The sequence below is a fragment of the Dunckerocampus dactyliophorus genome, chromosome 11, assembly GCF_027744805.1.
Source record: "Dunckerocampus dactyliophorus isolate RoL2022-P2 chromosome 11, RoL_Ddac_1.1, whole genome shotgun sequence".
NCBI classification, from domain to species: domain Eukaryota; kingdom Metazoa; phylum Chordata; class Actinopteri; order Syngnathiformes; family Syngnathidae; genus Dunckerocampus; species Dunckerocampus dactyliophorus.
In genome coordinates, this window is record NC_072829.1 from 9,208,809 (window position 1) to 9,335,521 (window position 126,713).

General features: G+C 41.3%; 8 protein-coding genes and 1 non-coding gene across 13 annotated transcripts; 5 read left to right on the forward strand and 4 right to left on the reverse strand.

Moving 5' to 3' along the window:
• Positions 1–926: 926 nt before the first annotated feature.
• wu:fb13g09 (ATP-binding cassette sub-family C member 5) lies at positions 927–44,506 on the forward strand. 2 transcript variants are annotated; one of them, XM_054792214.1, is made up of 29 exons: positions 927–1,262; positions 3,391–3,592; positions 5,252–5,407; positions 15,500–15,647; positions 16,807–17,040; positions 17,139–17,312; positions 17,585–17,732; positions 19,950–20,098; positions 20,292–20,399; positions 22,893–23,252; positions 23,329–23,400; positions 23,475–23,599; positions 23,664–23,736; positions 23,836–24,039; positions 25,397–25,522; positions 25,835–25,943; positions 26,029–26,213; positions 28,127–28,273; positions 30,404–30,533; positions 30,748–30,901; positions 34,491–34,619; positions 34,866–35,052; positions 37,655–37,744; positions 38,082–38,271; positions 38,345–38,504; positions 38,574–38,652; positions 38,738–38,851; positions 40,852–41,016; positions 43,466–44,506. In XM_054792214.1, the coding sequence occupies exons 2-29, from the start codon at positions 3,402–3,404 to the stop codon at positions 43,562–43,564; spliced, it is 4,206 nt and encodes a 1,401-aa protein (XP_054648189.1). In that variant the 5' UTR covers positions 927–1,262; positions 3,391–3,401; the 3' UTR covers positions 43,565–44,506. The 2 variants fall into 2 exon arrangements, with proteins under 2 accessions (XP_054648189.1, XP_054648190.1); XM_054792215.1 differs by lacking the exons at positions 927–1,262; positions 3,391–3,592; positions 5,252–5,407; ... (9 more) ...; positions 23,664–23,736; positions 23,836–24,039 and having other exon boundaries at positions 25,835–25,942; positions 26,027–26,213.
• A 1,353-nt stretch (positions 44,507–45,859) lies between these two features.
• Positions 45,860–71,661, forward strand: med12 (mediator complex subunit 12). Of its 3 annotated transcripts, XM_054791485.1 has the most exons (42): positions 45,860–46,011; positions 46,536–46,640; positions 46,722–46,913; positions 47,138–47,297; positions 47,392–47,567; positions 48,227–48,337; positions 48,589–48,864; positions 49,982–50,128; positions 50,209–50,308; positions 50,403–50,539; positions 50,608–50,739; positions 51,019–51,145; positions 51,282–51,571; positions 52,331–52,504; positions 54,898–55,042; positions 55,323–55,441; positions 55,664–55,807; positions 55,996–56,159; positions 56,235–56,366; positions 56,449–56,676; positions 56,825–56,969; positions 57,057–57,177; positions 57,676–57,786; positions 57,877–57,990; positions 58,075–58,211; positions 60,488–60,667; positions 63,469–63,540; positions 63,622–63,788; positions 65,262–65,423; positions 65,497–65,698; positions 65,875–65,984; positions 66,090–66,225; positions 66,663–66,812; positions 66,891–67,253; positions 67,340–67,475; positions 67,557–67,813; positions 68,560–68,637; positions 68,755–68,984; positions 69,080–69,314; positions 69,516–69,770; positions 70,368–70,449; positions 70,529–71,660. In XM_054791485.1, the coding sequence occupies exons 1-42, from the start codon at positions 45,910–45,912 to the stop codon at positions 70,567–70,569; spliced, it is 6,645 nt and encodes a 2,214-aa protein (XP_054647460.1). In that variant the 5' UTR covers positions 45,860–45,909; the 3' UTR covers positions 70,570–71,660. The 3 variants fall into 3 exon arrangements, with proteins under 3 accessions (XP_054647460.1, XP_054647458.1, XP_054647459.1); XM_054791483.1 differs by having other exon boundaries at positions 67,340–67,771; positions 70,529–71,661; XM_054791484.1 differs by having other exon boundaries at positions 67,340–67,771; positions 69,519–69,770; positions 70,529–71,661.
• On the reverse strand, positions 70,760–76,032 carry mars2 (methionyl-tRNA synthetase 2, mitochondrial). Its single transcript, XM_054791488.1, has 3 exons — positions 75,550–76,032; positions 73,501–73,835; positions 70,760–72,928 (listed from the first exon to the last, which is right to left on the reverse strand). The coding sequence occupies exons 1-3, from the start codon at positions 75,845–75,847 to the stop codon at positions 71,765–71,767; spliced, it is 1,797 nt and encodes a 598-aa protein (XP_054647463.1). The 5' UTR covers positions 75,848–76,032; the 3' UTR covers positions 70,760–71,764.
• On the forward strand, positions 75,501–84,105 carry zgc:101583 (uncharacterized protein LOC494104 homolog). The gene is made up of 6 exons (XM_054791491.1): positions 75,501–76,600; positions 76,835–76,967; positions 77,364–77,420; positions 77,585–77,675; positions 81,428–81,588; positions 81,649–84,105. The coding sequence occupies exons 2-6, from the start codon at positions 76,835–76,837 to the stop codon at positions 82,233–82,235; spliced, it is 1,029 nt and encodes a 342-aa protein (XP_054647466.1). The 5' UTR covers positions 75,501–76,600; the 3' UTR covers positions 82,236–84,105.
• timm8a (translocase of inner mitochondrial membrane 8 homolog A (yeast)) lies at positions 82,951–85,799 on the reverse strand. Its single transcript, XM_054791493.1, has 2 exons — positions 85,570–85,799; positions 82,951–83,429 (listed from the first exon to the last, which is right to left on the reverse strand). Exons 1-2 carry the CDS (start codon positions 85,678–85,680, stop codon positions 83,268–83,270), a joined length of 273 nt encoding a protein of 90 aa, XP_054647468.1. The 5' UTR covers positions 85,681–85,799; the 3' UTR covers positions 82,951–83,267.
• A 321-nt stretch (positions 85,800–86,120) lies between these two features.
• btk (Bruton agammaglobulinemia tyrosine kinase) lies at positions 86,121–100,134 on the reverse strand. Its single transcript, XM_054791487.1, has 18 exons — positions 100,028–100,134; positions 97,831–97,984; positions 96,704–96,808; positions 96,400–96,481; positions 96,165–96,290; positions 96,030–96,091; positions 92,904–93,091; positions 92,775–92,837; positions 92,636–92,690; positions 92,342–92,421; positions 91,970–92,097; positions 91,817–91,888; positions 90,859–91,030; positions 90,575–90,791; positions 90,447–90,511; positions 90,256–90,374; positions 88,001–88,158; positions 86,121–87,900 (listed from the first exon to the last, which is right to left on the reverse strand). The coding sequence occupies exons 2-18, from the start codon at positions 97,969–97,971 to the stop codon at positions 87,829–87,831; spliced, it is 1,905 nt and encodes a 634-aa protein (XP_054647462.1). The 5' UTR covers positions 97,972–97,984; positions 100,028–100,134; the 3' UTR covers positions 86,121–87,828.
• Positions 100,135–100,535: 401 nt separating this feature from the next.
• On the forward strand, positions 100,536–104,333 carry rpl36a (ribosomal protein L36A). The gene is made up of 5 exons (XM_054791492.1): positions 100,536–100,592; positions 101,125–101,230; positions 103,383–103,450; positions 103,521–103,643; positions 104,253–104,333. The coding sequence occupies exons 1-5, from the start codon at positions 100,590–100,592 to the stop codon at positions 104,271–104,273; spliced, it is 321 nt and encodes a 106-aa protein (XP_054647467.1). The 5' UTR covers positions 100,536–100,589; the 3' UTR covers positions 104,274–104,333.
• gla (galactosidase, alpha) lies at positions 103,636–106,692 on the reverse strand. Of its 2 annotated transcripts, none has more exons than XM_054791490.1 (6): positions 105,999–106,607; positions 105,780–105,935; positions 105,421–105,595; positions 105,248–105,339; positions 105,003–105,164; positions 103,636–104,933 (listed from the first exon to the last, which is right to left on the reverse strand). In XM_054791490.1, exons 2-6 carry the CDS (start codon positions 105,933–105,935, stop codon positions 104,430–104,432), a joined length of 1,089 nt encoding a protein of 362 aa, XP_054647465.1. In that variant the 5' UTR covers positions 105,999–106,607; the 3' UTR covers positions 103,636–104,429. The 2 variants fall into 2 exon arrangements, with proteins under 2 accessions (XP_054647465.1, XP_054647464.1); XM_054791489.1 differs by having other exon boundaries at positions 103,639–104,933; positions 105,780–105,954; positions 106,456–106,692.
• Positions 106,301–106,373, forward strand: trnav-cac (transfer RNA valine (anticodon CAC)). Its single transcript has one exon. It is a non-coding gene; the product is annotated as a tRNA-Val (tRNA).
• Positions 106,693–126,713: the final 20,021 nt, after the last annotated feature.

Consider the following 126,713-nt stretch of genomic DNA (forward strand, 5'->3'; position numbering starts at 1 on the left):
GCTATTGTTAGTGGGCTAATGTATGTGCTAATGTAACCTGGCTAAGAATAATGGCTAATATTATCTGGCTAACATGGCTGCTCGTCTTACCTGGCTCAGGCTAATTGCTATAATCCTACCTACAGTAGCTAACAATAATGGTTAATATTACGTATGACTATTGGTTCGTGTTACCAGAACAACAGTAATCCGCACATCCACATTGTCAGTTGACACAGTAACGCCTTCAGTTGCAGGAAAGGAAGTTACAGTTTGTGAATATGACTCACCTGAATTTGGTGGTTCTTTTGCCACGGCGACGCTGTGATGATTGACTCATCAGATAACATCCATCAATAAACGATCAATTGTGATTGATGCTGACAACACAAATACAATTGACAGTTTAAGACACACATGTTCTATATTGTTTTAATAATAAAAACGAGTAACTACAAAGTTAGCTATTATATAATATGCTGATAATGTAATTGGTAGTAGTGTTTAAGGAACATTATGTAAACATCCATATAGACTATAACAATTAATCCTTGGAGATGATTTAGCAGATTTGAGCAAACAAATATGTTGGCCAACCATGCATCGTTTTTATTTATTTATTTATTTTTACTCGGGGTTTGTACTGACTGCAGACTTTAAAAAACACAAACAATTTGATTAAATATGCAGTTAAATTAAAACTTAATTTATGATGTTCTATTCCAGATTTACGTTTTTATAATAGGAAAGTTTGAGAAACTATTAGGAGCTTCTAATGCATATTTTAAATGCTCATAGGTTTGACCAATCGCATAGAGCCAGAGAGCAGCCAATCAGCGTGCAAGGCAACGCACTTCTTTTTTCCTGTCCCGCCTTCTCTTACGTCGTTGAGACCCCGCCCCTTTCAGTGTCCGTCGCGCATTTCCTCATTCCCGTGACGTTCAACGCCGTCACCAATTGGAGAACGCTCTGTGACGTCGTCCTGACGTCGGGAATTCCTCTCCCTGAGGTGCTTGGGGTAGCGGAGCTTTACATGAAGCGGCACGTAGTACATCCACGTGAGGTGGCGGGGACAAGTTGAAAATGTTTCCGGGACAAGCTTCCATCATCATCATCGTCCTCCGACCGTCGTCACCGAGCAGGAAGATGCATCTGCTCGGTTCACGTCCCTGAGCAGCAGCTAAGTAAATAGAAAGAAAACATGGTCATCCGCATCGGCTGCCCGTAAACACAACATCTTTTTGAGAAGCGTGATCCCCTTCAGCCAAGCCGCCGACATCAACGTAAGTTTGTGTTGTCTTATTTTAGTGACTTAGCCATGGCAACACGAATAGTTGTCTTATTAGCTCATTCATGCTGGGACAAGGTCATGGTGATACTAACATTAAACCCTGACAAGTTGTCTAGCAAGACCACATGGATATAGTACAAAAGTGACAGGGCAAATATGTTGTTTTTCTACCCTGTGACATTATTTGATAGCATGTTTTCTTCTCTATGCACATTACATGTCATTTTGTATATAGTTTAACCAAAATCCAACATTTGTTTGCAATCCATTAAAATCTAGCATTAAATGGCAACAATGTATGGTAAAAAGTTTGTTAAAAAAAATAATCCCGTGTTTATTTTGTCTGTGCTATTTTATTTTTTGTGCTATTCACATCTATCGATCTATCCTCGCAACAAAAAATGTCACAATGAAAACTAACCTAAATTAGCAACAGTACACAAAAAAATGACACATTTGTTTCTCTCAATAAAAAAAAGATGTGACATAACTGGCAATGCTACACAAAACACTACAAATTTGACCCTCGCAAAAAAAAGTGCCATGCAATTTTTTTAATCCATGTTCATTTTGTCATTGTGTTTTTATATCACTAAATGGTTAATATAGTCATAAAGTCATACAGAAGCACTATGTGTATGCGAGTTATGAGGGACAAGGGTTGTGTATTTAGTCGCTCCCAAGTTTTTAATCATGTGCGGTATTTAGCCCCAAGGCCTCCGATTGAACGGCTGCGACCTCCAGCCATTCAGTGTTGGGTTTTCATGGATTTTTCCTGTGTTAATTGAGCATAGCTTGAATTTGTTATATATTTTAGAATTGTCATAGCTGTTTTTTTAACTAGCCTGAAATGCAAATTTCTGTGATCAAATGTGATCAAAATGTTATATTTTCCCATTCAAAGCATGCAGCAAAATGTTTTCTTTTCTGCAAGGAGCTTATATGGAGTTATGTAAACATGCTGGCCTTTAAAGGATTAAAATCCCCAAAACATAATTAATACTCGATTGATACTATTGCAGGCAGAAATAGTTATTTGTTTAAAGTGGAAACAAATATTAATATATTGTATTCTGACAGCAGTTTTTAGGGACATGTCATTTTTTTCCTGAGGAGTGTGAGTTTTTGTTGTAAATCTAGCACTGTTGAAAAAATAATGCATGAAAATCCATATTGCTGCCAGTCATTTACCCATTTTAGGGACTAATAATAATAATTTTAAGCAAAGTATTTATTATATATATATTACATTTTGTGTAATTAGGGTAACTTCTAAGTACCTTTTAAGAGTTGACCTGCTTCCCAGTGGCCCAATTAATTATTCCTCTTCCTGTATCATTTCTAAGGTAAACAGTTCTTGTTATCAACCCACACTGTGACCTTATCTGTCTTCTCTGACATGATGTTGACGCAGGCAAAAGCTGACACGCGACACGCTGTTATCTATTCGGGAGGGGCCACAGTGCCCTAAGGGCTAGCTGTATTGAATTGTCTCGCCTCAGAAACAGACCTGAAAACCTCAGGAGAGTATGACAAAACTTCACTTGATATATGCCGCAGAAGGCAACACAGGGTGTCTTTTCAGGCACACGTGTGAGCTAAAAATAGACATTTGTTGTTTGTGTTTATCTTGTTAATGACCACGGCATTGACCTTGTCACTGAGCCTCGCCATAAAGGAAGATCGGTGACGGTGCACGGACACCTAGAAGCTCAGATGTCCACTCAAGAGCGCTTTAAATAGATAAGCACTTTAGGTTGTGTGCCAGAGAAGGGGTTGTGACCTCTGAGCAAGGTGGATTTCTCAAAGTCTAGAGGCTGACTCAGCAGAAAGGCGAAGCAAAACCAGCGGATGACATTTAAGTCAAACTTGGAGACGTGAATTTAACTTCCACTTCCACTCCACACCGCAGAAGTGTTAGTTTTAATAATTATCTCAACAGGTTAGATAATTGCATAATTATTTAAATAATGAAGTGCAAATGCAATCAAGTGCCTATGAATGGGTCATACTACGTTTGCGTACAATGCCACCAGGATGCCACCGTACAATGTTTGCGTTAAAATCAACAACTTTGTCAAGCAGCTTTAGCATAGGATTGATCCTATCTCTTCCTACAGGTTGTCTCGCCATGTCCGCCTTGTTTCCTGATGCCCTGGAAGCGACCGGGCGAGTGGAGGGCCTCCCGCTGGCCTCCCTGCAGCCGTCGTCCGAGCTGGAAGAGGAGGAAGAAGCCGAGATGTCGATGGAACGAGGGCCGAAGAGACGGGGCCGCTACCGGCAGAGCATCCAGCTTGTAAAGCCCTTCAGGATAACACACAAGTAAATGCCCTGTCCTTCAACACATGGTTAACCAAAGAAAAGCAATTGTTGATCCTGTGAATTTGCCTCAGGTGTGCCTGTTTAAACCATGTTGGTGAATGCACTCATGCTTAGTCCTTCTTAGCAGATTCTAGTGCAGTGATATAATGGAACTTATAAGACAGGCCTATTCAAGGAGCGGACATCAGACCGGTCAGCTAGTTCAGTTCAAAAATTTGGAGCGACTAACATTTCTGTAGCAGATGGCTAAAAACACCACAACACTCTTGTCATAGCAAGGATCTTCGACTAGCGTTCTTGCAGTACAGCCGTAAAAAACACACTCCTGTCATATACCTGTCGTAGATCTTTGACGAGCAGTTTTGCAGCAGATCCTTAAAGACAGTGGAAAACTCCTGTCATACAGAGGATCTTTGGCTAGCTTTATTTGCCGTAGAGTTTTCCTGTCATTGCATTGAGGATCCTTCCTCAATCCTGTGTTTTTGCAGTAGGTCCTTATTAACAGAAGAGTGATCCTGTCATAGAGAGGATCTTTGACTAGTTTCAAATTAAATTTAATAGAAATTGTCATTCAGCCCGAATAAAATGACTAGCGTTCATGGCTGTCATTCACGCCCGTAGGGCGCGTGCACATACACAAAAGCATTTCCAGAGAAGCAATATTAACTTAAATGTTTTACTGATGTACTTGTTCTTTGCCTTAAAAATATGAAAAGGATGTCCTGGCTCTGGTGTGTGTGTGTGTGTGTGTGTGTGTGTGTGTGTGTGCGTGCGTGTGTGTGTGTGTGTGTGTGTGTGTTATGTGGGTATAGCTTACATGCTCGGAGCAGGGAGAGGTCAGGATATCATGTTTGCAGCATGTTCAAAAACAATACAATGCCCTCAAGGCAGCCCTGTAATTTTGATAGTAGGTTCACATAACTTCTATCTCATATTCTTCTCTTAACACAACTTTTTAAAACTGCTGCTTTTTTTGCAGAAAAAAGAAAAAAACTGAGATAGGCTGAGATCTGCAGCATTGTCATGCATGATGGTGGACCATATTTTGGAATGAGTGTCCCAAAAAAAAGTAGTTAAAAAAAGCTAAACACCCTCCCAGAATTTATACTTTGAAGATGGCGGAACTATGATCTGGTAAGTTACGCAGAAGTCTTGCATGATGTCATGCAGGGCCGCGCTTCCAACTCCAAAAAAGTTTTGTGCAGCAACAATTTGGGTCCATTTCCAAACTGTACCACCTCAAAAGCGCTTGACTTGCAAATGCTCACACAAAAAGTGATTTGTTTAAGACCGTAATAAATCTCTCTGATGCTTTCACGCAGAGATTGCAATTGGAGGACGTACAAAGACACAGAAGCTAACTTTTAGTCACATTCTGGCTGTTAGCCATGATAACGCATAGAATCTTATCCCCAAGTAGCAGACATCACCACTTTTGAATGTATGCTGTGATAAACAGCCCCTGAGCTGCTTTCTCCCAAATTTTCTGTGAGGAGCGTGCAAATGACTGCTCAAACATTGCAGGCATGGTTCACCTTCTCAGCTCTGGCAAGCAAAGGGGACACTTTTTTTCTCACGGGCCAATATAGCTCAGGTTCAACATAACGCCTTTGTGTGTTCCACCCAGCTCACTCATTGCCAATGTTTTCTCTCTTCCAGACACCAGCACCCGGTTGATAACGCCGGCCTCTTCTCTTTTTTGACTATGCACTGGCTCACGCCGCTGGCCCTGAAAGCCTACAAGACGTCCAGCTTGTCCATAGACGATGTGTGGGGGCTGTCCTGCCACGAGGCCTCGGAAGTCAACTTCCAAAGGTGAGCTGAGTGTGGATGAAGGAGGCAAGGCGTCATGCTGTCACATGAGTGTGGTGGGGACCAAACGGTCCTCAGATGAACTCAAAGTAATGAAAAAGTTATATAACCCCAAACAGATGGACATTTGAAGTGACTTTTTTGATTATCGTGATTGTGGAAAAATAACAATTCCGCCATTGATATTAAAGAGCAGATGGGAGAGACATGGGCAACTGTGGTTTCAAACTAAAAAAACAAAAAACAATGTGTCCTCTATCCTTGATGATAGTCGTGACAGTCAAGCGGTTGAGACCAAAAGAACAGCCAGTATTGGCGGGCATGTCCTCACTCAAAGCTTTTTATGATGGTTATGTTCACTTCCTAGAAGATGGCTTTCCTTTTCCTTGGCGCACTGCCGCTTGGGAGACATAATGGAGGGTAAAAAGTTAACTACAGTGCTGCGGCTAACTTATGGCTAAATTCTAATCTTGTGACATCTCCTTTACTTCAGAACTATTACTAATTGTTTGAGTACTGTGCCGCCCGCAGTCAGTGAGGAAACAGCAGCTCTTTCTTTGGCAAGAGTCAATCAGGAGCTGTTAATGAAGTCACAACGAGCTTGGCAACCCATTGGAAATCGCCGGAGGTCATTATCTACTATAAGAGTATCACCATATAACAGTCTGACTCACAGTGCCATCTTACAAAGAACACTAAACTCATCACACAGAAACTTAACAATACTAATATGAGCTTAAAATTAAAGCAACTCTTTTAAAGTTTTCCCATAATGCATTGCATCTGAGCAACGCATTTATTGGGGCCCTGCAATTACGTCAGCCTCCCTCTGGGCTCCAGACTCTTCTGGCTCCCCCTGGTGATCATTCATCCATTTTCTATGATGCTTGTCCTCTAATGAAATGCTTTGCTCAGATGAAAATGGAAAAACTTAAAAATGTGTTTTTTGTTTCATTTTAAACTTGTACTGTCACATGTTTGTATATTTATTAGATACACCTTTTGAGTGTTAAGTTGCTTTGTGATAAGTTTAGTGTCATTGAGTCAGACTGTTATATTGAGTAATGACCTCCTGCAGTTTCCAATGGGTTGACAAGCTCGTCATGATTTTTTTCAAAGCTCATGATTGGCTCCTGTCAAATAAAGAGCTGTCTGGTCCTCACAGACTTGTGAGCACCAGAATCTGCCATTTTATGACATGGACACGTGCGGCTTATTCACCAGTGTGGCTTATATACTGTATGTACAAATCTGTTTTGTCCTCTAAATGTAGTGGTTTCGGCTTATACACCGAAATTTACGGCAATAAGCGATGTTAGTCTTCCGCAGCGCACACTGCATTCCTCCGCCCAGCACAAGGCAAATACTACATCCTTGTGTTGCGTGTGGCATGTACTGTAATTAGTTCTCCAGCAAGTTTTGTGTTTACGGACCAAAATTAAGTTTGGAATTAATTTATGGGAGCACGTTTGTAACCACGGAACATCGTAAACTGAGGACCACCTGTAATGTTATTATTTTTGATAAAATGTTGCAACACCCACCCTGAAGTTGAGGATACATAGGCATGCTAACTTTGCCATCCTAGGGAGCCTTGCTCCAGGCAGACCATTGTCACCAACTATATTGTATACAGCATTGCAATATTTACAGTCACGTTTTTTTGATGTTCAAAATAGTCCCTTAACATACTTTACCCACTTTGTGTTTGGTTTCTGCTTTAATGTCAATGGCAACCCGTTTAGGCGACAAGCTAGCGACAGCATTTTGACAATAATGATTGTGTGTTGAGTCATTTTTAGTTGTGCTTTTTGATCATTTTGGTTGGCCGATATTATTTTGGCATAAAAATGTGATATTGTTTTTTCTGACAGTAATGATATTGGCGCGTGAGTGATGACGTGCCACACAACAGCAGGCTTTCCATCTCAGTATGTATACGGTCTAGAATTATTTCCAAGTTTTGCCTTGGGATTGTAAATATGCAATGTGCAAAGACTGTAAATGGCTGCGAGGGGGGTTGATATCGGCATTGGAATTGAAGTGCTGGACAATATGGGTTTATCGGATATCTGTAAGAAAGCCAATATTGATATATCGATAAAGATATGATAAAATGCCTGCTGAAATGTGAGGATTGCACTCGCTTATCTTGCCATCTTGGGGAGCCACACTCCATTCACATGTCACCAAGTACTGTATGTGCAGTACTGCAATATTTACCATGAACTTTATGTTCAAAATGTAACAAACTCTTTCCAGCTTCTGGTTTCTGCTTTGATTTACATGGCAACCCTTTTCGGCGGCAAGCTAGCAACAGCATTTAGACAATAATAGCTGTGTGTTGAGTTATTTTCATCCATCCATCCATTTTCTATACCGCTTCTCCTCATTAGGGTCGCGGGGGTATGCTGGAGCCTATCGAGTTATTTTCAGTGGATAGGAAATATATATCCTGCTATGCAAGCGGTACACTGACTACTGTAAAGTACAGTATGTCCAGGTTTACTTTTGATAGTGTTGTACAGTACTCACTTTTGGGAGATATTGTCTATGGAGAAGCTAATAGTTGTTAGTGTAGTGTGTATGTTTTGTTTGCTGGTGCTGTGTTTTACATCAGCATAGTAGGGCTGGAAATCTCAGGGTACCTCACGATACGATACAACTTGTGATACATGGTTTACGATAATGATAATACGGCGATACGGTGAAACAAAAACAAATGAAAAAATACATGTCATTGTTTACATTTTGTAGGATAATTTAAGCTGAGTATAAACAATTACACTGTTTTAGTGGAATATAACAGTAAACAGGATCAAATCTATTCAGTTGGAACATAAAAATATTTTGCATTTGAATAGAAAAATCAAGTCTGAATTCAATGAAAAGCCGGACTTGCCTGTTCTGCAAAGGCAGCTCTCTTTTAAAGCAGTTGTGTCACCATGGTAACTTAGGCTAAACTCATAACCTGGTCCAGACCAGGTTGACAGCATACTTCCTGGTGGCTATTGTCTCATCAATGTAACGTTACTGACACCTGGCGTAGAACACTACTCTACTGCCACTGTTTGTGTTTATGGAGAGACTCACGATGCACTTCAATCGCTTTATTAACAAGCAGAGAACACATGCAGTGAACATTCACACAGCCACTCTCTACACTGCTAAACTGCTGCTAACCTGCTGCTAGCACTCAGTTAACAGTCAACTCTAGCCAGCTGACGTCACTTCCCAGGCCCTGCTTCTTCAAGGCGCACACAAGTCACAGATACTCTGTTACACTTCACATCACGTCTTCTGACTGCTTTGTATTTGTATTTTCGTTCATTGTGTCACTTTTATGCTTAAATGCTTAATTTAGGCCAAGGAGATGTACAATTTCCTTAAATATGCATATTTTGGACAAATAATAGGCCATATTCAACCACGAAACCGCAATAGAGTGAGGGCACGATGTTCGAAACGCATTGTAGCGAGGGATGACTATACTGCTGTTTTGTTTTGTACCGTTTTAAAAGCAACACTTCTCCTCAGCTGTTATTTGGAACGGCGTTCTTATCTTCTTGTGACTCGTGTGCATGTTTGCTGTGGTTCGTATTTTCGTGGGACACTCTTTGCATATTGCAAAGTCCGTATCCAGCTTTGTCTCATGCTACAAAAGCCAAAGTGAGTCCACATTTTTGATTTTACTACTTTGCTACTTGCATCATCTGTTGCGCCATTGTTAGAGTTTTCTTTTCCAGTGACACAAACCTCCTGTAAATACATGAACTCTGTCATTAAGATGAGTTGTATATTGAGAAATTAAGTAAACAATCATAGCTTTTATTCCCTCCCTGCAGTTTCATGGAAGTCCATTCATTTGTGGAATCCTGTTAACTACAGAAACAAAAGGCTGTTAAAGCACTTTGTGGTGGGGGTAATTGGGATCAATCATGCAAAGCTGTTACAGGAGAATACAAGAATAAAACCATGATAGGTTCCCATTTACAGCTAGAATTTACTACTAAAGTAACATTTGGCGGAACACTGATGTGAAAGAGATTTAGTTCCCATTCCCAGTGTATCATTGCTGGGGTGAACTGGTCATCCGCACCACGCCACTTCAGCCTCACACCGTCAGCTCAGCAGGATTGTTTTGCCATTTTTCAACAAATATTGGCAGATCCCCCTCTGTGCTCTCCCAGTCGTACTTGCGAGATGAAGGCTGCTCAAACATTGACAGTAGCCAGAGCAGAGCCAGGGCCGACGTGTGGGAATTTGCAGTGAAAAGATTCCCACTTTGCGTGCTCATTGCTGTGTTTGCACTCGGCCTGCACAGTTTGACACCCGTACACTTAATCGATGGACATCCAGTTCCTTGTGTAGCAGCGGCGCAGGGTTGTGCAAGGATGGCGGGCCGGCTAAGAATAACAGCGATTAGAGATTAGAGTGAGAGTTAGCGGGCCCCGACTTTGGCAGTTATGTCATTAAATGCTGAGCTTGTGATGCACTGCGTCTCCCCTGCCTCTGGCATTCACTGTCATTGACTGCAGGTTCATTCCCTACTGGCCACGAGATAAGATGACCGTGAAATACAGCTTAAAAAACACATAGTGGAATTTCATTTCAAGAATGAACTATTCAGAATCAGCATCACTATGAGAAAAGCTTCAATGATGTAATAAAACCAAAGCAAACCAGAGCTGATTTATTAGCTATTTATCTAGCAACATGGAAGTAAAAGTAGGAATGCTCCGATCAGGGTTTTTGTGCTGCCGATTCCAATATCGATCATCCATGAGTGAGATTGGCCGATACTGATCGCATGGATTAACTGTACATTTTTCTGTTTATTTATGATGAGTGGCATTGGTCGCGGTCTTGGTTAGATAATTCCAATGGCCCTTGGTAAATTATTATTAATTATTATATAATAATTTTTAACAAAATAAATATTTGGGTGGATTGGTTGTTTTTTTTTTGTTTGCCTTTATTTGTGTGAAAAGATTTTTGTACTGTTTGACACAAACCTGAATTTAATTTGATGCATGTTTTGGAGTCATATGAATACAGAGGAAATAAACTGTTCAATAATCATTTTTTATCTCAAGATAACAAAATTAACAATAAAATAATACAAGTAAATATCCTTATTAAATAGAAATCTGTCCCGCTCAACTGAAAAGAGAATAAATTCAGTGTCCAGGTTGCAGGGTTCTCAAAATCCGTCATCACTAATATCACTAATAGAGCTTTATGACTGGTAACATTTAAATTGTACACTACTTTATTTACCAAGCAGATCTCCACTCAAACAGTGTGGCCATCGTCTTTATGCTATTTTGTGCTCATTTATCATAAGATAAAGGTATAAAGTCTGAATTCAATGGAAAGCCGGACTTGCCTGTTCTGCGAAGGCAGCTCTCTTTTAAAGCAGCTTTGTCACCATGGTAACTTAGGCTAAACTCATAACCTGGTCCAGACCAGGTTATGTCCAGGCTTTCATCTTAATATCTGCTATGAAAGTGCCACAGTTTCACTGTTTAACTCATTTGAAGACGGCGTCACCATTTATTGAGAACCTACGGAGCCCCAGAAGGGACATGGTGAAAAAAAAGGGAAAAAAATTGATCGCACCGCGAGCATTCCGTGATGATATTATCCATCAATAAGCGAGATAGATTTTCAGCCAAAGGAATATGCTAAATATGCTCACTTTTGGAGCTGAGCGTCAGGAATAAAATGCAATATGAAATATTAATTAGGCCAATGTTAGCAGATGTATATCTCACAGCAGTCCTTGTTGATATTACTAAGTAGGGGTGGGAGGTATGGACCAAAACTCCAGATATATTTATGTTGAATATCCACGTCCGATATATACCTCAATATTTATTCCACAAAGTGAGTTTACACAAAGTCAAAGTCAAATATGCGTGCAAAGTTGTTTCCATTCTAGTCCATTCTCTTTTTGATATATAAATATAGAAAAAGGAAAATATAATCATTAATCTTTTTTATAACAAATCTTTATTCTCAAATCTTCAGCTACTACCAAAACCGCTAAAGAACAAAATATGAAATAAACTGCCCCGTTTAAGTGGACTTTTTTAAATGTCAGCAGCAACTCAAAAACACTTGACTTTGAACAGTATTTTTTTTTAGAAAGCAGAACCTTGTAGGAGAGGCAAAAAAGTGAGTAAAAACACCCTTAATTACGTTTAAAACTACAAATAAACTTCATTCTTAGTTTGTGATTTAAAATTGCCATCCACCCATCCGTTTTCTGTGCCGCTTCTCATCATTAGGGTCGCGGGGGTATGCTGGAGCCTATCCCAGCTGACTTCGGGCGCAGGCGGGGTACACCCTGGACTGGTCGCCAGCCAATCGCAGGGCACATGTATTAAAATTGGCATCACTTCATCAAAATAAAATAGCTGTAATATTTGATCTCAGTCAGCACTGTCAAAGTCTAGACAGCATAATAATTACATCCAGACTCGCCTCCAGCCTCCACCTTTAGGACTACTTGTTTGTTTATCACACGCTGACAGGTAAGTGACCGGGTCCCAATGAGCCTCGAGTGTAATGAGTAGAGTCACTGGGGTAAAAAGTCACATTTGGAGTCCAAAGACCAGAAGCTAGGGGGATAACTGTAGCTAGCTAGCTGGCTGCTGCCAATGCAAAGTACAGCCAGTGACAGCTAGGCAAAGCATGTAAACAAAGATGCAAGAATAGTCGAACTGAGATAGATTTGGTAAGGGAGTGATCAAACACGCATCAATTGGTGTAGCTTGTGTCAAACTCAATACGAGACACGTCATTTTCTTGGCAACCCTACGTGACATATCAGAAATTTAGGATTTGCTGCCGCACACCGATCATTTTTTGTTATCGGCTTTGAAAGGCCTTTGTCGGCATACGTCAATCATGTGGGGTTTTTTTATGATCTTTTATGGTATCGGTGGCCGATCGATCTGAGCATTTCTAAGTAAAATACATCTACGGTACTTACCAGTCAGCCATTGTGGGCAGAACTTATCGTGTAGAACAGTTTTGCTCTGATCAACCAAGCACGACAGGGGAGGCTGCCTGTTTGCTGTGATCAGCCAATCAGAACTGGTAGCCTGCAAGATGGCTTTGAGGCAGATCAGAAGCCGATTCAGATTTCTGATCAGCTAAAAAAAACCATCCCCATTAGTACTGCATATGTGACAGGGGCCTAACCAGGATATCAAGAAAATATTAAAATTATGTTGATTTTTTTTTCTTTATGTTAACAAATAAGGATAAAATAAATGAATTGATAATAACAAGATTTATCACTATTAGTAATAGTTACTAGGATAAACTATGGGAAAAGTTCATTAATGAATGAATTATTATTTGTTTAATAAAGTATACTGTATAATATAGTATATACAGTCTATAGTTTATTTCAAATGAATAATGTATTAATATTAATTTATTTTCCTTTTTCAAATAAAATAAGTAAATGAATAAGTAATCATAATAGGTAAGGTTGTTATTTGCATTATATATTTGTATTGGATTGGATTTTATTATTATGTTATTTTAATTTATTATTAAATTATTACATTTTAAAAAATGTATGTTGTTTTGGGTTTTTTTCCACTGATGTAATGTCTCATAATGATGTATTTATGAAGGTTGGAAATTAGCATTTCAGTGAGTGTAATGGCTACTAGAAGTACCAATAATTCATCACTCTGACAGCATTGTCTAAAAGTGATCGTTATTGTCTTTATTTATCCAGTGGTTTTGATACAGCGTACCTAATGATGCGTCCAGTGAGAGCTGTTGCCATCAGGGTTGGTAGGCCGAAAGTATGCAGGAGCGCTGGAGAGCATGGAGGGATTTAGTTTGTTTCCATAGCAGGGACAGTTATGTAACCCAGATGCACAGCAGCAGAGATGATGGCAAGAGGGGAAAAAAATCACCCTGGGAGAGTTGACACTTGCTGGTGTCCAGCGAGGTGCGAATCTTCAATGTGGCATCTGATCCAAAGCGGCTCTCAAAACATCAGCTTGACTCTGACTGTTGGCTGGTGAGAGTATTTCTGTCCAATCATCTCTGTGTGGATCTCACTGTGTTGACATGGTGCTCTTCCCCTGAATTATTGTAATATTGAATATAATACTAGACAGAAGGTGATTTAAGAAAAAAAAAAAGCAGCCAGTGTCTCACACAAAAGATGCCCGTTATGTTAAAACTCCTGCTATGGCTAATTTCTTATGGGGCAAGTTTGCAGTTTCACTTTGGCACAAATTAGTTCAACCATTCACATTTGCTACGAGCAATTTGTTTTTTTGTAAAATAATACAGCTGGATCCAAGACTTAGTATAGCTTTTTTGCTCAATAAGAGGATGTTTAGTCATTTAGCGCTACAAAATTGCATTCCTCCTGCAACAATCAATACTCAAGCTGGGCACCATGCAGCTACTTTTTAGCCTTTTGCACTCGTTTGACGTCAAGCAGTAATTATCCGGCTGCATGAGAGTCAGCTCAGTTTAATGTTCTGTCTGTCTTTTGATTAGTTTTTAATAAAGTCGTTAGGGGCGTAAATGACTCTCCACAGCGGCTTCTGCTGCTGCTGCTTCTTTAGAGAGTCATTAGTAACCTGGCCAACATGATATTCCACGCTCTTTACAGAGCATTATACGGCAATAAAAGTGCATTAGCCGCGTCTTTAATAAGTTAGCTTATAGCGCTCAAAGTCTAATTACACGCGGCATCATTCACGAAAGGCTGATTTTAGAAATTGTAGGTCAGCTTTTGTTAATTTCAGCCTTAATTGCTGTCATTTTTCTTGTTTGATGCTGGGTCTTCGTGATTGCCTTTTAACCTATGTATGCCCCCTATTGTGACAGTGAATTTGTGAGTGCAGCTCAGTAGTTAATTGCTTGAAATCAAACAACATAGAATGTACTGATTTTGCTCAACCTTGTTTTGACTCTGAATATTTTGGCCAGTTTTAAGGCTAATTGTATGAAACTTGGCCAGGATTACATTTCTTTTTTTTACCATAACACCCTCTCTTGCAAGGTATTTAGAATACGAGATTTACGTGTATACATGCACTATGTATCCTAAGGACTGATTTTATAGTAGTTATATAATTATGTTAAGCAAAAACAAACACTATCTCTATGGTGAGGTTGAAAAGATTTGATGCAGTTAACATTTTTACTAGAATTTTATCAGAGTGACTGTTTTAGGAGGGTAAAAAGTTTTTGTTTTTTTTTAATAAACTCTCATTTGCTCCAAAAATAATTATGCATTAAAATCAGTGTTGTTACAATCCCAAACATTCCACTTCGCACCACATTTTTGGAAAATGTTGCATAATTTACTTTGAAGAAAAAAATTAATCATAATAATAATAGTAATAAATGTTACATATATGGTTACAACTGAAGTTGTTGAAAAGGTTTGATTCACTGAAAATAAGAATTATAATTCTGGATTATATTTTTTAGACTTTTGCAAGAAAGACCACTTAGGGACAGAAAGATAAACTGTATGTTTTTCTTTTATATAAATGCTCATTTGCTCCAAAAAATAATAATGCATCCAAAATCATTGTTATCATTTATTTTCCTATTCCACACTGTAATTATTAAATTACAAATGTTTCCCTTTACACCTTGTTTTTGGAAAATATTGCATAGTTTGTTTGTTTCCCAATGGAAAAAGTCAGGGGTCCTTATGACAAAAAGGGCATGGCAACAAAATATATTTAAACAAGTAATCAAAATCTTTAACTCTATGATTAGGTCTGTGATTGTTGAAAAGATTTGATGTAATGAAAATTTTTTTTTTTTTTTTTTTGCATTTTTATTAGACTGCTTTGAGAGGGGCCATTTTGGGACATAAAGGTTAAAAGTGTAACTACATTTTATGTAATGGGGCCTCAAGGGTTGAAATCAATTAAGATAAGTGACGCTATCAACTTACTTTGAACAAAGCGTGGACATACTGTATTGTAAATAACTGAATCCTGCATGTTGGTTAAAATTTGTAGTCGTAGCAGCCATATTGTGAATGGTTATGGTTTGTGTGTGTGCCCGTGTGAATGTGTGTTCCAGGCTGGAATTGCTGTGGCACGATGAACTGAAAAGACGAGGGCGCGAGGGGGTATCCCTGACAAGAGTCTTTTGGAGGTTCTGCCAGACCCGAATACTGGTCGCCATCTTCGCTCTCCTCCTCACAATGGTGGCAGGCTTCGTCGGGCCCGTGAGTACCGCCCAAATCCTTCTCTCCCTTGATGTTCTGCTTAGTAGGCCTTCCAGCATTTTGGCTGCCCATCCCATTTCACACAGGTCCACAAAACCCCCCACAATAACCACACACCTCCTTGTTATGCTTCAGCCCACCAAATAGCAGGTATCCAACATACAGTATAAATCCTGAACTGGGGATTTTTATATCAGTATATAACGTTTTTTTGTACTGTAAGATGTTTATTTGTAATACATGTCATGTGCCCACTTGTGCTCCGCTTATAGCATTAACAGGGTTTAGTTCTGAGACAATGACTCATTTGTCTCTCCCTGTCGATTTCACCATAGCACAAGCTGATGCAATCGTGTTCCATTCAACATCTCAACATTTTCTGGAAAAATACAGCACCAGTCAAAAGTTTGGGGACACTTTGTCATTCAATAGAGTGATTAAAGTGACTGGAACCGGAGCGAAAGTGGGATTGCCACCACAGAAGGCTACTTGTTAAACAAAGATGAAAAGTGTGATAAAACAGATTTTCTTGTCTTTTATTATGTTAATTTGACAATTTAATGTTGTTATAACAGTAGCATGAGTCCTTAGAGCCAAACGTGAGAAAAATCTATCATATTCTTCACTTGTTAGCGATACTTCTTAGAGAAGAGGCCGCTTTTGAAACTGTGGCGTTTCATGACATTATGAAGGGAAAAAAAACTCCTTCCTCATGCACATGATACTGCCTCTGATCCGCCCCGAGCTAGATGAACCCGCCCTGTGTATACGCCCACCACTTGATTTAATTGCTACAGATGTTAAAATAAGTTCCTGTTACGTTGTTGTATTTGACATACATGGCCTCTGTTCTGGTATGGCATCTGTTACGTTGAACAAGTGCAGACTTACAGTTCAAGTAGTCAGTGCACAATAGCACCGCTTCTTGGATCCACACTCTCTATCAGCAACAGACGTGGCCAAACACAGCTTATTAGCATTAAAGCTACAGACACACAAAACAATACCTACAAAATGCCACCAGTTGACTGTATAACTCTGCAAACAAGTTCCTGTTCCTTCTCCATTACCGTACGTGTCTGTCACGTCTTCAAATAGTGATTACTTTTGCTTTATTTTGATTTAATTTCATTGTGCCGTCCCGCCTTCTGGTTCCCAGGCGCTCCTAATTCGGGCCCTGCTGGAGTATTCCCAAAGCTCCGAGAGCTGCGTGCAATACGGCCTCTGCTTGGTAGCAGGCATCTTTGCTATGGAGCTGATGCGCTCCTGGTCTCTGGCGCTAATGTGGGCCGTCAGCTATCGCACGGCAGCTCGCCTCCGTGGGGCGGCGCTCACGTTTGCCTTCAACAAGATCCTGCGCCTGCGCAACACCAAAGACATCAGTCCTGGCGAGGTAGGCATAGTCAAGTTAACCAATTTTTTCCTGGTAGCGAGTGAGTGTGGATATTTGGACTGTAGCGGACTCATCCATTATTTCCATCTCTTCCCTAGCTGATCAATATCTGCTCCAATGATGGCCAGCGCCTCTTTGAGGCCGTCTCATTTGGCTGCCTGCTGGCTGGGGGGCCCCTGGTGGGCATCCTGGGCTTGTCCTACACCACGTACTTCCTGGGTTTCACCGCCCTACTAGGATCAGCCATTTTTGTCATCTTCTATCCCGCCATGGTACATTGTAGTTAAAATGCCATTTGTGATTTATGGTTTGAAGAAGCCATTTTATCACACTTTACAGAAAAAAAATTATCTTTTGATCCTTTGCTATCGATCTCCTGTCCACTCTGGAGATGCTTTAACCAACTGCACTCAGTCTGAGCCACCTCTGGTATTAATGTGAAAGCTATTTATCCGCTTGAAAGAAAGGGTCCTGCAGCGCAGCTGATGTGATTGTGTCTGCTTTCATTTCCCCCCTTAGTTCTTATTTCTCTTGTCTGGGTCAGATGCTAGCGTCGAAGCTGACGGCGTATTTCCGCAAGAAGTGTGTGGCAGTGACCGACCAGCGCGTGAGGCTGATGAACGAGATCCTGAGCTGCATAAAGTTCATCAAGATGTATTGTTGGGAGGATGCCTTCGCTGAGAATATCCGCAGTGAGTTCATTTCCTCTTTGTGGTCACTTTATCAAAATGCAAAGTCATGCTAAAACATGCTTTTATGCAGGCTTATTAAGCGTAACTCAAAAGGGCATCAACTCATTGGAACTGTCACCGAAAGTTGAACCTAACGTGAATTTATCACCTGGAAAATAAGTCATATCCCCTGAAGTGGACTGGCAAGATAATCCTGACCATAAATCCATTTTCATTAGCTCATTAAGTCATCCCCCTGTGCCATCCGCTATCAGAAAGGCCAGTTTGAATCCCTTGGCCTCAAGGTTAATTTGCAAGGTGTTTTGGGGTGAGGGGCTTATGATACAGCTGATGACTGGTCTACTTTGCTCATGAATTAGTCACGGCCTTTTCTCACCAGGACCTTTCGCTGTAGGTTGTTGATAAGGATCCTTCTCTTTTAAATCGGATTCTTCAATTACCCTGCTGGGGCTTGTTTTAGTGCAGTCCTGTGATTACCTGTTAGGACTATGATTAATCGCCATTCAGCTTAATGGCCAAGCCGATCCATGGGGCGACGGTGTCATCCCCTATCATTGCAAATGCCGAGAGGATGAACGTCGTTCATTGTAGGGTTGCAATTGGTACGGAAGCACACATTACAGCAGCATGTAAGAAAATGTGCACACCCTATTTTCTGTTTTTGTATGTGTAAAATAAATCTTTTACTATTAAACCGTTGAACACAAAATAATGAAACTTGGGCAAGACATGCACCCCTACTGTGTTGCAAGTGCTTACTTTTCTGACAAATGCACCACATGGTGGCAGTGTTTTGACCCACATAAATTGGATTCACTTGAAATTTCTCACACAGCCGAATGCACTCAACTAAACAAAATCCGAATTGGGCATCATACCCTGCAGTGTGAACAGACCCATAAAGTCCATCCATCCCCCTAAGCTGCGCGCGTGCGCAATCGTGCACTGCCCTCGAGCTCTCTGCGCACCGCAAAACCATGCTGCGCACAAAATACAATCCAACCTGAACTGTAAATTAAATAAACACATAACAATTTATTCTGTACCATTCTGCAATTCAACGGAGTGAGTGGCAGGAAACAACAAGAAGCGGAACATATAACACAATGATGAGCACTGTCCAGCCAATGATAAGATCCTGTTTGCACGTATTTACTACCACAGCCGATCAATTTATTAACAGCGCGTACATGGTACATGCCCCTGTTTATGGCAGGTTAGCATATAGCTAATGCCGCTTGCTAACCCTGTATTATGGCGAAACAAACGAAGAGAGCAACAGCGTCTGCAAAAGCGCTGCTTTATAAAACATTCTGCAAAGCAGAAGTGGCAAGCCGGTTTTCTGAGTGAAAAGTGTGGACTAAATGGGTGGCGTAGTTGCATGTTTTACTGCCGTGCTGTTATTTTGATGGCCAGACGAACCACATACAGGAAGTGTTACCCCGAAAGGTCGGTTGTGAGTTAATTTTATTTTATTTTAAAAGTAAAAAAAGACAAAAGTAAACATATACAACAAACATGGCATCAATTTCAAGTACATTTCCAGGATGAAATAGTGCCACAACGGGCTGCTTTAAAGCAGAAAGTGAAAGGAAATAAGGAAATTAAAGTATACCTATTCAACAATATAAATGGTAAACAAGATAATATATTTAAAATAAATAATAAACTAAAGGTTTTCTACAAGATTCCAATGGTTAATTGTATGAGACCATGGCTTATTTTGTCTTAGGTATAGAATAAAGAAAGCTACATTGTGGAATCCTCCTTGCTGTCGGTTTGAAACCACTTATCTGATGCCTCTCACAGAGGTCCAAGGAATGCTCAGGTCGTTTTTGTGTACGCTCAGATACTTGAAAAATTAGAGGGAACATTGGTCACGGGTATGCTGGAGCCTACCCGTGCTGGAGCCTACACGGGTATGCTGGAGCTGACTTCGGGCGAGAGGCGGGGTACACCCTGGACTGGTCGCCAGTCAGTCGCAGGACACATATGACCAATAAAGTCTTCTGAAGCATTTTGAGCACAACCCCTAGACGCCGCCACAAATGTCCTACCTGTGTGTTGAATTAAATGGTAAACATGGAAGAAACAGCTTTGAAGGCACTTTCAAACCATTTACCTATTGTGGAGCCCTTTCCACCGCCCCGTTTGTGTGTATTTTGGTCCATTCCATGATTGTCTGCCTGTCTCAATGCTTGATTTTCTCCTCAACAGAGGTAAGGTCAGAGGAGAAAAGAATACTGGAAAGAGCCGGGCTCATTCAGAGCCTCACTGTGGGAGTGGCGCCTATCGTCGTGGTGATAGCCAGTGTGTGCACATTTACCTTGCACATGACGCTGGGCTACGACCTTACTGCAGCAGAGGTATTTGCACAAAAACATTATAAAAGCATCCTTATGTACTGTACATGTATTGGTCATATGTTAACTGCAGCCACCTCATTAGATACACTTGAACTAGAAGATCTGGTACAAGAGCTACAGCAGCTTGTGCTAAAGATGGCATGGCCTCGCCTCAGGATGAGATCTATAGAATAACTGCCTCTTCCTCATTCAGGCGTTTACTGTGGTTGCTGTTTTCAACTCCATGACCTTCGCCTTAAAGGTCACACCCCTGGCTGTCAGGTCTCTTTCAGAGGGAGCAGTGGCCGTCAAGAGATTCCAGGTGAGAAATACACACAGGCTCTCTACAAGCTGAGCTCATGCTGACAACACACACATTGACCCAACCCACACCTCACTGCCATTCCAGGTAACGGGACTCCAAATATTTGGTAAAAGTCACATGTTAGTGGTAGATATTTGCACAGCGCCAGCAAGGGTGAAGTAAGCAAAAGGATTGAGGCAGTCTGATTTTTTTCTAACTTTTGCTCATGAAGTCACATACCTGTTGAAAATAGACAGGCTTGGGCTTACAGTGTCGTTAGCCAGGGGAGGAAAGAAAACAGAAATATAGTTACTCTGCTGAAAATGTACTCAAGTTAATGTAAACGTCCATCCATCCATCCATTTTCACAGTCAAAAGTGTCCTTACAGCCTCCATCACTGTTTGGTACGGTAACTGTACAACACGTGATAGGAAGGCACTCCAGCGGGTGATCAAAACCTCACAGAACATTGTTGGGGCAGCCCTCCCCTCACTGCAAGACATTTATAAAACTAGAGTCCTACGCAGAACAAACAACCTCATCAAGGACAGCACACATCCACAACACTTATTATTCACACTCCAACCGTCAGGCAGACGCTACAGGAGTTTGAAGTCCGGACCACAAGATTGGCTAACAGCTTTTACCCACAAGCCATCAGACTTCTCAACGAAGCACTCACACACGCCGCACGCAACACAAGCACACACTCATAGCACTTTATTTATTTATTTATTTGTATTTTTTAGCTGTATTAATGTCTCTTCTGTTGTTGTTGCTTAATTTATTGGTATTTATGTTTCTTATGTTCTTATTCTTTTTCTTGTGTTTTCTTTCTTTTCTTGGGAGAACAGAATAAGAATTTCATTGCATAGTATGACTGCCTGTTTTACTATGCATATGACAATAAAACTCTTGAATCTTGAATCTTGAATTTTCTATACCGCTTCTCCTCTTAAGGGTCGCGGGGGCATGCTGTAGCCTATCCCAGCTGACTTCGGGCGATAGGCAGGGTACACCCTGGACTGGTCGACAGCCAATCGCAGGGCACATATAGACAAACAACCATTCACACTCACATTCATAACTATGGACAATTTAGAGTCGCCAATTAACCTAACATGCATGTTTTTGGATGTGGGAGGAAACCGGAGTACCCGGAGAAAACCCCAACATGCCAACATGCTAACCACTAGACCAATGTAAACCAATGTAAACGTGTAAAATCTAAAAAAAAAAAGTGTTTTATAATGTAGTCAGTAAGTTGCTTGTTAAGAGTGTCTCCTGTGTACTGAACAACAAGAAAAGTCTGAAGTCTGAGACCAGATGTTTTTTAATGATTCAAAACCTCTTTAAAGTGCAAAAATAAAATAAGTCATATTTCTGCAGAAGTTGCCACCAGGTGGTTTACCTGCCTCTCATTCACTACATGGCATTTTTTTCTGTGTATTTGATATATTTTCTACTCCGTAATGGATATAAATTCAAATGGAATGTTTAAAAGAAAACATACTAAAGTAAAAGTGCAGATACATATTTAGAAAATTACTTTAAAAAGTACCCAAATAATTGTTGCAGCTTGTTTTTTTGTTTGCCAGCCACATATTAAAAAAAAAAACAACTAATAATGTTGTTTGCTGAGTTCTAAAAAAAAATAGCGTTGATTTGGATATTTTAAGACAAATTTTTGTAGCATTTGTAATTAAACAACCTAATAAGTCAACTTAAAAGTAACTTAAAAAGTAGCAGTCATCAACTCATGAACAAACACTGAAAAGTACATGATAAAATACCAAATTTATATGGTATTTTGATCATCAGGAACTTTAATTAACATTCCAGAAGAAAAAACTAATTGAGAAAAATATATTTTGGCCCAATTGTGTTTGCAGTCAACTATATCTAACAGCTTAGCATATCTTGACCTCCATTGGACTGGTTTTAGCATGTTTATAAACATAAATGTGAAGAATGTCAAAGTGGACCCGAAATGCTTTAATTTTTCTGAATGGGAAAACACTTGGACACGCCTCTATTATAGAACAGTACAGTAAAACTTCCATCTCAGCTGTTAGCCTTTGTAGTTTGCTGCCCAAACGGGCTGCTACCAAAGTAGACTTTGGTGCCATTCGGAGCATGCATACTCATATTTCACAGGTATCACAAGGCTGGAATTATTTTATTTGGTTAAACTTCTTTGTTTACACAGGGCAGCCAATGTTAAGAGCATTGTTGATATAATTGCGTTGTTAATATTTAATGCCTGTGGAAACGTTAGCTGCCCTGCTTATTAGATTCTGGATTGTCGTCAGGCATCGCAAGGGAGACGTGGCTTGCTTTAAATGTCTTTTTTCACACCTGAAATTGCAGGGATTGAGTCAGATTTGCCATCGGTGTGGATTTGGGGGGGGGTTTGCGGGCTTATTTGGACCGATGATGACATCAGAAGCAGGCTGCCAAATTAACTCCACAATTTACTGAGACCCATATACCCTATGCTGTCTCCACAGAGGCTGTTCACGATGGATGCCCGAGAGGCCGTTTTGATCAAAATGCAAGACCCTTGCAATGCGGTGGAATTTCAGGATGCCACGCTAGCGTGGGAGAAAGCACGAACCCCAGCCACCAAACCGAATGGGCCCCCCAAAAAGCAGACGAGAGGGGGGATGAAGCGGGTGCTTCGTCGGGAGAGGCTGAGCCTGTTCATCTCCACAGAGGACACCAAGGAGCACAGCAAGGAGGGGCCCAACGCCCAAAGCCTCCTCACAAATATGGAGCAGGAGAGTCCACAGAGCACCATCTCCTCCACTAAAAGTATCCGGCCTCCGCTGCACAAGACTCTGCACCGCATTCACCTGTCTATTAAGAGGGTATGATTGCAACAAACACATTGACACATCTTGATTGAATGATCCTTCATCTCCAATGTTGCTGTTCCCTGTCTAGGGTTCTCTGGTTGGGATCTGCGGTTGTGTGGGAAGTGGGAAGAGCTCCCTTCTCTCAGCACTTTTGGGACAGGTGAGCACTGAATGGCTATCATTTGAATTACAAGTGGTTCCTTCACTTGAATAATGATGCAATGTGTGCCACAGATGACCCTTTTAGAAGGCAACGTAGCTGCCAGCGGCGGCTTTGCTTTTGTCTCCCAACAAGCCTGGATCCTCAATGACTCTCTGAAGGAGAACATCCTGTTTGGGAAGGAGTACGAGAAAGACAAGTAAGTCATGATGATGTGTAAGCTAAAAGTGATCACAAATGTAACGTTAATGTTTTTTCTTCAGATATAATGCTGTCTTGGAGGCTTGCTGTCTTCTCCCAGATCTTGCAGAGCTGCCCTATGGAGAAATGACAGAGGTATCAAACAGTTCCCATGTCCACTGTCTTTTTGTGCTGCCGAATTACATTCCCTGGAATGGCACAAGGAGCAGATTGCATTTGAAATTGCTTTTGCAGATCGGGGAGAGAGGAGCAAACCTGAGCGGGGGACAGCGTCAGCGAGTGAGCCTGGCTCGGGCGCTTTACAGCGAGCGACCCATTCTCCTCCTGGATGACCCCCTCAGTGCCGTGGACACCTGCGTGGGCGCTCACATTTTCAATAAGGCCATACGGAGTGCCACCAAAGGCAAGACGGTGCTCTTTGTCACCCACCAGCTGCAGGTGAGGAGAGGCAAAAACCTGCATGACAATCATTGCAAAGCAAATTGGATTAAAGCAGTGGTCCCTAACCTTTTGGAGCCCACAGATTATCTGGTTTCTGCCAAAACTCTAATGGACCTTAAAATAATGAAATGCTATTGCCATGTACTGATGTATCAAACTAAGAAAAGCACAATATCCAGTGAAAAGAACTGCACAAAATACCCAAAATTTGTACTGATTCTGAATCTGTGACAGCTTGGAGTTGGTTTCCCAGAGAGAAGATAATAGCTTGGTTCGATGTATGTGAGTGACAGGCGCAGCGTGTTTGTACAGTCTATTTTCCTGCAGGTTCTTGTGTTGGTAGTGATTAACCCCCCAAAAGTCCAGTCTTACACAAGTAATTGAATGGGAATAGCAACGACGTGTTAAATGCCATTGTGGAAAATTCTGGCTAGTTCCTTTTAACTTTAATCCAAAGTGATAGAACAACGAACTTCTCTCTGCACACAACACACTGGAAGTGACATATTATAAAGTAGCTCCTCTCCAGTTCAATTTTGCTTTTTTTTTCTCCCCATTATCCTCATTGGCCTTGGAAGTTGTTTTTTTTTTATTATAAATTTTAAAAAGTAGCAGTCCGTCATTTACAATTATGATAGACCTTAAATGATTATCACAAAAAATCACATTTGCCAATTGTTGAATTACTACTATTTGTATATATATTTTTTTTAGAAAACTTAAAAAAATAAAAATAAAAAAAAGTCATTCATCTGCCATCAGCCATCCATTTGCTGTTATGTTTTACTTTGTTCCCCCCCAAAAAAACAACAAAAAGAACACTGAATAAATGTGTTGACTTTGTAATATTTACACAGTATTTGGATAGTCAGAGATTTTGATTAATTGACAAAAGAATAATTGAGAAAATGTAATCTAAAATTTAGTTCCTTTTTAATTGTAATCCAAAGCGATGGACAACGAACGTTTCCCCGCACACAACATACTGGAAGCAACAAAACCATATTTTAAAGTAGCTTGAATGTTGCTTTCTTGTTTCTCCATCTTCATTGGCCTGGGAAGTTTTTTCAGCCACCCCATTGAGAAAGCTTGTTCACATAGTTTGTCTTCTCGCGTACCCGCCGGCCAACTTTAACTGTGAGGTGACGTCAGATTATTAGATGAAAGAAAACACATTTTCAAAATTGCATTTATATTTAATTCGACGTAGTTATTTACAAAAAACATTTAAGCACCTCTCACAAACCGGTGCTGGGCTGGATTAGATGACATTTGCTGCTCTGAACGGCCATTTTAATTATCTAAATGTCTACAATACTAAATCAACTGTATTGCTTTTGTCTGTCATTTTCAGTATCTGCCAGACTGCGATGATATTATCCTGATGAAGGACGGGAAGATAGCAGAGCATGGCACTCATGCTCAGCTAATGGCTAAAGAGCGTGACTACGCCTCTCTTTTCAACAGCATGCAACAGGAAGTAAGGCCAGGGGCACTTTGGGCACGCTTTCTCTTTTCAATAAGGCACCTTCACTCCCGCGACAAAATAACATTACAAGCTGAATAATTCATAAGCCCCTGCAAAGGCCGGCCCAGTTGCTGGAAATGTTAATGCATACCAGACCCTTCCCTTATTTACGGGCCTCATTGATTTACTGGTGGGCCGCTAAAGATCCTGTCACTGATATCTCTGTTTTAGCGACCCAAAGGGCATTTTTGTTACAGCGGCTGTCATGTACAGTTGTAGCTTACTAGGAGAAGCCACCCCTTTATTCCTCTCCTTGTTTCTTAGAATCTGGTGAAAGAGAATTTTAAAAATAAACAAGATAGGGCAGCTGCAGAAAAGGTTTGCCATGTTGAGGACGTGGTCATTGTCCAACACAGGATGCCGAGCAAAAAAGGTGAGACAAAACGTTTTTTTTTAGAATGAAGCCTCATTATCATGTTCATATGCTGCTTCATTCATGAGTCACATCTTTGATTTAGAACAACTGATAAAAGCCGAAGAGAAGGGGTGTGGCGCCATCGACTGGGCTGTGTACGCCGCCTACATCAGAGCAGCGGGTGGGCCGCTAATTTTTGTCCTCAACGCCTTCTTCTTCCTCAGCACCACGGGCAGCATCGCCTTCAGTAACTGGTGGCTGAGTCACTGGATCAAGCAAGGAAGCGGGGTAAGCTAATGGACCTGGCTGGTAATGTGAGACATCAACACACGTCTTTCTCTTTTCTGTGTGTTCTAAAGACATAAAAACAGCTAAAAAAAAAAAAAGAGGCAGCTCATTAATACACGTAATGGGACATGTATGATTCTTTTTTACATGCCCTTTGCCTTAAAAGCCCGCTATTAAAACACCTCCAAAAACCTCCAACAAGGTTTTGTGGTTTTATATACATGCTGTGACCATGTAGTAAAAACAAAAATACAGCAGCAGTGGCTGCTGTGTTATACGCTGTGAGCACATACGCATACGCTGTGAGCATGTGTGTGGTGAAGCTAGTCGCTACCTGGCTAATAGCTAGCTGGTGTGGAGTGGCGAGGTGCCACTACGCAAGTAACGTAGTTCTTTGGCATAACAATGTTAACAACAGTAATAATAACAATGTTGCTGTAGCTTGTTTAATATGCAGGTCATATTATGTAAATGGGGCGTTTTTTTAAGTTTTTTTTTTTTTTTTTTTTTTTTTAATTCCAGCTTTATAGGTGGAATATGTGCATCCCATTATGTGCCTTAGCAGCCTCTTTTTAGCTATTGTTATATCTTTAGAATGCACAGAAAAGAGAAAGACCTGTGTTAATGTCTTACATAAGGATTTTGGATGATGGGCAAAATTCCCCAAAAAAGTGCAGTTTTCCTTTAAATTTAATTGAACATTCTGCAGGGAACCAATGCAGTTAAGCAAGTACAGGAGCCATGTCATGTCGTACAGTTCTAGTCAGCACAGCAGAAGAAAGATTTTAAATTCAATTCAGTGTTTTTCAGGAAGTTGATGCAGTTAAGCTAGTACAGGAGAATTGTCATGTCTTGTAGTTCTAGTCAGCACTCAAGCAGCCGCATTCTAGAACGAAAGATTTCAAATTGAAATTGTTTTGCAGGGGGACAATGCAGTTAATGTACGTGGAGATATGTCTTCTAGTTCTAGTCAGCGCTCAAGCTGCAGCAGTCTGGAGCACAACAGAAGAATAATTTGAAATTAATTTCAGAGGTTTTAGAAGGAGCCACTGTAGTTAAGCCAGTACAGGAGACATGTCATGTCTTCTTGTTCTTGTCGTCACTCGAACAGTAGCATTATGGATTACAGCACAAGATCTGTTTTAAATTCATTTCAGTGTTTTACAGGGAGCCAATGCAGTTCAGCCAGTGCTGGGGAAGTGAAATGTCTTGTTGTTCTAGTCATCGTTCGAGCAGCAGCATTAAGGAGCACAGCAGAAAAAAGTTTTAGATTGAATTCAATGTTATACAGCACGCCAAGCATTTAAATTAGTGCAAGAAAAATTTCAGGTATTCTTATTCTAGTCAGCACTCTAGCAGCAGCATTCTGGAGCACAGTAGTCTGGTAATAGAGAGCTCTCCAGTCTGAAAATCATTAAAGCATGTTTTTCAAAAGTGATTTGTGATGTGTAATTTACAATTGCTGCAGGTGAAAAACAGAACACCATCCACAAGTCCTTCAGTGTTTAATTTAGCCAGCAGAAGAAATAACACAGCTGTTGCTCCGTTGAGCCGTGGCAGAGAATGAGCATTAATTTGAATGTGAGTGATTTAAAACAAAACAAAAAAAACAAAAGTAACTGCACCGCGGTAAGCTTAATTAAAAACAAGCGCAAGCAAGGAAGCAGATGTGCAGCAAAGCAGGCGGTCGTTGTTGAGAAATGTGCCTGCAAAAGAAAGAAAACCACTGCAGCGCTGACTGATTGTGATGAGCTTTTTTGTTTACCAAAGAATGCCCTTCTGGATTAATTAGGGGAAAATTTAACAACGTGGGACCAAAAAAAAGTTTAGTTTTTTTTTTTTTTTTTTGCTTCTTTAGTAATTTACTCAACCTTATTAATTTGTTGCTTAATCTACCCTTTCACCCATTCCAGAACGCTTCATTAATCTCAGGGAATGAGACAATGGCGAAGGACAGCATGAGCCTCAACCCTCACATTCAGTTCTATTCCACCGTTTACGTAGTCTCCATGGGCGCCACTTTGCTTCTCAAGACCTTAAGAGGCCTGGTGTTTGTAAAGGTAAGAGAGCCTCCTCAAAACACTTTTTCTTTCAACACTCTGACCTCCCACCCCAACCGCTGACCAGCCATATTAGGTTACTTTACTTCAAACTGGCCCTGAACGCCTCATTATAAACCAGTAGAACAGCAAAGAAAAATGATGATAATAAAGAATCTATATTATGAAGTATAGTCCTACATTATAATGTGCATTTCTGTGCATCCACTATTTTTGCTGTTTTAATTACCATTTTCACAAAAATAATGTTTAAAGGCCCCATATTATACTATTTTTCAACAATTTTAAGCCATTAATACACAATAGTGTATTGGAAGTGTGTTGTCCACAATCTAACCTTGATGCTGGCATTTAGACAGTTTAAAGGTGCTTTGAGTAAGCCCTACTGTCTTTTTGTGTTTGTAGCTTTAATGCTAATGAGCTGTGTTTGTCCTCCCCTGATTCTGACAGTGTGTGTAAAGCGCTATTGTGTGCGTTATCCACTTTATACAGCTATGCAGTAACTCTGCACTTGCCCAACGTAATAGATGCCACATAACACATTCAACAATGTAACATTAAGGAGTGGGAGAGGACACAAATGTTAGCAACACTAACATAGCTATGTGAGCCACAATGCTAACATTACACTCACATTTAACAGCAACATCATGCTGGGTTAGCCTGTTCACTGAAGAAAAACAAAATGATCAAACTACCAGCTCCCCCGTCTGTAGCTTACTGACAGATACTTGGCTGAGCTGCGGCCTTAAGATGTGTGGCGAAGGCTTTTAAAACAAAGGCGGAGGTGATGGATTTGTCTCACGTTTGGTGGTCATAATCAGGCTCTGGGGACACATATTACTGTAGAGTATCATTAAAAAGACAATTTTGCATTACAGGGGGTTTTACAAACATGTATTGCAATATATGGCAAGTCATATATGAGTATGAAACAAAATTACTACAAGAGAAAGTGCAAAGAAACGTCAGTCAGTAACTCATCTACAGGTGCGTAGTTCAGCCCAACATAAAAATGGGCACAGTTTCCACATTCATAACGAGAGCACTAGCCCATTTGCTGAAGAAAAACAAAAAAGATAAAGCTTGCAGCTCTGTAGCTGACTGACATATAGTTGACAGAGCTACAGGTTTTGTTTTAAGATGTGTGGCGAAGCCTTTTTTCCCCCAAAGCTGTCCTCTGTGAATTGGTGGGCATATGCACTGATTTTTGTCACGTTTGGTGCTCATAACCAGGCTCTCGGGACACGTAGTGCTGTTAGAACATCATTAAAAAAACAATTTTGCATAATGGGGGCCCTTTTAACAAATTTAACGATGTTTAACAAACATAAATAGGACACATGATTTAATACTTTGCTTTGGTTTTCTTATTTTGCTCAAGTCTAATGGCAGTTGGTAAGACAAAGAATTTGTAAGAGTTCAGTGAGTGCGCCGTATGGGATAAGCTGTTCTGAATGGTCTTTGAAAAGTGGATTCATCCATATGCTTGTACAGTTAAATTGTGCACCTGTCTCATTCTTTTTTTATGTTATCATTTGTCCTGACTTACATCGCCCTGCTAATATTGCTAACGATGCCTGTGGGCCAAATCCATTTATATGTCAACTGCCATTTTTCGCAGCTTCAGAATGGCTGCGGTGGTAGTGCACGTGTGCGTGTGTTTTTCATTTAGACGCGTGTGTTTTTCCCAGCTAACCCATCCTGACACTGTTATTGCAGGAGGTTAGTCCCTGTGTTAATGTATGCCACTGGAAATTGTTAATTTTTTAAAGACTGTTCATCTTTTTTCACCCACTACCCCGAGCTGCGATGACATCTTGGGTAGTGTTGAATATTCTATTCATAGAAGTAATTTGTTCTCCGCTGCCATGTGCAATTCTTGCTGAAATGATGAAATGTCTCATGAGCACTGGGTCACAACCTTAATGTCGGTGTCAAAGACACAGATTTTACAGCTTGCAAAGGCAGAAAAAAACACAACATTATAACTAGCAAGTTTCTTTATCCATGCTGTGTGTGTGTGGACTGTGACAAACTGTGCGCGTTAACGAGTCCATATGCTTCTTGAAGCTGTATGTGTTTTTCCACATATCGGCTCTTGCAGTGTTTGTTTGTTTGTGTTGACAGTGCACGGTGAAGGCGGCCTCCGCGCTCCACGACAAGCTGTTCTGCCGACTGCTCCGCAGCCCCATGCGCTTTTTTGACACGACACCTCTCGGACGCATCCTGACCCGCTTCTCCAGGGACATGGATGAGGGTGAGATTTGATATGTGTTTACTGATAACACCGATACTGTACAGCCATATTGCGTGACAAGGTCTACGCTATGACACAGTTTACTGGCACCCGGTGCCTATCGTACACGTCTTTTAATTTAATAAAGGCGTTAATTTGAGCATTTATGGTACAAGATTTTCCATGCTCTCCAATGTGAAAGTCATCTTATGTGGTTGATGTCTTCTCTTCGTAGTGGATGTGCGTCTCTCAATGCAAGCCGAAATGCTGCTGCAGAACCTGACTCTGGTGCTCTTTTGCCTGGGAATGGTCGGCCTCGTCTTCCCCTGGTTCCTGCTCTCCATCCTGCCACTGGGAGCTTTCCTTTGTCTTGTCAACCGTGTCTCCAGGTCAGTCAGACTCTGATCCCCCTTCTCTCACTTTCTTTTCTCCTTGTGACATGAGCTGTTCCACTGTTTCAGTTTACACGTTAAGGGCTTGTAAATGGGCCTGCTGAGAGCGTTATCTCATGATTATGGATTAGATAATGCAGATGGATGGCATGCGTAAGTTCTCTTGGAGGAAGTAAAAGCGCAATAAGTGCGTTTGTTATCGTCTCTATTTGCAAGCGGGCTATCAGTAACTTCCTTTTTTTCTACTGCCTCCATTCTGTTGTAAATGATTTAAGGCAAACAGGCAGGCATGGGTGTGCTTGTTTGTTTTTTACAGTCCTGCACAAATTATGCAGTAAAGGTTGAACAATAGCTCGCTGGTATCTTGGGGAAAGATAGGAGGATGTCAGAAAACGTGACTCAGGGCACCAACGGTCGGCTCCTACTTCACCATCGCACCTCAATTTACCATTTTCCAATTCTGGTGCAATCCATAGACCACAGTCCAGAATAGAAATCTCATGAATTATTTACAGAAAGGTCAAGATTTACTCTTTGAACTACAGTATATGGAGAGCGCCAACTGATGGCTGTGTGTACAGTATATGATGTTACTGTGATTAATGCTTGAATCTGGAAAAATAATCATAGGGAAAATTGTGATCAACCTGAGGGGCGGTTTCTACAAGATGAGTTTCTATGACAGATGCCTTTTTCGGAGCTTAAGAATGCAACATTTAGGATGTTTAAATATGGATTATGTAAAAACAGAAGCGTTATGGTTATACAGTGGTACCTCGTTTTTTGTCAATTTGTTCCAAAAGGTCAGACGAAAATCAGGCAGTTTTTCCCCATAGGAAATAATGTAAATCCAATTCATCTGTTCCAGACATCTCGTAATATTAACAAAAACTACATTTTATAGAGGATAATTACAGTTGTACATGTAGGAATGACGTGAAATAATTATACTGTAGACGATGAATGGATGGAACTTAACTTTGTTGATGTGGACTTCCTGGCGAGCTTAACTTTGCTGATGTAGACTTCCTGGTACGATGAAAATTCAATCATGTTTGTCACCTTGAAATTACTGACACTCAACTTTTTTTTGGCACCGTGGCGGGTTATTTAGAAGTCGCACTCAAAAAATGCACGAACAGTGCATCAGTGGTTTGTTTGGGCACTCGATTTTATGAAAAGATACAGACTAGTTTGTTACGTGCAATATTGTATAAAACGGAGGCAAAAAATTTTGACAAAAACCAGGGCATATGCCTCTTTTTCAATATTTCTAAGACAAGAAACTACTACATTTACATTTTATCAGCAAAGAAACTGGTAGATAAGATAACAATAAAAAGGACATTGTAATAAAAGGACTTTGTTTAATGCATCTCTTTTATTGATCAGCCTTATCTTAAAATAGCATAATAACTGTTCCTCTGTTGTTTGCTCACTCACTAGTAAACTTTTAGACACATTTTTTCCAGTGGGTCATCTCTGTGTCGCGGTTACATCTCCTCTGAGTGAGTGACTGGAAGAAAAGCTGTGAGAAGTTGTTTAGCACCACTTGCTGGTTTGCATGTATATACCTGAAGAAAAGTGCTATATGAATCCAGTTCATTATTATTATTGTTGGTTGTTCTCATAGAAATATACTAATCAGCTAAAAATCCTCACATGCTAATGCTTATACTGTAAGCCTGGCAGACGCCTACACAGCATGAACTTGTTGATACGTAAAGCAGCTCGACCAGCTCTGATCAATTTCATTCGTTTTGTCAGCCTATCCAGATTGATGTCCCTTGAACCTGATAAATACGTGTAGCCGAAGAGCTGAAATAACCAAAGAAAAAAAATATTCTCTACACCACCGCTTTCCTTCGCACACAGTCGCTGTAAAAAAAAAAAAATGCCTGAAGTGAGTATCCATGATCCTCTCCACATATAAGAAGAAATACAATGCCCAGATATATGAAACAAACTTTTATAGCGCCTTGTTTTGCATCAGCGGAGAAGCAACTGTCATCTATAAATGTCATCTTATTTACGTGCCCACGGCTGTTTGCTCACATTTGATTTGCGGTGTGTTTACAGCCGAGCATCCTCCGAATCACTGCACCTCCCTATGAATAACAAAAAGAGCAATTTTTTTTTTCATTGTAAATCCAGTTATCCTATTACGTGATTACTCAATTAACAGTGTTTTTAAAAAGGAATGTCAGGGAATGATTGGCTTTGATTTGCCGTGAACCCATGAGGGACGCATCTTACAAATAAGTAATGATCACCCTTGGCAGTTTTGTGGATGTGATCTTACATCCAGCTGGCTTTCCTGTTGAAATTACCCACTACTAAAGCAGCTTTTTATTAAATTCTGAAATGAAAACGCCCAGGGCATAAACATGTTTGTCTGTCTCAACGCTTCGCTTCCGAAGTGGGTGAAGTGTCATGTTCTCTTTTCGTGGCTTTTTAAGAGGAAAAAAAATAACGAATGATTCACGGGAGACTTGTGATTTACACGTGACGTCCCTTCAAGAGGGACACCCCCCAACTTTTGTCAATAAATCTCTCTGTCTTTCACACCACCTCGTGATGTGCCTGTGGACGCCCAGTTCCTGGCTGCCTGTGTGTGATGATGCTGGTGATACTACACACGCATATGATAGTGTACTCAGGAAAAGGATAGAAATAATCCACATTATTGTCATAGGTGCTCATTCCATTCCCTCATTTGTCAGTGTTGTTTTTTCCAAGAATACATAAGATCTTAACAAAGCATAACAGATTTTTTTAGACTGTTGAATGCAAATTTACTTTTGAAATGAGGAGACTAAGGCTAAGAGTAATTAAGTTAACAGCATGTTCATTAGAAAAAAAATATAAAGAAAATTAAACAAAGTTTTAAAAAAATTATACATTACTTAATCATGATAAAAAATAAAACACTGTAAACACATTGTTAAGGTAGAAATTGCCCCCTAGAGGCTGTCGGCGCAGAGATCCCACAAAAAAATAAAGAAAAGCCATAACAGAAGACCCAGCATTAAGCGGCCTTAGCCTTTCATTCAGAATCCAGCAATCACACAGCCACAGATAATTAATATGCGTGACAATGGCAGTGCCACCATCTTGCGTGAAAACATACAAAACACAATTTCACAGACATTGCCCTAAAAATGAGTGTGTAAATGTGGGTGTGGGTGCATGGATAAGATGCACATTTTAACTCAAAATTAGCAGAAATGGATTGGACAAGGGTGAAGTTTTGGATTAAATATCATTAGGTTCTGCAGGTGTACCTAATGAAGTGGCTGATGAGATGAGTGTATTGTGCATGTGACATAAATCAGTGTTTTGTTAAAATAAATGCATGATGTATGTATAGCATTCACGGCCCTCTGAAAATAGGCCATTTTTTCTACAGAAAACATGTCTTGTTCACCATAAGCCGATAACAACTAATGAATACGTGAGGTAAAATGCGCAGCATATACAGTATGTACCACTGTATACAAGACCTACATTTTTTACGTTTATGTCTTTATGCTTCACTGATAATGTTTTTTGTCAAGTGTTGAGAGTGCTTCTTTCTAATTGTCAGGGTTTTTATTCGGGAGCTGAAGCGACTGGAGAACATCAGCCAGTCGCCGTTCACCTCTCACATCACCAGCAGCCTTCAGGGCCTCTCAACCATCCACGCCTATGGAAGGAAACGTGACTTCATCCAAAGGTGAGTTTATTTAATAACGCCTAGCAGGGAGGCGCTCGCTCCTTTTTAGCTCCTTTATCCTCAGGTTCCCCAATGGAGATCATTAAAGTTTTTCCTTTTATCTCTGCTGCAAGTGTGTCTGCCAGGTTAGTCGAGAAGCCAAATGAAAGGAGGAAGCGCCCCACATGTGCTCATAAAAGGAGATTTGCCCTCAGCAAGTAAAGGATAGTGTTCCGAATTAAAGTGTTTTTTGGGTTTTTTTTGCAGATATCAGGAATTGCTGGACACCAACCAGGCCTCCAACTACCTCTTTAGTTGTGCTATGCGTTGGCTGGCCGTGCGCCTGGACCTCATCAGCATCTCTCTTATCACTGCCGTCGCACTGCTCATTGTCTTCATGCACCAGCACATACCCCCTGCCTACGCCGGCCTAGCTATATCGTACGCCGTGCAGGTTCGTAAGCCGTTCCCACGGGACATAATACTTGAGTCTTTCCTCACATGACATGTACAGTATACCAGGAATGCGCTTTACAGTTCACACTAGAGGGTCCATTTGAAGCTTGAAACATGAGCCAAAACCTGTGCTGTAGTCCCATAGCTGCTTGGAAACTGTCATAAACAGCTAAGTTGCCTGCTTGTGCCTTGAACTTGACTTTGACATTGTCACAGCTAAGCCACAGTACCAAATATTTCTTCTTTTTCACTACATTTTCATTCCATTGGCATAATGGAAACATGCCTCTACAGCAGTGGTATTCAAGTAAATTGTTCAGGGCCATATTTTCAGAGGTAGCCAGACTTCTCCCTGGTTATTTAGTTTTTTATTATATACTATGTTCAGTCTTTTTACCTTAGCACATTAGATAATATAGTCACAAGTGAGAAATTAAAACAGAAGCAATATGTTTACACGACTGAAAGATCTTCTTTATGACAAGAGTGCACTGCTGTTTTTAAGGACCTACTACAAAACAAAATGCAGTCAAAGATTCTCTATAATGACAGGAACACACTGCTATTTTTAAAGACTTATTGGGGAAAAAAATAATGCAAAAACAGCAGTCAAAGATCCTCTATGTACGTCAGGAGCGTGCTGCTGTTTTCAAAGACCTACTGCAAAAAAGTAAATAACGCCAGTCAAAGATCCTCTAAATGACCGGAGAGTGCTGCCGTTATTAAATACCTTCTACAAGAACTCTAAGCAAAGATCGTCTGTATGGCAGGAATGTCCTGCTGTTTTTAAGGACCTACCACAAAAAAAGCACAAGTCAAAGATCGTCTATAAGACAGGAAGTTTCTGCTGTATTTAAGAACCTATTGCAAAAAATTCTAATCAAAGACCCTTATACAACCGCTGCTGTTTTTAATGACCTACAGACCGGCTCGTGTTTCTACAAACCTCCGGCGGACTGGGGTGGAGAGGCGTGTGAGGATGTCGTACATTATAGCAATCTAATTTATCCGATTTATTATGAATTGTGGCCGCTTGGTGGCCGAGTGGTTAGCATGTTGGCCACACAGAAGACCTGGAAGATCTGGGTTGGGCATCTCTGTGTGGAGTTTGCATGTTCTCCCCGTGCCTGGGTTTTGTCCGGGTACTCCGGCTTCCTCCCACGTTCCAAAAATATGAATGCATGATTCTAAATTGTCCATATGTATGTGGGTGTTCATGGTAGTTGTGTGAATATCTACGTATATATGTGCCCGGCGGTTGTCTGGCGACCAGTCCAGGGTGTACCCCGAAGTCAGCTGGGGTTGGCTCCAGCATACTCCCGCGACCCTAATTAGGTTAAGTGGATATTATGTATTGTGTAAAACTAAGACAGGAACAACATAAAATAAAAAGCACTTAATGAATACAGACCCACCATCCACCAGTATGACTTTTTTAGAGAGAAGATTATCACGTTGCTGTTTGTGGTAACAGGCAGTGTGCTAGCATGAAATAACTTGAAGTTGTGCACCAAACAAATATGTACATTAGCACTCAGTAACGTCATCAAACCTTACCTGTATGCATTCCACCGTATCAAATTTTGGCACCAAATATGAGGTGAGAGAAAAACGGGAAAAATACAGTATAGTAGTCTACCTGCGCAATGTGGCAGAAATGCCCAAAGTATGGTGCGTCAAACAAGGTGGACGGGTTGCCGCTTGCCGAAACACAATGAAACAAAACAACATACTGTAAACATGCAACAACTGTGGGCCTTCTAACTGTATATTATTATATGTTATGATATATTATTATATAAGAGTAATTTTGTTTTTTTTTTTATCATTGCGCCTGAAAGTTTCCCGCCCAGTGGTTGGGATCCCGTCCCTGCTAAATATGACAAGGGTCCTGGGTTGTATTTAGGAATTTGCTGCAAAAATGTTACTCATTCCCAAATTTTGAACTGAACACAGAACAAAGAACTGAACACAGACAAGCCGTGCTCAACTGACCTATTGCTATATTTGAGGTTGCTGGTAAAGTAGGAAATATATCACTTGAGGCTCAGAAGGTCCGACATTGAGGCGGTCCAGTCATACATCAACCGCAAACATGGCCGGCAACCTTGATCAGCTGGTGTTGGCTATTTTGTCTCGACAATTAGACTTTCAACAGTTTGGAATTTTTTTTTCTGCATTCTGCAAGTAACCCAATGCAGAGATAATATAACACGCAGATTTCCTTGCAAAATTATTAAATTGTGATATATGTAGTACATGTAAAACAATAAAGACAGGGTTTACTTGCCCCAGATTTCTCATTGCATGTTTTCCTAGCTAGCCTGAGGTCTGATTTTACAGAATGCAGCAAGTCAATAACAATGGCTAAAATGTATTTTGTGGACATAGCGTGACGTTTTTACACACCAAACCAGACATCAAAGCAGCACAGCAGTGTAGTGCATTACTGTATATTATTATGCCAGCAGTGTCTCCTCAACCACATTGTGAATCACAATTAATTGATGGGTAGCCATTGTGTGTTTAATAGCAATTAAAGCAGCAGTGTGTCAGTCGTTAACCTTCCACCTCTCTCTCTCTGTCTCACTCACCTGCAGCTGACTGGTTTATTTCAGTTCACTGTGAGGCTGCTCACAGAGACGGAAGCCCGCTTCACATCAGTAGAGAGGATTAATCACTACATAAAGGTAAGGCAAGAGTGATGAACGCTGGGCCGCAGACCAGTCAGTCAGAGTCCTTGTGTATCCTGACGTGACTGTACAAATGTTTTATACCAAGAGATGTTGTTTTGTTGACAGGATAAAGCAGATTTCTGCTCCTTGTTATTCAAAGTAGCATATGGCCAATGAGGCCATGCGAACATGACTAAATTACATTTGTGCCACCCCCTATGGGCCGTAGACAAATTGCTTTGGAAGACATACTAGCATGCATGTTATACCGATATCCTCAAGATTGTCCTTTTTATCCAAGAAATTGACATTTTAGTGTGCCTAACATACACATCTGTATTATTTGTTTTAGACTCTAGAAAGTGAAGCTTCATGCAAAAGCCTGTCAGACGCTCCCGCCCTCTCCTGGCCTCAGCAGGGAAAGATCACCTTTAACAACGTGGACATGCGTTATCGTGAAAATCTGCCACTGGTGCTGAAGGGTCTGTCCTTCACCATCCAGCCCGAGGAGACCATCGGCATCGTGGGCCGCACCGGATCAGGTAGTTCCCACCCCTTAGCGTAAACATTTATTCATCTCACTCTCACCTCATATTGACACCTTCTCCTTCACAGGGAAGTCCTCTCTGGGTCTGGCTCTGTTCAGACTGGTGGAACTGGCGAAAGGCTCCATCATTATTGATGGCGTCGATATCGCCCAGATCGGTTTAGATGACCTGCGGAGCAAACTGGCCATCATCCCTCAAGAGCCGGTCCTCTTCATCGGGACTGTCAGGTAAACCAGTCTGGAATAATATTTAAATTTGCTAGTTTTACCTTAATTGATGGCCTGTTTTTGCAACAGGACCAATTTAGACCCGTGGGATCAGTACTCGGATTCCCAGATATGGGAGGCATTGGAGAAGACCCATATTAAAGACATGGTAGGTCTTGACACCTTCATGCAAACATGGCGGTAGAGTGAGTGAGCCTATAATAACACCACATATGACTGTGAACCCTCCCCAGGTCAGCCAGCTGCCTCACTCCCTCTACTCCGAGGTGACGGAAAACGGGGAGAACTTCTCAGTGGGCGAACGGCAGCTCCTCTGCGTGGCCAGAGCTCTACTGCGCAACAGCAAGGTGCTGATTATTGTATTGCATTACACATTTGCCACCATTGCTCAAGCAAGACGTTTGTTAGTGGTGCATAGAAAAAAAAGATGCTGAGCAAGTATGACAAAACATTTCCCCCTAGTGGCGGGCATTCTAATTGCAGCTGGTAAGGTGGAAAGCATCAAAGCTTAAAGCACAGGTCTCCAACTTTGTTGTCCACCAAAAGATGTTATGAGACAAAATCCAACAATTCCAAATGTAAAAATGGTTTGCACAATGAAAATAAAATTTATAGTAATTGTACGGCCACACAGTCACAGTCAGGAGATCAGGAAGACTTGGGTTCGAATCTTCCTTGGGCCTTTCGGTGTGGAGTTTGCATGTTCTCCCCGTGCGTGCGTGGGTTTTCTCCAGGTACTTCGGTTTCCTCCCACATTCCAAAAACATGCATGTTAGGTTAATTGTCGACTCTAAATTGTCCATAGGTATGAATGTGAGTGTGAATGGTTGTTTGTCTATATGTGCCCTGCGATTGGCTGTCGACCAGTCCAGGGTGTACCCCGCCTGTCGCCCGAAGTCGGCTGGGATAGGCTCCAGCATGGCCCCGTGACCCTAATGAGGAGAAGCGGCATAGAAAATATATGGATGGATGTACGGCGTCAGTACAATACTGCACATGTAATAGGATTGTCCAAATCCAGTCTGACACAAGTAATGGGATGGGAATGCCACCAATGTTTTCAGTGCTGTTGTGGAACCTTTTGGATAGTTCCTTTTAACTTTAATCCAAAATGACAGAAAAGCAAACTTCTCCCTAATAGTAATTTTTATTTAAACATTTTTAAAAACACATTTATTTGATAACTTTTATTTTTAACATGTTAGTAAAGAATAAAGACTACAAAAATTAATAAAAAGACAATTAAGTAAAAAGAAAAAACATCCATGCACATTTGCGAGTTGCTCTGCATGTTCATAAAGTAGTAGGATGAAGTAAATACTGACATACGATCTTACCCTGTTGCTAACTTGACACATGTCAATAGTCATAGTCAGTAGTAACAAAGTGCATACTATATACAGGTAGATTCAATATTTCAATGCAGTTTTTGACCAGCTGTCCGCAACCTACCACTTGAGAGTCTTGTATGATGCAAAAAATAAAATAAAACAAGCACCAGAAGCATGACAAGCTTCCTGCCGGCGCTGAAAGTTCTTGAAAATCCTTCCAATATTTTGCAGAAACTGGCTGCATCTTACCAAAGAGTTGAGCTGCTAAATCAGGAATGTCCAAAGGGTGGCCCGGGGGCCATCTGCTGCCTGCAGCTCGTTTTGTACTGGCCCACGGCATATTTAAATAATACTTAAAAGTTACAATGTTACACCAAAAAGTTGACTGTTACAAGATATTACACTAATACTGTTTTCTTTGACAACTATAACACAAGGCTCAGGTGTAGGCTGTAAGTAAATTTTACTTAATTGCATATTTTGCCTACATCGGATTGGTTTTAGTGCGGTAAATAAACAAAGTGGTCCCCACATTCTTTGATTTTTCTGTGTGGCCCTCCGTAGAAAAACTTTGGATATGCCTATGCTAGATGGAGAAATAAAATATAATGTCAGTGTCAGTGTAATCTAGACATCAAACTTATGTTTTTATTTTAATTTCAGTGTAATTTTGATGGAACTTTTTTATGTTAGGTGGAATCCTTTTAGAATAATTTGCTGAAGGTGCTTGTACTTATTTGTCATTTTAAAAGTTGTCATAAATTGTTGCTTAGTTGACTTGAGCTGTTGTGAATGTGTATGTGAATGTGTATGTGAATATTTGTTCTTTTTAACGTAATTACACTATTGAATTGTATGGTTTAAATACACAATTTAAATTGCATGTAACTGTGGTAATAATTAAAGTCATATAAACATTTTATAGTATTTCAAAATGGGCTGGAAAAGCTTGACAAATGCTCTCAAAAACATTTCCTTCCTTACACTCACTCATTCTCCTCTTTGCTGCATTCCAGATCCTCGTGCTGGACGAGGCTACGGCAGCCATCGACACTGAGACCGACAGCCTCATTCAGGAGACCATTCGCTGTGAATTTGGCAGCTGCACTCGCCTCATCATTGCCCACCGCCTCAACACCGTGATGAGCTGCAGCAAGGTCATGGTCATGGACAATGGCCAGGTGCGGCACGATTTAGTGAGCTGTTGTTACCTTGTGTATAGGGCAGTGTACAGTGTCTCTGTAGATGCTAATTTGCCGTGTTAAAAGAGTTATGAGCCCTATCAGTGTACAATGACATGTGATTCCGGCAGAAGCCTCCCATTGTGTGTTAGCTTCCTGCAGTATCTTGACTTCTTTCTCTATCTGCTGTACAGTATCTGCCCCCACTTTTACTATTGTGCGGCCCACCTTACCCAACCCAAATGTAACTTTCTCGCTCTGTTGCTGCTTGAGGTGTTTTTCTGCTAAAATACCTGCCTGCAGCTTCTCAAGAGGGACGGGTGGCAAAGTGACTACAGGTCTAGGAAACAATTCAACACACCAGCCTGATGCTATAAAGCAGGGGTGTTCAAAGTGCAGCCCGGAGGCCATTTGCTCCTTAATTAAACAGCTCCTTAATTGTTGTTATTGTTCCTCTGTATATTACCAAAACAACTAAAAATACAATTAATTCATTATTAATACAATATCTATCCATCCATCTTCTTCCTCTTATCCGATTTCGGGTTGCGGGGGCAGCAGCTTGAGCAGAGAAGACCAGACTTCCCTCTCCCCAGCTACTTAGTCCAGCTCCTCCCAGCAGATCCCGAGGCGTTCCCAGGCCAGTTGAAAGACATAGTCTCTCAAATTTGTCCTGGGTCTTCCCCGAGACCTTCTACGAGTCGGACGTGCCCAGAACACCTCCCCAGGGAGGCGTCCGGGAGGCATCCTGACCAGTTGCCCAAGCCACATCATCTGGCTCCTCTCAATGCGGAGGAGCAGCAGTTCTACTCCAAACTTCTCCCGGATGACAGTGCTTATCACCTTATTTCTCAGGGAGAGCCCAGCCAACCTACTGAGAAAACTAATTTCGGCCGCTGGTACCTGCAATCTTGTCCTTTTGGTCACTACCCAAAGCTCATGACCATAGGTGAGGGTTGGGACGTAGATCGACCGGTAAATAGAGAGCTTTGCCTTTCGGCTCAGCTCCTTCACCACAACAGACCGATGCAGAGTCCGCATCACTGCAGACGCCACACCAATCCGCCTGTCGATTTTGCGTTCCATCCTTCCCTCACTCGTGAACAAGACCCCGAAGGTACTTAAACTCCTCCACTTGGGGCAGGATCTCATCCCCGACCCAGAGATGGCACTCCACCCTTTTCCGAGAGAGAGCCAGAGACTCGGACGTGGCTGTGCTGATTCTCATCCCAGCCACTTCACACTCAGCTGCGAACCAATCCAAATACAATATACAGTCAAACTTGTCTATAGCGGCCACTAGAGGGAGTCTGCAAAAGTGGCCGCTATAGACAGGTGGCCTCTATAGACAGGTTGGCGTCCAGTTTGAATGTTGACCAGTAGAGGAAAAAAGGGAAAAAAATAATAATAATGTTGACCAGTAGATGGCACTGCGGACTGCTGATAAAAGTTGTACAACACTACTAGGCTTGTTATTATCATGGTTCATGGTTTTAATCCTGAACATGCATGAGTCAAGCAGTAGCACATCACATAGTACAATTCACAATTTTGCATGTCCAAAAAGGAGTAGGAAGAAGCAAAGCTTATTTAATCCTATCCTTCATCAGTTTCACATCAGTTGCAATACATTTATTCACCTCTTGTTCTTCCAAGTGTACTTTGTAGGTCTACATGACAATGTAGTGCAATCATAGCCAAGGTTTTTACTTACTAAAAGGAAGCTAGAGGCTTAATAATAACTGATAACTGATAAAATACTTAAGTACAACCGAACTCAGTTTTGCGCCCGCTGCCGCATGCATGCTAGCATATGTTTTTTTTTTATTGTAGCGTCGCTGGGAGCACGTCCTGTTCCCAGCCTACTTTGCGGTAATGTTTTGGTGCAAATGCTCTTAAAGTTACATGTTTGACCAGGAAATAGCAAGCTCAAAAGAAGACAGCTTTTTTATGTGGAAGAACTGACAGTTTGTGTGGATCTTGTGAATGATTGTGACTGAGCTAGGACTCAGTAATTAAAATCTACACACGACGCCTTCATTGTTTTTCAATCAATGGTTTTCAGAAAACTTTTTCGTGCATGAAGCTTCTACTTGAGTTGGTAATTTGGCTGCTATATGCAGGTCAGATATTGACCAAGGGAGACAAAATGGGTGGCTGCTGGCTGCGTTGGACAGGTGACTGTTATACACGGGGTCTATAACATGTAAATTTGCTGGGGGGGATTTTTTAGTGGCTGCTATAGGCAGGTGGCCCTTTTATAAAGGTGGCCGCTAAGGCAGGTTTGACTGTATTATTAAATATTACACAAATTTACACGCAAGAACCCATTCTGTCTATAGTTAAATTTTGCAACACAGTCAATTTATGAAAAGCTCGCACTGTAAATGCTCCGTTTAATGCCGCTGTGGTGATTCTAATGAGCATTTTTTCCTCTCTTTTTTTCTAGGTTTTGGAGTTTGACAATCCCGCTGCCTTGCTTTCAGTCGAAGACTCCAGATTCCGAGCCATGGTCAAGGCGTCCGAAAACCAAAGCAAAACTAAATGAAAGTTATTACTGTAACAGCAGAACATATACAGTATAATATACGCACACACAAAAAATTCAATGACTTAATAACCCTACAGTAGGGTTAAAAAAAAAAATACAGAGGACGCTGCAATAGCAAAAGACAATGTGATCAATCATGACAGCTGATTTCCAAGACCAAAGACCCCAGGACCCATGTTTTCTAAGGACAATATCACAACTCATGGTGAAAAGGATGGCTTTACTTCCATGTCACGCAGCCAAATGATACACTGCAAATAAAACAGAGGGTGACCTCTGTCAAAGGCACTTTATAAGTCATGTAGCCGACGTGTAAACCTCCTTCTCGTCTGCCTGGAAGCTAGTTAGATTCCTGTTGAACCTCACCTAGTGTAGCGTAGACGATCACTCAACTTTGTTACATTGCAGCCATAATGTACGAGTCAGTAATGCTTTTTTTTGTGTAGAATGAGGCACTTTGAAGCGCCAATAAAATGTACTTCTTAGATGTTTTTATGCATCATGCAAACGTTGTGGCGGATACGTGCCTAGACATTCTACTGTATATTGAAATAAGCCACGTATGCACGTCGTTTACACGCTGCATGTTGGTACTGTGTTATGTTCCTTTTTAATCTAGATGCTGGATTTTAAATGGTGCACATTTTGCATTGCTGATATTGTTTCTAAGGCAATTTTTGTGAAGGATGCATGTTGTCCAGTTGCAGTCGGATGCTACAGTGTGTTTGTTTTTGTAGCAACAAAACCGAAGATTGTTGTTATCTGCCTTACATGGTTGAGCCTGCGCTAAACAATCACGAGTGCAATATGTTGCTATTAACTTGCTGCATTTTCAAGATTGCCTTTTGTACACTGAGATTGTCAAATTCCAGTATGTACTTTTTGTAAATGGTTGAGTTAAGAGGATTTTTTTCTCAATTAAAAGTTTTATTGAAACATCGTGGCTGTACTTGGTCTTTATTTGTATATAATTGTATTGTTGCAAAAACCAGCATTGACTTGCGTAACTGTAATTGAGTAGTGTTTTCTGCACTTTTGAAGCTGTTTTTTAAAATCTGTTCTTTGAAATCTTACCAATTCCTGAGTTTTTTAAAATCTGTTCTTTGAAATCTTACCAGTTCTTGAGTCCAGAAAATATCAACAAAAAGGGAGAAATTGGCACCTGGAAATTCAAATTTGACTATGACCACATTTAAATCAAGTATTTTTTTTCACTTGTTCCTGTTAGACTTGTACTTTTAATTGAGAACAATATTTTAGTAGGTAAATTGTTGCAACGCATTATTATTTTAAAAGTATTTGCACTTTCCACTTTAAATAAAAGTCTACTTTGCTGGATACATTATCCCCAAATTGTTATATTACTGTTGCACCACTACATTTTTTTTTTTTATTAAGAGGTCTTTAAAATTCACTCTCACATGTAACCCTGATAACAAAAAATGTCAGCTTCCCCAAAACTGCTATAAAAATATCATTCTTTTTTCCCCCACTTTAAACAAGTCAGTCAACCACTTCAGCTTAACCAGGATGTTTACCTAACTCCACAAAAATATTTTCTTAAAATACATTTACTTTATACATTTACATTTATTTATTATTTATGGGTCCCGAGATCGGTCAATGATTGATTTTCATGCATTATTTTTTTCTACAGTGTCAGAAAACCAACTTAAAACAAAACTAAATACATGACAAATTAGTTAACAACAAAAAAGTCTGCTTCCCAAAAACTGCTATACATATATAACACATACTGTATTGTTTTTTTTCCCACTTTAAACAAATCAATCACTTATAAAACTACTTTATCCAGAAGTATATGTATCAAATATTAAATGTAATTTGTTTGTAACCCTTTAAAGGCCAGTATGTTTAATAACTCTACTGTGTTTATAATGAAAACAAAGCTAAAGTGAGGAAACACAAACACACAACACATAATTAACATATATACCATTCCAAACATCAATAATGACATACACTTATCATTTCACTAGCAAGGCACTCTTAAAGTAAACAGTAACATTTTGCTGCATGCTTTGAATGGGAAAGGCAGTGCCATCTGGTGGACGAATATAAACAAATACAACGGAAAACTAGTACGGTAGTCAAAATTGGAATATTAACATAAAGTACATGAAGTTCATTTTCCATTTGCAATCGGTTTTGTCTTAAGGAACAATTTTATATATTGTCCTTTATTTTGGTGGTCCTTGATAAATTAATTATTTTTTTAATTAAACTTTTATTTTGAATGTTACCGGAAGTGTTTATGGTTGTGTAGCTGTGTGGAGGGTAGACAGGCAGCAGGAGGAAAGCCCTGGCTGTGATGCAGCTGGATGATGGCTGCCTTTGGAATACTCAGCTACGAACACCGGCCATTAAAGCGACCCCGGCTCGGGCCTCCGGACGTTTACCCGCAAGATCCAAAGCAGAAAGAGGTGAGATTATCTTCCAGTTTTAGTATAAAAAGTACGTTTAAAGGGAATGTGCTGAGCGAAGAGGCTATTTAAAGATAGCTTGCAAGCTAGCAGCGGCTAGCCTGTAACGAGCTAGCCGCTAGCACCAGACAACCCGGGCCTGGCCATAACAACAACGAACAACGCCTTTTTGGATAGTTGTCACTTTGTAATGTGGATTAATTTGTTGGACAGCAAGCTTTGTTATTTTAGCAACGAGTGTTAAACTGTTATTGTTTGATGAGCAAAATGCATTTGAGGGGGATTTAATAAGTAGCGAAACATTTCAAGCTAACTCAAGACTGTTCTTTCAGCTTGTTTTACTTTAAAACTCAGTTTGCTGATGCTGCTGCAACCTGGATTAGATGTTGATCGCATTGCTGCAGTGTATTCAAAGATAACTTCATTGCTAAATCAGAAGTCGCAGCAGTTTCTTTTGCACAAAACTACACTATCCTGTTGCTCAGCTTTGATGTGTGTGTGTGTGTGTACACATACATTTCCAGGATGAGCTGACGGCGCTCAATGTCAAACAAGGATTCAACAACCAGCCAGCAGTATCTGGCGATGAACACGGCAGTGCCAAAAATGTCAACTTCAACCCATCCAAGGTGATTTGACTCCCGCGTGCCTTAACAACACCCAAAGTGATCCATTCCTACTTGACAACCTGTTCATATTTTTCCCCAAAGATCAGTTCCAACTTCAGCAGCATTATTGCCGAGAAGCTGCGCTACAACACCTTTCCGGACACAGGGAAGCGTAAGCCGCAGGTCAACCAGAAGGATAATTTCTGGCTGGTTACAGCGAGGTCTCAGAGCTCCGTCAATAACTGGTTTACAGACTTAGCAGGGACTAAACCTCTCACACAGCTGGCCAAAAAGGTAGGAAGGCCTCTGGGAATCTCATCATCTGATTTGTTTAGCAGGCTGCACCACTGCTGCATCATAATAGTTAATTGATTTGTTTTCCTGGTACATTATTTGTTAAGTCTTAGTTGGTTGATGCAGATTCGGCAGGAGTACCATTAATTTCTTTGGCCGATCACATTCAGAATTTCCTCATGTACTGACCAGGGGCACTGATGTACAACATATCCTGATCACAGGTGCCAATATTCAGCAAGAAAGAGGAGGTTTTTGGATACTTGGCAAAGTACTTGGTCCCTGTCATGCGTTCAGCATGGATGATCAAGATGACCTGTGCTTATCATGCAGCCATCACAGAAACTAAAGTCAAGAAGAGACATGTGATTGATCCCTGTATAGGTGAGGAAAATGTGTCCATGTGACCTATTGTTCATCGCGAGATGAGTATTTCCTTGCCATTTCAATGTGTGTATGTTTGTGTGTGTGTACGTAGAATGGACCCAGATCATAACAAAGTATCTGTGGGAGCAGCTTCAGAAGGTGGCCGAGTTCTACAGGCAGTTCCCCAGCCAAGGCTGCAGCTCTCCGCTCCCGGCCACTCCCGCCGACGTGGAAACGGCCACAAAGCAGTGGGAGTACAACGAGAAGCTGGCAATGTTTATGTTTCAGGTCAGTGCCACACTGTTCACTTTAACGTGCACTATCATATATCGGTTTCGAGGCATTTGTCCTTTTGTGCGGAGAACACATGTCACAGTTCTATGTGGAATATATTCACATGTTGTGTATCTATAATAATAGTACTTGAGATTGCAGCAGTGGCCAAACAACTTTTATCTCATCCTTCAGTTTGAATGAATGTATGCAAGTGCTCAGTGACAGGAGATAAAACTGTAATCTATGATTTTACCCAATTGGACTCCATAGCCCCTTTCACACAGCCTTTAAAAGCCGACATTTATCCGTGGGATGCTGCATGTGTGTAAGCGTATTATTCTGCAATGCTGGGACCTGAAGTATAACAGACACTCATTTGTCCCTCTCTGTTGTGTTGAAAGCAATGGTCGGTGGCTGACATGTATCTAATTGTCTGCTTATGATGTGTCATATTGTGCAAAAGTGCATTCTGTTACGCTAATATCCTTCTGTTGAGTGGTACTGCTGTATGAGCGCCTCAGTTTATACAGTATCGTAAACAATTATGCCTAGTGGCATACAGACTTACTTGCCAGCATTTATTTGTAATGATAGAAATGTAATATTGTACTGCAAGAGGAAGAGATTAGAAGCATCATTAGTGTTATTTCATGGTTGATTTTTGTGGTCAGGATGGAATGCTGGACAGACACGAGTTCCTGACGTGGGTGCTAGAGTGTTTTGAGAAGGTCCGACCCGGCGAGGATGAGCTGCTGAGACTCCTCCTGCCACTTTTACTGCAGGTAAGACCTGTCTGACGTTTCACTGACAGCCCATTTTATTGTACTTGAATCTCGCATCATCTCTGCTGCTGCTGGACCACACACTCACACAAATTGAGGTTGGTGTAGATGATGTGACAGGCTGTCAGGAGATTGTCTGAATGCTTTCATCCATCACCAAGCCTTTCATTTTGTTGCTTTCAGTGTCATAAGTTGCTGTGTGCGTGCGTGTGTGTGTGAGTAACACCGTGCATCGCCTCCACTTCCCACAGTACTCGGGGGAATTCGTACAGTCGGCCTACTTGTCACGCAGGCTGGCTTACTTCTGCACGCGCCGCCTCAACCTGTTGCTAAGCGACGGCAGCCTGGGCCCCAGCGCCGGTGGAGGGCACCCGGCGCATGGCATCTTGACGCCTCAAGGCAATGCCCTGCCCCCGACCCCAACCTCCCAGCCAGCCGGAGGCAGCCAGCCCCAGACACCATTCACAGACTTCTACATCTGCCCCCAGCATCGCCCTCTTGTGTTCGGCCTCAGCTGCATGTTGCAGGTATGGTGACCACTATTAGTGTTCTGCTTGTTTCTTCGCAGAACTGTAAATGACTTTTCTGGCCTCCCCAATGGGTTGTAGTCAAAATGCTGTGGAAGACATGCAAGCATACATGTAATACAAATTTTATCATCATAAGACAAATGGTCAATGAGATGCATAACAAATTTTGTGGCGATTCGGCTCAAAGGCATAGTTTGGATTTTTTGACATGAAGTTGTATGACATCCCCATCAGCAGTGTAGTACGTCAACAGTGTAGTGCCCCCCCACTTGGTCCCGCAAGTCAGAGTTCTGGTCGGATTTCCGTGACGAGGAACTTAGTTCCACTTAGTTGCTAGGGCCATTTAAATAAAGAGATTGGCTTCTCAAAACATGCGTTCGAAAGAGTAATACTTTTGCATCGTAAAAATGCCTCCTCAAAAATCACTACATTGTCTGCCGCCGTGCCCCTGCGCACTGTCACATGTCCATGCTTGTGTATGTGATGAAGACGCTCACATCTTCTTCCGCTGTGGAATGCACACTTAAACAAGATGGCCGCAGCGCTCCGTTGTGGAAGAAGATGCGAGCGTCTTCATCACATACACAAGAATGGGAAGGTGACAGTGCGCAGGGATACAGCGGGAGACAAATAACGCAGAGCGATTTTTGAGTTCTGATTTTTTGAAGATGCATTTTTCTGATGCAGATGTATTACTCTTTTGAACGCGCATTGTTTTAAGAAGCCAAACTCTTTACTTAAATGGCCTCGGCAACTAACCAGAACTGCGTTCCTCGTCACGGAAATCCAACCAAAACTAAAGTCACGGGACCAGGTGGGGGGGGTAAGTTACTGTTGATGTACTGCACTGCTGATGGGGATGTCATACAACTTCATGTCAAAAAATCTGAAGTGTCTCTTTAAGTCAGTCTGACTTATGGGGTGGCGAGGTTTAATAACAGTGCCACCATGTGGTGTCTGTGTCAGAAAAATAATAGCACAGGCAATACAGTAAGCGTGCTTGACAAATGTTCACCCTTTTGCGTGCAGCAGTTCAGGAGTAGAAGAGGTACACAAATACGTAGAATAGTCTTAATTTTTTTGCAACTCATTTTCTTTCTGTCGTCATCCTCAGAGCATAGTGTTGTGTTGCCCCAGTGCTCTGGTGTGGCACTACTCTCTAACAGACAGCAGAAACAAAACTGGTTCCCCTCTGGACCTGCTGCCCATCGCCCCCTCCAGCTTACCAATGCCTGGGGGAAACACTGCCTTCACACAGCAGGTACTTTCACGCCCAGCAAGCTCTTCCTTGTCAAGATGACGACCTGTGCAACAACACATACTTTGCACCACTGACCATAGGTCCGTGTGAAGCTGAGGGAGATCGAGGAGCAAGTTAAGGAGCGAGGACAGGCGGTGGAGTTCCGCTGGTCGTTTGACAAGTGCCAGGAGACCACAGCAGGTTGGGAAAATGTATCTTTTGTCTGACTTGTTCACAGCATGAGTCGTGTGTTGAGTACAGTGAACCGTTGTTTGATGGTTCGCTCCCTGGTCAGGGTTCACCATTGGGAGGGTGCTGCACACACTAGAGGTTTTGGACAACCACAGCTTTGAGAAGTCTGATTTTAACAACTCGCTGGATTCCTTATACAACCGGATATTTGGCTCAGGCCAGAGCAAGGATGGTCACGAGGTACTGTACCTGGAAAAAATAAAAATCACAATCAGGTCTGCATCTTCACAAAGTGTGCTTCCGTCCAGATGTCACCCGATGACGATGCAGTGGTCACCCTGCTTTGTGAATGGGCCGTGTGTTGTAAGCGATCAGGCCGACACAGGGCCATGGTGGTGGCTAAGCTGCTGGAGAAGCGACAAGCCGAGATTGAAGCAGAGGTATTGCTCCCTTCCTCGCAGCCAATGGAGATTACAGAAACGAAGATGCAGTGTGCTATCAGTCAAAATTAATTGGTTGAACTGGCATTGTAGTGGATTTTCATGCAGTTGGCACTCACAGCAGATTGTCAGCTACATTTATACATATAGTTTACAGGTGTTCAGCTCACTTTTATCACTTTTATCCATGTATCCAAGTTGATGTGTAATTGTGTTGTTCATCGACCAGCATATACAGACTAGTACACACATGGCAATGTCTACTTTGTGTTGTGACAGCGGTGCGGTGAGTCCGAAGTGGTGGATGAGAAGGGCTCTGTGTCATCCGGCTCCCTTTCCGCTGCCACACTTCCAGTGTTTCAGGATGTTCTGCTCCAGTTCCTAGATACTCAAGCCCCCACGCTGAGTGAGTCCCTGCTCTTATTCATATTTTTTTACATTTCCCACCCTTTTCCTCTTATTTCATCACCCTGAGCAACATGTATTAGATAGGAATTTGACACTGGGTGGAGAACCTTGTACTAAATTATTTATCCATTTAGCCGAGCCTGGTAATGAGAATGAGAGAGTGGAGTTCTCAAACCTGGTCCTGCTCTTTTGCGAGCTGATCCGCCACGACGTCTTCTCCCACAACATCTACATGTGCACGCTCATCTCCCGTGGCGACCTGGCTTCCGACTCCCACTTGCCACGCCCTCGCTCCCCCAGCGACGAGCCCTCAGATGAGTCTGATCGCAAGGAGCAGGATGCGGGCAACAGTGTCAAGATTGAGGATACCGGCCTGTCGGAGTCTATGGAGATAGATCACAACTCTAGTGCTAACTTTGACGAGGTATAAAATCATGTCAACATGCAGTGACTATGTTACACACCAAGTTTCAGCAAGCATTTTTATGACAGCATATGGTAAGGGAAAATACCATAGTCAATGTGCAGCCATTATTGTCTAAATGGATGGCAACACAAGTGAGTAGCATGATAATTGTCTTGCTAAGAGTCAAGCATGGTGGTGGTGGCATGCATGAGTGCTGCGCGCATTGAGGAGATGCGGTTCATTGAGGAGAAAGATGAATTCCAAAGTGTACTGACATTGTGAAGCAGAGCACGATCCCCTCCCTTGGGGAAACTGGGTGACGTGACACTTTTGCAAATTGATAACAAGCCCAAACACACCTCCAAGATGACAAGTGAAGGTGATGGAGTGGCCAAGTATGTCTCCTTGAAAGAGTGGAAGAGAATTCCAGTAACAAGCTTTGCAGCTCTGGTGAATTCCCTACTGAAGAGGATTAAGGCAGGGCTCGATAACAATGGGACTCATTAAATTGTCACATCGTAATTTGAACATGTTCATTGTGAGGCATGCTCGTATTTAGACTAATAGCTGTATGTTGATGCATTTTCAGTGGACAGTAAATCTATATTGCTATACATGCTGTACACTGACTACTCTTCTGGATGTCCAAGTTTACTTTCTTTAATATTGTTCCTAGACAGTATATAATGTTTTCTGAAATGTCAGGGCTGTATTCACATCAAGGGGTGGCTTGTCTTTGTTTGTGTTGTCACACATTTCATCATCAATGTCTTGCAGATGTTCTCGCCTCCAATGCACTGCGAGTCCAAGGGCAGCCCCTCTCCAGAAAAGTCTGCACCCGAGCAGGACAGCAAGAGCACCTGCAAGGACAAGTGCATGGACCCTGCCTTCCCCCAGCTGTACGAGCAGCCCCGACACATTCAGTATGCCACCCACTTCCCCATTCCTCAGGTAAGAAGAGCGGGTTCTCTTCTTTTTATTGTGTCTCATTGCAACTGCCTGTTTTTTTTCTTGACTGCTATTCTGTGGTCATTTAACACATGTCAAAGGCAGCTTTTCTATCTAAGATAAGCAAAGGGAGATACGAGGGGTTTCCCCATACAACTTTCACTTCCGGTAGCGATATTGCAGCCTTGAATATTAGCCGATACAGATATTGATCGGGTATCAACACAAATCATACGTACTTTTATTTATTTGTATTAAGGAATATTTGAAAAGCATGAATCATGCATCATTTTACGACTTATTTTGTAGTGTCAGAAAAGGCTTACTCAGAGAGCCATAGGCATTAACAGTAGAGATGAGGGAAAACTCATCACCCATTTACTTCTTTATGCATGTGGGTAAATGGTTATGGTTTATTTTATTTCAAACATGCATACAGTTTACATTGAATGCTTAATGTTACAATTTACAATTCCACGTCTGAAAAGGAGTAGGAAGAAATAGAGCTTATTTAATCCTACCCCCTCTCCGTACCACATCAACAGTGCTTAAAGTATTCCGGGATTGTGCCAGAGTGCTGGCGTTTACATATGATTAAAAAAAAAAAAAATGCTCAAACTGCTGCTGTCCAATCCTACGTTAGCAGCCGTAAAAATGGGTACACTGAGGTTGCCATGTAGCAGAAGTTGATGCTGCGTTCAAGACAACTCAGAGGAAAAAAACGGGTTCTGAATTATACAAAATGAATTGAACAATGAAACAGCATTAAAGTCGGAAATTACACATATATTCATCTTCGAAAATAGGCATAAATTGCTGCTCAATAAGCTTAGTTTTTCTACTTCGAGTTAACCTGTAGCGTGAACGTGATCTTGAATGCAGCATCCAAGCGGATGGTTTCACCAAAATCAGATGAGAAAAATTGAGTAAATTGAAGCCCGGGGAAGACTAATTTGACAACGGCCTTAAATGCAAATGGCGCTGGCCGTGGACAGAAGAAAGGAATGAGACGGCAAGCCTTTTGGGAGCTGTTGCCAGAAACTAAGAGAGCCAGGTACTTGTTTTTGTGTGTTGTGTTCGAAGAAGCTCGCAGCAGTTCACGCTTTCCGACATAAAAGTACTGGGAGCAACAGCCACAGCTGACATAGTGGCCCCAATGACTGATCATATTTGTGACTTGAAAATACGTGTGTGCTCGTTCATTGCTGAACATAATCTATCATTTACAATTACACAACCACTTGTAGATCTGTGTAAAAAAGTAGCGGTTGATAAAAATGCTTTGACGAAACTGTCCGTTTATAGTCAGCATCCCAGTTATATGAACACCCATGGCATAGCACCAGGTTCAGTTCAAGAAACGTCTGTCTGATATGCTCAAAGGATGTATGTTTTCTCTGAATGTTGATGAAGGAACCACCCAAAACATGGAAAAAAAATACTGAATGTAATGGTTCGCTTTTTTTGCTGATGATGCGGCCAGATGCCTGGCCTGGGAGCAAATCAGGAGGGGAGCTTAATGTCAGCTGACTGATGACATCTGCAAAGTGACGTTTACACGATACACTCAAACTACCTTGGTGATCTACCGGTAGCTTGCAATCCTAAAGGGCACCCCTGGGCAACAATAATTACACAACATCTTGCAAGCAGTAAAGTAAACATTAGCAATGCTTCAGCACTTACGATGGAACTTAAAGATGCCCTGCAGTGCTATGGTCTTGAGTGGAAACAAATAACCCGTATTCTATTGGACAGTTGTGCTGTCACGACAGGGAAGAAGGGTGGACTTGAGGCACACGCGAGGAAGGAAAACTCTCACCTCCTTGACATCTCTGGTGACACTGTGCATATCGTGGCGTATTCTGCCAAGGCTGTGTTGAGCCTTTTAAAATCAGAAGTAGAGGACTTATGCTTTGTATTTTTTGTATAAATTGCTCTTTATTGAATTAAATGGTTGCTGTAGGTCATATTGTACCCTGCTAAGCACAATGCCAAAAAGTTGTTTGCCAAATTGTCTATAGTGTGTATGTGTTGGATTCACTCCACCCAACCCCCCCCTTTTTTTTTTTTTTTTACTTAAAGCCCTTCATCAATTGCTAATACGTATGTTCACTTCCTGTATTCCACATGCACCAAATCACTGCGTACTTATTCTTCCATACAATCAAGCAGTTGTTAATATTAATAATATGATGATAATAATTTTGCTAATTTTTTCATTTTTATTTTATTTTATTGCTGATATCAGCCAAATATCCGATATCAATATTGGATTGGGCCATCCCTTGGACACACATAATGTTATTTAGTTTGATTCACATGCTTTGTTGTTGCTGGTCGAGTTATCAGGGCCATTTATTTAACTTTTCTTCTTCCAAATGAAATCCCCTCAGGAGGAGAATGCCAGCCATGAGTGCAACCAGCGTCTGGTGGTCCTCTACGGCGTGGGCAAACTGAGGGATGAAGCGCGACACACCATCAAGAAAATAACCAAAGATATCTTGAAGGTGCTCAACCGCAAAAGCACTGCAGAAACAGGTACGTATATAGTTTTCTGATGCTTCTTTTCAGTGATGAGTCATTTGTTCAACTGTGAAATGCAGGACTTTTTGGACTTTCTCCAGTAAAACATCACCTTTGATTGCAGTTGCATCACTCATAACCGTCTTTTTTTTTTAGCTGAGTTTTTGAAGCAACAAAGCATTGTATATCTTTTGATGACTTTTTAAGGTATGGAAAGCGGCTTCACATGTATGTGTTGCCTTAATTTCAATTCCAAAGCAGTCATGTGTCGCTTCTTTCACCCACTTTTGCACAGGAGGCGAGGAGGGACAAAAGAGAAAAAGGAGTAAGCCCGAGGCCTTCCCCACGGCAGAAGATATCTTCTCCAAATTCCAGCACCTCTCCCACTTTGACCAGCACCAGGTCACCTCCCAGGTTAAGTTGATTCATTTGGCATATTCTGATCCGTATGATTTCACCATTCATTCATACAAAATGATCTCCTAATTTGTATGCCAGTGGCGTTCTGTCATCGCAGCTTGAATGGATAATGATCCAAAGTATTTTGCTGCATAGAGTCACAGCCAAGGTTGGAGAGCTTTCCTCGTGTGAGTCAACACTGACCCCACTGTGTTGCTGTGTTTTTTTTATGTACAGGTGTCCCGAAATGTGCTGGAACAGATCACCAGCTTTGCCTTAGGGATGTCCTATCACTTGCCTCTAGTGCAGCACATTCAATTCATCTTTGACCTCATGGAGTACTCGCTCAATGTTAGTGGCCTAATCGACTTTGCCATTCAGGTAATGCGTGCGTCAACTTTTTCTCGTTACATGACGCCTTTTGTTCTCTGTTTCCATTTTTGCTGATTTTATCACTGGCCAATAAAAAAAACAAAGATCTGCATGCGGACAATGGCTGGGTCACACTTTGGTTACACCCCGCATAACGTGGTGATTGACCATTGAACCTTGGGTGTTTTTATTTGTAGCTTCTGAACGAGCTGAGCCTGGTGGAAGCCGAGCTGCTGCTCAAGTCATCTAGCCTGGTGGGCAGCTACACCACCAGCCTTTGTTTGTGCATCGTGGCTGTGCTGAGGAGGTACCACTCTTGCCTCATTCTCAATCCTGAGCAGACAGCACAAGTTTTTGATGGGTAGGTGGCTCACATGCACATTCAAATCCCCTCTTAGGTGCACATTGTGTTGTAACATGTATAATCCTCTCCTAGCCTGCGCATTGTGGTCAAGTCAGGTGTGAACCCTGCAGACTGCTCCTCTGCTGAGCGCTGCATCTTGGCCTACCTGTATGACCTCTACACCTCCTGCAGTCACCTCAAGAACAAGTTTGGCGAGATCTTCAGGTACTAGAAACGTTTTCCATTCATTAAAAATGAGCATCCAGTCAATTTAGATGCTAGCTTCACTACTGTTTTTGTTTCTCAGCGAGTTCTGCTCCAAAGTGAAGAACTCCATCTACTGTAACATTGACCCCTCCGACTCCAACATGCTCTGGGACCCTGAGTTCATGACTGAGGCCATCGCCAACCCCTCAGCGCACAACTTCAACCACTCCATGGTGGGCAAGATCCTCAATGACAGCCCTGCCAACCGCTACAGCTTTGTGTGCAATGTGCTCATGGATGTGTGCGTGGACCACAGAGACCCTGAGAGGTACATTATCAATCAGGAATAATTATAAGTTCACCTGAACCTTTAACATTTTAAGTGAATCGAGAAGAAATCTAGAAGCTATTGAGAGGCTCCACAAAAGCGAACTTGTATCAGTGTAATTAAGATAACGTTGCTCTTTCTCTTTCAGGGTGAACGATATTGGGATCCTGTGTGCCGAGCTGACTGCATATTGTCGCTCCCTAAGTGCAGAATGGCTTGGCATCCTCAAGGCGCTCTGCTGCTCCTCCAATAACGGCAACTGTGGCTTCAACGACTTGCTCTGCAACGTCGACGTGCGTTTTAGTAACTCAGTTTGAACAGATTTTGCCTTGGTGACCCTCAACAGCGTTGATTTTTAAAGTTGCCCTTATGTCCCTCAGGTTAGCGACTTGTCCTTCCATGATTCCCTGGCAACATTCGTAGCCATTCTCATAGCGCGACAGTGTCTTCTCCTAGAGGACCTGGTCCGCTGTGTGGCCATTCCATCCCTTCTCAATGCAGGTAAGAATATGAATGTGTAGAATATTATACCAATCAGTACACAGATCTCTCACTCTGTGCAGCTTTGTTCATGTCCTACATAAATGGGTTCCACCATATAAGCTTTTATTCTCAGCTTTCAGGTGTTCTTTAAAGGCAGGAGGTGTAGGGTGCAGCCTGGTGGGAAACAACATCAAACTCTTGAGTCACTACTCATATTAAAGATGAGAGTAAAGCCTGTTTATTTGATCTGTGCCCATGAAACCTCAGTGGGCTTTGTAGGCTTGCCAGCATGTACACACCCCCCCCCCCCCCAAATTCTATTGCCGCTTCCACTACCCTTGAGACAAAGGTGCATTCAGCCATGCTGTCTGTTGGCTCCACTACACATGCCAGCCGTTTGTTCTCACATCCCTTTTTCCACAATGAAAAATTCATCTATCTAGGACATGGTTTTAAATTTAGAGGGATGGACTTGATCATGTCACTTTTGAAACCCGTTTCTGAACTCTTCTTTAGCCTGCAGCGAGCAAGACTCCGAGCCTGGAGCGAGACTCACCTGCAGGATATTGTTGCACCTTTTCAAAACTCCACAGCGCAACCCTGTCCCTCAAGACGGTATTAAGTCAGGTAGGACAAAATAGTTCCGTTAATAGTTTAGGCAGGATTACCACAAAAGACTCACTTTTTGCTTAACACCACCACTGTTGTGTATTTCAGACAAATCTTCAGTTGGTATCCGGTCATCGTGTGATCGCCATCTCCTGGCAGCGTCTCAAAACAGCATAGTTGTGGGAGCCGTTTTCGCTGTCCTCAAAGCTGTCTTCATGTTGGGTAAGAAGTGTTTACTTGTTACTCTACTTTGGAATTTTGCAAAGGTGCTCTGTAACAACTCCATTGGTCTCAATGGTCATGTAGGTGATGCTGAGCTGAGGGGCTCAGGGCTGTCCCACCCTGCTGGCCTCGACGACATATCCGAGGGGCGCAATGTCTCCATAGAAACAGCCAGCTTGGACGTGTATGCAAAGTATGTCCTGAAGACCATCTGCCAGCAGGTAAATATCCCTAATGTGTTGTTGAAGCTGCCTTATGCTACTTTTCAACAGTTTTAAATATAGCACACCCGGAAAGTATTCAGAGCATTTCACATATTCCATGTTTATTTTATATTTGTCATGTTACAGCCGAATTCAGAATGCATTTATTTTTTTCCTCAAAATTCTACACACAACACCCCGTAGTGACAACGTGAAGAAAGTATTATTGAAATGTTTACAATTTTTAAAAATTGAAAAACAAAGAAATTGCACGTCCAGTTCATATGCACAGTGTTGTGAAAAAGTGTTTGCCCCCTTCCTGGTTTTCTTATTTTTTTGCATGTTTGTCACACTTAAATGTTTCAGATCATTAAGCAAAATTTTTTTAAATTAAACTTTTTATTATTAAGGGAGGGGAAAAAAATCCCAACCTACATGGCCCTGCTTGAAAAAGCATAACTGAAAGCATAACAGAGATTAGTTGAGATCTATCAGTCTGGAAAGGGTTATAAAGCCATTTCTAAAACTTTGGGACTCCAGCGAACCACAGTGAAAGCCATTATCCACAAATGGCAAAAACATGGAACAGTGGTGAACCTTCCTAGGAGTGACCAGCCAACCAAAATTAAGAGTGCAGCGACGACTTATCAAGAGGTCACAAAAGACCCCACAACAACGTCCAAAGAACTACAGGCCTCACTTGCCTCAGTTAAGGTCAGCGTTCATGACTCCACCATAAGAAGGACACTGGGCAAAAACAGAGTTCCAAAACGAAAACCACTGCTGAACAAAAAGAACATTAAGGCTTGTCTCAATTTTGCTACAAAACATCTTGTTGATCCCTTTAGAGAAAATACTCTGTGGTCTGACGAGACAAAGGTTAAACTTTTTGGAAGGTGTGTGTCCCATTACATCTGGTGTAAAAGTAACATCGCATTTCAGAAAAAGAACATCATACCAACAGTAAAATATGTAGTCTGATGGTTTGGGGCTGTTTTGCTGCTTCAGGACCTGGAAGACTTGCTGTGATAAATGGAACCATGAATTCTGCTGTCTACCAAAAAATGGAGAATGTCCGGCCATCTGTTCGTGACCTCAAGCTGAATCAAACTTGGGTTCTCCAGCAGGACATTGATCCAAAACACACCAGGGAGTCCACCTTTGAATGGCTGAAGAAAAACAAAATGTAGTCCTGACCTGAATCCTATTGAGATGCTGTGGCATGACCTTAAAAAGGCAGCTCATGCTCAAAAACCCTCCAATGTGGCTGAATGACAACAATTCTGCAAAGATGAGTGGGCCAAAATTCCTCCACAGTGCTGTAAGCGACTCATTGCAAGTTATGGCAAACGCTTGATTGCAGTTGTTGCTAAGGGTGGCCCAGCCAGTTATAAGGTTTAGGGGGCAATCACTTTTTCACACCACTGTAAGAGCAACATCATGCTAGGTTAGCCTACTGAAGAAAAACAAAATGATCAAAATTATTTCTCCTGCATCTGTAGCTGACTGATGGATGGATAGTTGGCAGACCTGCAGGTGTTGTTGTGTACTGTAGCTTGCCGCTTTTTTTTTTTTTTAAACAAAGCTGTCCTCCACAAAGTGGTGCGCACATATACTACTGGTCAAACGTTTTAGTTAGAACACCTGAATTTTTCAAGTTATTTATTGTAATTCAAGTCATTCAAGTCCAGTTAATATCTTGAAATGGTACAAAGGTAAGTAGTGAAGTGCCAGAGGTTTAAAAAAAAAAAAAGGTAAGGTTACCCAAAACTGAAAAATGTGTATTTAAGAATTATACAAAAAGGCCTGTTTCAGGGACCCCAAAATTGGCCAACAATTTCCAAGTGCTGGAGTACTTACTGCCTCCTCTGTCTGCATAAAAACAGTGTTCGGAACACACTGCTACTACTATACCCTCCTGAACATCAGTTGAACAGCATTGTACTGGAGGAAGTAATTTGTTGCTACACAAATGGAAAGAAAAAGGGAATCGACAATGGAAGACAGACAAGCCTCTTAACACTTAAAAATGTAGTTTTTTTCCTCCAGAGAAATTGAAGTGTTCTAAAACTGTTGACTAGTAGTGTACATTGGGCTGAGTCATCTAGCTAGGGGCGGGTCATGTCCTTATGAGGAAGGATGTTTTTTCTTCATGACATCATGAAAACCCTTTTGTTTTGTTGCTCAGAAACAGGCTCTAAGGACACATCTTACTGTTAGAATATCATTAAAAAGTCTCTTTTGCATCAGAGGCTTTTAAAGGAAAACCGGTTATCATATCTTGCCCTCTGCAGGAGTGGGTGGGAGAGCGCTGCCTCAAGTCTCTGTCCGAGGACAGCAGTGCCCTTCAGGACCCGGTGCTGGTAAACATTCAGGCCCAGAGGCTCCTGCAGCTCATTTGCTACCCTCACCGCCAGCTGGACAGCGATGACGGAGACAACCCTCAGAGGCAGCGCATCAAACGCATCCTACAGGTTTTCCTCCCCCTCCTCTCTCTTTGTGACAAAAGATAACATATTTTGGAGTAAAAGATGGTTGAAATTGCACATTGGGGGTAATCTTTTAAAATAAATACAGTTGTCCCTTGTGGATTGCGATTAACTCATGCAATCCTAGCCAAAAAGTTTATTTGTACCTTTTTCCGTTCTTTAGTAATCAGCAGTAGAGCAAAGTTCCATGAAAATATCAGTTGCCGACTAGAAAAGGGAGAAAACCAGCTTTTTGTGAAAAGATACATTTAAGCATAACTTGCACTTTGACACATTTTTTGCTTTTGTGACAGCTCAAATATCTAAACAACTATACCACAACATAAACAACACACAAATTATTATTATTTTTATTTTTTTTAACACGCAAAATAATTTATTTGCAAATATAACATCATGAACTATTGACAATTTTCACATTTGGAACTGAAGTATGTGAGTTGGAACTCAACTGTGTGTGCATGTGTTAAAATTTCCCTACAACGCGTTTTTTTTTCGTGTGGTATATAACAGCTGCCTTTTATGCAACGACTTCCTCTTCCTGTCGTGTGTTTCTCCCATTGAACTCTATACTACTGGAAGGGGCGTCCCTGCTGACCGCAGGAAGCCATTGGTCGGCCATCTTGCTTCACCCAAAAAAGCACACACACATACACATACATGTCTCTTCATTCACTATATTTATTATGTTTCGGTATAAAAATTACCACGAATGAACAAAAATTCCATTGAAACAGAGAAAATTTACAACACCCAAATCTCAAAATTTCCCTCCAGTTTAAGGTTTTTTTCCTACCTCTATGGTGTGAAATTACAACGCATAACAACTCATTTTCAGTGTTCACAGGTATTTTTTATAAGGATCTACGTAGTATCAAAGTTAAATGCAACGCATACCTTTAGAAGATGATTGTTGTAATCTAACAGTCTGGCCGGTCCTGTCGAAGTTCTCCTCTGTGAAATGACGACAACAACAGAGTTGCGATCTGGCTGCAGGAATCCACCTGTCTCTCCGCATATTTACTACCCATTGCTTTAGAAGTTGAGCATTGCAGTGTGGAAATATAAAGGAGAATAAGGGGTAATTTACAACTACTTAGATGAAAAGATGCTTACAGATTTAAAGTATCTATTTTTTAAACTTTTTATTATTTATAAGCATTTACCTACCTGTGAAATGTAAGTCCCTTGTCTTGATTTTCACAAGTATCACGATTTGTGCAATAAATAGCAGCACAAGACGGCATCTCGAACTCCTCTTAGTTGTTCGGCTTTCTTGTTTTGGGTGAAACAACATGGCGATTTTTATACTTCCGGTGGCTTCAAGCCTCCAATGCGCAGCAAGCGATCGGGGCCATTCCAGTTATAGAGTTCAGTGGTTTCTCCTTTTTCTCATGATATCTGCCGAGCTCTCATCTAATGCACTTCTGTCACCTAGTGGGTATTTTTATGTAATTAAAATTGCTCTCTAGCCTAATGTTGAGGAGTTGCATCAGCACCTCCTTTAGCTTCTCGTGAAAATGGAAAATGTAAGAAGTGTATAAATACCTTGTTAGTGGGATCGGGCTTTCATGTTTATAAAAACGTATAACTACGTTTTTAGGTATTGAATGAGTTCATTGGTTCCAGCCCCAACGGCGATAGCTGAATTTCCACGAAGTAGGATTCAATATTAATAAATGGAATATTTTTGTAGTTAGAGCATAGAAACCTTGTTTAGGACCTTCTAGTTTTTGACATCATTAGAGCCCTGCAGACATTTAATTTGTCATTTGTCACTAATGACAAATTAATATCACGCCCTCACTATATGGTGTTTTTTCAAAAAATAATTAATAGTTTCATTGTAGCAGTTTCATGGTTGACTATGGCCTATTATTAGTCAAAAAATATCGAAAAACAAGTTACATGTAGTATAAGTATGTAGTAGTATATGTAGTACGAGGCATCAGTCATGTTATGAGGCATGACGTTTATTTACATTACCTTTCACACTGCAGAGCCGAGCCGACATGCCATGGATGAGATCATATAGGGGAAAAAAGGTTCTCCTCTCATTCCGTGTGGAAGTGCTAAGTTTTTGGCTTATTTGTCCTTCTGTTTTAAACACTTCCTTAAGTTTAGACTAAGTAAATAGAAGAGGCTAGCTAGCTTGCTATGCTAGCGGCGTCCGTCTGTTATGTCCATGCAGTGATCCCGTAGTCTGCGCAATGTGTTGTCAACAAAGAAAAATAGGAATGTAAAAGTGACTATTGGGGTGTTATTTAATGTCTACAGGGCTCTAATAATGTTAAAACCCGTATTTAAAAGTCATCAACAGCTCTAACTACTGACTAACTGACTGCATTTATTAATACTGAATCCTACGTCGTGGAAATTCACTTATCGTGGTCGGGTCTGGAACCAATTAATGTTAATGTCATGTCAAACGCTTCATCTATGGCTGACTTATTCAGGTAATGTCTCATCAATGTAACATTACTGACGCCTAGTAGTGACTACGATGCTACGTAGACTTGTCTTTCAATATTTTTTGGCTAATAGGCCACAGTCAAGCATGAAACGGCGATCATTTATCAATTAATTAATTTTTGAAAGCGAGGGAGCGATGTTTGAATCGCTGTGTAGCGGGGGACGACAGAGCAGTATTTTTGATTAACAGAGGAGTCATATGAAGTGTGCCGTTTTGCTGCCTTCCTCTGGCAGTGCAATGTCCCTCTCTCAATAACGCTATTATTCTGAATGAAAATTAAACTCCATCATCATAAACTCTGTCCTTGTTGTAGAATATGGACCAATGGACGATGAGACAGTCATCCCTGGAGCTGCAGCTGATGATCAAACAGAGCACAAACAATGCAAGTTGACCTCAGTGGGAATTGGATCAATAAAACATTTATTAGCAGCCTTGAACACATTGTTTGTCTCCCTTTTTATAGGAGCTCTATTCTCTCTTGGAGAACATAGCCAAGGCCACGATCGAAGTGTTTCAAAAATCGGCCGAGATGAACTCGAGTAACCCCTCCTCAGGGAATGGAGGAACCCTCCAAGGCGGCTCTGCGTCCAACAGCAGCAGTGCCACAAACAAAATGAAACCTATTTTAAGGTGAGTGCCTTTGTGTCGGCTACCTTTGTGGCTCCTTGCAGATATACACAAATTTACCTTAATTTCTTCTCAGAGAATTACATAAAGTCAATCTCGAACCAAAAAAATAGTGATCATTGTGAACCCTTAATTAATGAACATGAAACCTTAACTCTTTGGAGTCTGTGGTAATTTTTAGCATTTTTAGTTGTTTGCTTTATTTCTCACCTAAAAACTGTTGGTCGTGCCTCGGTTAGTTTCATTTTTTTTCAGTACACCCTCACGTGTGTGACAAAAGTGGGGTTTTTTTTGTTTTTTTTGAGTGGACACATTATTTGTTGGGTACATAGTGAGCAAATTATAATCATTCTCAACCAGCTTTGAAGGTAAATAATTGTAACTACACTGCTCAAAAAAATTAAAGGAACACTTCGAAAACACATCAGATCAAAACTGGGGGAAAAATACCGATCCTGCTGAGGGTTGAAGGACCTTCTATGGCCCTGTCCAGCTCTCCTGGAGTAATAACGTAACAACAACAGCTGTCTCCTGGAATCTCCTCCATGCGTCTAGGTACCGCAGTGATGGTCCAGATCTGGGAGGAGATCCCCCAGGACACCATCCGTAGCCTCATTAGGAGCATGCCCCGACGTTGTCAGGCATGCGTACAAGCACGTGGGTCCACACAAACTACTGAGAATCATTTTGAGTTGCTACAATGACATTTTAGCCAAATGGACCAGTGTGCTGCATCATTTTTTCACTTTCATTTTTGGGGTGTCTTTGATTTCCCCCCTCTATAGGGTGATCATTTTCATTTCCATCAAATTATGTGGCATCATTTTGTTACTAGTACATCACCCACTTATTATCAGGAAAGATATTGAAGATCATTTTTCCCCCCAGTTTAGATCTGATGTGTTTTCAAAGTGTTCCTTTAATTTTTTTGAGCAGTATATTTCACTGCATTTAACTTTTTTGCTACACTTGTACGCGAGTTTTTAAATTTTACATTTTAGATTTGCTTTGTAGGTTATAAAAAGATTTCGTGACACTTGGTAGACATTTTTACACAAAAAAATTATAATTTTCCCTACTCGAATTTTAGGGCCAATGTGTTAATGCACATTGTCAAAATGACAAAATAATTATACAGCCTCACTTGAGAGGTTGTACTGGGTAAAAAGGAAACAAACAGAGGCAAAATAAGCAGTTTGTAAGGTGAGATATAAAGGTAAACACTAAAAACTACACTTGACTCCAAAAGGTTTATCACAAATTTGTAAAGCAGAGATTATTTGCCCCACAAAGACACCTCATCCATCTCCTTTTAAGTGTAAATAAAAGTTAATGGAAAAGCAATAAACCACTCTACCTTAACTATGACAACAAGGGACAACGCCAATGGTGACACCGCTGGAGTTGAGTCCTTTTTTGTTGTCGTCCATTCAGTGTTGTGGTGGTGTTAACGTTCCTTCTGCCTCATACTTTCAGTTCATCTGAGCGGTCGGGTGTATGGCTGGTGGCGCCTTTGATAGCCAAGCTGCCCACCTCGGTTCAGGGTCACGTCCTGAAAGCAGCCGGAGAGGAGCTGGAGAAGGGACAGCACCTAGGCTCATCTTCACGCAAGGAGAGGGATCGCCAGAAGCAGAAAAGGTAAGAGAGGAATATTGTATTTGACAACATAGGTGTCATTAATGAACTTTTTTTTACTTTCCTATCTTTTCAGCATGTCTTTGTTGAGCCAGCAGCCGTTCTTGTCGCTAGTGCTGACCTGTCTGAAGGGGCAGGACGAGCAGCGGGAGGGTCTTCTCACATCCCTATACAGCCAAGTTCAGCAGATCGTCACCAACTGGAGAGAGGACCAGTACCAGGATGACTGCAAGGCCAAGCAGATGATGCACGAGGCTCTGAAACTGCGATTGAATCTTGTACGTACACTCACCCAAACCAAATTGTGCACCTTCAAAGATACCCGCCTCCAATTTTTGCTTAATCCAGCAAACTAGTAAACAAGCTGCAATGAAAACATAACCTCTTTTGATGGCCTCTCGCATTTTATCATTTATGTGTAAATGCTAACCACGTGTTTGCCTACGCAAACAAGGTGGGAGGCATGTTCGACACGGTGCAGCGTAGCACCCAACAGACAACCGAGTGGGCTGTCCTTCTCCTCGACATCATCAGCAGTGGAACAGTGGACATGCAATCTAATAAGTGAGTGAATCTTTCGCTCTCTCTTTCCAAAAATCTCATTATGGCTCCAATTGATGGCAGCCGGCACCGACGTGCTCCTGACATCCCTTTCCTCTCTACCAACAGCGAGCTCTTCACGACTGTGTTGGACATGCTGAGCGTGTTGATTAACGGCACGTTGGCTGCCGACATGTCTAGCATCTCTCAGGGCAGCATGGAGGAGAATAAAAGGGCTTACATGAATCTGGTAAAGAAGCTCAGGGTAAGGACAGCACCACTTGCATGCCTATGACAACATTATTGCATCACATCGAGGGTTTAATATCAGGTTTGTACATACAATGATTACCAGAATTAATGAGTTATGCAACATACAATATAATATATCCATGAAACAAGTGATGATGTGTTCAATCAGGGGGAAACTTCTGGAGAAAAAACATGTTTGCCTGTACAGTTCAGACCAAAATTAATTGTTCAGTTCTTGTTTGAAACATTTGAAAATAAAAATACAAAAGAAATAATGAACTTAATTACGAATTAAAATATCACATCTATGACGATGCAGGTCTACTAGTTACCTTTTTTAAAGGAAAACTGCACTTTTTTTAAAATTTTGCCCGTCATCCACAATCCTCCGATTTATTACCGCTAACACGGTCCCCTCCACGTAGTTTATGTTTATTTTTGCTTCCACAGAAAGAGCTTGGAGATCGGCAGTCGGAGAGCTTGGAAAAGGTTCGCCAGCTACTTCCGCTACCCAAGCAGACCCGTGATGTCATCACATGCGAACCTCAGGGCTCACTGATCGACACTAAGGGTAACAAGATCGCCGGTTTTGAGAAAGAGGTAAGCCAAATTAGTGTGATGACTTTATATATCCAAAGAGCTGTTTATGTAGCCGTAGTGTATATTATTTAACATCAGGGGCTTCAAGTGTCCACCAAGCAGAAGATCTCCCCGTGGGACGTCTTCGAGGGTCTCAAGCACTCAGCTCCTCTCTCCTGGGGCTGGTTCGGCACGGTGCGCATGGACCGCAAGGTGACCAAGTTTGAGGAGCAGCAGCGCTTCCTTCTCTACCACACGCACCTTAAGCCCAAGCCGCGCAGCTACTACCTGGAGCCACTCCCCCTGCCGCCCGAGGAGGAGGAGCCTCTGACACCCATCTCTCAGGAGCCAGAGAAGAAGATGGAGGCGGTGAAGCCGGAGAAGAACATGTCCGCTGTGCCGTCGGATTCCAACAAAAAGAAGCCCAGCAAGAAGAAGAAGACGCCATCGGCCAAGACAGAGGTGACTTATTTGGAAAACTCATTTAATTTGGATAACATTGTTTTTTTTTTTTTTAAATAATCGAATCCTCTTTCCCCTTTCAAAAGGAGTATGTGAACCGCACGCCAGGTGTGAGCTACGGGACAAACATGCCACCTGAGCTGATGCAGAACCCATACGGCAGGCTGCCTTATAGCCAGCAGAACATGGGCATGTACACACAGAATCAGCCTCTACCTCCAGGTCAGCTCTCAATATCAGCATTATTTAACTTGTTTCATCATCCTGGATCGCACTCTGAACTGGGTTTTCTCCCAACAACAGGAGGGCCTGGTTTAGATCCTCCCTACAGGCCTGCCCGCAACCCTCAATTAAACAAGATGGTGTCCACGCGGCCCAGTTACCCAGGAATGATGCCCGGTATGCAGGGCAACATGCCCGGCATGATGGGAATGGACAAACAGTACCAAATGGTCTACAAGCCTCAGCCTAATATGCAGCAGAACCAGATGCTGCGCCAGCAGCTGCAGGTCAGACTGGTGAGTCAGTCTCCACTGACAGGTCAAACTGCTCCTCACCAGGTAGAGTTCATTCACAGCTCAAGTTAGCTAGATCAAGTAGAAGTAGAAAAGGCTGGTAGTTGCTTAGATCCTCTCTCTTAGATGTCTATACACCAAGAAGTGATGAAAGAAGACAAAATAATCAGTCTCTCTCTCTCGTGGACTTGCAGTGTTATGTCTTTGAAAGCGTTTATTAAAGTGTGGGACATTGAGCCTTGCCTCAGAAAGCATGAAGTATCTAACCTGCTGGAGAGTTTGTCTGCTGTGAGAGTACAGAAATGAACCAGCCAGACACAAACTCTTCTACTAGAGTACAGGCAGTAACCAGGATGCAGACTGCAACAACAGTTCAAGACATAACCAGACACAAACTCTGCTACTGGAGTGCAGGAAATAACTGGTCACAAACTCTTGGTACTAGACTACAGGAAATAAACAGGATGCAAACTCTGCAGTTAGTGCAGGAAATAACCAGACTGCAAAATCTGCTAATAGAGTGCAGGAAATAACTCGGCTTGAAACTTTGCAAGTAGGGTACAAGACATAACCGGACACAAACTCTACTACTAGAGTGCAAAAAGAAACGGATGCATTTTCTGGAATGTTTTGCTTTCTCCCAGACGAAACCCATTTTTCAAGCTGTACATCTCATAAAATCCACACTTTATGTGGAAAACCCCTGTTTTAAGCATTTTGCTGAGTGTTTAAAGACCTTACAATCACCCTTTTATTGCTTGTACACTGAAGCTTTATTTGTTACTTTTCAGAATCACAGCAGCATAATAGGGCAGCAGATCAGACAAATGACACCCAACCAACCATATACTTCAATGCAGCAGTCTCAAGTATGTTTGACTTGTTCTGTTTTGGCTCAGCTTGCACAGAACAGCTACTGTCACATATGTATTCTTATTTTATCAATCGTGTGTATTCTTATTATATCAATGGCTGTCTTTGTCCAGAACTTATCTCAGAGCTACACGTCATACGGCTCACACATGGGCATGCAGCCGCACCCGTCTCAAGGGGGCGGTATAGTTCAGTCCGCTTACGGCAACCAGAACTTCCAGGGCTCCCACCCAGGAACCAACCCCGCCGTGGTGGATCCCCTGAGACAAATGCAGCAGAGGCCCAGTGGTTACGTTCACCAGCAGGCTCCGGGCTACACACACAATATGCAGAACGCACAGAGGTCAGTTGTTGTTGTTGTTGTTGTTGTTGATGCTGCTGCTCTTTCAGTGCCTTGTTGAATCGTACATATCAACTGCCTCTTCCTCTTCCTGTCAGGTTTGCCCACCAGCCCATCCAGCAGAATCCCATCATGCACGGTCTTGCTCACATGGGAGGCCAGGGCGGTCATCCAGGCTTAAGGCCCAATCAGATGCTGGCAGAACAACAACAGCAGCAGCAACAACAACAACAACAACAACAACAGCAGCAGCAGCAGCAACAACAACAACAACAGCAACAAGCAGCACAACAGCAGCAGCAGCAACAGTACCTCAGACAGCAAGCACTCAGAGTACGTGGCTTTTGCTCAGGGAAAAACTTTCTTTATTTTGGATAAGTCTTTTCTTTTTCTCTCAAGCATTAGGAGGTTAACAGTTTTTCTTTTTCCCCACTAAGATTAATGCAATGAGAAATTTAAGACTGATGTCAAAGAAGTGAGATCCTGGATCCTTGGCAGAAGTAATGAAAGCATGTGCAATGTGTCTCCAAATAGCAGCAGGCTCAACAAGCCCAACAGCAGCAACAACAACAACAGCAACAACAGCAGCAGCAGCAGCAACAACAACAAGTCCAGCAGCAGGTCCCTCCTCAACAGCAAGTTCCTCAGCAACAACAGCAGCAGCAGCAGCAGCAACAACAACAGCAGCAGCAGCAGCAGCAACAGCAGCAGGTGTCAGGTGTACCTCCACCAGGTCAGCAACAGAACCAGGGCCTGGGCATGCAGCCACTGCCCCCGCAGCAACCCATGGTACGACCCAGACCACTGCACTCTCTTCATGTCATATTTTAATTTTGATTGTTTTTCTGATATAATAGAACATTTAAGAAATGTAGAGGTTCAGGTTTAATTCACCACGTTTGTGTTTCTTTTTATAGTCACTTGTGTGATAAAACTTGCATACAGGGTTTTCATTATTGCAGAAAAATATTCTGAAAAGCAATGGAAAAAATATTTGGATAAAAGGAAGTACGTCCCCCCCAGATTTAAATTTTTTTTTTGGCAATTCTCCAATTATTATTTTTTGATCCAAGAAACAACTCTTTATTTTTCACACAAAGACAATTTGGGGGTAACAAATAAGATACCTGCTTCCAATGAAAAATCCCCCAAAATTTTTCATGTTACATTTTTTTTCTTACATTTTTGTGAGTTTTTACCAATTTAGCCCAAAATAGTGTACATGCTTTTCATTGGACAGTTAATAATTACTAGTTATCACTAAGACAATTGCAATGTCCTCTTTTCAGGTGGAAAAAAATTGTAGTCGTCATGTGCATATCATGAATGTTAACCTGTACCCGATGCTTATGACTGACCATATAATGTCATGTATGCACCTCTCAGTTCCCACGTCAAGGCATGCAGCAAACGCAGCAGCAGCAACAGACAGCTGCTCTGGTCAGACAACTGCAACAACAACTCTCAAGTAAGTCTGACGCTTCTTTTATTGTCTCATCTGCTCCCACACTTCCTGCCTGTAACCAACCTCTCCCTACTTGTTTCAGATACACAACCAGGACAGGGCACCAATTCATATTACATGTGACCGTTGGCATGCATAGTTGAGAGTGCGTGTGAGGAGGCTGTTGACCATGCGGCCCTGAGGGAGATGGCCGAGGCATCAAAGAAGTATCTTCACTTTGGGTTTGTTCTTGTTGGAATATGGAGGCCTCATGCAGACAAGATAACAGATAATAATGGGAAAAGTCTATGTAAAAAAATTACCACAAAGGATAACAATGCATCCTTTTTTGTATTTTATTTCTATTTGTACAATTATTTTGAGTTTTGTGTATTTTTCATTAAATTGTGTCAGTTTTTATGTCTTGTTAATGTCTTGTGTTGGCTGTCTGTATTTAGTTTGGAAAAATATGTCAATGAAAAGTTTGATGATAAACCTGGAAAAGATGTCTTGTCTCAGGTAGCACAACTGTCTTTGCAAAGAAAAAAAGTGTTTGTGTTTAGTCACTCAGCCATTCAGGTTTCTAATGGTGGCTGTGATTGAGTCATTTACTGATCGTCCACTAGGGGGAGCTGTCGCCCGAATAAAAATTACACAACACACACAGGTCAAGAAAACAAAAACCTAAATGGGTCAAATACAATTAATTCTTTACACTATATTTCAAGTTTAAACGAATCCATTTTTATTTGGCCGTTTGCATTTCAATAAATGTACTTGTGTCATTTATTTTACGTAAACAATTACAGCATTTTTGTCACAGAATATTACATAATTTGAACTACGCTTGGTAAACTTTTGGGCGTGGCGAATGACGTCACGCCATTTACGAGCACGAGGGCGTTCATTGCAAGCCAGCTAACACTTGGAGCTCATTTGACGGGTCTCGTCAGTTGTAATTTACGCTTGTGTAGCCAAATTTCTCATGAATACAACTTGGACATGAAAAGCCACAAAGAACAGCTACTAAAAAAATTAAAACCAGATTTAAAATGAAAAATCTACCAGACGTAATAAAAACTGAGCTACAAACTAACCATGCCATCAATTTTACTTTTTTATACCACCCCAAGGTCATTTAATAGTCATGTAAAATATTGTATTAGAAATAACAGTTGATGTGAAATGATAAAACAAAACAACCCCTTTAACACTTAACACACATAAAATTGTGTGCTCAACAGTTGACAAACCAATTCATTCAATGTAATTGTCACTTTCCACAAAGTGCAAGCAGGGAGCCAAAGTCATTTATTAATAAATATTATATATTTTTAGATCACTTTGTCTGCTTTTTATTAGTTTTCTTTGGCTTTTGCTTCTCCTCATTGGGACGTTCCAGGCGACTAAAAAGCACTCCTGTGTCAGGGCCCAGCACTCTTCCTTGGAAAGGGCAGTCTGTCCCCTTATAGCTCGGCAGGAAGTCCAGGTCGGTCCACTTCCTCTCGTCTGCTCGCACGCCGAGTCTGGACAGCAGCTTGTCGGCCAGCAGCGGCACGGCGGGCTGGAGGAGGATGCCGTACATCCTGAGACACTCCAAAGAGATGTGCATGATGGTGTCCAGCCAACGTCTTTCTCCCGCATCCATCCTGTTTAACTTCCATGGTGCGTGGCGGTGAACGAAGCCGTTTGTTTGCCTCACGCAGGAAGCGATGGCCTCCAGGGCTTTGTAGCTGTGCAAGGTGTCGTAGTGATGCTCCACCACAGGTGGGAGACTTCGTACAGCTTCCAGCATGTGGTAGTCTTCTGGGTCCTGCATTCTGGGGAAAGACAAAGGGCAGAAGGGCGGATAAATCTGGGCGGGGTTCAAAGCGAGAGCGGTGCAGCGGTTCAAGAGGCCACCAAGAGAGTCGGCCAGCTCTGCGTTGAGCAGCTTAATGACTTTGTCGTCCGTGTAATCGCAGTCGGAATCAGGCACGCCTTGACGCAGCAGGAAGTACCTCAAACCGTCTGTGGTGAACACCTGTGAGCACTCAAAGGGGTCTACCACATTGCCCAAGCTTTTAGACATCTTTTTCCCGCCGACTGTCCAGTGGGAGTGCACATATAAGGACCGGGGCAATGCCAGCCCTGCCCCGAGGAGGAACGACGGCCAGTAGATGGCGTGGAATTTCAGGATGTCTTTGCCTACGATGTGACGGGAGACGTTCCACCAACGCTGGTGGTTGCCAGGGTAACCGGCCACCGTGAGGTAGTTGACCAGGGCATCCAGCCACACGTAAACGGTGTGATCCGGATCCCCCGGCACGGCGATCCCCCACTGGAGGCGACTCCTCTGGCGGGACACGGAGAGGTCCAGAGGGTCATCCTGCAGCCACTGGAGAACATCCTGACGGAAACGCTCGGGCTGGATAGCATCGGGGTTGTTCTGGAGCCAGTCCAGGAGCTGAGTCCGAAAGGCGGACAAACGGAACATGTAGTTCTCCTCTTTTAGCCATTCCACCTGACAAATACATTAAAACACACTTAATACAATTAACAGTACAGTAACTGCTGTACTTGAAAGGGTGGCCAGCAGAGAGCGGGCTGCAGTAGAACCATTGGCAACACTTTGGGAGTGAGGTTCCTGAGGCTACAGAAGTTAGCATGTTGCTACACATGAGGACAAGTGGTGGGAATCGCTGAGTAACTCACAAGAATCACAATATTTTGGTAACGACTGTATCACGATACATAAATTATGATAAACAACTGTAGGACATCACAATATCGAACATTTTACACATTAAGCATACAAAAAAATAATGAAACTTTTCCTTGACAGACAAAACTGTCAAAAAAGGGTTCAGTATTACATAGCTAAAAATCATGCAGCAACAATATCAATATAAATGCAGGTGTATCGTGACGGTACAGCACAATAACAATATTTTGTCCTAGCCCTAATGCAAATACACACTTTCTTTGTGTCTTTTTAGCTACTTGGGCTGCATTTGCATGTTAACTTCTCATTAAAAAATAATTACATTGTATTATGGGTCTTAAACCAAACAGCTCTGTTGAATTATTAATTACCCTGTGCCCACTCTCCAGCGACACCTTGATGGCCTCTCCCGATGAGTCCACAGAGTCGCCGACCTGCAACGGCGTGAGGAAGCTCTCGTCCGGCTTGGAGTACCAGCCTTCATAGCTGCCCTTGTAGATGAGTCCCTTGTCACGGAGCAGGCACCAGAAGTGCTCCACAGCCTGCCGGTGCCTCTCCTCCGTAGTCCTGATGTAGTCCGTGAAGGACACGTTGCAGCTGCTGAAGAGGTGTCGGAATCTCTGGGAGACGCTGGTGCAGAAGGTGAGGGGGTCCTCTCCAGCTGCGTCAGCAGCCTGTTGAATTTTTAGGCCGTGTTCATCTGTTCCTGAAAAGTTAAGGAAGATGAAGAAGCGCCATCAGGTCTTTTTTTGTTATGGTCCGAATTAGTTGCATGGTGTGTTATCGACTTGAATAAAAAAATGAACACTCAGATAACTTAAGGAACTATGTCACAATTGACGTCATGAACACCCACTTTCCCTTTATCAATGCCTTAGCCCTATAGACACCGATAACACTGTGTGCACAATTATTAGGAAAGTCAGTATTGACCATATTGTCATTTATATGCACATTTTCCAACCCCAAGCTGAATAAACCTGAATGCTTATTGGGTTTAAGCATCCCAGGTGATGTGCATGTGTGTACTGAGGGAAGGTGTGGCCTTAGCAGATCAACACCCTTTATTAGGTGTGCACAATTATTAGGCAGCTTCTTTTCCTCTGGCAAAATGGGCCAGAAAAGAGATTTAACAGACTCTGAAAAGTCAAGAACTGTAAAACATCTTTCATAGGGATGCAGCACTCTTGAAATGGCCAAAATTGCCAAGATATTAGGACGTGACCACAGAATCATTAAATGTTTTGTTGCCAGTGCACAAAGGGATCGCTACAAACGTGTCGAGTGAAAAACATACAAATTAACTGCCAAATATTTTAGCAAAATCAAACGTGAAGCTCCCAGGAACCCATTCTCCTCCAGTGCTGTCATATTCTAGAACTGTTAACTGCTTGGAGTGTCCAGAAGTACCGTGCATGGTGTTCAGTGCTCAGAGACATGGCCAAGGTAAGAAAGGCTGAAACCCGACCACCACTGAACAAGAAACACAAGTTGAAAGGCTTTCACTAGAAATATCTGAAAACACATTTTTCAAAAGTTTTATGGACTGATGAGATGAGAGTGACTCTTGATGGACCAGAAGGATGGGTCCGTGGCTGCATCAGCAATGGGTAGAGAGCTCCACTCCAACTCAGACCCCAGCAAGGTGGAGGTGGGGTACTGGTAAGGGATGGAATTATTAAAAGATGAGCTTGTTGGGCCTTTTCAGGCTCAAACTCAACTACCAAACCTACTGCCTCTTTTTCACACAGTGGTACAGGAAAAAGAGTGCATCTTTCAAGAAGAGCATGATTGTTTATGCAGGACAAAGCTCCATCTCATGCATCCAAGTACTCCACTGCATGGCTAGCTAGTAAAGGTCTTATAAAGGTCTTAAAAATAATGACATGGCCTCCTTGCTCGCCTGACCTAAACCCTATTGAGTACTTGTGGACCCTTAAACGTAAGATTTACAGTGAAGAAAAAAGGTACACCTCTCTGAACAGTGTCTGGGAGGCTTTGGTTGCTGCTGCACAAAAAGTTGATGGTCAAATGATCAAGAAGCTGACAGACTCCATGGATGGAAGATTTTTGCGTGTTATTGAAAAGAAGGGTGGCTATATTGGTCACTGATTTATTTTTGGAAATGTCTGAAATATTTATTTGTAAAGTTTGTGTTGTTTGTTTATCATTCTGACTTTAAAAAAAATTAAAATAAAGTAGTGAGACGGGAATATTTTTGTTTTTCTTTGAGTTGCCTAATAATTCTGCACACTAATAGTTACCTAATCATCGTGCACACAGAGATGTTCTCAACAAAAGTCCAAAAGTTCACTTTCACTTCCTTAAATACTCAAGTTTGAGGTTTATAACATTTTGGATTGACCAACAGACAGATATTTTTGCCCGAGCAGTAATTCATGTGTGTGACGATGAGTTACCTGTTGCAAATTTGGAGTGGAATCCCCGAAGAAGCTTGTACCTGTGCATGCAGTCAGCTAAAACTGCTGAGTACAAGTGCCCCAAATGAGGAGAGGCATTGACATAAAAGATGGGGGTGGTAATGTAGTAGCTTCCTTCTTCTTTGCAAACATCGTTGCTAGCACGTCTGATCCTCTGAGTGCTCCACTGAGCAAAAACTGGTGCTAAAAAGACGCCTCGTTGCAGTCTGCGTAAAGACTGCAGAATAAATGTCCTCATGTTTGGATGGTAATGTTTTGCTAAACGATACTTATTCATTTGGCTATCTTAAGGACACGAAGAGCGGATATAACGACACATTACAAAAAGTGGTTATGTCAAATTTGTCCTATCAAAACAACGCGGATCAACCTCGTATTATTGATCAAGTTTGCAGCATATATGACTTCCAAGCTATACTTATCAAGGTTCGAAACACTTCCGTAGTCTCGTGTACTGTTTGCCCAATCAAATCACTGGATCGTGCACTTGTGACTACCAAGTAACCAATCACATTGCCTTTGGGTAACAGGTTGTGTTCAGAGGCTGCGGAGGAATGGGAATTCTCCATTTTAAGTTTGACGATCGACTAACCCAAGAAGATTAGTTTTTGAGTGCGTTGACAAAAATAAAAAATGTTTTAAAAATATTATGGTGCTCTAAGCGGTATTATTTTAACGACGTTCACTATAAAGGAAGTTGTGCTGTGGGGCGTGTCCAACATTATGGTCAAACATTTCCCTCTTTTGTAACGTTAGGAAATTATTCGATTCTTTTAACTTATTTCTTGTACCGGATCTCGTGAGCTAATGCTCTAGTGGTTTGGAGAGCCATTGAGAAATAGTAATGTTATTTAAAGCAAGTTAGGCTGGTAAAACAATCGCTATATATGCTGGCTGGTTCGCTTGAAGCGCAAAAGTTGCTCAGATGGCATGTGGATCACGTGACCAGTCACTCTCAGGTCGTAGCGGTCCGAGTGTTGCTCGTGAGCGTGCCTAGGCGAAGACGGATGGACCTGACATAAACACCGAGGTACACTTTATTTGCTTTATTTGGGTACTGTTCTCCGACTAACAAACTTCAACTTTGATACATTGTTTGCTTTCAAACTTGTTCCACCCCTAAAAGCAGCAGTGAGTTCAATGGCCTCTCAAGAGCAGACGGTCTGTCGTGTCATGTGATGTGGAAACATGGCTGTGTTCGCTATGGAGCGAAATTAAACAATTATTAATGTGATATAAAAAAAAAAGTCGTCTGCTGTTCTAGATGGACGTGGGCCGTGTGGACTTCTACATTGGCCTCTCTCTGGCCGTGTCGTCCAGTGTTTTTATCGGCGCTAGTTTCATCCTGAAGAAGAAAGGCCTGCTGCGATTGGCCAGCAAGGGATCCACGCGAGCAGGTACCGTAAAGTTTCACCAAACACGCCTACCAAACAACAGAGCTCTGATTACATTTTCTGTGATAGCGCTGTAAGTGTACACAGTGGCCATCCAAAATCATCAATCTGACATAATAAGGAGTTACAAATATAATAGTAATCACAGTATATATAATACAATAAAAATAAACTAAAATTACTTAACCTTTTGAGACTCTTGACGGGCTGTGTTTTGGGCGATTTGGTCAAGTGGTGTTTTATTTGTTAGCATTGCCCAAATACAAGACTGTAATTTGATATCAATTTAAAATCAAGGGCCACTTATGAGTCAATGGTTATCATCACATTTTGGGTGAACTCCACACCGTAACATGTCCAGTTATTTATTATCATATGTTACTATGTGTTCCTTTCTAGGTCAAGGCGGCTATGCTTACCTGAAAGAAGGGCTGTGGTGGGCGGGGCTCATTTCAAGTAAGTAAAAAAAAAATTGGGTTACACAGTCCGGTGATTCATTCCCCTCTTTAATTTTGGCGGTGCTTCCTTGTCGCCATATTGTTTTCCTGTAAACAAGCCACTTCTTCTTTTTCTTCTGCTGAATTTTTTTGCTGTTGATATCAAATTGAACTGTCTTCCAGTGGGAGTCGGAGAGGCCGCCAACTTTGCAGCGTACGCGTTCGCGCCAGCGACACTTGTGACTCCTTTAGGAGCTCTAAGTGTGCTTGTAAGGTACGTTTTATTTTGGGGTTTTTTTACAATGTTTTCTCTTTTAGTGGTTTTAAGCAAATAGGTTACAATTCCATTGGACATATCACAAGAATGCTCAAGAGATGCTCTTTCCAAGACAAAAACTATGCAAATAGGCATTTATTTTAGGATATGATTGGGGTGTAACGATTCGCTTTAATAACGGTTCGATTCGTATCACGATTCGTGGTGGAGTATACGATTCAACGACGATTTTGGTTCATTTAGAACGATACGATCTGAAACGATTCAGTAAGTTTTCCAGATTCCCGTTGTTTTTTGTAAGGGTATCAGGTATAAATGATTAATAATGCTTACATACTTAAGAATAAATTATCAATGAGTACAAAAAATGTGTTAAAATGCAATACAAAATCAGGATGAACAGAGGGTGGTATAGCTTGCCATGATGAATTATTTACTTTAAATAATTTTGCACCCTAAGGTGAGGGACATTATGCTAATTCCTTAGCAAATGAATGCGGTATGGTATCTTCAATTAGGCGTTGAAACTTTCTCACCTGTACAGGCCGATGGCAGCAGGGGCTTTTTTTGTGCTGATAATTGTAGTGTCAGGAAACGTGGTCATGCAAAAGAAGAATACATCAGAAACGCGAGTGTAAATGTGTGACAAAACAAATAAACAGTCAACAAAAATTACGGCTTCCCAGCCTTTCCTCTCTTCCACGGAGAACAAGCACAAGCAAGTGCGCGCCATTTATTGCTTCCGCGTACGTAAGCGTATGTTTCGACCTGGACACGCCTCGCTGGGTGATGACGTCACTGCTACTCGACCGTAAACTACCAGACGTACAAAACGTCCTTACTTTTCATTTTGTCCACATGAATGTCACTTAAAAGGAGTTTCAAATAAAGACAGATGAGTTAAATATGAATACTGAATGAAGTGACACATACCACACACCCAGAAGACGATAACATCACAGACAAAGACTGAATTCGTCTTTTGTCTTTATCAGGTCTTTATCATTAAAAGTGCTTAAAAAACACACATCCATAAAAAGCCTGCCGTGCTTAAATCCAATGCTTTATTTCTTAGCATCAATTCAGTCTATTTGATTACCTTTTTAAACGATGTTAGATCGATATATGCCATCCAGAATGGAAACTTTCTAAACACACATCAGTGTAGTTGGATCGTACGAATATAAATCGATGCATCGATAGAGTGAATGAATCGTTATACCCCTAGATATGATGTCACAGCAACCTGATTGGCTGTCTGATTTCTTTATTTTTAATTTATTACAATTCCAACAGTAACATTACAGTATCACATACTGAGTAAATACATAAATATAGCTACAATTTTTTTACAATTATTTTATTCTCTTAATTCTAACATTTTGTATTCTGACTTTGTCTTAATAGTTTTATTTTATTTTTATAATGTCACATTTTTTTCTCAAATAACTTTTTTCTCATTAAATAAAGTTTTTGCGTATGACTTCATTCTTGTAATTGTATTTTATTTTTGTAGAAATACAAATTATTATTATCGTAATACTGCAAATTTTGTCTTGGAAAGGTGTACCATTATTTTAAAATTATATATTTTTTGTGTTCTATAAATCTATTTTATTTATCTACAAATGCCATTTAATCCTTGTATTTTTTTTTTTCAAATTGCAATTTTTTTTCCAGGATACTATTATTTTATTCTTTTAGAAATACAGTTTTATTCTCAGTAAAAACAGATGTATTGGTCCCCATAATACTTTACTGTCCTAAAAATAAAATAGTTACAGCCGATTAAAAATATTCCTCGATTAATGAAAAAAGAAAGTACTCTAAGTAATCTATCAGTCTGGAAAAGGTTATGAAGCCATTTCTAAAGCTTTGGGATTCCAGCAAATCACACTGAGAGCCATATCCACAAATGATGAAAACATGAAACAGTGGTGAACCTTCCTAGGAGTGGCTGGTCAACCAAAATTAACCCAAGAGCGCAGCCTCATCAAGAGGTCACAAGAGACCCCACAACAGCATCCAAAGAACTGCAGGCCTCACTTGCCTCAGTTAAGGTCAGTCTTCTTGACTCCACCATAAGAAAGATACTTAAAAAACGTCCTGCATGGCAGAGTTCCAAGACGAAAACCAGTGCTGAACAAAAAGAACAATAAGGCTCTTCTCAATTTTGCCAAAAAACATCTTGATGATCCCCAAGACCTTTGGGAAAATACTCTGTGGTTTGACAAGTTAAAAGTTTAACTTTTTGGAAGGTATGTGTCACATCTGGCGTAAAAGTAACATTGCATTTCAGAGAAAGAACATCATACCAACAGTAAAATATGGTGGTGGTAGTGTGATGGTCTGCGGTTGTTTTGCTGCTTCAAGACCTGGAAGACTTGCTGTGGTAAATGGAATCACAAATTCTGCTGTCTACCAAAAAATCCTGAAGGAGAATGTCCAGTCATCTGTTTGTGACCTCAAGCTGAATCAAACTTGGGTTCTGATGATCCAAAACACACCAGCAAGTCCACCTCTGATTGGCTGAAGAAAAACAAAACGAAGACTTTGGAGTGGCCTAGTCAAAGTCCTGACCTGAATCCTATTGAGATGCTGTGGCATGACCTTAAAAAGGCGCTTGATGCTGGAAAACACCCCAATGTGGCTGAATGACAACAATTCTGCAAAGATGAGTGGGCCAAAATTCCTCCACAGCGCTGTAAGAGACTCATTGTAAGTTATTGCAAACACTTGACTGCAGTTGTTGCTGCTAAGGGTGGCCCAACCAGTTATTAGGTTTAGGGGGCAAATCACTTTTTCACACAGGGCCACGTAGGTTTGGATTTTTTTCTCCCTTAATAGTAAAAAGTTTCATTTAAAAATGTCATTTTGTGTTCAGTTTTGTTGTCGTTCACTAATATTTAAATTTGTTTGACGATCTGAAACATTTAAAGGGATAGTTTGGATTTTTTGACATCGGATTTCGGTGATAAGGAACGTAGTTCTGGTTGGTTGGTGGGGCCACTTAAGTAAAGAGTTTGGCTTCTCAAAACAATATAAGTTCAAAAAAGTAATACATTTGCATCACAAAAATACCTCCTCGAAAAAATCAGACCTCACAGTCGCTCGGCGTTACTTTCTTTCCCGTCCATTGTTGTGTATGTGTTCCACAGTGTTTACATGTGTGGATGCAAGACCGCTGCGACGCGACTTTTGTATATGTGATGCATACGAAAGTAGCACGTATGCACTGTATCTGCACAGAAAATTAAACATTACCATTAACCGTTACCAATATCATTATTGTATTGTAAAATTACAACTTTTTGCATTGTAGTTCTATTTTAACCATCTAAAAATACAATTTGACTCTTAAAATTACCACTGCTCTGTTTTTTTTTTTTAATCTTGTAAAAACTTGCCTCTTTATTCTCAGGATTCTATTATTTTATTGTTCTTGAAACACAGTTTAATTGTCATGAAATTTGGGATTTTTTTTCCCTTTTTATTACAACCTTATTATCGCAGAAAATAAAATATCTACATCTGACTAAAAATACTACTTTATTCACGTACAGTTTGTTTTTTTCTGCTAATTTGAACACGTAATTATTGTCATATTTGATTTTTCATGTGTCCTTGTGCTACCTTGTATGAATACTTCCATTTAGCATAAATCAACACTGACCCTCATTTATGTCAACTTTTAAATCTACAGAGGAGCTTTTGTTCCAACTCTACCATGTTTGTTTTTGTCCTTCCAGTGCCGTGCTCGCCTCCTATTTCCTCAACGAGAGGCTGAACGTGCACGGCAAGATCGGCTGTTTGCTGTGCGTGCTGGGCTCCACCGTCATGGTGGTCCACGCTCCCCAGGAGGAGGAGGTGGCGTCCCTAAGCGTCATGGCAGAGAAGCTTAAAGACCCAGGTAAGCCTGGAGCAGACGTGTTGCTTTAAAGAAACTGACTCTTTTTCCTTCCCTGGCTAGGTTTCATTGTGTTTGCTGTGTGCGTTGTGGGAAGCAGCCTGGTTCTTATCTTTGCCGTGGCGCCACGCTTTGGACAGAAGAATGTGCTGGTCTACATCCTCATCTGCTCTGTGATCGGCTCCCTGTCCGTGTCCTGTGTCAAAGGCCTGGGCATCGGTATCAAGGAGCTTTTTTCCGGGACGGCCGTGCTGAGGGAGCCCCTCTTCTGGTCCCTGGTGGTGTGCCTGGTGGTGTGTGTCAGCATACAGATCAGCTACTTGAACAAAGCCCTGGACATCTTCAACACCTCCATCGTCACGCCCATCTACTACGTCTTCTTCACCACCTCTGTCATGGCGTGCTCCGCCATCCTCTTCAAGGAGTGGCTGAGCATGAGTGCCAACGCGGTGGTGGGCACCATAAGTGGCTTCCTCACCATCGTGCTGGGCATCTTCCTGCTGCATGCCTTCAAGGACATCACCTTCAGCTGGGACTCGTTGCCGCTCTACCTGACCAAAGCTCCTCAGGGGCTCCAGTGGAGCTCCCAGCCTTACATGGCCCTCCCTGGCCAGGATGGCCTCATGGGTGAAGAGGGGAAGCCGTCCTGAGTGGGAGACAGAAGGCTCCCTGGTTACAGTAAAACTATGTTTTGAGCTTTTTAAATATCGTTTTCTCAATTTAACACCTTTCTTGTGAAAACACTGGATTATTCACTCCTTGTGTTCCTATTTCCTCAAATATTGTCCTCCACTCTAGTAGATCATCTTAATTGTCCACTTAAATGCCTTCTTTTCCACAAAAATAACAGGGGGTGCCACCAAGTACTTTTACTCTTGGTGTGTCCTTCCAGTAAATGCTGGGTACTTTCGCCTCTGTCCACTGTTTGAGGAAATCATGCACTTAAATGACACTAAGTGCTGTAATTACTTTTACTATAGGTGCATTACAAAAGGTACGCTCTTCGGTTAAGTGCATAATTGGATACTATTTGAGGAAATACGGTAATTATTCATATATCCAGATATTTTTCATTTCTTTGCATTCCATATTTAATTAACTAAACCTTGCGCTTCAGCCTACATTAGTCTTAATGAACCTGTAGGCAATTAACATGTAGGTTTTGCATGTTCTTAATCTTTGTCATCTTATGCAATGCATCATTCTTGAGCCACTTCAATCACAACACAACTACATTTGATCAATTCATCTGATAAATGCATGTTATACCGCAGCAAATATGAAAAGCTACACCAAAGAAATGATTTGTCTTACTGTAAGCAAACTTTTGTGAGCAATATGTATAAATATTCACACAGGATCACTTACAACTTGTGTTTAATGCATATGTACAATCCAACGTATAGCAGTTAAACATGCATCCTCAGTCATTGCTGTGATGTTAAATTAGCCTGTGTGGCAAACTGAATGTTCCAGTTGATGCCTCCCAACTGCTTGGAACGTCAATAGGCAGCCATGAGGTCAGTGACCTAGCTTCTGTGTCGAGATGACTTTCCAAACCGGCAGCATCAGAACAGCAGGAGAACAAATCAAGGTGCACATGCTGTTAATGTGAGGCACTTGTAACAAATCACTGTTGTTTCTTTTGCAAACAGATTCGCTTTGCACCAGAGTCATTCATTTTAGTCCGCCATGCTGTCCGAGAAAGACCCTCGACTCCTCTGGGTCTGTTCCAGTCTGTTTAGGATGAACTGGCTGGTGTCTATGAATCTCTCCACGCAGTTGACAAAGCATGTTTCTGTCCTGGAGTCCAGCTTTGGGCCTGGTTTGTCCATGCAGTTCTCCTGGGGAGGGGGGAAACACAAGTCATTAAATCAGGGGATGAGTCTGGCACAGGTGGCATTGTTGAGAAATACATCTTAATTTTATTTTCTTTTTTTAAAAGTTGAAATATTAACAGAAATCCCACTGATACTGGTAAGTACTTAACTTAAACAAAAGCTGTTAATTGAAATAATATATACCAGTGATTTTCAAAGTGTGGCACAGTGAGCCTTCCTTGATTTTGATTTGGTTTGTTTATTTGAACATTTTATTTCACTTCAGTATACATCACTTATCACATTTCCACATGTTCAAAAGGAGTAGGAAGAAGCAGAGCTTAATCAATCCTACACGAGAAAATGATTAAGCAATATAACAATGTATTTCAATGAAACTGAGGTTTGTAAATCGGTATGGACAAATTGCATGAAGTGCAGGTGCCGTATGGCTTAGCATTGTATTTCCCTGTGGTTCAGGACTCCGCTTCCTTATACACTAAGTCCCCAACTTACGAACACAATTGGTTCCAGACGACCGTTCTTATGTTGAATCGTTCTTAAGTAGGGGAAAAGGTAACACTACCAATGATATAGGTACTACATGTACATGTATACATATACAGTCTATGTGTATGTATGTAAATATGAGTTTGGATGCAGTAGTAATATTAAACGAGGATAATTAATGAAAAAAACAATAATAAAAGTGATATAATAATACGTAATGATAAATGTTATTTACCTTTGAAGAGGAGTGGTCGAGCATACGTCGTGGCGGAGGAGGAGTTATTGAAAAAAAGGACAAATGGTCGTCGTCGTTACTCTTCTAAAAGAGGTAGTATTTTGTTGGTGGTGTAGAATTAAGCAGGCCTATTAACTCTTCATAAACTTTAATCACACACTCTGTCCGGGTTGTATAATTTAGCTTTCCATTTAGCTTTATCTCCCCAGCGTCTAACTCTGTTGGTCCCATTAGCTCTAAGGCTGCCTCTGTTGGTCCCATTAGCAGTGTCACAGTGCCCTCTACATGTACAGTAGCAGTTTAAATACTGATAGAGCGACTACAAGGCAAAATAAAATAAAATATAGACCAGTCGGCTTGTGTTCGTATCTGCGAATGTCCGCTCGTCGGGTGTTCGTAAGTTGGGGACCTAGTGTACTTTGTAAACATCAACTGCCCCTGCAATTGGCTGACGACCAGTCCAGGATGTACCCTGACTCTACATTGTCCATAGGTATGAATGTGAATGTTTTATAGTCATTACCCCATATCTCCGCACAATAAGTTAGATATGGTAAGACTAGAGAACAATAGAGAGTATGGAGTGATTTTTTTGTCCAGAACGAATTTTGCTTTATTCAGTCATGACGTTATTCTTGCCACTTTATAATGTATATTTTTAATGTGGGATTTCCAACTCATTTTCATTCACTCTGTCAATGACCACACCGTCTATTTTTATTTACACCTAAGTATCCTTTCTGCTATTACCAAATAGCATTATTTTAGTTTTACTTAGGAATAATCTGTTTTGATCAAACAATTTTTTTAGTATAGTCATTTCAACTGTGAGTTTTTTTTTTATTAGCTCTTGTGTGCCCCGGGGCACCGGTCACTTTGAACAGCCCTGTACTAACCTGCGTAGTTTAGCTTGATCGTCATTGGATTGCAGTGGACCCCGCATTCTTCCATTTTTCTGAATGCTGATACTTATGGCTTTTCTCATTAATATGAACATCTTAAACAAATCCCGACATGTCTAAACAAATCAAACGATTGACAGCGGATGAGTGTTCAAACCTCCGCCGCTGTGACAGGACCGTGAACTCAACTCCTCACCAGTCCGGTGAGCCTAGCTAAACATTAGTGTTAATTTGATAATTTAACACAAAAAAATCAGGCAAAACTGACGAAGATTGCTGGGCACATATCTGTTGGACCGGTAAACACGTCAAGTTAGCTTTAGCTTTATTTCGTAGCGGTTTCGCATCACTTGATAAGCACTTAAGGTTAACCCACGAATGCTATGTAAAGGCTACATGAATCAGCACAACATAAAACACCTTGTGTCATACAACTCGCTACTGTAAAAGTACGTAAAGATGAATAGCTAACGTCAAATAGCCTCCTCCAACTGCCAAAGGCTACTAGCTTACTCACCCAGCAGACTTCTGTCATTTGGTGCACCAGCTGTTGAAATCGTTGCTTCTGAGACTCGATCTCAATGAACTGCTGGAGCTGAGGGTCCGCGCTCGCTGTCTTTCCGTCCATACTTTAGTCAAATTCAACCTGACCCCAATAAATGTATGGAAAAAGGAGCAGTTTATGCTAGAATTGCTGACCTTCACGTGTATGTATGGGACCCGCTGTACCGGAAGCAGACGAACCAATCACATTAGCACGCTCATGTTACGTCACACAAATGTAGCCTCTCACAGCCCTGGATTTGGTCATATGTAGGATACTACTTGTACAAGAACCAGTTTTTCTTCTCGTTTACCTCATGCATCTTTGTTGCATCTCCATCATTTAATATGAAACATTAGAAGTAGTAAGTCCTCACGTCCACCACAGACGACATTGGAAATATGTGTTGTCTTTGGTGTTTTAGAAATGACTCTTTATTTCCAAAAAACACCTCAATATCTTGATTTAACACTTCAATTATTGATGTGCGACATAAAAAGGGGAGACATTTTTACATACACTAAACTTTTATTTGTGCATTGAGATATGCATTTAAAAAGCTAACTTAAACATTGAAACTCTTCAAGTCAGATTGTCCCTTTTGAGTTCAACAAAGCATTCTAGTCCGGTAGATATGAATGACGTGTGAGCTATGTCAACACAATATAACATTTTAAACATTGTAAACGCTGTACAGTGTTCCCTCGTTTATCGCGGGAAATAGGTTCCCAAAAAAGTGAAATCCTCGAAGTAGCCAACTTCATTGTTTTTACAATGATTAGATGTGTTTTAAAGCTGTAAAACGCCTCACCATACACTTTTCTCAGACAGGCATGAACATTTGATCACATTTCTCTCTTGTTTAAACACTCTCAAAGTTCAAACCTTTGTTTGAATTTTAATGATCAACCTACAGGTAGGACACAATAAATTAATAAAGGGGACCAATAATGCTCTTCTTCTTTTCTGAACTATAAATGTTGTTACAATGTTGTGTTCTCATGTCAAACGATGCCAACGCGTCAGATAATGAGGTTTGCGCACTTGGAAGTGAGACCTGAAAGCAGTTTTGGATGGCTCTGCACGCTGTGTTTGAATTTTTTTTTTTTAAACTACCGAGTTCCACTGACGTCAACGCAACCCGGACTTCCTTGTACACTAAACGCTGTAGGCCTGCCCTGCCCCCGCTCTGCTCTGTTCCCCGTATTAGCATGTATGGCTCCCAGGAAATGTTTGTTTGGGTGTGCCTAAAGAGGCAAGCATCAGGCAGAAGTGATTGGAGTTGCTGATTCCCGACCAGTAAGAGAAAAATATGCTTATCTGTCAACGGCACTTCAAACGGGACTGTTTGGTGAGCTGGACTATCCGCCAAACTGTTGCTGAAGTCCAAGGCCTTTCCAACTTGGTTGTGTTGAAGAGTCAGAAGAGCAAGCTGTAAGTAGCAATTTATCAATGTCCTAACTGTGTTTGTTTTGTGTAAGTAATCAGACAAAAGCAGTTGTCTGTGTAGCATTATACTGTAGAGTGTGCATACTGCGAGCGGAAGGAGTGTGACCAATCATAGCGGAGTGGGCTCTCTGGGAGGCGTACCTGGAGGAGGGCAGGGCGTGGAGTAAATTACACAGACTGTTTGGGTGGGAGGCAGGAAACCCAAGTAAACACTGCGGGAAGAGGTACAGAGTCTGGAAGATCTAGAAAGCTTTGTGTGGGTTATCGTGTGTAGCTGCTCTATAGGAGTCCAGAACTCAATACAAAGGCCCGAAAATTTGTATAATATGTCCCCTTTAAGTCACTCATGTGTATTTTTCTCCTGTGACCGTGCCTTTTCGTCCTGGCGCCGTTCCGCTGTACCGTAGCATTTTTGTATTCTTGTTTAAACATATTGCTGCAGTCCTTCGAAGCGAAGATTTATGTACAAGCTAGCGATGACACAGGAGACTCGCAAGGCGGCACGAAGGAGATTGATTGACAAAGGTCTACAGCCAATCAGGACGCAGAAAACAATGGGCGGTGCAGATAGCTGAGCGAGGGAAGAGAGACACTCACCTTCCCACAATGCAATTCTTCTTAAAGAGCCAGGCTCAGCCTGTCACAGCGTTCATACAATGTAATAAAAAAAAAAAAGCACAAAAAAAAAAAATCAGCAAAACAGCGAATCCGCGAAAGGTGAACCGTGATAGAGTGAGGGAACACTGTATTCATATTCCAGGCTTCTTGTTGTGATGCTGTGATCTACTGGAGTTCATACAACAAATCCTGAACAGTGAACACCAGCTCCACAAAGGTGGGCCTCTCGTCTGCCTTCTAGAAACAAAAACAAAAAAACACACAGAAATTCAGCAGATATATAAAACATACATACACACAATTTCAATATGCATACATAAATAATATTTATACTTACTTCTAGCCAGCAACTCGACATGATGCTGTAGACTTTGTCGCACGCCAGTTGAGGACGGTACAGTCGGAGGCCTCGGGACACCCGATCCACTATTTCGTTGTTGTTCAGCCGGTCATACGGAAGCCTCCCCAAACTGTACACCTCCCACATGAGAATCCCTGAGAAAAGCATTCTGACAATTAATAATGTGACATTTTAAACAGTAACTGGATATGTTAGATTAAAGCAGTCGTTTTTATGTCTAACTTCAACTAGGGATGTCCCGATCCACATTTTTTGGCTTCCGATCCGATTGGATTCTTTTTTCAGTCTTGCCAGTCCGATCGTTTTTTTTTTGTTTTTCCTTTTTTTGATAATAATAAGCTTTTGTTCCAAACGTGAATTTGTGGGATTGAATATGGTTATGAAAATAGCTCTTCAAAGCATTAAAAATAATGCAACCAAAGTATTGCTGAATTTACCTTTTTATTACACAACAATATTGTTTGGCTTTTGTAACAAACCTCTGTGAGTCAGGTCCCTAATCCAATAAAAGTCCATCCAATAAAAGATAAAATTGGAAAAAATGGGTGTGCCAAATACTTTCAGGATAGGACTAATCATGTGACATGGTTATAGATCAATTTGTGGTGTGATTTACGATACATGATTTTTTTTTTACAAACTCTCTTAGGGTGCTATGAAATCCGTTTTATTTTTTCCCCAAATTCCGTTTTAATTTTTTAGAATTTGTTTTTTTACCTTTTCCATTTCTTATTTTACCAGAGTGTGTGCTATTTGAGTTAGTAAATAAAATGCAAAAATCCTTACATTTATTGATGCAATACATCATTGGCCCATTTTGTCCAGTAATTGAGAAATGGATGTACGGTAGCTTAGCTAACTTTTCTAACGGGATGTCAGCCTGAGCACATATTGCTACAAAATCTTCAACGAACTGTAATGCCCGTTCTTGTGATTAAGGAAGATGTAGTCACAGATGTCATTCCAATCGTGGCGTTAATGTAAGATAATTTAATGGCACCCGTATTTTGTTTGCGCAATTAGACAAATGTGACAAAGAGCGCTGGTATTTTGAAGGCTGGAATGTGTTGTGTGTGTTGAGAATGGCAACTGACAAAGTTGAAATAAAATAAACGTGCCTCTCCTCTTTTTTCACTCAGTGGACATTGTAAAATGGTCCTTACCTTAAAGCAGTAAAACACAACATCCAATATCCTCATCCAACCTGAGTCGTGCAAAACACAGAGCTGCACTAACTAAACTGAGCAAACCCTGCAAGCTTCCATTCACGCTCCATAACAGAGGAGTTTCCAATGTTTTTCGCCACCATTTCGACATGTTTAGCAGTGTTTGTGCGGCCCCTATTATAAACAACCAGCGGTTAGAGCGGCACTTCCCATGCGAGCTCCCTACACCACGATGCAGCAGTCCGGCACAGTGAGAGGGGACTACTGCTGTAGCTACAGAGCCGAATATCCAACATCCAACGTGAAACTAACTTCACCACGGTACACCGCAGACATGTCTGCATGGCGGTGTTGTGTTTTCTTCTTCTTGCGGGTGGCGCAAGTCGAGTGGCAACCAGCTTTGAGGTGCATTATTGCACCCACCATGTCGAAGTGTGGCTCAGAGTTACAAACGCTGGCGGAAGCCGATATTATCCAATCTTCACAAATGCAGCGGATCGGCAGCCGATCCTGAAGACCGTATCGGGACATCCCTAACTTCAACTGTTTTAACATCACCGACTACTGGCCTGGCATGGCCATTACAACATCATTTTGCAGGGTTCTACAGCAAAACCTCCAAAGTCCAACACAATCTTTTCAGTGAGGCTGCTTTGACGTTCAATTTCACAACAATTTCTCTATAGGAAACTATTAAAAAGTGAAATAGCTGGTTATAAAACCTTTATTAATCAAACAGGAAATGTTTTTCAGTCTTTTTTTAAGTCATAAAGTATAAAAAGAAGTTAACTTCTGTGTGATAAAAATAAATTAAAGGAAAACGAAGCAAAACCTAGTCACCTAGTGATGTTTTCTAGGTATTGCAACAATTTGTGTTGCGTCTGTGACATCAACATGGGATAGGATGTTGATATGTAATAAATTGTATTGCTAATATTGTACTGAGCAGCCTTTCCATTGTCTCAATAAGTTATATTTCTGGCTCTACGGTTACCATCACACTTTTCACTTCAGCCAAGAAATGACCCTATATTTACGGTTATTTTTACACAATCACAAACACACCGTAAGCCCAGATGTCCGACTTGCTGCTGAATCGGCAGTATAGGAGAACCTCCGGAGGCGACCACCGGACTGGGAATTTAGACCCGGCTGAGCTTGTGTACTCGTCGTCTAAGACGTATCTGATGCAACAGGAGGTAGACACTAATGTTAATATTTGTTATTATTACGTTAGTCAAGTGGTATCATTTTACCTGGATAGCCCAAAGTCAGCCACTTTGACTGTACCGTTGCCATCCACCAAGCAGTTCCTTGCAGCCTGGAGGGGAATTCAACATACTTGAATTGTTTCATCTTGATTGCGAATTGATTCTTCTCTCACCAGATCCCGGTGGATGTATTGCTTGGACTCCAGGTACGCCATTCCCTCTGAAACGTCCTTGCACATCTCCAGGAGCTGCACGGACGTCGGGTGCCTGAGGCCCTCCCTGAGGTAGGTGAGCAGGCAGCCGTTGGACAGGAACTCGGTTACAATGTACATGCTGCTTTGTTTGGTGCACACTCCGTACAACTGGACCAGGTTCTCATGGTGGAGCTTCCTATTTGACAAGTTTCAATATGATGAGTTGCCAAGACAGACTTTTTTGATTGATTGATTGATCTTACATCATGATCTTGGCTTCCTCAATGAACTCCTCCTCTGACATGGAGCCCGCTTTAATCATCTTAATAGCCACATCCTGCTGGCCCTTCCATTTTCCATACTGCACCACTCCAAACTGACCCGTGCCCAGGACCCTGATAAAGGTGAGGCAGGAGGGGTCCAGCTCCCACGTATCTGGAAAAGAAGACAGAATAGATACATCTTATTTGTTTTTTATCAATCTATTATTAGTAATACTATTATTGTGCTTATTACTATTATGATCTATCGTAATTGTTATTTATATTTCCTCTTTTTCGTTAGGATGGCATTATGGGTATTTGAGTATTTAAACAACAACCAGCATTCTCACGCTGTCTCAACTTTTATTTAAAATTAAGGTAAGGTACGTAAGGTAGTATTCAGATCGATAATTATCGAAATATTTTATTTATCTGTGTATGTCTATGTATATATACGTGATATATATATATATATATATATATATATGCATGCCCATCTACGTAGTGGTTTTGCTAACTAGCGGCATGATGATATGTACTTCCGGTTTGGTGCTTACTGCCTTATGGGTAATAAGTCTTTAACCCATAGACAACAACCGCCATTTTCAACACCTTAATATGAAAGAGATTTGGTGTCATCTTCCATACAGCCGTGAGCTGCGCTCAATGTTCTCAATCTGTCCGTTTATCAATCCATCTTTCTGGCGTTTTTGCTTACGAGTATCTCATCTTTACTTCCGCCTTTGTGCTCCTACAGCATCATGGGTAATGTAGTCTTTAAACGATTTAACTACATTCTTAGTACTTGAATGGACATTTCATGGAGAAATAACGTTATTCTACCGTTGAAAATAACAATGAATGTATTTAAATAAAAAGTGTTAAACTGAATATACTGTATGTACAGTACATAAATATATTTAAAAACATGGTTCTCCAGTTATCCAGTGCCACTTACCATAACCAAGACCTGCTGTTGATGGAGGTCGTGCCCGGTTGGACACGATGTGTTTCAGCCTACTGAACATACCTAGTGAAGGAGATAACACAACATTATTTCATCCTTTAAAAAAAACGTTGATGATAAAGTTGCACGTAAACAATTATTTACCTGCTGCATTATGCTGATGGTAGTTAATTAGCTCAGGGATGGTGCAAAAGTTGTGCTTTTCGGCCAAATAGAACTGTCCTTTCGGTGTGGTGCAGATGTTGTAATGTTTGCAGAGCCCACCAGTCTCTCTGCAGACAGGAGAGTGAAATTGTCACATGACACGCTCACGGCTGCATGAGCATGTCATATTATTTTTATCTACTGAACAGATAGCAGCAAGATAAGTTTTGCATAAATTATTTACATCTGAACACCCCCCCTCTCCCTATGTGTGACACAGTTTGTTCTTTGTTACACTTCTTCTTTCTGCTACACATGTATCCAATGGATACAGGATGTACAGTAGATGATGCAGCAGAGCGTAACACTCACCCGCCTCCTTTACTGAATAGAGACACTGTGTACTTCCCTGGCTTGCTTGAGTCTCGCACCAAGAAGCCGCCATCTTTATTCTGCAGGGTCAGACATCCAAAATATTGGCTCTCAGTCTGACGCATTGCAGTTAAACAGTGCGGCTGAAAACTACAACCGTAATTTAAAAAAATATTAATATTATTAAATGAACAAAGCAGAATTTCCAATTAAGCGCTTGGATTTAGATTATGCGGGTGCCCCAAATAAAGTGTCCAAAGAGTATAGAACCATTTTTTCATTCATTATATTTACCTCAGTTTTCAGTAGCTTCTCTGCCTGGCTACGGTTTGTATTCTTGCAATACCAACTTTGAAAACAAACAATAGTTTTGTGACATTTTTGTACAATATTTCAAGGAAGTTAGTATTTTTATATTCATGTCAGTACTCACTCATATCTTTCTAAGCAGTTTGCAGCTTGCACCACATAATTACTGGGTATATAACCTTCATTCCTGCAAAATAAAATTCACTGATTAGTTGACCTCATGGAGGTGGTCCCTGTGTGTATGGTCCCTCACCCGTATTTGTCCCTGGCTTTCCACCAGTTTGGGTCGGACATCTCTAGGATGGTGTACTCCTCATCCTTCCTCAGCTCCAGGTCGTGTGGCATCATGGCCGGGTGGTTGTACTGAGCGGTGACGCTCATACCAACGCAGGGGGCGTCCGACTCAGGGGGCTGCGGAGGTAACGGCCGAACAGGCTTCTCCTTAAAAACAACGCAAAGGAGAGACCATGTTTATTTGGTGGCTAGTTAACAAAATGGTGACATCGCCATCATATTATAAAAAAAAATGGCATTACATTTTCATGCAGATTCCAATTGAAATGGTGATCATGAAATTTTTTTCACTTTTCGCTACTCAAGTGATGTTGGAAAAGTTCCCCCTGTCCCAGAATGCACATGGTAGAGTCCTTTTAGTCTTATGTCATTCTCCATGAACCAGGAAATAGTCTGCTAATTAGCAAACACATTGGCAAAACAAAACACTATTTTTTTCACTTTCTTTCTTAAGAATGTAGTTTCTCTTTGCCATTTGAGTGATGATGTAACTGGTTTCCCCCCACCCCAGTATCAAAAATGGTACAGTCCCATTGTTTTATGTCATTCCGCATGCACCAGGAAGTAGCCTGCTACCAAACTTTTAGTTTTTAATTTTTTTATTACAACTCTCACACACACACACACAGACACATACTACATATACTGTATACACACAACTGTGGCATCAACTTTAAGTAACATTCCAAAAAAGAATATGTCCAAGCAAGCTGTTCTATAAAAAAATAAAGCAAATCAAATAAATAGTTTGTACATAAAGAACCAATAATAACATAAACTAAGTGAATAATGTTCATCATCCCATAGTACCTTACTGTGTATGCACTCACAAAACAAGTGTTCGGTCGTCTCAATGTTCCCATCCCATTCCATCCCAAAAGAAACAAACATGATTATCAATGCTGTAACTCTTTCCTATAAGACGCTATCTTGTTACGAAAGTTCTGTAAACAATAAGGCTACCTATAGTGCCATGACAATGAAGTATTTTCCCAGCGCACTGATTTGGCCAAAATGATCCATCTGCCTCAACAGAGTCAGTTTCCTAAAGCAATATGCAGTTTTCACATCTTTGCAAAACAAAAATATAGATTTTCTTTTAACACTATCTCTCAAGCCCCCAGTAATTAAAGACACACAACTAAAATTGGAAAGAAAAAATAACATAACTATAACTATATCCGGGTCACGGCACCAGGAGAGGAGACGTGTGCATGAAGCTTATTCAAGTTGCTGTACATTTTATTTGTTGTGCACTGGTTGTGCACAGAGAATAAACGCCCCCTCTGGCTGCCAAGAGAACTACAGCTGTCCCCTCGTCACTCACAAACATCAAAGAACACAACGCAGAATCTATTTTACAGACCGGCTACATAGTCAATGTACATCTTTCTCCGTAAACCAGGAAGTAGCTGTTACCTAATAAACAAATGGACAAACAAACACAAATTTCAGTGCTATACAACTTTTTCAACCGTTTTCAAACCGTTTCCCCCGCTACTAAATCAAACATGGTACAGTCACTTTGTCTTACATCATTCTCTGTAAACCAGGAAGTAGTCTGCTTGCTAATTAACCATTTTCACTTTTGTTACAGTAATTTACTTTCTCTCTATGCCATCTGAGTATCGATGACACCCCCCCCCCCACACACACACACCCACACACCAGCACCACCCTAGAATGAAAAATGGTAAATGGTACAGTCCCATTGCGTCATTCTCTGTAAACCAGGGAGTAGCCTGCAAACTAGCATACAGCCAGGCAAGCAAACAACAAACACAGCACATTCTTTGTTTTCTTTTGTCATTTTTGTTATAGGAAATACTTTTTCTTTTTGCTGTTAGAGTCGTGAAGGAACTGCCTAATAATCCATAATCAAAAATGCTACGGTCCTCTCATCTTACGTCATCCTTAGACCAGGAAGTAGTCTGCTACCTAACAAACAACAAACACATTTTTTTCACTTTTGGTAAAGGAGTTAATTTAGTCTTTTTGCCTTTGAAGTCACCATTGAAGTACCCCAGAATCAATGGTGGTACACTCCTAAAACAAATATAGTACAGTGCTGTTGCTAAAAATGCTATGTTCCTGTCATTATTATCCTCCATCAACCATGAAGTTGCCTGCTAACTAACAAACGGGCAGGAACACTTTTGTTAGACAAATTTATTTGATCTTTTTGCCATTTGAGTCACAAATGGCACAAACATTCTCCTTCGGGATTTTTTGGTTCCATTTTGGTTTTTCATGGTTCCATTTATCACAGTTTTCCAGGTCCTGAAGCAGCAACACAGCCCCAGACCCAGATCTTCAACTACCACCACCATATTTTACTGTTGGTATGATGTTCTTTTTCTGAAAAGCGGCGTTACTTTTACTCCAGATGTAATGGAACACATACCTTCTAGAAGGTTCAACTTTTGTCTCGTCAGACCACAGAGTGTTTTCCCAAAGGTCTTGGGGACCATCAAGATGTTTTCTGGCAAAATTGGGACAAGCCTTAATGTTGTTTTTGTTCAGCAGTGGTTTTTGTCTTGGAACTCTGCCATGCAGGCCGTATTTGCCCAGTGTCTTTCTTATAGTGGAGTGATGAACACTGACCTTAACTGAGGCAAGTGAGGCTTGCAGTTCTTTGGATGTTGTTGTGGGGTCTTTTGTGACCTCTTGGATAAGTTGTCGTTGCGCTCCTGGGGTAATTTTGATTGGCTACCAGTTCACCACTGTTCCATGTGTTTGCCATTTTTGGATAGTGGCTCTCACTGTGGTTTGCTCGTTCAAAAACTGCATTTTGTGTTCAGATGTGTTGTCATTGACTAGACTAACATTTAAATTTGTTTGATGATCTGAAACATTTAAGTGTGACACACATGCAAAAAAATAAGAAATCAGGAAGGGGACGAACACTTTTTCACACCACTGTATATTCTCTTTTTGCCGTTTTAGTCTACCAGCACCCCCACCATCCCCAGACAAATGGTACAATCCTGTCCTCTCGTGCCATCTTTTGTAAACCAACACAACCTTTTTTTAGTTAACAGTTCAACCTTGGCAGATGTAATGATGAGTAAATGTGTTTGTTTACCTCTGACGGAGTCGGGGGAAGAGGTTTGCGCGATCCCCTTCGTGAAGATTTGGACATGAAGCCTGTTAAAGACACACAGAAGTCTGAGCGATCCATTGTGGGCTCTTCCAACAAAGAAGAGTGTTTTGTGCTTACCATTCTTACTATCCAGAACCTTGCAGCCCACCGCTTGTTTGACTTCCTGCTGGCAGCACAGCCACATGCCGTCTATCCAAAAGCAAGGGTGGTACTTCTGCATCAGGTCCTTGTTAAACTGCACCACTGCACACAATGCACACACCCATACAGTGTGTATGCATTAGCACACTCTTCCTCAATGAGATATGATAATCGTGATGATATCACATGCAAAGCAGTTTGCATTGCTGACTTTCTTTCAGCTTCTTTATCCACTGAGCCCGGACTTCCTCGGTCTTGGCAAAGATGTACAGCGGCCCCTCGTCGTAAATCACCTGTGACCACAAAAAATATATATTACAAACAAGTCATTGTCGACTTCTACTTCCTATGCGGTGACACCGGAGTGGCCTATTAACACCTGCTGCTACCTTGAAAGCCCCAATCTGCTCCATTGGTTTCACTTCTTATAAACCAATGTTCACCAGACCCATGGCAGCCATTTTTATTTGGAAACATCACAATGGTTTTTCAAAGGTCCAAAAAAATGAAGACACCTGGAATGCGTGCATGCGCTCCTGAGGGCTGTTGGGCTCCGTCTGTACCGTCTCCACGCACTTGATCCTGTCCAGGTCGATGGAGCCCCGCAAACCTTTACGCTTCTGTGATGACAAGACGAAAAGTACAAAAGCGCTGACTCTGACAAGTTCACCTGCCTCCTGAGGATGTGCAGTTTTGAATTTCGACCACAATTTGCAAGGAAAATACGCCTCGGAAGCCGCACGAAACTTTGGAAATCTGAACTGCTGTCGAAGTATTAGCTCTGTGCGTGTTTTGCTTTTTCTTTGGCTTGTTTACGGCTTTCCTGCGATGCAACAAGGGGTGTTAAAAGAAGATAAGAAGATCGGTGTTATGTACAGTAAAGCTGACTTTCATCCAATTCAAGCGTCGTCGCCTGCTATTACATTTAAGGGAGACTGAGTGCTTTTACTGTTACCAGTGGTGCTCTTCTTTTTACACTTGTTCAAACGTAACTACATTTGGGTTACGCTAGTTAAGGTCGATTACATTTTACTATTAACAGTGGTCAACTTCTTTTTACACTTATGCAAATTACCATCGCATCATGGATTTGTCACTTTTATATGTTTGGTTTCAGTTATGATTAACTGTTTTGTTCAATTTAATTTGATGTGTTAATGTTAACAGTAGCCCCTTTCACACTGCTCTAAAAGCCGCACTTTTTCCATGTTGCTTTTCTGTGTGAAAGCATGGACACGGAATGGGGTGCGTGAAGTCAACACATAACATTTTAGAATCCGAGCTGTAAAAAAGGCGGGACGGTGCCTGTGTGAAAGCGTATGTATTGCCGTGTTGTGTTCAAAGCAGTTGTCCCATTACACGCTGGTGCGGGCTGATGGAACGCACACATTCAATGCCTTCACTGGGGTCAGCGTAAAAGGCACAGGCGAATAATTGCTGGATATTCTGTCACGACTCTGATGTATGCATTTTTCAGGCTATCTGTGTTTAACTGTGTTTTACATTTTTATGACATTTTATGAACAGATCATTGGCATTCCCATTATTTTCTATGATGAAACACTGAGGATTCCACTGTATTTTGCATTGTTTTGACTAATTCTCAAATGGCCATATGTGGTGAGTTTGAGTGGCGCATTACCCCTTTGTCCGGATCGTAGTCGTAGTAGGAGAGTTTGTCCCGCGTGAGAATGAATAATCTCTCCTTGTAGTTCAAGGGCGAGGTCTTCCTCCTTTGTTGGGAGCGTTTGATGAAGATGTCCTCCAGAATGTTCTCGGACATGGTTCACATTGATCTGCAATCAATGACGAACAGATATTGGACCACCAGTGCTAACTCCAACCACAATAATAAGCATGTTGATTCTTCTTTAAAGTTCTTTATGGGTTGACACGCTTGTGAATATGCTCTATTCATCTCGAATGTCGTGTGTTGATTCAGTGCAGCGGTTAATCAGATACTGGACCTGGCCTTTATCACACTGCGTGCACTTAAGCTTATTTCCAACCAACGTGAGGACTTCCTTGTATCTCCAGTATCATCTGTGCGATCAGGCTGTACCATGCAAACTGAGGAGCGCCACAGCTCTTCAATGCCACAACAGCTATGCATTTTTGTCGCTCCACAACCTCTGTAATGCAACGCAATGGACATTGGTGCGTCTGTCTTAACCACGAGAATGACTTTTCTGTTGTTTTATTGTTAAAAGTGGAATTGACTCACAGTGACTCCAGAGTACAGACAGACTGATGAGGAAGTTGCGTCAGTCAGGCTTGCAAAGAGAGAGCAATGCTGTTGCCTGGCTTCAACTTGCAGATCTAATCTGACACAAATGGAGTCCACAGTATCTGTAGCATCATCTTCATCACGGCCATCGGCTTAACACTTTTCATACTCGCACGCAAGCTGTGTCACCCCCCCCCACTTCATTGCAACACCTCCTGACTGTCTTCTTCTCCCTTCAGCATGTCCATTCCCCACCCCCCAGAATGTTTGCACATTAGTTATTGTAATTCTGGCTGATCATTTTCACCCAGGAAAATGCAAAATAAAGGAATAAATACATTATAAATAAATAATAATAGTGATGATGATGATTATTATTATTATTACTACTACATATTTTATTATTTTTATTATTATTAGTAGTAGTAGTATAATTACGCCCCCACCACCAACAATAATCCAAATAATTGTCATGTAGTTTAAATTTTAATGAATGAATATATTTTTATCTAATGTTTTTGTATTCTCCTTCTTATTGTTCTTATTAGTCGCACTATTATTACTATTGTTATTATTATTATTTGTATTAGCAGTAGTAGTAACAGTAGTAGTATCATTACACCAACAACAACGATAATTGTTTTATTTTTACACTTGTGTCTGGACTATAATAATAATAATAATGATAATAATGATAATAATGATAATAATAATAATAATAATAATAATAATAATAATAATAATAATAATAATAATAATAATGATAATAATAATGGCCACACAGTCAGGAGAAGTAGAAGATGGTTGGATGGATAATTATAATGATGATGATGATGATGATGATGAATCCATTTTATGTGGTCCTTTTCTAGATACAGTACTCAAATATGCAAAATATTTAAATAATAAAATATATAGGGATATATTAGACACTATAACACTGTAACAAACAATATTGATATGTGTGAATATTACTGCTGTGTTGCCTTCATTTCCCACTGCGTATTAGTATATTATATGTATCCGTTTTTATTCTGTTGCCTAAATATTTCACATATTAAAACATTGTCCGACTTTTGGAGAAGACAGCTGTTTATTTTGTCTCCTTTGTTTGTTTGTGACCCTGGCAAAGCATAGTGACTTTGTTTCAGGAGGAACCTGTCAAGATGCTGTCTTTCCTGATGTTTCCTGGCAGATAAGTATGTGGCAAAGGAAAGAACATGCGTGTGTTTACTTGCACGTGTGATAATGAGACAGTAAAAGAGTGAAACAATCAGTTGTTAGCCTCTTTACTATTTACATATTTACATTATCCTTTTTTGAATTTTATTTAAATAAATATAATAATATAGTATATATATACACACATATATATAACATTATGATTATTACAGAAAATCTTATATATATTAATATAGAGAGTATGTCTGTAATATTTACCGTGTATTGGTTTGTAATAATCATAATGTTATTCCTATGATTTACTGTATATGTATTTGACTTATATATATATATATACAGTATATATATATATATATATATATATATATATATATATATATATATATATATATATATTTGTATTTTGGAATCAAAGATACATGCCACTTACCTTTGCATCAGACAGCCAACTGCCAAGGTTCACTTCTTTGTGAAGATTTAACCTCCATAAAGTGTCTCTTCTGACTTTGTGACTCTGTGTGTGTGTGTGATGTGAGAACATAAAACCAACCCACAGAGGAACTCACGGCTTACTTCCCTCTTTTTTTAAAACTCTCTCGCTGCTCATTTTCATATCAGTCCTCTGGACAGTTTTGGTGACAAGTAGAAGAGGGCTAAACATTAATACAACTTTCCATTCCTGTGTTGTTACGCTACAGTAGTGTTGTTATTGAAACTGTGGACATTAAAAATTATTATTATGTATATTTCCTTTTTGTTGGAAAGTGTTATAATTTTATTTTTTAGCATATGCAGGTGAAACGTTATCTATTGTATTTATAAATAAACATATTGTTCAAACTATTCACTTTAATCTGTAATTTGTATGTTTTGGTCTTCCATGAAAGCTCAAACCACCAGGGGGCGGAATACTCTACTCATCTTCTTACGTCACTTAAAGAAGTGCTTCCGGGGCTTTACTTCCTCTTTTCCTTCTGCATCGGGTCGCGAACATGGTACGAAAATGCTACACGAATGCACTATGATGAATCAACCTTTATCTCATAGATTATTAAGTAATCGGTGCATCTTGATTGCTCACATACGCGTTTAATGTTTTCAACGATGCAGCTATGCCGCCATTTTGCCGCAATCGTGTTGTCTTAGGATGAAAATTGTCCCTCCGTCGATATCGTCTTTGCTAGCTAGCGTTGTTGTTAGCCGGCCTCTTACAAACGTTAACATTGTGGTATTTTTAATTTCTCAACATCAGCATTGTGCTCTGCCATAGTTTAGAGACACATCGATTTGATTCACGTGTGTCGAGAAGTAGTTAGGCTTTAATGCTACCTTAATTGCGTGTGCTAATATTGCGACGCTGTGATGCTTCCTGAACTATCAAAAATGGCCGCTTGACTTAACTCTGAAACCTATCAATATGTTGACTGTATTGTATTTTATTATCCTAGTATCTTGCTTATTGGAAGCGCTGGTAGAATTTAATCTGCCATGTCTAAATTATTGACAGTCTTCTGTCGATGTACGCAGGTGAACGTCCCGAAGACCCGCAGGACTTACTGCAAAAAGTGCAAGAAGCACCAACCCCACAAGGTTACCCAGTACAAAAAGGGCAAGGATTCCCTCTATGCACAGGGTAAGTAGCTTCTTAAGGGTAGTGTAAAGGCCGAATTTACCCTACCATTGTTCAGGTGACTACATTTTCTCTCTGGTGAGGCCAAGTTTAGATCTTGTTAGAAACTAGAAATATGTCAAATTGGGTCTGAGTTAGGCCTTGATCATGTGGATTTGCCAATCAATGTAAATGCAATGTAAACTGATCATACACTATCAGAATGACTTGGGCACACATTGACCCAAAAACACTGCATGTATTTAAAACGGGGATGCTCTGATTGATCCGCCACGATCGGCCGATTTCCATATAAAAAACAATAAACATGACCGGCCTATGCCGAGAAACGCCTTTTTAAAAGCCGATCAGAAAAAACGATGGGTGTGCAGCGGCAAGGCCTACACGTCTGCTGTGTTACGTATGGTTGCCAACAAAATGATGTCTCGTATTGAGCTTGACACAGGCTCGCCAATCAATGCCAGCGTGTTTGATCACTCTTACCGAACCTATTGCTGTTCAACTTTGCTTTGGCTGTCACTGGCTGTGCTTCACATTGGCGGCAGCTAGATAGCTAGAGTTATATGCTCAGCTTCTGGTCTTCAGGCCCCAAATGTGACTTTTTCCCACAGTGACATTTTGTTTTTAAAACAGGCAATGTGTAGTTTGAGCTTATTTTTGTCCCATGGGAAAGCTACAAGCGATATCACATGGGGTACGTACTAACTTTTTCCAGTGTCACTGAGCAACTTTACTATCTTGTCATTATACTAAGTGTCTTATTTAGAGTAGCTCGCCCAAGTGTCAAAGAATATTTTCTTCAACTCTTAGTTTTTATAATTATAACTGTTCAATTCAGACTTTATGCATTCATATATAATGACAAATGAGCACAAAATAGCATAAAGATGATGGGCAGACTGTTTTAGTGGCGATGTGCTTGGTAAATAGTGTACAATGTAAATGTGAGTCATAGATAAAGCACAAATAGTTGACAGCTGTAATATTGATGAAAGTTTGAGACCCCTGCAACCTCGACACTCGATGTGTTCTGTTTTAAATTGAGCCGGACAGATTTTTGTTAAAGATATTTGTATTCTGTGAATTTTGATACGTTGAGCTAATAAATAGTTATTTCCAATGCATTCGTATTACTTTGTAACATGCATCAAATTAAATACAGGTTTGTGTCAAATAGTACAAAAATTGTTTCACGCAAAGGCAAAAAAAAAATCTACCCAAATGTTTATTTTTTAATGCCCTTGGAATTGTCTAACGGAGCCCCTGACCAATAAATTGGTATCTATACCGGTCGATCTTACTCATCTCTCTTAATCAGTATCAGAATCAGCAGCCTAAAACCCTGATGGGAGAATCCCTAATTTAAAGTACAGGAATACCTGGAAAATGCATAAACCATTAATTAGTGAAAACTATGTCCAACGGTGAGGTTAGTGGACTTTCTAGGAATGTCTTTGTGAGGCCATGTGAATGCAGGAATGGCTTCTTTTTCATAAATTGGATACTTAGGACACACAACAGTTGTTCATATATAGTTCAGTTAAATTGCAAATTTAGTGACTCATTTCGATATGCAAGCATCAACGAGACTTAAGTGAACATTATGTTGAGCGTCTTGCTTAAAATATTCTTAATCTAAGTTTGGTGACACTTGAATTAGTGTTACATTGAGTCATTGTCTTCAAAACAAAAATTAGGGAGGTGTGGTCTGAAGTGGAAATACACGTTTGAAGGACACTTGGCAGGTAGTGGAGTTGGGTGTTGTATGAACATGTTATGAAATATGGTTGTTAGCTACGCACTTACGATAGGACACACAGGAGAACACTTCGTGTTAAGGCCAACTAGTCATTAAGTGGAGATACATGGTTGTCATTGGGCAGGGTCACTTGAAAGATGATTTGACAATATGAATGGCACTCAAGATGTTTGCTTCCCATACATTCATTTGTGGCCAAAAATTTGGATGGCCACAGATTTGCACGACCTTTTTTGTAAGATTTATATTTTTATAGACCAATTACCCGTTCACACACACACAGGAGTTTTTGAAAATGTCCACCCTGGCCGGCTTTTTGGTCATGGCCATTAAGCAAATTAGGACACCCCCTCTGTAGACTCATTCTTATGCAGCTAATCAAAAATGATCCTGCAGGTAAGAGGAGATACGACAGGAAGCAGAGCGGCTACGGTGGTCAAACAAAGCCCATCTTCCGTAAAAAGGTTAGTTGCACCTCTGGTTATGCTAATCTTTGTATAAAGCTCTGCATAAAACAATATACTTTGTTTCCAGGCTAAAACAACAAAGAAAATTGTGTTGAGGCTTGAGTGTGTGGAGCCCAACTGCAGATCAAAGAGAATGCTGGCCATCAAGAGATGCAAGCACTTTGAGTTGGGTGGTGACAAGAAGAGAAAGGTAAGTGTTGCATTTCTACTCTAAGTGCTTTATATGTGCATCAAAGAGTATGTATGTGGTTAAAAGGAAGGCAAAGAGCCATGATATAATATGCCACTAAACGCACTGGAAAACCTGCATTGGTTTGTGTGCATATATTCCTATATTTTATTACAGCATTATTGTTTTTACTCACTAACAGCCTATATTAGTACTTATTTGCTCATACTTGGTAAAATGAATGTGCTGTTGCTATGCATGGCAGAAGTCAACTTTATTTCATGAGTCTGTTAAAGGCCATCTGCTCTTTGCACAATGACAATTTTGAGTTGAGACCCACTGAGTTCATCGCAATGTTACAAGAAAAGTGGAATTGAAAGTTGAATTACTCAGGTTTTGAAAAATAAATGTGTAAATAAAGCGCACCTCAAGTATCCAGATGTCAAACATGAATACTTTGTGGTTGGTTTGAGTCTGTGAAAATATTTCCAGCAGACTTGGCACATGTTTTCCTTTTTAAAACATGTGACCTGTTACATTCACTGCATCTGTTTGCAGAGACAAAGCATCATACATTTGTTGTTACTTGATTGTGCTGCCTGTTCAACAATACATATGTTCTTTCAACAGGGCCAGGTCATCCAGTTCTAAGCTGTGGCCCAGTCTTCTGAATGAAGTACACATTTTCAATAAAGGTGTTAAAATTTGGAATGCCTCTTCATCTTTACTGTGCTTGAAAGTCTTCATAAATCCCCATAAACCAGTTGGTAAATGTATACTTAAAAAAAAAATAAATCTGCTGATGGTCTATAGGACCTCCGCTTTTTCCAATGAGTGCATCTCATGAATTTGAAACTTTGCTTGGCCGCTAGGTGTGATGATGATAACAGCGGTCCCTGAAGGGTTAACACTGACTTGATGTCCAGTCTGAAGGCCCATCTCCTCAAACTGAGGCAGGATCTGGGTCACTTCACAATGCGGGTTGCACATCTTCCAGGCAGGAGCTTCTTGTAAGGAAAACTTGCGTGGACCTCCAATCTCTTGTCTGTTAAGTACAGCTATGGCTAGCCTGCCGTTGGAAAGAGGTCTCTCCCACACTTCAAAACTGTCCACCTTGGCAGTGCAGTACCCCTGTTTGCCCAGTGGGTCCTGGCTGATGCCAATGATGTGGCGGTTCTGCAACAGCTGCTTAGAGCGTGGAGAGATGGCCCTCAGGTCATTGGACATGAGGAGCGGGGCCGCCATGATGGCCCAAAGTGCCATCTGAGACTCCTCCTGGTCCGAGCTAAGTCCAAAGTTCCCGATCACCAGCTAGTGAGAACAGACTGCATGTCATACCAGGGTCTTCACTGCTTCACTCACCCACAAAATCTGTTGTACCATATCTGGATCATTCCAGCCCCCGGGACCGGCTGAGGGGACGACCACATCCTGATTCATCGCAGTCCAGTCCAAGATGGACTTGATGCTGCTCCATGAGTCGTAAACATCTGGAAGGTTGCGCCACTGGTTACATGTCTCTCCAATGGCAGTGTAGTCAGGCTGGAGGTACAAACAAAACACTTGTACTCTATAGTAGACATACTAGCACCCTTCCTGGTGGTACAAACTACTCTAGATTGTACCTTTTGGAAACGGCATTCATATAGAGGCCACTCGCAAGAGTACAGAATTGGTCTTCCTGTTCTGTTGAGCGCTTTGGACATGTTCACATAGCCTGAACCAAAAAATAATTATAATAGCACAATGTACATGCACTAATATGCTTTGTTTTACCTCTACTTTATATTACACTTGCCTTGTCCAAGCAAAGTCCAATCCATGGAGCAACCGTCAAATTTGAGCAGGTCCACTTCCCACTCTGCAAAGGTCTGAGCATCCGTGTCATAGTGACCCAGACTACCTGGGTATCCTGCACAGGTAGTTTTGCCAACGTCTGCATAGATGCCCAACTTCAGGCCCTTGGCGTGCACCTGTCAAAGCACGTATTTATTTGCAAGCTCTCCAGGAGAGGGCGATGTTGCACTTCTAGAAAATACCGTGAGCACGTCATTATGAACCTCAATGTGATTCAAATACAGTACAATTAAAGGTGATATATGCGAAAAAGCCACACCATTACAACATAAAGGCGGCTTTTGTGGGCAAAGCACTCACATAATCAGCCAGCTTCTTGATACCTCCAGGAAATCTACCGGGGTCTGCTTGGAGGCGGCTCCGGGCGTCCCGACTGGAGTGCATCCAGCAGTCGTCGATGCAGACGTACTGATAGCCGGCTTCTCTCCAACCCTCATCCACCATCACATCTGCCATCTGCATGAACAGTCGCTCACTAAGGCGGTAAAAACGTATTAGAATACCCGCCCAACGTCCTACCTTCACTGTATGAATGTAATGTCATGGAGCCTCCATAAATGGTGTTTCCGCCCGGTTTCGAAGGGAAGACCTTTCGCGTGTGAGGCGAACGTGATAACCAATACACTACGGAAACAGTGCATGTTAAAATGCTGTGTATGGCTGTCGGAGATCAGCCCAAGGCCTCGCGTGTCACGGAATCCCTGTCTGAAGGCTCTCGCATTTTCGTCTGTTACGGTGCACCTTTTGCTTCTGCAGTTATAATTCTGTCCCAATCACTTACGTCTGGGTTATAAATGAAACCCTCTTCCCTTTGCATGTAGGTTTCCGTAGTGTAGTGGTTATCACGTTCGCCTCACACGCGAAAGGTCCCCGGTTCGAAACCGGGCGGAAACACGTTTTGTCTCGATATACAATTTCATTACAACTTAAACATACCTTCAGTTGGTTGATATTTTCGACAATAGTGTACCTTTACCTAATGCAGTTCTCCGGGTCACTGTCACAGTCGATGTTACACATGAACCTCTCCCAGTGCAGCCAACCCATCGTGGGGGTTCTCGCCAAGCCATTATCCAGAGCTCCGCCGTGGCTCCACAAAGCCACGACAACCACAAGCCACAACATAGTTATAAATTACTATTCATTTCCCCTCGCACGACAATAAATGGACCGTCTCAGTTTGGTTTCAAGGATGAGTGTATTTCCTGGTTTGGGGATATGTCCCCGCCTTTCTTTGATGATCGACCAATGACATTGCAGTGCGCCTTTAAACGTGCAATAACGTATCGCTTGGAGTTATAAACCAGGAAGTGCTGAGATCACAGTTAGGCAGCAACGTTTAATGTTTTTGCTTTAGTGATTGTATAATTTTAAAATGTATATAAGCATTATGTATTAATCTATTCATTGTCAATAAAACCCAATGCTCAAATGATAAGCTTCTGGCTTGTTATGATATTAGAGGTTTATTGGAAGTGCTGCCCATAGTTGTAGTTTCAGTGGAAATGATAGGTGCATCACAACTGGGAATTCGTGTATTTCAGAGATTTTGATAGGAAAAGGGGGCAATGAACTGTTACTTGAATTTTGAGTTTCTGATAGGGCGCATTGATGTACTGAACAATGGTGGCACCCACACAAAAGACAATATAACGTTTATCATTAACGCTAATTGGTCTACCAAAAATATTAGGTGTGCTGTAAGTCTCTTCAAAAACAAAACGCTAAAATTAAAAACACAAAACTATCTGTTTTTGTTTATGTTCGCTTGGATATTGGACATTTTAAGCACCTAAGTGGGATATTTTCTACTTTGCAGCACCCACATTCCTCCAGAATGATTTTGTGAGCTTGTTAGCACAGAGATGCTAAATGTTAGAGAAGGGGATAAGTTTTCCAATAAACAATTACCAACTGTACCATTTTTTAACTTACTTGTGAATGTATATTCAAGTAAGAAATGCTCAGAAAGTGTCTGCATATTGTTTTCTGACTGGGACCAGGCAGTTTGGGCAAGCTAAGCTAGGCTAGGCTCGGTTAAAAGTCTTGGGGGGTATCCCGTGAAGCGAGTTTAGCGGGTTAGCGAGCTGTGTTGAGTTGAAAGCCAAACTTGCATGTTCAGAAAAGGTACAGGTAGCTCATTTTTAAAGCAGCTGTGTCACCATGGCAACTTTCAGCTTAAAATCAGCTATGAAAGTTCCACTGTTTCACTGTTTAACTAATTCGGAGATGGCGTCACCATTTACATGGAGGACATGGAGAAAAAAAAATCGTAAAAAAAAAGCATTCCCTGATGATATTATCCATCTATATGCAAGATAGATTTTCAGACGAGGGAATACGCTGGATGTGCTCACATGAGAAATGAAATATTAATAATTAGACCACCATTAGCAGACATAAACGTCACTGCAGTCCTTGCGTGAGTACTCATGTCAACACTGCCATCTAGTGGTCATACAAGACATACTTCAAAGTTAAAAAAAAACAGTTTTTGCTCCAATTTACTTATTTTTTTAAATGGATAAGTGTTAAAATGATAAGTTGTGCAATGTTGAGTGTTGATAAATAAAGAGACAAGTAAGGTTTAGTTAGTATAATAAGTCTTAACTTGCCCATTACACGCTCAACATTATTCTGTCAGCGGTCCTCCCGCGCTCTATTGGCGGCGACAGTGTTGCTTTTAGCTGTCTTAATATTTTGGGAACTCCTCATAATGCTTCATAATAATTCCGTATTCATTTTTTGTAAAATACATTGGCTGGGATCACTTGACTTTTCAGCAGAAGTAGCACAAAGCCAAAAACTTGACTTGACAAAGCAAGTTGATAACCACCATTGTGGGACCAATTAAGTCTGATGGCTTGTTAGGTTTTGTCGAGCTGCATCTTGATCACAAAGCCTGGGTTTTTTTAGCCACTTTCACTGTGTACCCCCTTGTAGTTAATACAGGGTTCCCATTATTTCATTTGCGTGTTTACGTCTCATTGTGCAAATGTCTCATTTAAAAATGGTTAATGTCATGTTTGGTCTGCTGCTAACTGAATTAAGCCAGAAATAATTGCGATGTGACGTGAAGAAAACTTCACACACAGAGTCAAGTTACACTATGGAAGCATAGCAATGCTGCAAGATGTTTATCACCACGGCCACCGCCACCAGATATCCAAGATGCTAATTTGTCTGGCGCAGACGTTTTAAATGAAGTCCAGATTGCATTCTTAATTTTGTCTGTGAGCAGACACCCTGCAATGAAAACAAATGAATTGTGGCCACTTTGGCTTGTGCAATTGTAACAAACACACATGCACGCGCACACACACACACACACACACACACACACACACACACACACACACGCACACACAGGCCAAGAGAGAAAGATGAGCGTTTCTCATGCTTTTGCCGCTGTGTGCAAATGAAACAAGACAGCTGACATTGGATTAGTCGCTAATTGCGTTTCTGGCGACACTGAGTTCATTTATTCTAAACAGCAAAAATAAAGTTCATGCAAAAAGAATCTGTGTGTGAACGCATCCAAATGTGACCTTTGTCAGCAAAAATGTCAAGTGCGTCTAAAGATGATCAGAGAGAGATCCTTAACAACAGCAGAACCCTGCTGTTTATGTAAACGATCTTTGACTGCCATTTTTGCTGTAGGTCCTTATTTTTATTCATTTATTTATTTGTGTCCTGTCCAGCCACTGGGGCAGATGGTACTGTTGATCTAAACAACCTCACATGCAAATTTGCAAATTTGCACTGCCGGGGAAAAGTGTAAGATGCTCTACCCCTGTTATATTGATTTTATTTGATATTTATTGAGATGTAAATTTGGAGCGTCCGGACCGGAGCAGGAGGGGATAGAAAAGAAGAGAAAAGAAAACAGAGGGGGACAACACAGAGAGAGACAAGAACAACAGCAACAACAACAGTCACCACGACAATAACAAAACAACAGAAACAAACAGGATTACATCAGCAAATGTGTCTGACGGCCATAAAGACCATAACGGAGAGGTCAAAATGATATCAACAGCCACAGGGATAATACTGAATGGAAACGGTCATACTTGCTGTTGCAAAGCATGAAGGACGGGGTCCCCACCCCCACCCCCCCAGCACCGCACAAATGGAGTGGGGTGGAACCAACGACACTTGCTGCTGGTCCTTAAACCGGTCCATGGGCAGTGCCAAACTTGGCTGCAGGAAGCTTGAAAAATACACTTGAAAAAATAATAAATTTGTAAATAACTACATCAGATTTGATGTAAATGCACATCACTTTTGGAAATATTGACCATTGTTTTATTTAAAAAATAATATACAGTTACAAATCCCGTAGTTTTTGCATGTATACTGTATGTTGTTTGTCGACGCGTCCTACTTTGTTCAACGGTCCTTGAATGCACCATTGTGTGTGCGCTAACTTTCTCTCACGCTGCGCCTGCAGACTACTATACTGTATTTTTCTCGCTTTTTTTCACCTCATATTTGGTCCCAAATGCTGATACTGATAGATACTATGTGGGAATGCATAAAGGTAAGTTTCGATGACGTTATTGCGTCATATTGCTGTGCATATTTCTTGGCGCACTAGACTCTCACAAACAGCAGAGTGGTCCCCTCACAGTAGATCCTCAAACAGCAGAGCAGTCCTGTGGTTTTGAGGATCTTTGACTAGTGTTTTATCAGTAGATCTTCAAAAACAGCAGAGTGCTTCTGTCATATCAACGATTTTAACTAGCACGATATCCTCAAAAACAACAGAGCGGGCCCCTCATATACAGCAGAGGACCTTTGACTAGAATTTTAACAGTAGATCCTCAAAAACAGCACAGCAGTCCTGTCATTTTGAGCATCTTTGACTAGTGTTTTTGAAGTGGGTCTTTAAAAACAGCAAAGCGCTCCTGTCAAAAAGAGGACCTTTAGCTAACAGTAGATCCTCAGTAAGAACAGAGCGGTTCTGTCATATTTACAGTGGTGTGAACATTTTTTCACACCACTGTGGGCTTGCGTTCCCGGGCTACATTGGGTAGATTTATTGAAAGAGCTAAAGTAAAAGCAACGCAAAAAAAGCCCATTTTTCTTGAGCGTATGCAAAAGAGTGTGAACGCCAGCAAAACATGACCTTTTTGGACAAAATGTCAAGGGTGCCTAAACATGATCAGAGGCCTCCGCCAGGGACAGAATCTGATCCAAAACAATTTGTCACTCACTACGGTTCATTTCAGAGCCAGCGAGCGAACGCGTTGAGGCTCTAAATGTCACGTTCCAATTTGACACACTGGCCTCTGCGTGATAAATGGACCCATCTCTTGAATATGTTGTAAAAAAAAAAAAAGTATCCACCATTTGTTTTTTTGCAACATGCCGTAAAAACAGACTGTTAATTGAGACTGGTGACAGATTGGCCGCCAAGGACTCCGACACCGATCCATCAACTTTCTTTTCTTAGGCAGTATCCCATAATTGAAGAGGACGTCATGGCTGGCTTGCGTCGGCATCTTTTGTTGAGAAAGCTTTGCAGGTTTGTGATCTATGGTGACAGACGGATAGCAAATATAGCTCCTGTATAGATACATTACTAGATGCCTCACAAATTGGGATGCGGCCCGAAACCAGACCGAAAAACTAAGTAGATATTGGTGCCTCATTTCGGTGCTAAATTAATAGGCACTGAAATGACATAAAAATGAGGTATAGTTCCCGTCATCTGTTGTGATGGTGTTGTGTTTGCAAGTTTTCCTTTTGTAAGTACTTTTTAAATTCAGTTTTAGTCATTTATTTATACAGCAGAACCCCTGATATTCCTGTCATGAAGAGGATCTTTCACAAATTCTCAAAAACAGCAGAAGACGCTTGTCATGTCGAGGATGTTTTACTTACAGGAGAACCTCAAAAACAGTAATGCTCCTGTCATATAGATGATCTTTAACTGACGGTAGATCCACAAAAACAGCAGAATGCACCTGCCATATCGATGATCTTTAACTGACAGTGGAGCCTCAAAAACAGCAGAATGCACCTGCCATATAGATGATCTTTAACTGACGGCAGATCCACAAAATCAGCAGAATGCACCTGCCATATAGATGATCTTTAACTTACAGTGGAGCCTCAAAAACAGCAGAATGCTCCGATCATATAGAGGATATTTAACTCACAATCCTCAAAAAGAGCAGAATGCTCCTGTCATACATGTAGACATCTTTAACTGCTGTTTTTGTAGGGGGTCCTTAAAACAGCAGAGCATTCCTATCATACAGAGGATGCTTCTATAACAGTAGATCTTCAAAAACAGCAAAAATGGTGTTCCAATCCCTCACTGAGAGTGGGGCTTTATCGTTGGTTGTATGTATTTTGTGTGTGTTTTTGTACTTCAGGCACTGCTTTATCGTGATTGTTAAACTTTCCCCTTCGATTTGGTAATAAAATATTATTCAGATTTAAACCATAGCCATCGTCAGCGGACAAAAAAAGTGGTGCTCAAATTCAAGGCATTCAAACAGAAGAATGCCAACATCAGACTGGAATAAAAGATTTGTAGGATGATTACTTATCTATTTATCAGTGCTCGTGTGAAACTTTAGCAAAATGTAACCATGCAAAAGACGCATTTTGACCCAGAATTACTTTAAAATGAATTAACCCATTGGCTATGTTCAATATTTGTAAAAGATATGTTGGATGATTACTTTTTTTAAAATTTATTAGTGCTCATGTGAAACATTATCCAAAATGTGACCATGCAAAATACACAATTTTGACCTGAAATTACTATAAAAATTATATAAAATGTGTTCAATATTTCAAATGAATTAATATCAAAGGACGCGTGCTTTGTGCAGGAGTAGGGGGTACATTGTTTCAGGTCAAATGTCTGAAGGGGTACGCCACTGTAAAAGTTTGGGAACCACTGCTTTAGAGGATTTATAACTGACAGTCAATTCTCTAAAGCAGCAAAACACTCCTGTAGACCCTGTATATCCTCAAAAACAGTACACTTCTCCTGATTTTTAATTGACATAGGATAGGCTCCAGCATTCCCCTGCAACCCTAATGAGGAGAAGCGGTATAGAAAATGGATGGACGGATTAGATCCTCAAAAACAGCAGAACACTCCTGTCTTATAGAGGACCTTTCCCTGGAACAGTTGATCCTCAAAAACAGTTAAGTGACATAGTTGTTGGTAGTCAGAGGGAATGTGACTTTTTGGACACAAGCGTGGTGTTTAAGCTCCATCACTGCTGTGCTTCATCACCAGTGCAGAAACAATGACCTTTGTTTGTCTATTTACTGCTTTCACTTCCACACTGAATAATATCTGCAGGCTATTTGTGACTGCGATGTTGTTTGCCACAGAGTACAATGACAACACCGGACCGGACAGTCCATAATATTATATATGAGAAATATTTGATGTTTTTTTCAAAGAGGTCAGAGCTTTCCCCTCTGGAGGCTTTCAAGAGGAAATTCCACATTTCAAGCATGAGTAAAAAAGCCATCCTTGTGTAAACTGATACAGAGAATAATCCACACGTGGATCCACTTGCTGCTAATCCCTAGCTGTGCTACAACATTCCCTGTAATTCCAACATCTGAGAGAAGACACACAGTTGGGGAGGCTCCAGACTTGAGGCATCTGCTCTAAGCACCAACTGGAGAAACAAGGAATTAGAGGCTTCCTGATCCTTATGCACACAGAATGAGCAAACATTAGCTTCAGAACATGTTCACCCTCATCCTAGTTGGACTATCAATTCAGTGTGGAAAAAGTGTGTCATTATAGAGAATCTTTGACTATTTTGTATAAGGCAAAAATTTGGCACATAAGAGCATTGTGACACTTTTATTTATTTGTGTTCTTTTAATATATTTTATTTATTGTTTTATTGTATTCTTCTTGTGTTATTTTGCTGTTTTTCTTGCACTGTTGTCCAGCACTTTGGTTCAGATACAGCTGATATAAGGAGATATATTAATAACGTTTGATTGATTGATTGATTGATAGATAGTATTTTTCCGGGTACGTCCATAAAAATAGGACAGTGGTCCTGTCATACAGTGGTGTGAAAAAGTGTTTGCCCCCTTCCTGATTTCTTATTTTTTTGCGTGTTTGTCACACTTAAATGTTTCAGATCATCAAACAAATTTAAATATTAGTCAAGGACAACACACCTGAACACAAAATGCAGTTTTTAAATGAAACTTTTTTATTATTAAGGGAGAAAAAAAATCCAAACCTACATGGCCCTGTGTGAAAAAGTTTTCACACCTGAGTTCAAGTGCAAAAGGTTATAAAGCCACTTCTAAAGCTTTGGGACTCCAGCGAACCACAGTGAGAACCATTATCCACAAATGGCAAAAACATGGAACAGTGGTGAACCTTCCCAGGAGTGGCCGGCCAACCAAAATGACACCAACACATCCAAGAGGTCACAAAAGACCCCACAACAACGTCAAGAGAACTGCAGGCCTCACTTGCCTCAGTTAAGGTCAGTGTTCATGACTCCACCATAAGAAAGAGACTGGGCAAAAACGGCCTGCATGGCAGAGTTCCAAGATGAAAACCAACAAACCAACAAAAAGAACATCAGGCTCAACTCAATTTTGTCAGAAAACATCTTGATGATCCTTTGGGAAAATACTCTGTGGTCTGACGAGACAAAAGTTGGACTTTTTGGAAGGTGTGTGTCCCATTACATTTGGCGTATAAGTAATGCCGCTTTTCAGAAAAAGAACATCATACCAACAGTAAAATATGGTGGTGGTAGTGTGATGGTCTGGGGTGGCTGTGCTGCTTCAGGACCTGGAAGACTTGCTGTGATAAATGGAATCATGAATTCTGATGTCTACCAAAAAATCCTGAAGGAGAATGTCCAGCCATCTGTTTGTGACCTCAAGCTGAAACCAAAAACACAAAACACACCAGCAAGTCCACCTCTAAATGGCTGAAGAAAAACAAAATGAAGACTTTGTAGTGGCCTAGTCCAAGTCCTGACCTGAATCCTTTTGAGATGCTGTGGCATGACCTTAAAAAGGCGGGTCATGCTGGAAAACGTTCCAATGTGGCTGAATTACAACAATTCTGCAAAGATGAGTGGGCCAAAATTCCTTATTCCCTTATAGAGGATCTCATGGCAATCATTTTTGCTGTAGGTTGTTAAAAACAGCAGAGCACTCCTGTCATATAGAGAATATTTAAGCATTAGTCAATCCTCAATAACAGCAGAGTACTTCTGTTCTATAGAGGATCTTTGACTAGCATGTTTGCTGTCAGTCCTTAAAAAACAGCACAGCTGTAAAAAAAACACAACAAGGACTAAACTAAAGTGATCCGGGATCACCATGGAAACGAGATGCATTACTTCTTATTAAAAGTCGGTGTACTGTCAAAATAGTTTTGGATCTGTTTTTTGATGTGTTTTTAATGGTTTTTTAAACTGTTTTTTTTAATCCACGACATGTTTCCAATTAAGGAGCCTGCAGCTGAAATCTCAGACAATTCATTTCTATTCTATCACGCGTTGCCTCCTTGTTGACGTCCTCGACACTGTTCTCTTCGTTCACAAGCCCCAGCCCTCTTGCTTCTATTTCGGTAAACACAGGATTTTTCTCTACCTGCCTATCTCACCTGTCCATCACGCTGGAGTCGTAGCGAGCATTATGCCCACGAGAGCTGTCTCCTCGTCTCCACACGCCGACTTGGTGCTGCATGTCGGCTGGGAGAGATGAGCCAAGGGGGTATTAAATGGTGCTGCATGGCGGATGTTGAACAATGACTAATTATTGCGTTCTTCTCGGAGCAAAAACATCCTCCTGCAGAAAATGTGTATCTTTTTGCCTCCCTGCTGAGCTCACTATAGTTTTTTGCTGGAAATCAAATTGAAGAGGGAAAAAAGCCCAACAAAACCCGAAGAAGAGTGAAAGATTTCTGTATTCATTCTGAGCCACTCGGGTTCTCCAAGGAGGGAATGGATCAGTTGCAACAGGACTTTGTTGTTGTTCTACTCCTGACCCCACTAGGGTCTTGTTCTGACTTTAAAGATTTAGTGTGAAACAAATGTAATTTGATGTGATGGCCTGAATCCCAACTATGCGGTGGAGAGAACTGGGGAACGTTCTAGGTTCTGGTTGTTCAATCATTTTCAACTGCAGTGTCTCAGGTGAGCTGGAGCCGATCCCCTGGGTACACCCCGGACTGGTTCCCAGCCAATGACAGATCTTAACAGTACGAACTACATGCTTAGGTTCTGAGATCAGTTCTTGGGTCCGGCCTTTCTGGGGTTTTGGAGTTTGTGTGGGATAAATGGGAGAAAATGAATGAATTCAGGGTTTTGCACACATTCATTTGTTTGTGGTGGCTCCGTCTTCTTTGTGACTTGTTCCCTTTATTTTTTTTAGCAATATACTTTGATTATTTTTTTAAATATTTCATTTATACTTAAAAAAATCTATATTTATCGTCATAATATTACAACTTTGGTGTTTTTTCTTGAAAGATGACCACTTTTTTTTTTAATATTATAACTTTATTCTCCTAATATTTGGACTATTCTCGTCAAAATTGTTCTTCCATTTTTGTGGTTGTCTTTTTTAAGTTTTCCTGTTTCCTGTTGTTTTCCTAAATGTACAGGTATTTTTAAAATGTGCCAAGGGCCGTTAAACAAACAGCTGTGGGCTGCAAATGGCCCCCGGGCCGCACTTTGGACACGAAAAATTTTAGCAGGATTTGGCTAAAAAACATCAAGCAAAACGTCTTTGCAGGGGCACAGGTGGGACGTAGCACGTAATTGTCCATAAGTCATTTACCATTTGTTTAATGATTATAAAACTGTGAGGCTATGTGTATTACATGTATGTTAGCATGCCTCCCAAAGCATTTTCAGCGCAACTTATTAGGGGGTGCCACACATACCTAACCTCTTTTTGCCCGCATGACCGTGGTCTGATGAGCCTTTCTTCTGTGAGAATCCATTACAAGCAAACTATCCGAGAATAGCTGCTTCCTCTTCAAGAAGGGCGGCACGAGCTGTGACAATCAAAAAGGTCAGTCGGCGCTAATTAAAAGAGGGCCAAAGAAAATCTGCTTCTTTAAATACCACGTATGGATGAGAATGCTAACGACAGCTGGATAATGAATGGTGATACTTCTTAAGGTTAGCCTTTCCATCTTCATCTTGCTTGTTTTACTATTACCGGCAGGTCAAAAGCAAAGTCGAGCGTGCGAGACCCAGTCTGTCCGCTTCTTTCTATCACTCAATTAGCTCCCAAACAAAGCGTTACATTTGGAGAGATGATGCCTTTTAGGATGGTTTAGCATTTTCTTACAAGATTTGGATTGCTAAGAACTACAGGGGCTTCCTTGCCTTGTGGCCGTTTGTTTATGTCCAGGTTTGGTGTAAAGAGTAAAAAATATTGGTGAAGTGTTGACTTGACCTTTTACTGTTGTTGTTGTTGAGAGGTTCATCCAGATGCAGAACATGATGATCCCTCTTCTTTTTACACCAACAACAGCCAAGAATGTCTTTGTAGGCTACAGTTGTGAAAGTTTACCTCCTGGCATCATTTTGACCGTCATGACCTTTAAGTCTCGTGGTCACCAACCTTTTTGAGCCCAAAAAGCTGTAGTCGAATGACAAAAGGCCATAATTTTACGAGAATAACCAGGTTATAATATTACGAGAATAAAGTCAAAATATTATGAGGAAAAATAAGGTCATTTTAGTAGCTTAAAGTTTAAATATTAATGAAATAAGAAGTTTTTTTTTAAGTTGTAAAATGATGACACACAAACAAAACTAAATCAAGTGGTCAAGTTTGGAAAATTAGGTTGGGGAAAAATTATAATGTTATGGGAATAAAGTCAAAACATTATGGGAATAAAGTCATTATATTACCAAATGTAAACATTTACAAAGATTATTTAAGAAGAAATTGAAAATTGAAGTTGAAATTTTAGCGAAATTTAAATAAAATAGCAAAAATAGGAAAAAAAATCACTCAAAATTAGCTTTTTCACCTGTATGACAAAGCTGAGATGTAGTTGTTCCTTGAAATATCCTAGCATAGCATAGCATCTACGTACATGTGTTGCTTTACACAACATCAAAGTGGCAAAGTTGCATCCTTTCATTTTTCAGTACGTGGCCCTCGGTGGAAGACTTTTGGACGCCTCTGCTTTAAACAATAATCCATTCAAGTTTACTTATCGACACTCGTGTGTGCTCGTGTGGAATCATTGACGGGTGCAAGTATGTGAAATGAGGAGGAGTTTCTTTGAAGTAGTCAACACATTTTCTGCCTGTAGTGGGATTCTAGTGTGGCTCCGTTGTTCCTCACATTTATCATAATTACTTCCTCTTTGATAGAATGTGTGTCAACTTTGGATTTCCAGCTTTGTTTCACAGCTCCCGTGCGCACCCACACATAATCAATTAAGTCTGCGGTAATTGTGAAGGGTGTTCAGTGGGGGCTCGGAATTGAAACATTTTTCTTCAAATATGAAGCTTTTTTTGTGAGATTTTTAGAAGTAATTCTGGCTTTTGGTCTTAGATTCAAGTGTAGTAATGAGCACGAGCCTCCGGGTGTGTGTGCATGGAGCATGGGAAGGTGGAATTGCTGTCATGGGATTGGAGATGCCTTGTTACCATGGTGATGCTGTTCATAAAATCCGACATGTTTTTTTTTCTGTGTAAGCTCTTTGAATTTCAACATTTTCTTGCTTACACTTGTACTTTTTTCTATTAAGGTCAAAGGGGGTGTCAGAACATATAAACAGAGCGCTAGGAGTTAGAATTCATAGTGGGGGAGGGTGTTTAAAAGAACTTTTCCTCGCTTCTCCTGCATGGTACATCATCATGAGAGAATAACATGACTCAATAACCTGCTCCCCTCTGGCCTCCTTCATGATTTTCAACACAGAGCACAGCAATAAAGCAAGATCATCTATGAGGCGCACCGCATTATTTGTTTTCACGTGGAAGCAGAAGAGAGTGAACGCGCTCCTGGCTGCAACCTGAAGACGAAAACATACGCAGCTGCCATGCAGAGGTTTTTCTTCACATGTTACATGCTGACAGAGGTAGCCTTTTTTTTGGATGTTAATGTAACAATATTTTTTTAAGCTATTAACCCATTGAATGGCAGCCATGGTCAGAGCAGAGAACTCCATACTGCCAGAGTTTTTGCGTTTTTGCTGAACTTTCAAGACCCACAGAATATTGAGTTTTAGGACTACATGAACATTGAAACTATATAAAAAAACTCTCTTCTTTCATCAGAAAAAAAAGTTTGTTTCTAGTCTTTTTTGGTCTTTGGATATTAGCGGTAGAACATGGGGTCGTTTCAGCAAAAACACCTGATTTTGACCAAAAAACAGAGAAAACAAGCTTTTTCTGCAGAGAAGCAAATTCAAGCAGAGTGACGGTGGGGTCTGCTGGATGTGGGGGTGAATCCCTGCTGCTGACCGACCCAGACGGCAGCCACTCGTCAGAAGAATCAGGGTCGGGTTCTGAGTCACCCGACTGAACTGCTTCCGGTGTCAGGCTCCGGTGTCACGCCATATGGCTCGGCAACGCTAACCACTAGCTTGTTGCTTCGGCTGCGATTGTCAACTGCATTTGTGTCTACGTCACCTACATCACCCATGTCCCCTCTGTCTCGTCACGACTAAAGGCAGATCCACCGCCAGACAAGCTTTGTCTCCACTCGATTTCTGCATGTGTTTCGCCATTTTCCTCTCTCAACCAACAATCCGTCTTCTTCATAGACAATCTGTCACTGCCGGTTGGAGGAAAACGGAACTGTTGCCCCCCACTGGGACAGAAATACATTGCCTACAAATCAGAAATTCACACACAAGATGAGTAAGACTTTGATCATCAATAGGCGTCTTTGGCATTGAAAGAGTTAATATGGCTATATGTATATTTTACTATCCGGGAGGACGGTGTGCAACTTGTTTCTATGACGGGTGACTTGAGTAAGTCGAATTCCCGATTCACAACTTGTTCCACATGAGTGTTTCTGCGCACGTGCGACTTTTCTGCGTATGTGCTCTGTGATGAGTGACTCAGGTGAATCAAGTACCCGATTCGCTTCAGCATGTGAGTTACAAGAACTCGAGTCAGTGAAAGGAATTGAGTTTCCCATCACGAGTCTGTCGGATTATATCGAGGTCAGATCGCTGTTGTATCACAACACCACAGTTTGTTGAGAACGGATTTGGAACCAAACAAACTGCTTTTTCAGACCGCAAACAATTAGAGACCTTTTCAACAGCACCTCAGCTGGTTGCAGCCAAGTAGCGAACGCCATTATTTAGCCTTGTTTGCTGTTGATTAGAGATGCATTTTTTCTTCAAACTGATGCCGATAACTTTCTGCTTCTCAAGACCGATACCCTACCTATAACCAATAACTTAAGGGGGAGTTACATCCCAACGTACGTGCTCCTACCTGCTGGCTTTGTGCAAAAATGGAGAAAATCGCAAGAGACACGCTACATTGCCCGCACGGATTTTCAAACCCGCAGACAGCCCGCAAAGCCTGTAGGAAGAAAATTGGGATGCAAATTATTTTCAGCGTCTATGCAGTAACACCTTGCACACAGCCAGGTCGCAAGAGCAAGGCACAGGAGGAGTGCGTGTGTCGCTAGTTTAAAAGTGCATTGTGTACATTGCCCGGCCACGGCAGCGGCTCCTCTCGCAGCGGGTGACTCCTCCAGCTGTACAGCTGCACACTCGACCTCCGTGGACGCACGGCGGCTGCTCACATAGCGTATCCGACATTAATGTGCCAGTACACCTATCTTGCAATCGAAGTGAGTGGGCTTCACGAGCCTTGTGTGATGCCCACACACAGTACGTCCCCATTGAGTGAAACATACGACTGCCTTACATGAAGCACACCTGGCTCGCTCGAGTCGCACGCCGCACTCAAGATTTAAAAGCTACCAACGGAGGGCAAGCACGTGTGTGTCACCAATCACTTACCCCATAGGTACGACGCACTTGCCACCCATCTGATATCCTACTTCCTTTAAAATTTGGATTTAACTCTAATTTGTGCCCACCAGGAAGTAAGAGACTCAGTGGACAAACTGTAGCTGTAGATTTGTTCTAACCATTTTCCAAATATGGCATCACTACTATTAAACAAAATATAATAGTAACAAAAATGGACAACAGTTTTGAAATGAACGTTTTGTTCAAACAAACAAAACTGTATAGTTTAAAGTCCTTATCCAGCCACTGCAGACCTAACAAGCTAACACGGCTAACATCACACACCCAGTAGCGAAGCTTATGTCCTTATTTCCAACTATCTGTGTACAGCATACAGGATTGTGGCCATCAAATCATATTTCACTGGCAAATCAGACCTACCATGGCTCAAAGTGGTCTACCATCCATCCGTTTACTTCCGTGTCGCAGGGGCAGCAGTCTCAGTGGGGAAGTTCAGACTTCCCTTTCTCCAGCCACCTTTTCCAGTTCACCCAGGAGGACAAAGGCGTTCCCAGGCCAGCTGTGAGACATCGTGTCTGAGGTCTGCTCCGGGGCCTTCTCCCAGCTGGGCATGCCCGGCACACCTCACCAGGGAGGTGTCCGGACTAGATGACCGAGCCACCCCAACTGGCTCCTCTTGATGTGAAGGCGCAGCCGCTCTACTCTGAGCCCCTCCTGGATGGCCGAGCTCCTCACCCTATCTCTGAGGGTGAGTCGGGTGGGTGAGCCTACGGAGGAAACTCATTTCTGCCACTTGTATCCGCAATGTCGTTCTTTCTGTCATGACCCAAAGCCCATGACCATAGGTGAGAATGGGAACATAGATCGACCGATAAATTGAGCGTTGACTTCCGGTTCAGCTCTCTCGTCACCACAACGGTCCGGTACAGAGACCTGCGCCGATCCGCCAATCGACCTCACGCTCCAACCTTCCATCAGTCGTGAACAAGACCTCAAGATACTTGAACTCCTCCACCTGGGGCAGGACGTCATTCAGGTACAAGCCACCCTTTTCCGACTGAGAACCATGGCCTCGGATTTGGAGGTGCTAAGTCTCAAGTGTGAAGTGGTTTACTTGTAGTGGTTTACTAGTCGACTAAAGCCGGTATGTTCAATGATGGTAAAGGGCTGGTCATCCAGTACGGCTCGCTTTGTGGCAGCTTCATTCTTTGTGGCGTTTTTGTAGGCTTTCAAAACACCGTTGTAACGATGCTGGCATTTCATTTGGCTCATAAGGTTTGATATTTAAAAAAATGTTTTTTTCCCTCATTGCGGAATGTTTGTCGAACATTTGGTGCAAATAGCACATGAAGTGTCTTATGAAGTCCCGCATGATCGGCGCCATGATTGTTTACCTCTTTTTCAGAAAAGGAGCGCTTGATTTACTTACTTTAGCCCAGTAACACGCACCACCGTACAGGTAATCTCGCCTCATTGGAGAGTTCTTTAAAAAAATGGCCGGTTGTTGGAGCTATTTTAAATATTATCGGATTTATTGATATGACGTGATAATTACTCGGTCCAATAATTATTGTGCACCCCTAGTCTAGATGCAATTAATCATAAGTTACACATGAATTAATTCAACCTGAATGATTGATTAATCAATTATGCCCCTCTCTAGTGTAGTATTGACAGAAATGTAAAAAAATGTAACTTTTGTGATTTTTATTATTTCCGTAGTTCTAATTAAACCCAACTTGAAAGAAAACACACTTTTAAATGCCTTCCCCCAATATAAATAAATAATTAAGCACTAAATGTTGAGAAACCTTGTGTTAAAGTTGATGCACTGCATAGGGAGAGACTGTGACACATCTTGCTGTGTGCAACACACATTTTCCTAGTGTTTACAGTCTTTCATGTGCCATGTGTGTAGCGTACTTTCTTTAATATATCACTGTCAAAGGAAACCGATAATCCCCCCTCGGCTGCTATTTCTTCACCCAAGCACAGTTTCCTGGAGATGTGTGAACATTTATATCTATTATATTGTGCTGCTTTCTATTGCCGTTCAAGATTGTCTTGCTTATGAACAAGGGCTCTATTAAAAGCAAGCACTCAAAATGTCACGACATGAAACAATCCCGTAAACGAGCGGCGTGTCATTTTATGTGCTGATGCGCGTGGAAGTGTAAGAGGCCGCCATCGATCGGTGGGGTCTTAAAGGCGGCTTTCAGAAAAGCTCGCATCAGTTTGGGCCGTGGCACCGCATTGACATTCATCTGGAACGAGGCGAGGTGGTGGGGGTTGCGGTGGGGCTGTATGTTTATTTGCCCCCAAGGGAGAGGCCAAGGACATGGTTCGGACATGATGACCCATAGCTGTGGGTGCTTATCATTTAGATCCAATCAGATGACTTCAATCCATACTGTCATCATCTTATTCAAACAAGCGTAACAATGAATATTTCATGTCCACATTTGGCTCCGCTGGGGGGATTCGGGTTCAGATGCCGATGCTCGAAATCGGGGTGCATATTTGTTTCAGTCATCACCCTCTCGGGAGGTTGTGCGTAATGAAAGAAATCAAGCAAAATGCGAGCCGGAGTCCCACGTTATTGGAATCCATCAGTCATCTCAAAGTCCTCCCAGCAATCTGACTTCCGGCAAAGGCAAGCACGCCGGAAATCGAGGAGGCCTGGGAAGCGTTCACAGTTTGGTGGATTTAGAAAAGCCTCTTATGTTGTCGTAAATATGCCCTTGTGGTTAAAAGCAAACCATATTTGGCTTTTGAGGAAGGGAGTGGTTGTTGTGATTTTAAATGTTTTTGGCAGCATTTAGATTCTTTCCCGTGTTATACAGTCTGAGAATAGATGCTGTTTTCGGTCGGAATGGATGTACAGTAGGCCATGGCTTTAATGAATACATTATACACAATTTCACTCCTATAGTTCGCTTTCTCTCATTCCAATTACCGTAAATTCTGGTGTATTAGCCACTACTTTGAACCCTGTGGTTTATACAGCGGTGCGGCTAATTTATGGCTAAATTCTAATCTTGTGACATCTCTTTTACTTCAGAACTACTACTAGTTGTTTAAATACTGTGTCGCTGATGAGTCAGTGAGGAAACGGGAGCTCTTGCTTTGGCAGGAGCCAATCACGAGCTATCAGTGCACTCACAACGAACTTGTCAACCCACTGGAAATTGCAGGAGGTCACTATATATAGCAGTATAACAGCATAAGAGTCTGACTCACAATGTCATCTTACGAAAAAGACTTTACTAACAACACTAAATTCCTCACACAGCAATTTAACACGCAAAAAAATTACCTGACAAATATACAAACATTTACCAATATCAGTTTGAAATTTTCCCATAATCCAGTGCATCTGCAATGATGTCAGCCTCCGTCTGCGCTCTGGGTACTCTGGCTCCCTCCGGTAGACAGAGGCAGCATTGCAGCGCCATCCACCATTTTCTATGCTGCTTGTCCTCCAATTAAATGGTTTTCTCAAACAAAATGCATTATCAGATTTTTCACATTAAACTCATATTGGTACATGTTTGTATATTTCTGAGGAATACCTTTTGAGTCTTAAGTTGCTGTGTGTTGAGTTGAATGTTGTTTGTGAGATGACGCCGTGAGTCAGATAGTTATATTGAGTAATGACCTCCTGCAATTTCCAATAGGCTGACAAGCTCGTTGTGAGTTTTTTCATAGCTCAAGATTGGCTCCCGTTAAATAAAGAGCTGCCTGGTCCTCACGGACAAGTGCGCGCCCCAATATGTACAAATGTGATTTTTTTTTCTCTAAATTTAGTGGATGCGGCTTATACACTGGAACTTACGGTAGTTGATCGGTTTGTAAACATGGTCTGTTTTTTTGGTTCCTTTTCACAAAACTGCGACAAAATAAATCATGATACAGCACTCTTTTCTGTAATTGGTTGCAAGAATAGAGATCGACCGATATTTTTTTTTCAGGGTTGATACCGATTTTTAGTAGACAAGGAGCCCGATAGTCGATATTTGAAACCGATATTCATTTGCAGAAAAAGTGAAAATATTGGTGACAAAATTTTGATTAATACACTCTCCAACTTTCAACTTACTTGAACTTGAAAAAATGTGCTTATTCCATGTAGTACAATTCACCATAGTACTATGTATAGTAGTGTCTAGTATTGTATGTACAGTAGTATGACCGGACTTTTGCTTGGTTGTAGTTTGCCATTTGGGTTCATGCAGTTATGCAAGGTGTGAAAATATACTCAGTAAAAGCAAACATTAAAACATATTAGTATATTATAAAGACCTTGACAGATGACATCCTGTCTTTTGTGTTTTTTTGCGATCAAGTGTAGAATTACTGCACCGACATACATGCTGGGTGTTTGTTAGCTTCAGCGCTGCATGCTAGTGAAACTGGTTCCGAAGTGGCAAGTCTCCATTCTTTGCAATACACACGAGTTTATATCCCAGTTGTTAATGGGTTAGACCAATATTTTGTCACAATCCTATTTGTTTGCATCACTGGGGCAAAAAAAGGACGCTACACCACGCTTGTTTCACGAAAGTACGTACCTTCAAGTCTTGCAACAGGAGAAATGGCGGCTGCAGTGTAATTTACCCAAGTAGGTTTGTAGAACTTTGCTTCGCATTAGTTCCGCTTTTGGTCTCTTACCGGCTGTCGGATAAAAAAAAAAAAGGGAGACGCTGATATGTGTCAAAATGCAGAATATTGGCGCCGATAATCGGGTCGATCACTCATGTAAACAGGAAGGAAGTTTGGTGAAACGGCCCTTTTAAACACAACATGAAACAAACGTTCCGTTTGCTTATGTTAAGTAATACAAGATGAGATTGTTGTACTTATTGCACAATTTGAACCAATCCAAATGAAGCGTCTAAGTCTGCGCATCAGTTTAGCAGAATCGACTGAGTCTGTGGTGTTTCCATTGAGACTCAAGTCTGTGAACCAATTCAGCAATCATTGTTGAGTCCAAGGACTTTCCGTGAGTCCGCAAACCCACCTTATTTATTGGCAGTCAGCCAGAGGACTCATAGGATCTGGGTTAATGGAGACCTCAATCTCATCATTTCAAATTCAGTGTGAGATTTTTATCATTAATCTGGGCGCTTCAAGCTCGAAAGCACCTTAAAGATCTACATCGGTCTCCAGACTGCATGATAAGACGGCGTATAGTGAAATAAGAAGATGGTATCAGCTGTGTTTTCAGTACCGTTGTCAATTAAGTCGCCAATTCCAATCGGTCCAATAGGCTTGTTATCTTCTGGAGTTGATTTCAACTCTCTTAGGCCTAATTGAAGATAAGAGGATCAATAGGCTTTCTTGGGTGTTGGTTTCAAGCCTCCAGCCAGCTGCCCATCACGTGGTAGGGAACTCCTCCTCTCTCTCTTCAAGGGTAATAGTCCTCAGGGAATGTCACGACAAACATGTTTATTTGTGACTTCAGCTTTCTATCTTGTCGCCTTCAGCTGCCAACACAAAAGACATGCCAAAAATGCTGTGAAGAAAAGAAAAGGCACCGAACCTTTGTGCTCCCTGAGGAGTCACGTAGCAACAGAAGGGACACCGGACTCTCTCGGGCTGCCTCTCGGAAATTCATTTTCATTAGCAGGGGAACATCAAGCCCACTGCAAAGTCATTAGTTGATAAACCAACACTCTGATTTCCCATTAAAAAAGTCATTTGTCCTCCCTCTCTGGTGACGCTCCTTCTCCCCCTTAGCCCCTTCTCTGCTTCATCCACACGCAGCTCTTTATCCAACCAAGAGGGAAAGGAATGGCAACTCTGATGCAATTTACCCAATAAATATGTCCAAAATCCTCTATCAATTAAGACTGTGATTGGAGCTTACTTTTTTGCATTATCTTTGAAAGCCTTCAGGATTGAGCTTTCTCTATTTCAACCTGGATTTGAATCTGGTGGGATCTACTAGAAGAAAATTCAGGGTGCTTCGCACTAGGATCCTTTGGTCTGTTTGGTCCAAACTCATTTCGTCCCCCTTAGTGTGTTTTTTGGTAAAAGCCCTTTTCAATACATTTAGTTTAGTTGTAGTGAGAACATGATCTGAATTCAATTCAAATCAACTGGCAAACGCTACAAGTACGCATCTAAACAAGATCATTTATTGTCTTTGGTTTAGCATGCAAAAGAAGATCATTTGACCAAGATGTCCCCTTAAAGGTCCCGTATGCTACTATTTTTCATCAATTTTAAGTAAGTCTGGGAGGTCCCATTTTAAAATGTAC

Bases quoted from the DNA above. Each gene is read 5' to 3' on its own strand.
- wu:fb13g09 (XM_054792214.1), top strand. From the start codon at position 3,402: ATGTCCGCCTTGTTTCCTGATGCCCTGGAAGCGACCGGGCGAGTGGAG. The intron at 23,600-23,663 runs GTAAGTCATGAT...TTTTTTCTTCAG, and splicing joins AAGGAGTACGAGAAAGACAA to ATATAATGCTGTCTTGGAGG. The intron at 41,017-43,465 runs GTGCGGCACGAT...CTTTTTTTCTAG, and splicing joins TGGTCATGGACAATGGCCAG to GTTTTGGAGTTTGACAATCC.
- med12 (XM_054791483.1), top strand. From the start codon at position 45,910: ATGATGGCTGCCTTTGGAATACTCAGCTACGAACACCGGCCATTAAAG. The intron at 50,740-51,018 runs GTATTGCTCCCT...GTGTTGTGACAG, and splicing joins AAGCCGAGATTGAAGCAGAG to CGGTGCGGTGAGTCCGAAGT. The intron at 67,254-67,339 runs GTGACTTATTTG...CCCTTTCAAAAG, and splicing joins CGCCATCGGCCAAGACAGAG to GAGTATGTGAACCGCACGCC.
- mars2 (XM_054791488.1), bottom strand. From the start codon at position 75,847: ATGAATAAGTATCGTTTAGCAAAACATTACCATCCAAACATGAGGACA. The intron at 73,836-75,549 runs GTAACTCATCGT...TTAACTTTTCAG, and splicing joins CCACTCCAAATTTGCAACAG to GAACAGATGAACACGGCCTA. The intron at 72,929-73,500 runs GTAATTAATAAT...TGTATTTGTCAG, and splicing joins CGCTGGAGAGTGGGCACAGG to GTGGAATGGCTAAAAGAGGA.
- zgc:101583 (XM_054791491.1), top strand. From the start codon at position 76,835: ATGGACGTGGGCCGTGTGGACTTCTACATTGGCCTCTCTCTGGCCGTG. The intron at 76,968-77,363 runs GTACCGTAAAGT...GTTCCTTTCTAG, and splicing joins CAAGGGATCCACGCGAGCAG to GTCAAGGCGGCTATGCTTAC. The intron at 77,676-81,427 runs GTACGTTTTATT...TTGTCCTTCCAG, and splicing joins GCTCTAAGTGTGCTTGTAAG to TGCCGTGCTCGCCTCCTATT.
- timm8a (XM_054791493.1), bottom strand. From the start codon at position 85,680: ATGGACGGAAAGACAGCGAGCGCGGACCCTCAGCTCCAGCAGTTCATT. The intron at 83,430-85,569 runs GTGAGTAAGCTA...CCCCCTCCCCAG, and splicing joins AAATGACAGAAGTCTGCTGG to GAGAACTGCATGGACAAACC.
- btk (XM_054791487.1), bottom strand. From the start codon at position 97,971: ATGTCCGAGAACATTCTGGAGGACATCTTCATCAAACGCTCCCAACAA. The intron at 90,375-90,446 runs GTAAAATGATAC...CTGTTGCATCAG, and splicing joins GCTGACTTTGGGCTATCCAG to ATACGTCTTAGACGACGAGT. The intron at 87,901-88,000 runs GTAAGTATAAAT...TTTTGTTTCTAG, and splicing joins TGTCGAGTTGCTGGCTAGAA to AAGGCAGACGAGAGGCCCAC.
- rpl36a (XM_054791492.1), top strand. The intron at 101,231-103,382 runs GTAAGTAGCTTC...ATGATCCTGCAG, and splicing joins GGATTCCCTCTATGCACAGG to GTAAGAGGAGATACGACAGG. The intron at 103,451-103,520 runs GTTAGTTGCACC...CTTTGTTTCCAG, and splicing joins AGCCCATCTTCCGTAAAAAG to GCTAAAACAACAAAGAAAAT.
- gla (XM_054791489.1), bottom strand. From the start codon at position 106,604: ATGTTGTGGCTTGTGGTTGTCGTGGCTTTGTGGAGCCACGGCGGAGCT. The intron at 105,955-106,455 runs GTAAAGGTACAC...TTACCGCCTTAG, and splicing joins GACCCGGAGAACTGCATTAG to TGAGCGACTGTTCATGCAGA. The intron at 104,934-105,002 runs GTACAACAGATT...TGTTCTCACTAG, and splicing joins GCTGGAATGATCCAGATATG to CTGGTGATCGGGAACTTTGG.